The sequence below is a fragment of the Oncorhynchus masou genome, unplaced genomic scaffold (genome assembly GCF_036934945.1).
Source record: "Oncorhynchus masou masou isolate Uvic2021 unplaced genomic scaffold, UVic_Omas_1.1 unplaced_scaffold_1349, whole genome shotgun sequence".
NCBI classification, from domain to species: Eukaryota; Metazoa; Chordata; class Actinopteri; order Salmoniformes; family Salmonidae; genus Oncorhynchus; species Oncorhynchus masou.
This window is the reverse complement of record NW_027003381.1, coordinates 55,627-167,136: the sequence shown is the minus strand read 5'-3', so window position 1 is coordinate 167,136 and position 111,510 is coordinate 55,627. Positions and strand designations below refer to the sequence as shown.

General features: G+C 42.0%; 7 protein-coding genes across 9 annotated transcripts; 6 read left to right on the top strand and 1 right to left on the bottom strand.

Annotated features, from left to right (window-relative positions):
- Positions 1-865: 865 nt before the first annotated feature.
- Positions 866-18,934, top strand: LOC135530470 (zinc finger protein 501-like). Its single transcript, XM_064958787.1, has 3 exons — positions 866-1,097; positions 13,492-13,740; positions 14,511-18,934. The coding sequence occupies exons 1-3, from the start codon at positions 866-868 to the stop codon at positions 15,410-15,412; spliced, it is 1,383 nt and encodes a 460-aa protein (XP_064814859.1). The 3' UTR covers positions 15,413-18,934.
- A 6,426-nt stretch (positions 18,935-25,360) lies between these two features.
- On the top strand, positions 25,361-31,839 carry LOC135530467 (gastrula zinc finger protein XlCGF17.1-like). Its single transcript, XM_064958782.1, has 2 exons — positions 25,361-25,681; positions 30,802-31,839. The coding sequence occupies exons 1-2, from the start codon at positions 25,579-25,581 to the stop codon at positions 31,791-31,793; spliced, it is 1,095 nt and encodes a 364-aa protein (XP_064814854.1). The 5' UTR covers positions 25,361-25,578; the 3' UTR covers positions 31,794-31,839.
- A 4,356-nt stretch (positions 31,840-36,195) lies between these two features.
- On the top strand, positions 36,196-47,486 carry LOC135530468 (gastrula zinc finger protein XlCGF17.1-like). Its single transcript, XM_064958785.1, has 3 exons — positions 36,196-36,241; positions 39,196-39,424; positions 44,610-47,486. Exons 2-3 carry the CDS (start codon positions 39,340-39,342, stop codon positions 45,608-45,610), a joined length of 1,086 nt encoding a protein of 361 aa, XP_064814857.1. The 5' UTR covers positions 36,196-36,241; positions 39,196-39,339; the 3' UTR covers positions 45,611-47,486.
- A 1,659-nt stretch (positions 47,487-49,145) lies between these two features.
- On the top strand, positions 49,146-68,381 carry LOC135530466 (gastrula zinc finger protein XlCGF52.1-like). Its single transcript, XM_064958781.1, has 4 exons — positions 49,146-49,229; positions 49,974-50,212; positions 64,480-64,728; positions 65,328-68,381. The coding sequence occupies exons 2-4, from the start codon at positions 50,110-50,112 to the stop codon at positions 66,245-66,247; spliced, it is 1,272 nt and encodes a 423-aa protein (XP_064814853.1). The 5' UTR covers positions 49,146-49,229; positions 49,974-50,109; the 3' UTR covers positions 66,248-68,381.
- Positions 68,382-68,446: 65 nt separating this feature from the next.
- LOC135530464 (zinc finger protein 883-like) lies at positions 68,447-85,317 on the bottom strand. 3 transcript variants are annotated; one of them, XM_064958778.1, is made up of 5 exons: positions 85,230-85,317; positions 84,044-84,282; positions 81,102-81,335; positions 74,504-74,755; positions 68,447-73,637 (listed from the first exon to the last, which is right to left on the bottom strand). In XM_064958778.1, the coding sequence occupies exons 2-5, from the start codon at positions 84,144-84,146 to the stop codon at positions 72,214-72,216; spliced, it is 2,013 nt and encodes a 670-aa protein (XP_064814850.1). In that variant the 5' UTR covers positions 84,147-84,282; positions 85,230-85,317; the 3' UTR covers positions 68,447-72,213. The 3 variants fall into 3 exon arrangements, with proteins under 3 accessions (XP_064814850.1, XP_064814852.1, XP_064814851.1); XM_064958780.1 differs by lacking the exon at positions 68,447-73,637 and adding an exon at positions 80,681-80,749 and having other exon boundaries at positions 74,691-74,755; XM_064958779.1 differs by lacking the exons at positions 68,447-73,637; positions 74,504-74,755 and adding an exon at positions 80,510-80,749.
- Positions 85,318-89,676: 4,359 nt separating this feature from the next.
- Positions 89,677-103,374, top strand: LOC135530461 (zinc finger protein ZFP2-like). The gene is made up of 5 exons (XM_064958775.1): positions 89,677-89,737; positions 92,358-92,609; positions 101,819-102,064; positions 102,760-102,990; positions 103,364-103,374. The coding sequence occupies exons 2-5, from the start codon at positions 92,504-92,506 to the stop codon at positions 103,372-103,374; spliced, it is 594 nt and encodes a 197-aa protein (XP_064814847.1). The 5' UTR covers positions 89,677-89,737; positions 92,358-92,503.
- LOC135530469 (gastrula zinc finger protein XlCGF17.1-like) lies at positions 103,286-107,436 on the top strand. Its single transcript, XM_064958786.1, has one exon. It carries the CDS (start codon positions 103,374-103,376, stop codon positions 104,394-104,396), a length of 1,023 nt encoding a protein of 340 aa, XP_064814858.1. The 5' UTR covers positions 103,286-103,373; the 3' UTR covers positions 104,397-107,436.
- Positions 107,437-111,510: the final 4,074 nt, after the last annotated feature.

Below are 111,510 nucleotides of genomic sequence, written 5' to 3'. Positions count from 1 at the left end.
CATTCAGAAAGTATTCAGACACCTTGATTTTTTCCACATTTTGTTATGTTACAGCCTTATTTTAAAATGGGTTAAATAAGAAACGTTCCTCATCAATCTACACACAATACCCCATAATGACAAAGCAAACGCAGGTTTTTAGAAATGTTTTCAGATTTATAAAACATTAAAAACAGATACCTTATTTACATAAGTATTCAGACCCTTTGCTAAGAGACTTGACATTGAGCTCGGGTGCATCTTGTTTCCATTGATCATCCTTGAGATATTTCTACAACTTGATTGTTGTCAACCTGTGGTAAATTCAATTGATTGGACGTGATTTGGAAAGGCACACACCTGTCTATATAATGTCCCACATTTGACAGTGCATGTCAGAGCAAAAACCAAGTCATGAGGTCGAAGGAATTGTCCGTAGAGCCCCATGAAAGGAAATATTCTCAAGCTGCTAAAATGGCGGCGCCAAACAAACTTCATCTGCAGAGGGAGACAATTTTACGGTTGCACGACTGTGTTGTGTTTTTGAAGTAAAACCATGAATACAAGGTTATTAAGGAAAATAGCACATGGTGCAGCCTAAAACATACTCTAACCTCGTACTAAACAGTTTTTGAGTAATTTCTGCATTTATCTACTACAGGTTAAGTATTAGCTCAAATGTATTATGAAGCTCCTGCACCTAAATATAAACAGTACCAGCACACAAAATGAGTATCGGCAACTATTTCAGTCCAAGTCAAGCACTGAATTAGATAATTGAACAAGAACAAATATAACATATTTAATAAAGAATAAAGAAGGTGCCAGAACTGTCAAGAAAATTACTTTTGTGTCTGTTTCTCTTCTACTACTTGCCGACTCAGGTATGACGCTGGTAACATCAATAGTGAGGACAAACCCAGCCTGCCTCTCTCCTTCCACACTGAGTCCAAACCTACAGTCACTGGGTCCTGATTGTGACAGTGGAGCCCAGTTTGCACTGCAGGATCCAGAGATGGCATCAGTGAAGATGGAAGACTGCAGTCAAAAACTGGAGCTGAATGTCAACATTAAAGATGAAGAAGAGGAGGAGAAGATTGGGACATCTGTTTCTCATGGTAAGAGCAGGTTATATCTAACGATGTTTGTTGTTCATTCCAACTTTTCACTGTGTATGAAAAGTTGCAGTAGAACTGTTTCATGATGAACTGTTTCTATGAGAAGGTAGATGTTATTTCATGCTACCGACACTTGCATGGTTTGACATCAGTATTGTCCGCATTTGTTTTATTCACTGGTCTGTCTGGAGTGTTCAAAGAGGAGACTTAAGAAGTGAAGTAGACAAACTGCCAGTGTTTTAAAGTTCTATGAATATAGTCTGTAGTTTCTAACCCTTGTGATAGTGAGTGGAGTATGATATAGGTCATACTTTTCAAGACTTATGAAATACTTTAATAGTTTTTATTCTCCTTTTGTATTGCACAGCCTACTAAAATGAATACGTACTCGTAGCCTAGTGGTTAGAACGTTGGGCCAGTAACCGAAAGGTTGCTGGATTGAATCCTTGAGCTGACAAGGTAAAAATATGTCATTCCGCCCCTGAGCACGGCAGTTAACACACTGAACCCCGGGCGCTAGAGACATGGATGTCCATTATGGCAGCTACCCGCACCTCTCTGATTCAGAGGTTGGGTTAAATGTGGAAGACACACCTCCGTTGAATACATTCAGTTGTACAACTGACTAGGTATCCCCTCTTCCATTCAGGAATAATTTAGACCCCTTGACCAAGCAAACACCGGTTTTGGAAATGTTTTCACATTTTCTAAAATAAAAAATAAAAAAACAGTAATACCTTATTTATGTAAGTATTCAAATCCTTTTTCGATGAGACTTAACATTGAGCTCAGGTGCATCCTGTTTCCATTGATCATCCTTGAGATGTTTCTACAACTTGATTGGAGTCCACCTGTGGTAAATTCAATTGATTGGACATGATTTAGAAAGGTACACACCTGTCTATATAAGATCCCACATTTGACAGTGCATGTCAGAGAAAAAACCAAGCCGTGAGGTCGAAGGAATTGTCCGTAGAACTCCATGAAAGGAAATATTCACAAGCTGGTAAAATGGCGGTGCCCACTCGCTCTGCATCAACGGACTTCAGTGCAGGCAGTGAGGGTGCAGCAGGAGAGACCATTTTTACGGTTGCACTACTGTTTTGAATCTAAATGTAACAACTTGGTTTTCTACATGTGTAATAATATTCAGACACATTTGACACATTAGAAGTCCATGAAAGGATTATGTCGAGGCACAGATCTGGGGGAGGGAACCAAAACACTTCTGCAGTGTTTCTTTAAAAACATTTTATTAACCTATTATTTAATTAGTCATGTTGGTTAAGAACAATTTTTTTTTTACAATGATGGCCGACCCAAACCTAACCCAGACTACGCTGGGTCAATTGCCAGCAGCCCTTATGGGAATCCCAATCATGTCCAGTTGTGATATAGCCTGTAATCGAACTCGGGTCTGTAGGGATGCATCTTGCACTGAGATGCAGTGCCTTAGACCGCTGCACCACTCGGGAGCCCCTAGAAGCGTTGAAGGTCCCCAAGAACACAATGGCTTCCATCAATCATTATTTGTATCTATATTGTATTTTCTTTTTCACCCCCCCAACCCAAAGAGAGATGAAAACATAACAACCAAACATAAAGAAATCCAATAATATAAATAAATAAAGTATAATATACAGTTGTAGATAATGAAGATTACGCTTCGACTAGAGCCAATATTCACATAAAATATAGAGAATATACAGATTTACAGTTCCAATGCTTCTAAAATATCACCAGTTTGCAAAAACACACAAAACAGATCCCAAATATTATGAAACTCTGGGGCTTTCTTTTTTACTATATAAGTACATTTTTCAAGAGCCAGGCTTGACGTTAATTATGTTAACCATTGACCAAGTGAGGGGCAACTGACATATTTCCAGTGGAGAGCAGAGGTCAACCATTTTAGACAGAGGTCAACCATTTTATTTTCTCTCCTATGTAAAGAGATATTATCTGGGTAAAGATTTAGGAGGTATAGTTTAGGGATTAGTGGTATTGGGGTAGAGGTTATCTCAAAGATCTTTGCTACAAAACATTTATCTCAAAACATTCCTCCAGGCAATGATACAAGGTGCCTTGAACACACAGGTCTGGGGTATTCGGGTCAAATTTCTGAAGCTTAACAATGGTGATATCGGTTCTCATTATCCAATTGTATTGCAACAATCTCTGGCGGGTGTTTGTTGTCTGTATTTGAGCTCTACAGCATATCATACCCCAAGACACTGTACATTTCCAAACCTAAAAGTTTTTTATTTATATATTTCTCTTTTATTTAACAGGTAGGCCAGTTGTGAACAAGTTCTCATTTACAACTGCGACCTGGCCAAGATACAGTTAAGCAGTGCGACACAAACAACACAGTTACACATGGGATAAACAAACGTCAGTCAATAACACAATAGAAAAATCTACATACAGTGTGTGAAAATGTAGTAAGATTAGGGAGGTAAGGCAATAAATAGGCCTTAGTGGTGAAATATTTACAATTTAGCATTAACACTGGAGTGATAGATGTGCAGAAGATGAATGTGCAAGTAGAGATACTGGGGTGCAAAGGAGAAAAATAATAATAACAATGTTGGGTGGGCTATTTACAGATGGGCTGTGTTCAGGTGCAATGATCGGTAAGCTGCTCTGATCGCTGATGCTTAAAGTTAGTCTCCAGATGCAGTGAATTTTGCAATTCGTTCCAGTCTTTGGCAGCAGAGACCTGGAAGGAAAGTCAGAGAAAGGAGGAATTGGCTTTGGGGATGACCAGTGAAGTACACCTTCTGGAGCGTGTGCTACAGTTGGGTGCTGCTGTGGTGACCAGTGAGCTGAATTAAGGTGGGGCTTTCCCTAGCAAAGACTTAGAAATGCCCTGGAGCTGGCAACTAATATGTAGTGAGGGCCAGCCAACGAAAGCATACAGGTCACAGTGTTGGGTAGTATATGGGGCTTTGGTGACAAAACAGATGGCACTGTGATAGACTACATCCAATTTGCTGAGGCTATTTTGTAAATTACATCGCCGAAGTCAAGGATCGGTAGGATAGTCAGTTTTACGAGGGTATGTTTGGCAGCATGAGTGAAGGATCCATTGTTGCGAAATAGGAAGCCGATTCTAAATTTAATTTGGGATTGGAGATGCTTAATGTGAGTCTGGAAGGAGAATTTACAGTCTAATCAGACACCTAGGTATTTGTCCAGAGTAAGTGATCCTAGACAGACAGGCGGATGCGGGCAGCGATCGGTTGAAGAATATGCATTTAGTTTTACTTGCATTTCAGAGCAGTTGGAGGCCACGGAAGGAGTGTTGTATGGCATTGAAGCTCATCTGGAGGTTAGTTAACAGTGTCCAAAGAAGGGCCAAAAGTATACAGAATGGTGTCTACGTAGAGGTGGATCAGAGAATCACCAGCAGCAAGAGCGACCTCATTGATGTATACAGAGAAGAGAGTCAGCCCGAGTATTGAACCCTGTGGCTCCCCCATAGGGACTGCCAGAGGTCTGGGCATCAGGCCCTCCGATTTGACACACTGAACTCTGAGAAGTAGTTGGTGAACCAGGCGAGGCAGTTGTTTGAGAAAGCAAGGCTGTTGAGTCTGCTGATAAGAATGCAGTGATTGACAGAGTCGAAAGCCTTGGCCAGGTCGATGAAGACGGCTGCACAGTACTGTTTTTTTTATCGATGGTGGTTATGATATCGTTTAGGACCTTGAGCGTGGCTGAGGTGCACCCGTGACCAGCTCAGAAACCGGATTGCATAGTGGAGAAGGTACGGTGGGATTCGAAATGGCCTGTGATTTTTTAAATCATTTTTGTTAACTTGACTTTCTTTAGAAAGGCATGGTAGGCCTACACGAAACACAGCCCTTATTTGTAGTGTTTCTAAAATCCTCTGAGAAAAATTAATGGTGAAAAAATGGTTGGAACCATTTCCTTGTTTGACTGCTAGGTTTTATCGGTATTATGATTTATACTCTATTGATATGCAGCTACCCAACGCTAGAGGGGTGTGGAGTTACGTGGGGCAGCAGGTAGCCTAGTGGTTAGCGCAGTAACCAAAAGGTTGCTGGATTAAATCCCCGAGTTGACAAGGTGAAAATCAGATGTTCTGCCCCAGAACAAGGCAGTTAACCCTTTGATCCCTGGTAGCTCATCATTATCAATAAGAATTGGTTCTTAACTGACTTTCCTAGCTAAATAAAACCTTATTCTTTTAATGGCGAACAAAAAAAGAGGAATGGGGGATTGCAGAAGCCTTCTGGAAGATTTGATGGAGAAGATTGTGGACCAGAAAATAAGGAGAGTAGTGGAATATGGAATGGAGGATCACACAGAGCTTTTTTAAGAGCTACAGGAGGAAAGCGAACGTGACAAGAGGATGAATTAACTGTGATGGACAGTGCTATGATGACCCCTGAGAAGGAGCTGAGTGTAGAGCACATATGTCAGAGTCAAGGCCCGCGGGCCACATCCGGCCCGCGAGAAGGTTTTTTACGGCCCCTGGGATGATCTTGATTTATTATTAGAACCGGCCCGCAGACCGCAGCAAGCCGGCAGCCCGCAGATCTTTTACACGCACCAATACTACATTTCCCACAATGCAACGGTGACGCACCGAGCAGTAGGCTGCTTCATTTCAATATTTATTGGCACAGCAGTCGTCAGCATCACAGTAAAATTAACTTTCAGATACCCATCAAAAATGGCAAAACGGAAGGTGGACACTGAGAACCGGGGTTTCAAACAAGGTGGGAGTCGGAGTATATGTTCACGGAGGTAGCTGGAAAACCTGTGTGTCTTCTGTGTGGAGAAAGTGTGGCGGTACTGAAAGAGTATAATCTGAGACGACATTATGAAACGAAACACGCGGACAAAAACAAGAATATGGACATGGAACAAAGGCTACAAAAGGCAGAGGAATTAAAACGAGGCCTCAAATCTCGACAGGCTCTGTTCAAAAAAGCCAAATCACAAGGCCAGGCTGCTGTCAAGGCCAGTTTTATTTTGGCGAAGAGATCGCTAAATCAGCCCGGCCATTTACGGAGGGGGATTTCATCAAAAACTGCATGATTAAAGTTTGTGACGAAGTTTGCCCAGAAAAAAGGCAACTCTTTTTAAATGTGAGTCTGAGCAGAAACACCATTGCCGAGAGAGTAGACCAGTTGTCCATCAATCTAAAAGAGCAGCTTGTGAAAAAGGGAAAAGATTTCATTGCATATTCCTTGGCTGTGGATGAGAGCACCGACATTTCTGACATTGCCCAGTTGTCAATTTTCATCCGCGGAGTGGACTCCAGCCTAAGCGTGACAGAGGAGTTTTTGGCACGTCCTATGCATGGCACAACTACGGGGCATGATTTGTATGAAGAGGTGTCAAGATGTGTAAATGAGATGGAGCTGCCTTGGGAAAAACTCGTGGGTTTGACAACCGACGGAGCACCTGCGATGTGTGGACACAGGAGCGGACTGGTGGCGAAGATACGGGAAAAGATGCAAGAGGAAAACGCGACAGGTGAGCTGACAGCTTATCATTGTATCATACACCAGGAAGCGTTGTGCGGTAAAGCCTTGAAAATGGAGCATGTAATGAGCATCATCACGCGCACAGTTAACTTTATCAGAGCCAAAGGTTTGAATCACCGCCAGTTCAAGGCATTTCTGACGGAGTTAGAAACGGAATGGTGATTTGCCTTATCACACAGAGGTGCGATGGCTAAGCCAGGGAAAGGTGCTTCAAAGATGTTTCGAGCTTTGTCTGTTCTTGGACAGCAAAGGGAAAGACACAACACAACTCCGAGACGAAATGTTTCTGTGTGAAATGGCTTTTCTGTGTGACATTACGAGTCATCTGAATGCAATGAACTTGCAGCTGCAGGGTCGGGATCATGTCATCTCTGATATGTACAGTACAGTGAAGGCATTTAAAACCAAACTGACTCTGTGGGAGACGCAGATGCGGAAAGAAAATTTGAGCCACTTTCCCAGCTGCCAGACCATGAAAGAGAAGCTCTCTACCAGTGCGTTCCCGAGCGCACAGTTGGCTGATAAAATAGGTATGCTTGCCGCTGACTTTCGACGCCGATTTGTTGACTTTGAAGCACAAAAAAGCAGGTTGGAACTGCTCGGTAACCCATTTGCTGTTGACGTGGAAAGCTCACCACCAAACCTCCAAATGGAGTTGATTGACCTCCAATGCAATGATGCACTGAGGGCAAAATATGCGGCAGTGGGTGCTGCGGAGTTCGCCCGTTTCCTCCCCGACACAATGCCCCAGCTGCGCATCCAGGCTGCTCAAACGTTGTCTATGTTTGGCAGCACATACCTGTGTGAACAACTTTTTTCTTTGATGAACCTGAACAAAACATCACACAGAAGTCGACTTACTGCTGAACACCTCCACTCAATTCTGAGGATTTCCTCAGCTCAGAGCCTTACCCCGAACATTGATGAACTTGTGGAAAAGATGGGACACCACCAAGTATCACCCTCAACCTCAAACAAGTGAACATTACTGTGCAATCACATATTTAGAGTTTTTACTCAGTTCAAGTTTAAAAGTTAAAGTTTAATATTTGTTTTCACTGCATGTTACTTCTCCTTAAACAAAGTGTTGTTTTTGATTAATAGATTTTTGCACTTTATTTTATTGTATTTCAATCCAATTATATTTTAAAAATATTTCAGTTGAGTGGATGATAGAAAATTGCTATTATTGTTTTTTTCTTTGAAGTAAATTTAGCCCACTTTTGCTAAAATAGAAAATATAGGCTACTGATGGTGCCTTGAATACCGGTTTCTTTCATTTAATGTTCATGTTATGGGGATTTTTATATAAAGGAAATTTGTCTTTTGTGTCTGTTGAAAATTAAAGATTACTGACAGAGCCATAAGAAAATATTGCTTTATTTATCTGATCATATTGGAATATATTTGTTAGGTTTTCAGTAGGTTCAATTAGGTTCACTAGACTATATGCGTCATTTAAAAAATTTTCAATGAACATTCGAACAGTCCGGCCCTCGGCTTGTAGCTAAATTTTTTATTTGGCCCTCCGTCCATTTGACTTTGACACCCCTGGTGTAGAGGGAAGTTGAGTTGGTGAAGGTAACTCGGAGTGGACTCATAATGATTTCTCCGATATCCAGAGGGAGCGGGTGCTCCGGATTCCGCGATTGGGGACAAGAATTTTGACTCTAATTGCTCTGGAACAGGGTGGCATTGAAAGGAGTGATACTGGGATTAGGTTTAAGTGTTGAGGAGGAGCAGTTGAAATGGAAGATTCCAGGTGTCTGTGATGCCAGTCTTTTGGCGAGTAGTAGATCCAGTGTAGAGCTTTGGGAAACAAGAGAATACTTTGTCATGTGGACTTTTGCAATTTTGTATTAATTATGTATCAATGAATTGAATGTATGTAGGCTGTGGAATCCCTCACACCAGTACAGTAGGTGGAGGTGGATGCAGCTAAAAGTTGGATGTGATCCGCCAACAAAATCCCAAAGAAGAACACAAGTGCACGTCCTTTGACCCGTATGGAGAATGTAAAAAAGGAGCGTTGTTAATCTCTTATTGATGTTTGATGAAGAGTATCTACCACCCTATGTAAAGCTGGGATATATAAGATATAAGATATATAAGAGAGTTGGTGTAAAACCTGATGCACGTAATAAATGTTAAGGGTTTGGCCACATGTCAAATGTTTGCAGACACACATTTTTTATTGAAGAGTTTGTGAATTTAAAATGTTGCATCTGTGATGGGGATCATATTACCGAATTCCCAGAGTGCCCTGTTAGGGTGAATGAGGTTGATGTGTCAAGGATCAGGACTGTACAGCAAATCTCTGATGTGGAGGAGGTGAAGAGAATTATAGGGACAAGAGGCCACAGTTCTATAGAAGATATGGAGGTGGATGCACCTCAACCAGTTGTAAATGTTGTACGTCAATCAAGTGATCTGGATACATTTATTGTAAAAAAGGTGGATATTTTAGTATTTATAACCACAGTTATTAATTGTGCTGGACATCATTATATCTGCAGCTGAGAAGTTTCTGGGCCTCCAAGACTACAAGGACTAATGTCACCAGATAATGTTCTGCTCTTATAGGATCCTTCTCAGCCTGTGTAGGGACCTGATTAGAACATAAAAGCAGGCTGATTTTAGTTTAATTGATATTTCCTTATTATAGTTTCTATGAAAAATAAAACTGTATGCACAGAACAAACATATTAATGCAACATGTAAAGTGTTGGTGCCATATTTCATGATGTGAAATAAAAGATTCCAGAAATGTTCCATTTATATCCCTGTTAGTGAGCATTTCTCATAAGCATAAGCATAAGCTACAGACAACAAACACAACAGCATTTTATCAATGGCAATTTGAATGCACAGAGAAACCATAACACAATCCTGAGGCACATTGTCCTGCCATTCAGCCGCCTCCATAACCTCATGTTTCAGCGTGACAATGTGCAGCCCCATGTCGCAAGGATCTGTACACAATTGAAAATGCTGAAAATGTCCCAATTCCATGGCCTGCATACTCACCAGACATGTCTCCCCTTGAGCATGTTCGAGATGATCCGGATCGACGTGTACGACAGCTTGTTCCAGTTCCCTCCAATATCCAGGAATCTGGACCCTTTCTTTCTAAAATTATCTGCCGAAATTGTTGCCACCCCTATTACTAGCCTGTTCAAACTCTCTTTCGTGTCGTCTGAGATTCCCAAAGATTGGAAAGCAGCTGCGGTCAACCCCCTCTTCAAAGGGGGGGACACTCTTGACCCAAACTGCTACAGACCTATATCTATCCTACCATGCCTTTCTAAGGTCTTCGAAAGCCAAGTCAACAAACAGATTACCGACCATTTCGAATCTCACCATACCTTCTCTGCTATGCAATCTGGTTTCAGAGCTGGTCATGGGTGCACCTCAGCCACGCTCAAGGTCCTAAACAATATCTTAACCGCCATCGATAAGAAACATTACTGTGCAGCCGTGTTCATTGATCTGGCCAAGGCTTTCGACTCTGTCAATAACCACATCTTCATCGGCAGACTCGACAGCCTTGGTTTCTCAAATGATTGCCTCGCCTGGTTCACCAACTACTTCTCTGATAGAGTTTAGTGTGTCAAATCGGAGGGTCTGCTGTCCGGACCCCTGGCAGTCTCTATGGGGGTGCCACAGGATTCAATTCTTGGACCGACTCTCTTCTCTGTATACATCAATGAGGTCGCTCTTGCTGCTGGTGAGTCTCTGATCCACCTCTACGCAGACGACACCATTCTGTATACTTCTGGCCCTTCTTTGGACACTGTGTTAACAACCCTCCAGGCAAGCTTCAATGCCATACAACTCTCCTTCCGTGGCCTCCAATTGCTCTTAAATACAAGTAAAACTAAATGCATGCTCTTCAACCGATCGCTACCCGCACCTACCCGCCTGTCCAACATCACTACTCTGGACGGCTCTGACTTAGAATACGTGGACAACTACAAATACTTAGGTGTCTGGTTAGACTGTAAACTCTCCTTCCAGACCCATATCAAACATCTCCAATCCAAAGTTAAATCTAGAATTGGCTTCCTATTTCGCAACAAAGCATCCTTCACTCATGCTGCCAAGCATACCCTTGTAAAACTGACCATCCTACCAATCCTCGACTTTGGCGATGTCATTTACAAAATAGCCTCCAATACCCTACTCAACAAATTGGATGCAGTCTATCACAGTGCAATCCGTTTTGTCACCAAAGCCCCATACACTACCTACCATTGCCACCTGTACGCTCTCGTTGGCTGGCCCTCGCTTCTCATACTCGTCGCCAAACCCACTGGCTCCATGTCATCTACAAGACCCTGCTCAACAAATTGGATGCAGTCTATCACAGTGCAATCCGTTTTGTCCCTGCTAGGTAAAGTCCCCCCTTTTCTCAGCTCGCTGGTCACCTTAGCATCTCCCACCTGTAGCACACGATCCAGCAGGTATATCTCTCTAGTCACCCCCAAATCCAATTCTTTCTTTGGCCGCCTCTCCTTCCAGTTCTCTGCTGCCAATGACTGGAACGAACTACAAAAATCTCTGAAACTGGAAACACGTATCTCCCTCACGAGCTTTAAGCACCAGCTGTCAGAACAGCTCAATGATTACTGCATCTGTACATAGCCCAACTATAATTTAGCCCAAACAACTACCTCTTTCCCTACTGTATTTTATTTATTTATTTTGCTCCTTTGCACCCCATTATTTTTATTTCTACTTTGCACATTCTTCCATTGCAAATCTACCATTCCATTGTTTTACTTGCTATATTGTGTTTACTTTGCCACCATGGCCTTTTTTTGCCTTTACCTCCCTTATCTCACCTCATTTGCTCACATCGTATATAGACTTGTTTATACTGTATTATTGACTATGTTTGTTTTACTCCATGTGTAACTCTGTGTCATTGTATGTGTCGAACTGCTTTGCTTTATCCTGGCCAGGTCGCAGTTGTAAATGAGAACTTGTTCTCAACTTGCCTACCTGGTTAAATAAAGGTGAAATAAAAAATGTGGAAATTGGGAGGTGCTGGAACCAAAAGTGAGTCTAAGAGGGGGGTTGACCTGGGGGGCTCTGAGGTACCAGAACACATAAAAAACAAATGACAGACTACTTTGACACTGAGAATCTGAGATCAATATAAACGACCTTGTCTCTAATCCATCAGTAGCCTAGGCCAGGTGTGAGGAGAAACACATTGTACAATATGAGGAATTCATATGCCACGAGGTAGGTTACCTAATCCTGGCAAATGGTTCCCGGAAACAAAACTAATTGGTGCTGGAGGATCCGGCAGCAAATTAAGCACCACCCTTCTCATATAAAGGGGGAAGGGCCATCCCAAGAATCACTGAATGCACGGATGGTTGCACCAAAGATTCTTTATAACTAAACAACCTACAACCGCAACCAGTAATTTCCGATGTGAACAGATGAGTCATAGCGGGCAGAGCCAAGCACGAGCTAGCGAGATCTTATTGGCGCGTTCTAGAACACATCTGCATATTTCTGTTAGGCAATGCCTCCTCTGTGAAGTGCTCATGTGCAATTACTCAATTCGCTTTACATTCCTTCTGAACAATTAAAAAAAGTATACTTTTGCAAAGGGTAAAGTCTACAAAACTTAGTCCACTCTGTTCATAACAGATTTTGAACAGAACTGTATTAAGATGTTTCATTGATTAAAACATTTGCAGAATGTCGGCCAAAATCCATCTCGTTTCATCTTCTCCCACTGCCGGCCAGTGGGCTTCCTCTCGCTACCATATTTGCTAGTGAGTGGAAACGCTAAGCGGATTCTTCACATTTATACATCTGGTGAAATATCTGTCTCCTTGTTCAATCTGTGGCTGCACTGTGGTCGTGGGGGAACAGGAAGTTCCGGGCAGGCACGCACCATTCTTCACAATAAAGAAAGCGACAGAACTCTAATGTTAAGATGATAACATTTATGTCCTTTTCTATTTATTACTACATGTATGTAATATCAGGTTTAAACTTCCTGATATTAGAAGAACATGCAAGGTAACAAATCCTTTATACGTTTGGTAAAGGGTTGATGTGTTATTTTTGTGTCAAACCAAGTGAAGAACGTGATAACTCTTTTACAAGCCACATAGACTTTGGGTTTGTCTGAGTGGATGTACATCATTTTCTCAAGGTCATTTCATAAATAATACATTTATTTGAGATTTCTGAGCTCGTTTTGTATGTTATCGGTTTCACGAGCTGGGAAAACCGCAGCGTCCTCTGTCTGCGTCAAAAATACATTTTTATTTGGTAATTTTCAGACACCTTCCATTTCTATCTTTGTCTATAAATTGTTAATATGATGTGAACGGGAAATACAATTGGTTTTTGATTTGAAATAATACAGTGAAGTGAAGGTCATTCAGGAAAATAGTGCTGCCTTAAACATACTGCAACCTTTTACTAAATGTTTTTTGAGTAATTTATGAATTAGTGTAAATCCAAGAAATCTACTATAGATTAAGTTTAGTTAACTTTGTGTAGCGTGTACTTTGTCTAATTTTGAATGAATTCATGCTTTGTTGTCAATGCTGACCTACCTGATCTATTGAAATGAGATGGACAGGAGCTCACTGGAGCTGAGTACCGGCACCTCAATGTTCTACTGTTTGAGCTCATGTTCCTCTTCTAGAATATTACCTCAACAGTATTGTGGAGCTCCTGCATCTAAATATAAACAGTACCGGCACCTATTTCAGTCCAAGTTAAGCACTGAATTAGATAATTGACCACAAAAATGTTTAAATATTTTAATAGAGTATAAAGAAAGTTCCAGAACTGTCAAGACAACTTTTTGTGTCTGTTTCTCATTGTTACTACAGGACGACTAGAATTAAGTCTGAGGCCGGTAACATCAACAGTGACGACAAACCCAGCCTGCCTCTCTCCTTCCACACTGAGTCCAAACCCACAGTCACTGGGTCCTGATTGTGACAGTGGAGCCCAGTTTGCACTGCAGGATCCAGAGATGACGTCAGTGAAGCTGGAAGACTGCAGTCAAACACTGGAGCCGAATGTCAACGTTAAAGATGAAGAAGAGGAGGAGGAGATTGGGACATCTGTTTCTCATGGTAAGAGCAGGTTCTGTTATTTATTCGAACTTCCCACTGTGTATTAAAAGTTGCTGTAGAGCTGTTTCATGATGAACTGTTTCAATGAGAAGGTAGATATTATTTCATGCGACTGAGACTTGCCTGGTTTGACACCACTAAAGGGAATGTTTTATTAACTGGTCTATCTGGAGTGATCAGATAGTAGACTAAAGAAGGGAAGTTGACAAACTGCCAGTGGTTTAAAGTTCTATGAAATTAGTATTTTTTTAACCTTTTTATTTAACTAGGCAAGTCAGTTAAGAACAAATTATTATTTACATTGTCAGCCTACCCCCGGCCAAACCCAGACGACGCTGGGCCAATTGATCGCTAACCCTAAGGGACTCCCAATCATGGTCGTATGTAATACAGCCTGGTTACTAACCCTTGTGATAGTGAGTGGATGATATTGCTCATAATTTTCATGACTTTTACCCACTTTTAAAACAGTTTATTCCCTTTTGTATTGTACAGCCTACTGATATGAATACATATGTTACCCGGTACAGCCAGAAGAGGACTGGCCACCCATTTGAGCCTGGTTTCTCTCTACGTTTCTTCCTAGTTTCCTGCTTGCTGGGGAGTTTTTCGTGGCCACTTTGCTTCTACATCTGCATTGCTTGCTCTTTGGGGATTGAGGCTGGGTTTCTGTAAAGAAATTTGTGACAACTTCTGATGTAATAAGGGCTACATAAAATAGATGTGTATATCACACCAACAGACTGGTTCTTCTGATGTTGTTCACACAGGAGACCGTGTTGAGACATTCTCTACATCCAGAGAGCAACAGCAGGAAGATCACAGAGCGAAGAGGTCTCACCACTGCCCACATTGTGAGGAGATTTTCCCATTTCTGTCAAAGCTTAAAATACACCTAAAAATACACACAGGAGATAATCAGTATTCCAATACTGATGGTGGGAAGAATTTCACATCATTAAAGGCTCTGACAGTTCATCAGAGAGTGCATACAGGAGAGAAGCCTTACTCCTGCTCTGACTGTGTAAAATGCTTCACAACATCAACTGAGCTAAAAGTTCATCACCGAACACACACAGGAGAGAAGCCTTACTCCTGCTCTGATTGTGGAAAGAGTTTCTCTCAACTGGGCACCTTAAAACAACATGAACGTATACACACAGGAGAGAAGCCTTACTCCTGCTCTGACTGTGGGAGGAGTTTCTCTGTACTGGACCACTTAAAAACACATGAACGTATACATACGGGTGAGAAGCCTTACTCCTGCTCTGACTGTGTAAAATGCTTCACAACATCAACTGAGCTAAATGTTCATCAGAGAACACACACAGGAGAGAAGCCTTACTCCTGCTCTGATTGTGTAAAATGCTTCACAACATCAACTAGGCTAAAAGTTCACCAGAGAACACACACAGGAGAGAAACCTTACTTCTGCTCTGACTGTGGGGTGAGTTTCTCTCTACTGGGCCACTTAAAACGACATGCACGGATACACACAGGAGAGAAGCCTTACACCTGTTCTGACTGTGGAAAGAGTTTCTCTCTACTCTGCCACTTAAAACGACATGCACGGATACACACAGGAGAGAAGCCTTACTCCTGCTCTGATTGTGTAAAATGCTTCACAACATCAACTGGGTTAATAGTTCATCAGAGAACACACAAAAGTTAAGCTTTACTCTTCCTTTGACTATGGGGAGAGTCTCTGAACTGAACCACTTAAAATAACATAAACATATACACGGGAGAGAAGCCTTACTCCTGCTCTGACTGTGGAAAGCGTTTCTCTCGAGTGGGCCAGTTAAAAAGACACCATGGTAAACATAAAGGAAATAGGCCTTAACCCTGATCTGACTAGAAAATGTTTTAAAACAACAGCTGAGCTAAAAAGTCACCAGAGAACACACATCGAAGAGAAGCCGTACTTCTGCTCTCATTGTGGCAAGAGTTTCTCCCGATTGGGTAATGTAAAAACACGTCAATGGATACACACGTGAGAGAAGCCTGATCACTGCACTGACTGTGAGAAGAGATTCTACAGACTGGGCCATTTAAAATGACACCAATGTATACATAGAGAGAAGACTCATCAGTTCTCTCAGACCAGCTAAGATTTGTCACTCCACTTAATTCTCATCTCATAAAGTAATTGGCAACGTTGAATTGGATCAAATGACGATAGTGTAGAACACTCTATTGTAATCCTATAGTTTCTCACTGTGAGAGAACTGTGCAGAGGAAAGGGAGCGTTATAGAATGTTCGCCTCTCTTTACTTTACTGATCAGTGAGCACCTGGTCAGTTTTGGTGTGTTTTGTTAGCTTCTACAGCAAAGACATTGAGCTGACCTTGGATTTGCCCCTAGGGTTGAATATTCTGTGGAGTGTCTCACAATGGATTCTGATGGTTGACTGGGTGGTACTGCTTCACTCTGCAGTTTTCTGTGGGAATGAGCGAGTAGACACAACATACACTGTGTACAAAACATTAAGGACACCTGTTCTTTCCATGACATAGACTGACCAGCTGAACGCTATGATCCTTAATTATTTAGTTTTTGTGTATTTATTATGGATCCTCATTAGCTTTTAGCAAAAATCAACAAACTGCTATTGCAGTGGGCTAAGGAATGAAAACACTGGACACTAGAATTGACGTAAAAGTGTGTCAACAATATGAATAAATATAATATTTATATAAAAATAAAAATAGTAAAGTACAGATACAATTAAAGTAGGTCTTTAAGTAATTTATTCTTAAGTACTTTACACCACTGCATGCATCCATGCTGTGTGTCAGCATTACAGGCTGGTGGTGTGATGGTTGGGGTGTGTTTTCAGGGCACACATTGGGCCTCTTGATAAAAGTTGAGCAATGTTTGAATGCCACAGGATATCTAAATAATCACTGCCAATCAGGTGCCTCCCTTCATGGCAGCAGTGTATCCATCTGCAAATAGTTTTTTTCATTAGTATTATGCCCCATGCCACAAGGCTTGTCCAGAAATGGTTCCAAGAACATGACAGTGAATTCAGTTTCATGCAGTGGCCTGCCGAGTCACCAGATCTCAATCCAATTGTTCATCTGTGGGAGGAGATGGAAGGAGCTATTCAGAGTAGAGATCCACTCCCAGCCAACCCAACACATCTGTGGGAAGCATTGGAGTCAACATGGGCCAGCATCCCTGTGGAATGCTCTCAACACCTTGGACATTCTATGCCCTGATGAATTGATGTGGGGTGCAACTCCTAATGTTTAGTGTATATCAGAAAAGATGGTGTGATGATCAGTTTTCAGCATTAGTTTGGGTGGATGATTTAATATTACTAAACAACTTTTGTTTAATGTTGAACAGGCTATGAATCATCTAATTGTGTTTATTAAATTGTATTTTAATAGTAGATTCGTTATTTAGTCATTGATGATGAATGTATTTGAATAACAATTGAAGTTAATTGATCTGGCGGCAGGTAGCCTAGCAGTTTAGAGTCTTGGGCCAGTAACTGAAAGGTGGCTGGTTTGAATCTCAAGCCAACTTGGTGAAACATCTATCATTGTGCCTTTGAGCAAGTCAATTAACCCTTAATGTTTCCTGTAAATCGCTCTGGATAAGAGCATCTGCTAAATGACAAAAATGTAATGAAAAATGTTTGTACATTAATTTATGCTGAGCAACCATTTTTTTCCTTGTGTACAGTGCCTTGCGAAAGTATTCGGCCCCCCTGAACTTTGCGACCTTTTGCCACATTTCAGGCTTCAAACATAAAGATATAAAACTGTATTTTTTGTGAAGAATCAACAACAAGTGGGACACAATCATGAAGTGGAACGACATTTATTGAATATTTCAAACTTTTTTAACAAATCAAAACTGAAAAATTGGGCGTGCAAAATTATTCAGCCCCTTTACTTTCAGTGCAGCAAACTCTCTCCAGAATTTCAGTGAGGATCTCTGAATGATCCAATGTTGACCTAAATGACTAATGATGATAAATACAATCCACCTGTGTGTAATCAAGTCTCCGTATAAATGCACCTGCACTGTGATAGTCTCAGAGGTCTGTTAAAAGCGCAGAGAGCATCATGAAGAACAAGGAACACACCAGGCAGGTCCGAGATACTGTTGTGAAGAAGTTTAAAGCTGGATTTGGATACAAAAAGATTTCCCAAGCTTTAAACATCCCAAGGAGCACTGTGCAAGCGATTAATATTGAAATGGAAGGAGTATCAGACCACTGCAAATCTACCAAGACCTGGCCGTCCCTCTAAACTTTCAACTCATACAAGGAGAAGACTGATCAGAGATGCAGCCAAGAGGCCCATGATCACTCTGGATGAACTGCAGAGATCTACAGCTGAGGTGGGAGACTCTGTTGTCCTATGAACAATCAGTCGTATATTTCACAAATCTGGCCTTTATGGAAGAGTGGCAAGAAGAAAGCCATTTCTTAAAGATATCCATAAAAAGTGTTGTTTAAAGTTTGCCACAAGCCACCTGGGAGACACACCAAACATGTGGAAGAAGGTGCTCTGGTCAGATGAAACCAAAATTGAACTTTTTGGCAACAATGCAAAACGTTATGTTTGGCGTAAAAGCAACACAGCCCATAACCCTGAACACACCATCCCCACTGTCAAACATGGTGGTGGCAGCATCATGGTTTGGGCCTGCTTTTCTTCAGCAGGGACAGGGAAGATGGTTAAAATTGATGGGAAGATGGATGGAGCCAAATACAGGACCATTCTGGAAGAAAACCTGATGGAGTCTGCAAAAGACCTGAGACTGGGACGGAGATTTGTCTTCCAACAAGACAATGATCCACAACATAAAGCAAAATCTACAATGGAATGGTTCAAAAATAAACATATCCAGGTGTTAGAATGGCCAAGTCAAAGTCCAGACCTGAATCCAATCGAGAATCTTTAGAAAGAACTGAAAACTGCTGTTCACAAATGCTCTCCATCCAACCTCAGAGCTCGAGCTGTTTTGCAAGGAGGAATGGGAAAAAATGTCAGTCTCTCGATGTGCAAAACTGTTAGAGACATACCCCAAGCGACTTACAGCTGTAATCGCAGCAAAAGGTGGCGCTACAAAGTATTAACTTAAGGGGGCTGAATAATTTTGCACGCCCAATTTTTCAGTTTTTGATTTGTTAAAAAAGTTTGAAATATCCAATAAATATCGCTCCACTTCATGATTGTGTCCCACTTGTTGATTCTTCACAAAAAAAATACAGTTTTATATCTTTATGTTTGAAGCCTGAAATGTGTCAAAAGGTCGCAAAGTTCAAGGGGGCCGAATACTTTCGCAAGGCACTGTAATTAAATGAAATAAACTGTTTGAAGTGAAATACTGTGTATACAATACACAACATTACCACTTTGTTTACCCTGGTCAGAGGGACAGGACCATAGTAAGCTAGACTTTGCAGCTGTTGTTGTTAGTAGCCTACAGTTTCCATGCAATACAGCATGTCAGATCACTGATGATTAGGTGTATAGGCTGCTTCATTTCTGCAAGAGTTTTTGCTGGTGGCTATCGGGAGTGATGTATTATCAGGCTTGCTAAAGAAGCTACTAGAGGGAATTGGAGAGTGCGTCTTGAGCTTTGTGTGTTGTGCCCGGCCTGCCCGACATGGTCAAGAGAGGCAAAGGGCATGCAGCAAGCACTCCGAAGTGAAGACCTGTACAAAAATGTAGGATTGTAGTACAATGAAAACAATATAGCATGGTATTGTCGTGGAATGGTAGTGACCAAACGTATATATTTTATTGTACTGGACCTAGAAACATAGAAGAAACTGCCAGATGTGTCATAATAGCCTGGAAATAATTCTGCACTGGGAGACACATTTAAAATAGAATACATTGAATATATTCAGCAGGGTGGAACAATCACAGTAAAACATGATTTAAATGTATTGTTTTAAGGGCTGTGGTCACTATTCATGTAATACATTAAATATATACATCAGATGGTATTGAGGAGCTATTTCATAGGGTTTTCATGGGTACATTATTTACCCATCTTTTGCCAACCAACCCTATGCTTGGTGTGACTGTTATGGACAGAACGGACCATCTGATATGCCTTTAAATATTGTAATATGCAACCTGGAATTAAAATGTAAGAGGACCAGTGCTTCTACAGTGAATCACATCTTGTGCTGTTTGAGAGAGATGTTAGACAACATTGTATCGTTGTTTCCTCTTCTGGGTGCACTGGTGGGCAAAAATATAATTTCAATTCAGAGACAATGAATATTTCAAATTCAGCCCTATATCCACACGTTTGAATTATCCTATTAACAAATAGCCTATAGCTTCCCAATTAATTTAATACGTGGTTAGTGGGCTAATCAATTCAATGACTATTCTGCCCTTGAGTTGCGTTCCCATGCAAAACTAGACAGATAGCTAACAACTAAGTATTCAATAAAACTCCCACGGCGTGACTTTTCTTGAATGAATATATTGAAAACGTTTATGTTGTGAAACTGCAAAATACAGAAAAGAATATACTTTAGTATTCAATTCACACCGACATACTGTAGCTGTACATTAAACATTTGAAGTTGCAAAAATACAAAGCACGCGCTAAGGTACCATGCATCTGGCATGATGCCAAACCACATAGCTAATTGTTAACCATATGGTAATTGGCTCCTTTCGTTACTCTAATGTATAACCATCTATGTAGAATAACAAAGCATATTACACTAGAAACAGTAACAAAACTACAGTATTGTATATTTTACAATTCGTTTGCATGACGCATGAGCAAAGTAATACAGCTGACGACATACATTAAAGGCATTGCAATTTGTGAGTAAATGCAACCAACATTGATATGTAAGCAATTCTATCAATAACAAGATTATCATCATTAGCTAAATGCTGGAATCGAACTTACAAACAAATATTTTTCCAAGGCTGAAGCGTGACAAGAAATAACTACATTGAAAGACCTGCACCGTAGCGTTGTTTGTAGCTGCTTCTATGCGTGCAAAACAAATTCTGTACTTCCTGTTTGCGTCGTCTTTCTAAGTACCAGAAAGCGCCACTAGGAGGCAAATAACACCATTGAACACAATGAAAATCCAATTTAACCATTGTAATAAAATAATCTGTTACCTTCTAACAGGATGGCAGCACAATGACCATAACATAATGTTGATCTGATTACAGTGGTAAAATCACCAATGTCTATATTAATACGTAGGGATGCATGATATATCTTGAACATATCGGCTAAAAATGCTACGGCCGATGTCTAGTTTAACGCCAGATGTGCAAAACCGATGTCAAAGTTGAGGTACATACCTATATAACGAAGGTACATGACGTAATGACGCCACATAAAATGTTGCGCTATACGTGCAATACAGCATTCCGAAACTTGCCCACAATGTCTGCCAGTCAACAAGTAAACATTTCAGCAAGACATCTCAAAGGTGAAATCCATTAAATCCAAGATAATGGAATTCATTGCCCTTGACAATCAACCGTTATCTGCGGTGGGTGATGTTGGCTTTCACCGACTGGTTAAGCACCGGTTAACACAACTAAATGCGCTATTTTTCCAATGTTGCCCTACCGGAGTTACACAGTAATAGCGTCACTGCTATTAGCTTCACGACATACATACTATGGAACGACGTTTGAGTCTCTGCTCGTCAAAAATGATACAGTAGCACTGTCAAAGCTGTACAAATATGTCAGCAAACACCGACCACGAACGATGTGTTTACAATACCGCGTTGGTAATAAAGCATTATTCGTTCGACCGCAACTTTTGGGGTAGCTAGCTTTAACTTGGTAACCTAACTAGCACCAATACAACCAGCCTGAACACAATGTCCAGTAAAAACTGCAGTCATTTTCATAATCCTTGTACGTATTAGCTAGGTTGCCACTTGTTCGCTTATTGAAATTGAACGTTATAAGCAGCCAGCTAGCTTCTTTAAACTAGTGAGCTTGACTTGACCGGGTTATGTGTTGTGAAGCTAGCGTTAATAAGGGTTAAGCACAATAGTGGAATTTGCGGTTTGCCTTCAAAATAAAAGTATGTAGTTGAAAGTGATGCAAGTGAATACAAATAGTAGAATTATTCCAGACTTTTATTTTGAAGGCTAACTGAAAAGCCCACTATTGCTGCTAATCCTTATTGTGGCTAGCTTCACATAGATGGGTCCGACCACCATTAATCAAATAAGAACTGTCTTATAAATTAGGGTTATTTTAGATAATGACACCTTGCTAAATAGTTAGCTAGCTAACTATAGCTGCTGTGTCTTTTTTGGCACGCAAAGACCCAAACGGCGTTCCATAGAAGTCCTGGTTGAGAATGAAGTGACTGAACAAATGAACGAAGTAAGTTAAATAAATGGGTTTTGATTATGTTTTAATGGTAATGGAGACATACTTAAATGCCAACAAAATAACTTTTTGGTAACACTTTTGTGGTGTGTGTAACCTTTATTTAACTAGGCAAGTCAGTTAAGAACAAATTCTTATTTTACAATGACTGCCAGGACGACGCTGGCTGGGCCAATTGTGTGCTGCCCTATCGGACTCCCAATCACGGCCAGATGTGATGCAGCCTGGATTCAAACCAGGGACTGTCGTGACGCATCTTGCACTGAGATGCAGTGCCTTAGACCGCTGTGTCCATGTGTGGGTGTTAACTATTTAACTGTACTAGAATGCTTAATATGCAGCTTTTTTTTACATTGGTTTTCGGGTATCAGTTCTTTTGTCAAGGAAAATATCAGATATTGGTATGGGCAAAAATGTTATATCCGTACATCACTATTAATAGGCCTACCTGTTCTATTAAATATATGGTTGATTTTAAATATTTTTGAAAATGAAACCTGTTGAAAGTGCTTTTTATCTATCTGAATATCTTCTTCACTCTATCTGGAAAGAAGATCTAGTAGTGGCTGAGACCAAACTATTTAAGAATATAAATATTTTTATCGGTTTCTCCAAATACCTGAGGGGAAATGTCATTACCACCATGTCATAAAATGTGCTATTTTAGTTGAGAAGGAAATGACAGAAATTGTGCCTACAGTGTTTTATATAACATTTCACATTCCAAAACTTTTTTTTTTTTACTATTTGGATGTATTCATCATTGTCATGTCTAAATGTCCATATATGCCTTGATGATACTCAGAAACATGTATTTACCACATCAACATCTTAATTTCTAAAGTAATGTAAAATATTATCTTAAGAACAAGCATATGAGGTTCACATATGGGAAAAATCATTTATATCAGTTGTAATTGAATACACTTTTGCGACAAAAATATGTACCATGATGGTAATGACTTAGCGTTGTGGTAATGACAGAGTGTGGTGGAAATGACATTTCATAGAAAACAACTGATGAAAAATACCATTAAACATTTTGTCACAGTAGTACATGTTTAATTTCATTGATGATATAGAACAGACCATTTGTTCCAATTCATCCCAAAGGTGTTCGATGGGGTAAAGGTCAGGGCAATGTGCGGGCCAGTCAAGTTCTTCCACATCGATCTCAACTAACCATTTCTGGAAACAGGAAAGGGCCTTCCACAAAACTGTTGCCACAAAGTTGGAAGAACAGAATCATCTATAATGTCATTGTATGCTGTAGCATTAAGATGTCCCTTCACTGGAACTAAGGGGCCTAGCTCAAACCATGAAAAACAGCCCCAGACCATTATTCCTCCTCCACCAAAATGTACAGTTGGCACTCTGCATTTGGGCCAGGTAGCGTTCTCTGGCATCCTCCAAACCCAGATTTGTCCCTCAGACTATAGATGGTGAACCCGTGAATCATCACTCCAGAGAACGCATTTCCACTGCTCCACAGTCCAATGGTTAGCTTTACACCACTCCAGCCGACGATTGGCATTTGTGCATGATGATGCCAAGAGTGTGCAAAGCTGTCATCAAGGCAAAGTGTGGCTACTTTGAAGAATGTAAAATATATACACATATTTTAATGATTTTAACACTTTTTAGGTCACCACATGGTTCCATATGTGTTATTTCAGAGTGTTGATGTCTTAACTATTATTCTACAATGTAGAACATAGTACAAATAAAGTAAATCCCTTGAATGAGTAGGTGTGTCCAAACCTTTGACTGGTACTGTATGTGTATAAAACAATATACTTCAGCACACAATAACAAAATAAACATATTTGATAAAAGCCATCACATTCAACTACATAGAGGTCCTCAATCAATAATGTAAACTGCCTGAGTGGCGCCAGCACATCTAGATGCAGTGAACTCTGCAGAATGTTCCACAAATTATGGGCAAAAAAAACAAAACGCAGATTTTCCCAAATATATGGTGACTGAAGGGATCGCCAGTGTTATCCATTCCTGAGAACGGGTTTGGTAACTTATGATTCTTAACTTCATTAATTAAGTTACATTTGAAGGGAGTTTCTGTAAAATTGCTTGGAAATAAATAAAAGAGAATGCAGCCCTCTTCTTATAGACAGAGAGAGCCATCATACATTTTTATACAGACGACAATGATGAGTCCTAACATTGTCCTCTGTGATAAAACGTATTGCGGAATGGTAGACTGCGTGTCAACGCAAATGGTCCAGGTGGCCTTTTGATGAATTGTTCAGCAAACTTATGGCTTGAAGCTGTTAAGGAGCCTTTTGGACCTAGACTTGGCGCTCTGGTTGCGAGACAATTACAAATAGTACAGCCATAAACAAACTCCAACCATGTACTATATGTTTTTCGTCATTTATGCATTTATGTGAATTTGGGAAACCTACTATAGCTTAATAGCCTAGTTTTATAGTGTTTATTTTGTACCTTTATTTAAATAGGCAAGTCAGTTTAAGAACAAATTCTTATTTTCAATGACGGCCTAGGAACAGTGGGTTAACTGCTTGTTCAGGGGCAGAACGACAGACCTTCCGGCAACCTTCCGGTTACTAGCCCAACACTCTAACCACTAACCTACCCTGCCGCGTGTGAACGTTGTCTAATGTGAATGAATGTTTTGTTGTCAATGCTTAGCTCCCTGATCTATTGAAATTAGATAATTGAACAAGTAAAAATATGATATATTTTTAGAGAATAAAGAAAGTGACAGAACTGTCAAGACTAACTTTTGTGTCCGTTTCTCTTTATTACGACTTGCCGACTCAGATTAAGTCTGAGGCCTGTAGTGGAAAATTGCATAATTTGTCATGCTATCCCGTGTTTTACTGCTTAAAGAATAGTCTCTTGTTATATGCTAGTGTTTTTTCTAATCTGATACAAACTTGTCTTTGTGTGACTTTGTCACAAGACTGGGCGTATAGCTATGATCGGTTAGGTACGTCGGCAGCATCTGACATTCCGTGGGTTTACTGTCTACAGGAAGTCACATGTATGGGAACTTGCAGAAAGAAGCACATTATAGTGTTTACTGTTGGGAATGTAGTTAGACGGTGGAGACCTCGGGCTATCAACCTCGTGTTATCTTAAATCTGCACAGACAAGTAATGGCCTTTTACACACTATGTGCCACGTCTACTGAAAGGATGTACTTCTCTATAAAAGAGACCCGTCACTGTTCGTTGGGCCTTAACTGCACAACTGTTGACGTGCATAGTTGACTGCTCCATTTTAGCTAATCTTATAATAAAGTGTTGTTTGAAAGAATCTGCACTCTCTCTTATAGAATTTCTCTGACAAGCCGGCAACATCGCGAGTGAGGATAAACCCAGCCTGCCTCTCTCCTTCCACACCAAGTCCAAACCTACAGTCACTGGGTCCTGATTGTGACAGAGGAGCCCAGTTTGCACTGCAGGATCCAGAGATGGCATCAGTGAAGCTGGAAGACTGCAGTCAAACACTGGAGCTGAATGTCAACATTAAAGATGAAGAAGAGGAGGAGAAGATTGGAAAATCTGTTTCTCATGGTAAGAGCAGGTTGTATCTAACTAAGTTTGTGTAATTCATTCCAACTTTCCACTGTGCATGAAAAGTTGCAGTATAACTGTTTCGTGATGAAATGTTTCCATGAGAAGGTAGATGTTGGTCACGTGTAGCCCAGTTATGGGTTCGATTCCCACGGGGGACCAGTGCGAAAAAAATATTAAAATGTATGCACTCGCTACTGTTCTGCTATATGACTAATGTCAATTTGCAATACTTTAGGAGATACAGAACATTGCTTTCTTAATTTAATCTGTCACATTATTAAGTAGTTTACCGTCGTCCCCCAGTCACGTGGTGTTTGTTTACAAGCACACAAAGAGAAGATCCCGTAGCCTTGTGAGTCAGTTACTGTTGTGCAGCATATAAATACCTGTAGTCAACTTGTGCACTAGGTAATAGATAAATCACATCGCGTTCATCATTTCGCCCGTTATATATCTTTTATAATGAAGATTTTTCATTATGAAGCTTACGGGTACGAGTTTCGCAAAAACAAGGGTTTGAGTCAGTCACGTGTGTTTGTTTACAATTAAGCAAAATTACCAAAATGTGTGCTTCGTGAGGTGAGTCTCCTGCAGCTCAATTTAAGTGCGGTGACCAACTTGTATGAAATTCACTACTAATGTTTGGAAGAGTACTGGACACCCCATCTGAGTCAAGCTCCTCTCTCGGTTTCTTCCTAGCTTCCTGCCTTCTAGGGAGTTTTTCCTAGCCACTGTGCTTCTACATCTGCACTGATTGCTCTTTGGGGTTTTCGTCTGGGTTCCTGTAAAGCACTTTGTGACAACTGCTGATGTAAAAATGTCTTATTTGGCATGTACAGAGTGTGCAAAACAGTAAGAACACTTTGCTAATACTGAGTTAGTTCACATTTCTGAAACACATCAGTGCACTGTTGAATTGGCGCCTTTTCCTAGACCATGTTGCTTTGTGTATAATAGCAAAGTTAACCAGCATATCGGTGTTGAGAACAGAGCGGCGGAGGCAGCAGGAGGAGGAGATGAGAAAACAGCCCTTGCCTTATTGTCTAATAGAAGTGAGAGAGGAAACCCCAACTTAAATTGCTGTTATAATCATAACTGTTAATTGTGCCTGGCTTTATATATCATCCATATATATCTGCAGAAATAACACAGATCCTGCTCGTGTTGCCTGTTTGTTTAATAGCCTACTGATTCCGTGAGCACCAAGCCACACGCAACATGTCGAATAAACAATTTAACAAATTCTTCTATTTTTAATATTTGCTGTGCTTTAATAAATGCTTAATGTTTTCATTAAACCAGCCTCTCTGGTATTATTTCTCATTAATTTAATGTTCTATACACTGTTCCAAATGGTCAGAATATTCATATTAAAACCCCTCCTTTTTCTGGATCTCCATCTTGTTATAATTATTATTATGACCATCAGATAATGCCATTATCATTAGTAGGCTTAGTATAGCAGCCTTGTATAACCACCATCCAGCTTGAGGCCTAAGAGCGCATTTGGTTTTGTCATAATACCTTAACTTACTGAGACATTTCAATACTTATGTTGGCTACTGTATCAATCAGTCATTCGTCCATGTCATCACACAGCATACCAGTCATTCATGATTTAAAATGCAATCAAGCATTTTAGTTTTTAAAGTAAAATTTAAGTGAGCCTTGAATAATTAGCGTGAAACAATAAATAAGCCGTTCTGTTTTTGAAAATTGCAATTCACGAATGAATGCGACAGTTTTTAGTCTTTGCTGTAAAACAGATGCTCTGGTACACTTATAATTTGTGTTGTTTACATTGTTCCAAACAGTCAGAATATTTTTGTAATCTACCTGTTTGGAACACCCAATATGCACTCAGTGTTTGCTCCTTACCTTCTTTTTCTTGATCTCCAGTATTTTCCACAACTAGTCACATTTATTCCACACATCTGACTTCCCCTTTACCTCCTAAGCAACCAGTAAACATTATCCTGTTTCGAGTTTGTCACATCCTCTGCAACCATTTTGCTGTTAAAGTGTTCTGAGTTTGTTATAACCAATTTATTGATGTGATTATGATATGCTATAGGTCCTGCCCTATTGGTCACATGCATGCAATGTATACATGTCTCACAAAGAAAGGCGAGGGAATAGAGAATGTTTTTCCCAAACAAATGAGGGATTTCAGCAACATAACTTTTCAGTCAGAAATGGCTGTAATTATGTTGCAGCTTCAGTACAATGGACAGTGTGATGAACACTGTTGATGTTCTGTGGTGGTCGATGGAGCAGGGAAGAGAGAGAGAGACAACAGGTGCTAGTCATTTTGTTTTGTAAGTCTGAGCACAATTGCATCAAATGCACATTTAAAAATTTAAGCCAATCGATTGGTGGGAAGAACAGATTACTCTTGGTGTCAAGGACAGCTCTAATGGACTGTACAATGTTTTGAAAGTGTTCCACAGGGAGTCTGGCCCATGTGGACTAAATTTTTTACATGTATTTAACCTTTATTTAACCAGGTAGGCAAGTTGAGAACAAGTTCTCATTTACAACTGTGACCTGCCCAAGATAAAGCATAGCAGTATTAACAGACAGCAACACAGAGTTACACATGGAGTAAACAATAAACAAGTCAATAACACAGTATAAACAAGTCTATATACGATGTGAGCAAATGAGGTGAGATAAGGGAGGTAAAGAGTCTATATACATTGTGTGCAAAAGGCATGAGGAGCTAGGCGAATAATTACAATTTAGCAGATTAACACTGGAGTGATAAATGATTAGATGGTCATGTACAGGTAGAGATATTGGTGTGCAAAAGAGCAGAAAAGTAAATAAATAAAAACAGTATGGGGATGAGCTAGGTAAATTGGGTGGGCTATTAACAGATGGACTATGTACAGCTGCAGCGATCGGTTAGCTGCTCAGATAGCAGATGTTTAAAGTTGATGAGGGAGATAAAAGTCTCCAACTTCAACGATTTTTGCAATTCGTTCCAGTCACAGGCAGCAGAGAACTGGAAGGAAAGGAGGCCAAATGAGGTGTTGGCTTTAGGGATGATCAGTGAGATACACCTGCTGGAGCGCGTGCTACGGGTGGGTGTTGCCATCGTGACCAGTGAACTGAGATAAGGCAGAGCTTTACCTAGCATGGACTTGTAGATAACCTGGAGCCAGTGGGCCTGGCGACGAATATGTAGCGAGGGTCAGCCGACTAGACCATACAGGTCGCAGTGGTGGGTGGTATAAGGTGCTTTAGTAACAAAGCAGATGGCACTGTGATAAACTGCATCCAGTTTGCTGAGTAGAGTATTGGAAGCCATTTTGTAGATGACATCACCGAAGTCGAGGATCGGTAGGATAGTCAGTTTTACTAGGGTAAGTTTAGCGGCGTGAGTGAAGGAGGCTTTGTTGCGAAATAGAAAGCTGATTCTAGATATGATTTTGGATTGGAGATGTTTGATATGCGTCTGGAAGGAGAGTTTACAGTCTTGCCAGACAGGTATTTATAGATGTCCACATATTCTAGGTAGGAACCATCCAGGGTGGTGATGCTAGTCGGGCGTGCGGGTGCAGGCAGCGAACGGTTGAAAAGCATGCATTTGGTTTTACTAGCGTTTAAGAGCAGTTGGAGGCCACGGAAGGAGTGTTGTATGGCATTGAAGCTTGTTTGGAGGTTAGATAGCACAATGTCCAAGGAAGGGCCAGAAGTATACAGAATTATGTCGTCTGCGTAGAGGTGGATCAGGGAATCGCCCGCAGCAAGAGCAGCATAATTGATATATACAGAGAAAAGAGTCGGCCCGAGAATTGAACCCTGTGGCACCCCAATAGAGACTGCCAGAGGACCGGACAACATGCCCTCCGATTTGACACACTGAACTCTGTCTGCAAAGTAATTGGAGAACCAGGCAAGGCAGTCATTAGAAAAACCGAGGCTATTGAGTCTGCTGATAAGAATATGGTGATTGACAGAGTCGAAAGCCTTGGCTAGGTCGATGAAGACGGCTGCACAGTACTGTCTTTTATCGATGGCAGTTATGATATCGTTTAGTACCTTTAGCGTGGCTGAGGTGCACCCGTGACTGGCTCGGAAACCAGATTGCACAGCGGAGAAGGTATGGTGGGATTCGAGATGGTCAGTGATCTGTTTGTTGACTTGGCTTTCAATGACCTTAGATAGGCAGGGCAGGATGGATATAGGTCTGTAACCGTATGGGTCCAGGGTGTCTCCCCTTTGAAGAGGGGGATGACCGCGGCAGCTTTCCAGTCCTTGGGGATCTCAGACGATATGAAAGAGAGGTTGAACGGGCTGGTAATAGGGGTTGCGACAATGGCGGCGGATAGTTTCAGAAATAGAGGGTCCAGATTGTCAAGCCCAGCTGATTTGTACGGGTCCAGGTTTTGCAGCTCTTTCAGAACATCTGCTATCTGGATTTGGGTAAAGGAGAAGCTGGGAGGGCTTGGGCGAGTAGCTGTGGGGGGGCAGAGCTGTTGGCCGAGGTTGGAGTAGCCAGGAGGACGGCATGGCCAGCTATTGAGAAATGCTTGTTGAGGTTTTCGATTATCATGGATTTATCGGTGGTGACTGTGTTACCTAGCCTCAGTGCAGTGGTCAGCTGGGAGGAGGTGCTCTTGTTCTCCATGGACTTGACAGTGTCCCAGAACCTTTTGGAGGATGCAAATTTCTGCTTGAAAAAGCTGGCCTTTTTGCTTCCCACAGTTGTGTCAAGTTGGTTGGAAGTCTTTTGGGTGGTGGACCATTCTTTATACATAAGGGAAACTGTTCAGTGTGAAAAACCCAGCAGCATTGCAGTTCTTGACACAAACCGATGGACCTGACACCTATTAACACACCCCGTTCAAAGACACTTCAATCTTTTGTCTTCCTGATTTACCCTCTAAATGGCACACATACACAATCCATGTCTAAATTATCTCAAGATTTTAAAATCCTTCTTTAACCTGTCTACACCCCTTCATCTACAGTGATTTAACAAGTGACATCAATAAGGGATCATAGCTTTCACCTGGTCAGTCTATGTCATGGAAGTAGCAGGTGTTCATAATATTTTGTATAATCACTGTTTATCACACTGACTTTTATTTCTGATGCTGTTCACACAGGTAACATTGAGACATTCCCTACATCCAGAGAGCAACAGCAGGAAGATCACAGACCTAAGAGGTCTCACCAATGCCCACATTGTAAGAAGATTTTCCCAATTCTTTCAAAGCTAAAAATACACCTAAAAATACACACAGGAGAGAAGTCGTACTCCTGCTCTGACTGTGGGTTGAGATTCTCTCAACAGAGCAGCTTAAAAACACACCAACGTATACACACAGGAGAGAAACCTTACTCCTGCTCATACTGTGGGTGGAGATTCTCTCAACGAAGCCACTTAAAATCACACCAACGCATACACACAGGAGAGAAACCTTACTCTTGCTCTGACTGTGGAAAATGCTTCACAACATCATCTGACCTAACAGTTCACCAGAGAACACACACAGGAGAGAAGCCTTTTTCCTGCTCTGACTGTGGGGGGAGATTCTCTCGACGGAGCAGTTTAAAAATACACCAACATATACACACAGGAGAGAAGACTTACTTCTGCTCTGACTGTGGGAAAAGTTTCTCCCTACTGGATACTTTAAAAGCACATGAACTTGTACATACAGGAGAAAAGCCTTTTTCCTGCTCTGACTGTGGGAAGAGTTTTTCTCAACGGAGCAACTTAAAAATACACCAGCGTTTACATACAGGTGAAAAGCCTTACTCCTGTTCGGACTGTGGAAAATGTTTCACACAATTTGATACGTTAAAATGTCACCAGCGTATACATACAGGAGAGAAGCCTTACTCCTGCTCTAAATGTGGGAAGAGTTTCTCTCTACAGAGCAGCGTAAAATCACACCAACATATACACACAGGAGACAAGCCTTACTCTTGCTCTGACTGTGGTAAATACTTCCCAACATCATCTGCGCTAAATGTTCATCAGAGAACACACACCGGAGAGTGGCTTTCCTTCTGTTCTGACTGTGGAAAGAGTTTCTCTCAACACAGCAGCTTAAAGGAACACCAACGTTTACACACAGGAGAGATGTGGTAAATACTTCCCAACATCATCTGCGCTAAATGTTCATCAGAGAACACACACCGGAGAGTGGCTTTCCTTCTGTTCTGACTGTGGAAAGAGTTTCTCTCAACACAGCAGCTTAAAGGAACACCAACGTTTACACACAGGAGAGAAGCCTTACTCCTGCTCTGACTGTGGGAAGAATTTCACTCGACACAGCAGCTTAATGAATCACCAACGTATACACACAGGAGAGAAGCCTTACCCCTGCTCTGAATGTGGGAAGAGTTTCACAACATCAAGTGCTCTGACAGTTCATCAGAGAGTGCACACAGGAGAGAAACCTTACTCCTGCTCTGACTGTGGGGGGAGTTACTCTCGACTGGGAAACTTACAAACACACCATCGTATACATTCGGGAGAGAAGCCGTACTCCTGTTCTGACTGTGGGAAATGCTTCGCAACATCAAGTGCTCTGAAAGTTCATCAGAGAGTGCACACAGGAGATAATCCTTAATCCTGCTCTGACTGTGGGGCGTGGTTCTCTCAACAGAGCAATTTAAGCACACCAACGGATACAAACGAGTGAAGCCTTTTGCAGATTAAAAACATTTTTTGCTGGATTGACAATGGACCCCTGTTTAAAGTAACCTCCCTTTTTGGTAACAAAAGGAGAGAAGCTTCATCAGTTCTCTCGGACCAGCTTAGATTAAAGTCACTCCATCACTTAATTCTCATCTCATAAAATAATTGGTAACAGTGAATTGGATCAAATGAAGAAAGTGTAGAACACTCTATTGTTGTCCTATTGTTTCTCACTGTCATTGAACTGTGCAGAGGAAATGGAGCGTTATAGAATGTTATCCTCTTTACTTTACTGATCAGTGTGCACTTTGTCAGTTTTGGTGTGTTTTGTTAGCTTCTACTGCAAAAAAAATATTGAGAGGACCTTGGGTTTGCCCTTAGCGTTGAATATACTGCTTCCACCTGAAGTCGTCTGTGGGACTGAGATAGTAGACACAACATGTATCAGATAGAGATGGTGTGATCCGTTTTCTCCATTCATTTGGGTGTATTATTTTTTTTACTACTAAGGGACTGTATGTTATTTATAATGAGGGATACCTGGAGCAAATTGTATCTCTGAAATAAAAATGTATGCCCCTCCCTTCACTAAAATATATATTTTTCCCCGACCCTCTCTGAACACTTGGGGAAAAACAAGTGACTTTCCCCTATACCCAAAATTATAATTAAAACATTAAGTGGATAGCAGAGAACATGCCTATTGTTTACCCTCACTCCTAGAACAGACCAGAGCCTTAGATATGCAGTTTTAGAAACAGTTCTTCATTTTGTAAGCGTCACATGTCAAAGGTTGTGGATTCCCAGAACACCGTGTACGAGGTTGGGGTGAAAATATATCTATTATAAGATAAGCACTGCATGAATCTCATCCTATTTCCATAAAAAAATGCATTTTAGAAACTAATTTCATGCAATTCTACATCATTTTACACGACTGGAGACAATCCAAATATTTGTTTTTATACCAGAACAGTGCATGATAATTAATGAGGCATACTGCAGCACCAAAGAGCTTTTGATTTCTATACAGGCTATTGTTCAAAAATATTCTACAACGGGTTGGTCAAAACAAGCTTTGTGATTTGTTGAGACGTGTTCTAAGCCATTCTAAAAACACTGTTTAGCACAGATGATGCAAAAATGGGAATCTTGTTTCCTGTTCTGTCTGACAGATCCCTGCTCATCCACTGGCCCATCAGCCCAGCCAGCCAATTCATTACCTTGATCTCCACTGTAAAACACATCTAGACATTATTTCCCTGCTTTCAGCCTAACATTGTTGTTTGCATCAACGGCGGAGTTGTACAAACGTCAGTGTCTTTCTCTCAACCTTTGCAACATCGTTTCAATATTGAAATTCGATATGCACTATCCTATTGAGAATTAACGTGTCAGGACGAGACTGACTTCTTGTCTCAGCCAGTTGAAATCATGAATCCACAAAATCTTTATGGATATATACAAAGGAATGTCAATTTAAAACCAGGTGAAATTAAATTAGAAGCAGTTACTTTGCTGTTATTCTATCTGCATGGTTTGATGTGACTGTTAATAGTAGTTGGCTAGCTAGCGCGCAAGGGATAAGAGTGTTGCCAGACAGCATGACAACGGAACATTTAGAACTGATGGATTCTATTAAATGTAACATGTTTCAAGTTAAACTGTAGTTAGTTTGTATCCTGTTTAGTGAATAATTACTGTGAGTATTAATGGAGTTTAGGACATGAAACTGTGTGTATGCTAATTTAGAAATGTTGACCCAATCAGAGAAGAGGAAATTGCTTAGGATCAGAGAGCAGGGTCAGGCTCAGAACAGAAGATGGAAGGGTTGTGATTCTGACATCTGGCTAAACAAAGAGAGGACCATGGACATTCCACAGGTGAAAAGAGCGAAACTCATTGGGGCCATAAAATGTATAGCTGGGGAGGTGACACCTATAAGGGAAGAGTATAAACTGTGTTGTGAGCTTTCAATATGCATGCACTCAGCTGACTGTATCATTGGTATTAAACACTTTCTTAAACTTCTCTTGAGCTTTTGGTCTCAATTCCTTATTGCATAGACGCTACAATAGCATTTTTCTTTTTAACACTATCAAAGCTAAAAATACACACAGGAGAGAATCTGTATCCCTGCTCTGACTGTGGGAAGAGATGCAAAATATCAAGGGATCTGACAGTTCATCAGTCAACACTGGAGAGAAGCCCTGCTCCTGTTCTGACTGTGGGAAGAGTTTCTCTCACCTGGGTACCTTAAAACAACATGAACGTATACACAAAGGAGAGTTTTTCTTAGCAGAACAACTTAAAAGGACACCAACATATACATGTGAGAATCCCCATCTGTTCTCTGACTGGCTAAGATTAAAATCATTCTATCACTTAATTCTCAATAAATCGTTGCACAATCTACTGTAATCCGATTGTTTCTCACTGTGATTGAACCGTGCAGAGGAAAAGGAGCGTTATAGAACATTAGCCTCTCTTTACTTTACTGATCAGTATTCACCTTGTCAGTTTTGGTGTGTTTTGTTAGCTTCTACTGTAAAGATGTTGATATGACCTTGGATTTGCCCTTAGGGTTGAATATCTTCTGTGAGGCTGGTTAACTGGGTGGTTGTGCTTCCCTCTGCAGTTTTCTGTGGTAATGAGCAAGCAGACACTACATGTATCAGATAGAGATGGTGTGATTATCAGTTATTACCATTAGTTTTGGGGGGAGCATTTTTCTTACCACATAATCTGTACATCAACAAACAAAAGTACATGTGTTTATTACATTTTATTTTAAAACTAGATTAGTTATTTGAGTCATTGATGATGAATATGTTTGGGCAGCTCCATTGAAGCCGGCTTAATCGATCTTCCTATGAAAAATACAGTTTGTACATGAATTTGTACTGGTAAAACTAGTTCTCTTGTTTAATGCATTACAAAAAATATATATTTTAAGTGAAATATTTAGTGTTTATCTGAAGCTGAACAAGACAGGTAGATTAAATGAGCATCACAACGCTAAATCTGACCTATTCTCTAGCAAGTTTTGTCAGCATAAGCGAGACCTTTAATTTAATTAGGCAGGTCAGTTAAGAAAAAATTCTTATTTACAATGATGACCTACACTGGCCAAACCCGACGGTGTTGGGCCAATTGTGCGCCACCCTATGGGACTCCCAATCATGGCTGGTTGTGATACAGCCTAGATTTGAACCAGGGTGTCTGTAGTGATGCCTCTAGCACTGAGATGCTGTGCCTTAGACTGCAGTGCCATTCGGGAGCCCTGCTAGAGAACTGTAATTGATCTACTGAATCATCATAGTTTTGGGGGGTTATCTTTACAGTAAATGTAATGCTTTTGTTTAATTCAAGGCATTCAAAATAATATATATCTGTATTTATCTACTCCATACATGTCACGACACCTCTACACACTGGGACGTCACCAATATTCTCTACATCAAATCAAGGATGACTGTTTAACAGTCTTATGGCCTGGAGATAGAAGTGCTTTCATTCTCTTGGTCCCAGCTATGATGCACCTGCACTGTCTCCTCCTGATAGATGGTAGCAGGGGGAACAGGCCGTGTCTCTGGTGGCTGAGGTTCTTGATGATCTTCTTGGCCTTCCAATCATCTACAATGCATATGTAATAGGTTGAAAAACGTAGACACTAAAACAGACAACGCTTTAGTTTTTTTAAACCAAGGTTTATTTGTCAAGCTCATCAATCTCACTTACATTCTCCATGCTTTAGCAGTAGTTAGTCCATCAGTCCAATAGATGTCGCTGGTACACTGTGGTAGTGGGGGGGGGGCGGAAGTTCCGGTAGACGCGCACTATTCTTTCGAGTGAAGAGAACGCCAGAACTGCTGTCCTTTTTCTTGTTACTACAGGTACGTAATAGCACTTTTAAACTGTCAAACATTGAAATAACGTCATGCCGTGTTAGATAACAAACCAATCAAGGTATTATAACGTTTGGGAAATGTTTTGTGTCAAACCGAGTGAGTGATGAACGTGATTTTTAAAAATCACACGGCGCGGGGTCCACAAGACGTTTATTTGTTAGGCTTTGCAGGTTCGTTAGCTCAGTGGGTTTCGCCTCGAGATGTTCAGAACAAAAACATTTTGGAAATTTACAGATAGAAATCCTCTGAATATAACTGGCATGATTCATTAGAATCAGAGGAATGTTTGTTCAACACAATACATTTCTATCTGATGTGGCCAACATCTCCGTCCTCCAGCTGGACATAGGCCTGATGTCCGCCTGTCCCAACCTATATGAAGCTAGCCACAATAGAGGCATCCCTCTTAAAGCGATAAACTGATACAAAATAGTGAAATCATGTCATATTTGGACAAAATAACGCAGAACATTGTTGGAGTATTATTTATTTACAATGAATTACAATAACGAATTATTTTGAAAATAAATTGAAAAAAACTGAAATCCCACTGTGGGGGTATTAGACCACATCATTGTATTGGGGTTATTCTAATATGACTTTATGAAACGAGTTGGACTGTGCACCCATGAAACAGGTGACACCAACAGAAAACTATTATCAACAGTTTACACAAATATTATCTTCTTAGCTCTTATTGCAGGACTTTGACTGTGAAACATCACCTTCCCAGTCAGTCTATTGCAGGATAACTCCTGATAAAGTTGGGGAGCTGATGGTCCTATTCAGAGCTTAAATAGACAACATGATTAGTCACAGGAACCAGGACTAATAAAGCCAATGCAACTGACTGTTTTACTAACGGTAGGTCTTCCACATGGATGGACATTCATAGAGTTATAGGCCGACACTGTAGGATACACCCCAGTAAACACTGTAGGATACACCGCAGTAAACACGGACCGACGTCTTTTGAATGTCTTTGACTTGGCCCAAACATTAGACCGGACCAGTTCTGAACCAATCACGCAGACATCATTAGGCAGTTTTCCATTGACCCAAAGTTCAATGGGCGGATTCTTTTTGTCAGTTTCTTTATTCCGACAAGTGAGGATAGAAACGGTGTGTTTTGAATAAATGATGATTGCTGAATACGCGGTGCGTCATTACGTCCAGCTCTTTTTTCCACACAAGATGGTTAAATGGAAATACACCCGAGCAGGAATTTGTTGGATTTATTTTCTATTTCAACTTTTTCTAAATGGGGACAAAAAAAAATCGCTGGACAAGTTATTAGAAACATAGCTAATTTCACAAGATTTGAAAGCACCTCAGCAGAGTACAGGAAAGTAAAGCTTAATTCAGTACAGTAGAGTACAACAGTACAGAGTATAGTACAGTATAAAGTCTTGTACTTTACTCTAATGTTCTCCTTTGGGGCTGGGTGATATGGACCAAAAAATCATACAGCTTTATCTTGAGTTTTCTAACTTCTAGGCGATTCACCATAAATATCTCAGTTTAGTTTCTCTATGAATAAGCCTTGTACAATTAAAGGTTGAATACACTGCTTTTCAAACAGTCAGCAATAATCTAATGAATTCAGGGCTTGTGAAGTTATACCGAGGCTAAATATAAGCCATCCACAACCATAACACCCACTAATCATTAATTATTTTATCAACATAGTTGAACCTGCTTTTTTGTTGTTGCGATAATCACTGATCTGGCTTTCAATTCTGTCTATGAAAATGACTCTTTGTTAAAAATGTACTAACTTCTTGTTGCAGGCATTAGCCTGTAGAAAATGATCACAGGTCTGTCTCATCAACAATCTCTCAAGCCCACGTGCTAGTGATTCGCCAGCTAATCTTTATATAACAAGTTCAGTCAACTTGGATCTATTTGCTAACAAGATTGAACAGTTGAATTGTTATGAACACACCCTTCTGTCTCCAGTCTCCAACTGTTTGAAAAGCATGTTAGCCTGTCCACTTTGTTCAGATGTTACATCAAGTGGCCAAACTTGTAGCTCAAAATGAGAACGAGTTGCCAATACCTTTTATATAATTGTGTTTTATGCTTATTGCACATTTATAAAACAGACTAGAGAGCTATTATAATAGTATTTGGCTAAAATACACCTTGCAGTACTAATACTAGCATTCATTATCCAGAATCCATATGTCCACATAAGCCCTTCTTTTGGAACAAACCACAAATGTAAACAGCTAGTTGAAACCGCTTGCCAGAGAGGAACATGTGGTGATCTTGCGACTTTGCTGGTGTGAGATGCAGGGGGAGGGGCTTGGTGTGTGTAAATCCTAGAGGAAAAGGCCAATGCTTTTCTATTGGCTTGTTTTGGATCAAAGCTTGTCCCCTGCCTTCCCACCCTTGGAATAACAATTCCCATTGTTAGGGCGGAGACAGAGAGGAAGAGACAGACTCACGTTTTAGCATGGGTCTGTGTCATCCATAGAAATGGAGAGAAGACTCCACCTCTATGTAACCCGTTATAGGATGGACATTGCCATTGAGGGCTTCTACCATTTTAAAGTAGTCAACTGTGTGGGGATTCCTATGGGTTATGAGCAATCAGCCAATTATCAGAGCATTGCCTTCTTCAAATTGGGTGCTATGGTTTGTAAATGTCTTTAACCCCGGCATCTAGATTATTCAGGAAAATCGTGAATAGTGCTGCCTAAAACAACTGCAAACATGTACAAAATGTTTTTTGAGTCATGTATGTGAATTCAGGAAATCTACTATAGGTTATGTACACTAATGTTGTGTAATTTAAGGTGTGCACTTTGTCTAATGGGAAATTAATAAATGGTTTGTTGTCAATGTTTAGCGACCTGATCTAATATATTTTTAGAGAATAAAGTGCCAGATCTGTCAAGACTAACTTTTGTGTCCATGTCTCTTTATTACTACAGGCAGACTCAGATTAAGTCTGAGGTCGGTAACATCAACAGTGAGGACAAACCCAACCTGCCTCTCCTTCCACACGGAGTCCAAACCTACAGTCACTGGGTCCTGATTGTGACAGTAGAGCCCAGTTTGTGCTGCAGGATCCAGAGATGGCATCAGTGAAGCTGGAAGACTGCAGTCAAACACTGAAGCTGAATGTCATCATTAAAGATGAAGAAGAGGAGGAGAAGATTGGTAAGAGCAGGTTCTATCTATAAATTTGACCTTAAGTTATGACCCAGTCTATTGATAGGTTACATTTACATTTACGTCATTTAGCAGACGCTCTTATCCAGAGCGACTTACAAATTGGTGAATTCACCTTCTGACATCCAGTGGAACAGCCACTTTACAATAGTGCATCTAAATCATTAAGGGGGAGGGGGGGGGGGTGAGAAGGATTACTTATCCTATCCTAGGTATTCCTTGAAGAGGTGGGGTTTCAGGTGTCTCCGGAAGGTGGTGATTGACTCCGCTGTCCTGGCGTCGTGAGGGAGTTTGTTCCACCATTGGGGGGCCAGAGCAGCGAACAGTTTTGACTGGGCTGAGCGGGAACTGTACTTCCTCAGTGGTAGGGAGGCGAGCAGGCCAGAGGTGGATGAACGCAGTGCCCTTGTTTGGGTGTAGGGCCTGATCAGAGCCTGGAGGTACTGCGGTGCCGTTCCCCTCACAGCTCCGTAGGCAAGCACCATGGTCTTGTAGCGGATGCGAGCTTCAACTGGAAGCCAGTGGAGAGAGCGGAGGAGCGGGGTGACGTGAGAGAACTTGGGAAGGTTGAACACCAGACGGGCTGCGGCGTTCTGGATGAGTTGTAGGGGTTTGATGGCACAGGCAGGGAGCCCAGCCAACAGCGAGGTTGAATTCTGTAATTCTGACAACACATCCCTGAACAACTGGGTTATCTGCAGCTATCAGAGAGTAGACTAAAGAAGTGAAGTACACAAACTGCCAGTGTTTTAAAGCTCTATGAAATGAGTCTGTGTAGTTACTAACCCTTGTGATAGTGATAGGAGGATGATATGAAATGAGTCTGTGTGGCCCAGTCCGTTGCCCTCCCGGGTGGACCAGTCCGTTACGCTCCCGGGTGGACCAGTCCTTTGCCCTCCCGGGTGGACCAGTCCGTTGCCCTCCCGGGTGGACCAGTCCATTGCCCGCCCGGGTGGACCAGTCCGTTGCCCTCCCGGGTGGACCAGTCCGTTGCCCGCCCGGGTGGACCAGTCCGTTGCCCGCCCGGGTGGACCAGTCCGTTGCCCGCCCGGGTGGACCAGTCCGTTGCCCGCCCGGGTGGACCAGTCCGTTGCCCGCCCGGGTGGACCAGTCCGTTGCCCGCCCGGGTGGACTAGTCCATTGCAGAGGGGATGGCACACCACTATCACCAGTAATACATTTAGCCTACCGTTAATTCCCATAATTTCTAATCTACAATGTTTGTTTGGTTACGGTAATGCATTCAATATATTATTATTAGTCTTACCATTGTCATTGTATGCGTGAACACATTGTTTGTAGAGTGTACAACCTAGGCTACACTTGTGAGAAACGTTTTGGTGTATTTCATTCCATTTACGAGTCGTCAATTTATTCACTGTCTTTTGGTTTGAGTGCTCCTGTCAATGTTGAGAAAGGACACACACCTGATTACGCATTGAAGTAGGCTTATAGGCTAGCTGGCCTCAGTGCAAATGTAGGCCTATAAATGTGCCCATTTGGGGATCTGATACTATTTTTGATTGTCTTAACTCACTGTCACTGTGGAGTTTCTCAAATATAAAAAATGTTCAGCTCAAACAGAAAGTAAGCAAAAGTCTGTTCCATCCATTAAGAATGACAATAGTTCCTTATCGTAGCCTATTTGAAAAATCTTTCCAGCTGTCTCCCTTTTGACAACCACCCAAAATGTCATGCTCTGATCCGGTGGAAACGTCATAAAATAGGCCTACCTGATTACTTCTTGTCCCTTGCGCAAAATAGCCTACAGCTGTTTGTCTGGACCTCGCTGGCATGGGAAACTCTAAGGGCCCAAAATATGTTATACAATGCTGCAAGTTTGTTAGCACAGGCCAGACCAAATTAATAGTTAATACAATGTTTCAAGTTTCTTGCCGACAGGCCATGTATAGCCAATTTGATTCATAGGATATCTATTTTCATCGGGATATTTTCTACCTGCAGACTACGATGTTTTTATTTGTTGGCTTTATGTAAGCTAGTTTTGACAATGGCAATAGAAGTTACTTTTAGATTTGTGTCATTTTAATTTAAATATATATACACTGCTCAACAAAAATAAAGGGAACACTTAAACAACACAATGTAACTCCAAGTCAATCACACTTCTGTGAAATCAAACTGTCCACTTAGGAAGCAACACTGATTGACAATAAATTTCACATGCTGTTGTGCAAATGGAATAGACAACAGGTGGAAATTATAGGCAATTAGCAAGACACCCCCAATAAAGGAGTGGTTCTGCAGGTGGTGACCAGACCACTTCTCAGTTCCTATACTTCCTGGCTGATGTTTTGGTCACTTTTGAATGCTGGCGGTGCTTTCACTCTAGTGGTAGCATGAGACAGAGTGTACAACCCACACAAGTGGCTCAGGTAGTGCAGCTCATCCAGAATGGCACATCAATGCGAGCTGTGGCAAGAAGGTTTGCTGTGTCTGTCAGCGTAGTGTCCAGAGCATGGAGGCGCTACCAAGAGACAGGCCAGTACATCAGGAGACGTGGAGGAGGCCGTAGGAGGGCAACAACCCAGCAGCAGGACCGCTACCTCAGCCTTTGTGCAAGGAGGAGCAGGAGGAGCATTGCCAGAGCCCTGCAAAATGACTTCCAGCAGGCCACAAATGTGCATGTGTCTCCTCAAAAGGTCAGAAACAGACTCCATGAGGGTGGTATGAGGGCCCGACGTCCACAGGTGGGGGTTGTGCTTACAGCCCAACACCGTGCAGGACGTTTGGCATTTGCCAGAGAACACCAAGATTGGCAAATTCGCCACTGGCGCCCTGTGCTCTTCACAGATGAAAGCAGGTTCACACTGAGCACGTGACAGACGTGACAGAGTCTGGAGATGCCGTGGAGAACGTTCTGCTGCCTGCAACATCCTCCAGCATGACCGGTTTGGCGGTGGGTCAGTCATGGTGTGGGGTGGAATTTCTTTGGGGGGCCGCACAGCCCTCCATGTGCTCGCCAGAGGTAGCCTGACTGCCATTAGGTACCGAGATGAGATCCTCAGACCCCTTGTGAGACCATATGCTGGTGCGGTTGGCCCTGGGTTCCTCATAATGCAAGACAATGCTAGACCTCATGTGGCTGGAGTGTGTCAGCAGTTCCTGCAAGAGGAAGGCATTGATGCTATGGACTGGCCCGCCCGTTCCCTAGACCTGAATCAAATTGAGCACATCTGGGACATCATGTCTCGCTCCATCCACTCCATTGCACCACAGACTGTCCAGGAGTTGGCGGATGCTTTAGTCCAGGTCTGGGAGGAGATCCCGCAGGAGACCATCCGCCACCTCATCAGGAGCATGCCCAGGCGTTGTAGGCAGGTCATACAGGCACGTGGAGGCCACACACACTACGGAGCCTCATTTTTACTTGTTTTAAGGACATAACATCAAAGTTGGATCAGCCTGGAGTGTGATTTTCCACTTTAATTTTGAGTGTGACTCCAAATCCAGACCTCCATGGGTTGATAAATTTGATTTCAATTGATCATTTTTGTGTGATTTTGTTGTCAGCACATTCAACTATGTAAAGAATAAAGTATTTAATAAGAATATTTCATTCATTCAGAATTATTTTAGTGTTCCCTTTATTTTTTTGAACAGTGTATAATATATATATATATATATATATTTTTTTTCTTTTTTTTTTCTTCACATTTTCAAACAGTCCATTTGATATTTTCCAACGGGGCTATACATTTTATATTTTACAACTGGGCTATACATTTTATATTTTACAACTGGGCTATACATTTTATATTTTACAACTGGGCTATACATTTTATATTTTACAACTGGGCTATACATTTTATATTTTACAACGGGGCTATTTTATATTTTACTTCACATTTTCAAACAGTCCATTTGATATTTTACAACTGGGCTATACATTTTATATTTTACAACTGGGCTATACATTTTATATTTTACAACTTTTATATTTTACAACTGGGCTATACATTTTATATTTTATATTTTACAACGGGGCTATACATTTTATATTTTACAACTGGGCTATACATTTTATATTTTACAACTGGGCTATACATTTTATATTTTACAACTGGGCTATACATTTTATATTTTACAACTGGGCTATACATTTTATATTTTACAACTGGGCTATACATTTGGGTGAGTTTTTTTTCTCTCCTGAGTAGCCTTGTTTCACTGCCAAAAATAAAATTCAACCATCTGGTGTTCAGCGAAATAACAACACAATGTCAAATACAGGTAGCCTTGTCAAATAATTAACATCCAATCACATTAACCGTCTTATTTAATTTGACCCCTTTTTCTCCCCAATTTCGTGGTATCCAATTGTTTAGTAGCTACTATCTTGTCTCATCGCTACATCTCCCGTACGGGCTCGGGAGAGACGAAGGTTGAAAGTCATGCGTCCTCCGATACACAACCCAACCAAGCTGCACTGCTTCTTAACACAGCGCCATCCAACCCGGAAGCCAGCCGCACCAATGTGTCGGAGGAAACACCGTGCACCTGGCAACCTTGGTTAGCGCGCACTGTGCCCGGCCCGCCACAGGAGTCGCTGGTGCGCGATGAGACAAGGATTTCCCTACCGGCCAAACCCTCCCTAACCCGGACGACGCTAGGCCAATTGTGCGTCGCCCCACGGACCTCCCAGTTGCGGCCGGTTACGACAGAATCCAGAGTCTCTGGTGGCACAGCTGGAGCTGCAGTACAGCGCCCTTAACCACTGCGCCACCCGGGACGCCTCATTTAGATATAATTTTGATTAACCACATGATATTGATTTGAGATATAAAGACTTTATTATAAATGAAATCAAAATCATAACGCAGCAGCGGGAGGAGGAGAGTCGAGAACAGATTTATTTTATTCTGGTTACGCTATATTGATCTCTGGATCCCTCATGAGTATTTTGTGTGTCTTCATTTTTAAATCGCAGTGCTTAAAGGAGCAGACAAGCTCAGTAGCCTACATATAGTTGATTTTATTCAAACACATATATATGGAAAAATACATGTTTTAAAATGTAAACATTTGATTGGCTGAAAGAAAAGACTTGTTTGACCAGGATAAAAAAAATTGTCGGGACAGCCCTCATAGCTTTATTCCCTGTGTTGTACAGCCTACCAACTGACTGGTTCTTCTGATGTTGTTCACACAGGAGACCATGTTGAGACATTCTCTACATCCAGAGGGCAACAGCAGGAAGGTCACAGAGCTAAGAGGTCTCACCACTGCCCACATTGTGAGGAGATATTCCCAATTCTATCAAAGCTAAAAAAACACCTTAAAATACACACAGGAGAGAATCTGTATCCCTGTACTGACTGTGGGAAGAGATTCACGACATCAAGGTCTCTGACAGTTCATCAGAGAATACACACAGGAGAGAAGCCTTACTCCTGCTCTGACTGCGGAAAGAGTTTCTCTCGAATGGGCAACTTAAAAACACATGAACGTATACATACAGGAGTGAAACCTTACCCCTGCTCTGTCTGTGGAATGTGTTTCTCTAGACTAGGTGACTTAAAAACACATGAACGTATACATACTGGAGTGAAGCCTTACTCCTGCTCTGATTGTGACAAGAGTTTCTCTCGACTGGGCCACTTAAAAACACATGAACGTATACATACAGGAGTGAAACCTTACTTCTGCTCTGACTGTGGAAATAGTTTCTCTCGACTGGGAAACTTAAAAACACATAAACGTATACATACAGGAGTGAAGCCTTACTCCTGCTCGTACTGTGGAAAGAGTTTCTCCCGACTGGGTGACTTAAAAACACATGAACGAATACATACAGGAGTGAATTCTTACTCCTGCTCTGAATGTGGAAAGAGTTTCACTCGACTGGGCCACTTAAAAACACATAAACGTATACATACAGGAGTGAAGCCTTACTCCTGCTCTGACTGTGGAAAGAGTTTCTCTCGACTGGAAAACTTAAGAAGACATGAACGTATACATACAGGAGAAAAGCCTTACTCCTGCTCTGAATGTGGAAAATGCTTCACAACATCAACTGACCTAAAAGTTCATCAGAGAACACACACAGGAGAGAAGCCTTACTCCTGCTCTGAATGTGGAAAATGCTTCACAACATCAACTGACCTAAAAGTTCATCAGAGAACACACACAGGAGAGAAGCCTTACCACTAATCTGATTTACAGCTGAGCTAAAAGGGTCATCGAGGAACACACACAGAAGAGAAGCCTTACTTCTGCTCTTAATGTAGCAAGAGTTTCTCCAGATTGGGCAATGAAAAGACACAAAAACCGATACACCCTTGAGAGAAGCCTTATCACTGCACTGACAGTGAGAGGAGATTCTACAGATTGGGCCATTTAAAGACACCATTGTATACATAAAGGAGAGAGTCCTTGTCAGTTCTCTCAGACCAGCTGAGATTAGTCACTCAATCACTTAATTTTAATTTCATAAAATAATTGTCAACACTCTATTGCAATCCTATTGTTTCTCACTGTGAGAGAACTGTGCAGAGGAAAGGGAGCGTTCTAGAATGTTAGCCTTTCTTTACTTTACTGATCAGTGTGCTCAGGTTGTGTGTTTTGTTAGCTTCTACTGCTTCTACTGTAAAGATACTGAGATCTTGGATTTGCCCTTAGGGTTGAATGTCCACTGTGAGGCGTCTCACTATAGCGTCTGATGGTTGACTGGGTGGTACTGCTTCCCTCTACAGTTTTCTGTGAGAATGAGCTGGTAGACACAACATACACTGGGTGTACAAAACATTAAGGACACCTGCTCTTTCCATGACAGACTGACCAGGTGAACCCAGGTGGGCTAAGGAATGAAAACACTGGACACCGGAAAATTGGAAACCTATTGCCTGGTCTGATGAATCCCTGTTCCTGCTGTTTCATACTGATGGGAGGACTGGGGTATGGAGGAAACCACGAGTACATACATCCAGTGGTGGAAAAAGTACCTAACTGTCATACTTGAGTGAAAGTTATGATACCTTATTTAAATAATTTTTACTTAAGTACTTTACACCACTACATGCTTCCATACTGTGTGTCAGCATTACAGGCTGGTGGTGTGATGGTTGGGGTGTGTTTTCAGGGCACACATTGGGCCCCTTGATAAAAGATGAACGATGTTTGAATGCTACAGGATATCTAAAGAATATCAGGTGCCTCTCTTCACTGCAGCAGTGTATCCATCTGCAAATAGATTTCTTCAGCAGGATTACGCCACAAGGCTGTTCCAGGAATGGTTCCAAGAACATGACAGTGAATTCAGTTTACTGCAGTGGCCTGACGAGTCACCAGATCTCAATCCAGTTGTTCATCTGTGGGAGGAGATAGAACAAGCTATTCGGAGTAGAGATCCACTCCCAGCCAACTTGACACAATTGTGGGATGCATTGGAGTCAACATGGGCCATCATCCCTGTGGAACGCTCTCAACTCCTTGGACAGTCTATGGCCTGGTGAACTGAGGCTGTTCTGAGGACAAAGGGGGGTTCCTAATGTTTGTGCACTCAGTGTATATCAGATAATTATGGTGTAATCAGTTTTTAGCTTTAGTTTGGGTGGATTATTTTATATTACTAAACAACTTTTGTTTAATGATTAACAGGCTATGAATTAACGACTTGTGTTTATGAAATTGACTACTTGTGTTTAATACTAGATGTATTATTTTTGTCATTGAGGATGAATGTATTTGAATAACTGTATTGAAGATAATTGATCTGGCGGCAGGTAGCCTAGCGGTTAAGAGTGTTGGGCCAGTAACTGAAAAGTTGATGGTTTGAATCCCGAGCCGACTAGGTGAAAAATCTGTCATTGTGCCCTTGAGCAAGCCAATTAACTATTATTTATCCTGTAAGTCTCTCTGGATAAAAACATCTGCTAAATGACAAAAATGTAATGAAAAATAATGTTTGTACATGAATTCTTTTTTTCTCATGTGTATAATAAAATAAAATGTTTTTGGTGAAATACAACATTACTGCTTTGTTTATCCTGGCCAGATGGACATGACCATAGTAAACTAGAGCAGCTAAGTTAGTGTTAACGTTAGTTAGCATGCAAGTATCCAGACAGAGTTGCAAATGTTAGCCGAGAGAAAATAGTTTGCGACATTAACAGAAACTAATAATTCATATATCAACCTTATCACATTACAAACGTTTTCAAAAATGTTGTTGCTTACAATGATCCTCGTGTCGTTGTTACCGTTTTGAGGAACAAATATCGGGTTAATGACTTGCTTTTTCTGCTTCTCCCAGTTTTGAGGCATGACTGTTATAAATTGTAATAAATTCCGTTGTGATATTGTAAACTAATTATTTGAAATTACAGGTTTTTACATAAAAAAAACGTTTACATTTTACAATTTACATTTTTCAGTCATTCTGTCTATATCAGAATATCTAAAAATATATTCGTTTATTTTTTTATTTTAAATCAATATATTTTATTATATTATGTATATTATATTTTGTATATCATTTCGGAGCAGGGCACCTATTAAAGATGTTATATCTGGAGTTTCGTTGGATATTGAGGTTCGTCGTCTTGAGCAGAAGATTCCTGGAGTGGTTGGAGCACTAAACCCTGTAGTAGATGGAAAGTCAATCAGTTTTACTGTTTGAAGAATGGTATCTGCCTACTACCGAGGTAAAGTTCGTTTTATATTCACACATTCTGACATTCAACATACATTTTAAGATTGTAAATATTGATTTGACATACAATTTAAGATGTAAACATTGTACAACTTTATGTAAACATTGTCTAACTTCATATAGAACAAATTGCACTTTAAATCAACATTTATTTTAAGTTATTTTAAATAATTGCATATTCTCGTTTTTCTGCGAGAATTTTTACAAATATTTTATTTCACCTTTATTTAACCAGGTCAGCTCATTTGCAACTGCGACCTGGCTGATCAATCACAGAATTAGTTGATATTTTCATCTTTAAATGCAATTTTGAGATTTTATGTATTTCTATCAAAGCAAAACGGGAATTTCTACTCAAAGCAAAAGTTGTAAAGGTATACTAGACATTTATAGAATAAATCATACATAGTTTGATGTTTCTGTGACAAACGGTGAATTAGTTTTTAATTTATACAGTCTTATATTACATTTGATAGATTTAATGCGAGACTTTTATTATAGAATAAACCAACTTTATTTCTGTGACAATGAATCAGTTGATTTTGGCAAATTTATGTCTGAACATAAGACCAACTTTACCGAGGTCTGCCTCCTCCTGTGATTTTTAAAACTTTATTTAAGAAAATATTATTATTTGCAATGACGGCCTACTAAGGAACAGTGGGTTAACTGCTTTCTTCCGGGGCAGAATGACAGATTTTTTACATTGTCAGATCAGGGATCAAAGCTCTAACCACGAGGCTAACTGTGATGCTATGATATATGAAACGTTGTGTTAGCTATTGTGAATAAGCCACTGCAGTTATGAAATTGATAAAAGAATGGCCATGTTTCAAGTGTGTGCCGACTGAATCTTTTTGGTATTTATTAGGATCCCGATGAGCCGCTGCAAAAGTATCAGAATTGTTCACTTCTCTCATTGACTTGTCAAACCTACCGCTTGGTCCGCTTCACAAGCTTCTCTGAAGTCTCGCGATGTTACGTCTCTGGGTTGAGAAACTGGTAGTGGGGAACAGGAAGTTCCGCGCAGGCGCACATCATTCTTCTGAATAAAGGATGCGCCAGAATTGTGTAGTCAAGATGACAACTTCTGTGTCCGTTTCAAATGTATTACTACTGGTATGTAATAGCACGTTATAATATCGAAAGAACATGTCATAACATGCTAGGTAACAAATACGTCAAGGTATTATCACGTTTGATAAAGGTTTTATGTGCTATTTTTTGTGTCAAACCGCGTGGGTGAACGTGATAACTTGTCATATAGAGACTTTAGGTTAGTCTGAGTGGATGTATATAATTTCGTCAAAGGTAATTTCATTTAGGATTAGTCTATTTGAGATTTCTGGGTTCGTTTTACATGACGTTTTTGGTTTTGTGTCAAATTCACGAGATGGTAAAATGGCGGATCCCACTCGGTCTGCATCAACGGACTTCAGTGCATGCAGTGAGGGTGCAGCAGAGAGACAATTTTACGTTTTCACTACAGTTTTGGAGCTAAATGTAATGATTATCAGTGAGTCATTTATGTGAATTCGGGAAATCTACTATAGATTAAGTGCATTTACAGTTGTGTAGCCTACTTTAAAGGCTATACTTTGTCTAATGTGAATTAATTAATGTTTTGTCAATGCTTAGCTACCAGATCTATTGAAATGAGATCAGTACTTGACTTGGACAGGAGCTCATCCGAGCTGAGTACCGTCACCTCAAATTTCTACTGTTTGAGCTCATGTTCCTCTTATAGAATATTAACTCAACAGTATTGTGGAGTTCCTGAACCTAAGCATAAAGAAAGAGCCAGAACTGTGAAGACAATAACTTTTTGTGTCTGTTTCTCTTTATTACAACTGGCCAACTCAGATTAAGTCTGAGGCCGGTAACATCAACAGTGAGGACAAACCCAACCTGCCTCTCTCCTTCCACACTGAGTTCAAACCTAGAGTCACTGGGTCCTGATTGTAACAGTGGAGTCCAGTTTGCTCTGCAGAATCCAGAGATGGCATCAGTGAAGCTGGAAGACTGCAGTCAAACACTGGAGCTGAATGTCAACATTAAAGATGAAGAAGAGGAGGAGAAGATTGGGAAATCTGTTTCTCATGGTAAGAGTAGGTTTTATCTACCTACAGTGGGGAGAACAACTACATTTACATTTTACATTTAAGTCATTTAGCAGACGCTCTTATCCAGAGCGACTTACAAATCGGTGAATTCACCTTCTGACATCCAGTGGAACAGCCACTTTACAATAGTGCATCTAAATCATTAAGGGGGAAGGGGGGTGAGAAGGATTACTTATCCTATCCTAGGTATTCCTTGAAGAGGTGGGGTTTCAGGTGTCTCCGGAAGGTGGTGATTGACTCCGCTGTCCTGGCGTCGTGAGGGAGTTTGTTCCACCATTGGGGGCCAGAGCAGCGAACAGTTTTGACTGGGCTGAGCGGGAACTGTACTTCTCAGTGGTAGGGAGGCGAGCAGGCCAGAGGTGGATGAACGCAGTGCCCTTGTTTGGGTGTAGGGCCTGATCAGAGCCTGGAGGTACTGCGGTGCCGTTCCCCTCACAGCTCCGTAGGCAAGCACCATGGTCTTGTAGCGGATGCGAGCTTCAACTGGAAGCCAGTGGAGAGAGCGGAGGAGCGGGGTGACGTGAGAGAACTTGGGAAGGTTGAACACCAGACGGGCTGCGGCGTTCTGGATGAGTTGTAGGGGTTTGATGGCACAGGCAGGGAGCCCAGCCAACAGCGAGTTGCAGTAATCCAGACGGGAGATGACAAGTGCCTGGATTAGGACCTGCGCCGCTTCCTGTGTGAGGCAGGGGCGTACTCTGCGGATATTGTAGAGCATGAACCTACAGGAACGGGCCACCGCCTTGATGTTAGTTGAAAACGACAGGGTGTTGTCCAGGATCACGCCAAGGTTCTTAGCGCTCTGGGAGGAGGAAACAATGGAGTTGTCAACCGTGATGGCGAGATCATGGAACGGGCAGTCCTTCCCCGGGAGGAAGAGCAGCTCCGTCTTGCCGAGGTTCAGCTTGAGGTGGTGATCCGTCATCCACACTGATATGTCTGCCAGACATGCAGAGATGCGATTCGCCACCTGGTCATCAGAAGGGGGAAAGGAGAAGATTAATTGTGTGTCGTCTGCATAGCAATGATAGGAGAGACCATGTGAGGTTATGACAGAGCCAAGTGACTTGGTGTATAGCGAGAATAGGAGAGGGCCTAGAACAGAGCCCTGGGGGACACCAGTGGTGAGAGCGCGTGGCGAGGAGACAGATTCTCGCCACGCCACCTGGTAGGAGCGACCTGTCAGGTAGGACGCAATCCAAGCGTGGGCCGCGCCGGAGATGCCCAACTCGGAGAGGGTGGAGAGGAGGATCTGATGGTTCACAGTGTCGAAGGCAGCCGATAGGTCTAGAAGGATGAGAGCAGAGGAGAGAGAGTTAGCTTTAGCAGTGCGGAGCGCCTCCGTGATACAGAGAAGAGCAGTCTCAGTTGAATGACTAGTCTTGAAACCTGACTGATTTGGATCAAGAAGGTCATTCTGAGAGAGATAGCGGGAGAGCTGGCCAAGGACGGCACGTTCAAGAGTTTTGGAGAGAAAAGAAAGAAGGGATACTGGTCTGTAGTTGTTGACATCAGAGGGATCGAGTGTAGGTTTTTTCAGAAGGGGTGCAACTCTCGCTCTCTTGAAGACGGAAGGGACGTAGCCAGCGGTCAGGGATGAGTTGATGAGCGAGGTGAGGTAAGGGAGAAGGTCTCCGGAAATGGTCTGGAGAAGAGAGGAGGGGATAGGGTCAAGCGGGCAGGTTGTTGGGCGGCCGGCCGTCACAAGAAGCGAGATTTCATCTGGAGAGAGAGGGGAGAAAGAGGTCAGAGCACAGGGTAGGGCAGTGTGAGCAGAACCAGCGGTGTCGTTTGACTTAGCAAACGAGGATCGGATGTCGTCGACCTTCTTTTCAAAATGGTTGACGAAGTCATCTGCAGAGAGGGAGGAGGGGGGAGGGGGAGGAGGATTCAGGAGGGAGGAGAAGGTGGCAAAGAGCTTCCTAGGGTTAGAGGCAGATGCTTGGAATTTAGAGTGGAAGAAAGTGGCTTTAGCAGCAGAGACAGAGGAGGAAAATGTAGAGAGGAGGGAGTGAAAGGATGCCAGGTCCGCAGGGAGGCGTGTTTTCCTCCATTTCCGCTCGGCTGCCCGGAGCACTGTTCTGTGAGCTCGCAGTGAGTCGTCGAGCCACGGAGCGGGAGGGGAGGACCGAGCCGGCCTGGAGGATAGGGGACATAGAGAGTCAAAGGATGCAGAAAGGGAAGAGAGGAGGGTTGAGGAGGCAGAATCAGGAGATAGGTTGGAGAAGGTATGAGCAGAGGGAAGAGATGATAGGATGGAAGAGGAGAGAGTAGCGGGGGAGAGAGAGCGAAGGTTGGGACGGCGCGATACCATCCGAGTAGGGGCAGTGTGGGAAGTGTTGGATGAAAGCGAGAGGGAAAAGGATACAAGGTAGTGGTCGGAGACTTGGAGGGGAGTTGCAATGAGGTTAGTGGAAGAACAGCATCTAGTAAAGATGAGGTCGAGCGTATTGCCTGCCTTGTGAGTAGGGGGAGGGTGAGAGGGTGAGGTCAAAAGAGGAGAGGAGTGGAAAGAAGGAGGCAGAGAGGAATGAGTCAAAGGTAGACGTGGGGAGGTTAAAGTCGCCCAGGACTGTGAGAGGTGAGCCGTCCTCAGGAAAGGAGCTTATCAAGGCATCAAGCTCATTGATGAACTCTCCGAGGGAACCTGGAGGGCGATAAATGATAAGGATGTTAAGCTTGAAAGGGCTGGTAACTGTGACAGCATGGAATTCAAAGGAGGCGATAGACAGATGGGTAAGGGGAGAAAGAGAGAATGACCACTTGGGAGAGATGAGGATCCCGGTGCCACCACCCCGCTGACCAGAAGCTCTCGGGGTGTGCGAGAACACGTGGGCGGACGAAGAGAGAGCAGTAGGAGTAGCAGTGTTGTCTGTGGTGATCCATGTTTCCGTCAGTGCCAAGAAGTCGAGGGACTGGAGGGAGGCATAGGCTGAGATGAACTCTGCCTTGTTGGCCGCAGATCGGCAGTTCCAGAGGCTACCGAAGACCTGGAACTCCACGTGGGTCGTGCGCGCTGGGACCACCAGATTAGGGTGGCCGCGGCCACGCGGTGTGGAGCGTTTGTATGGTCTGTGCAGAGAGGAGAGAACAGGGATAGATAGACACATAGTTGACTGGCTACAGAAGAGGCTACGCTAATGCAAAGGAGATTGGAATGACAAGTGGACTACACTTATCGAATGTTCAGAACGTTAAGCATATTACGTAGCAAGAATCTTATTGACTAAAATGATTGAAATGATACAGTACTGCTGGAGTAGGCTAGCTGGCAGTGGCTACGTTGTTGACACTACACTAATCAAGTCGTTCCGTCGAGTGTAATAGTTTCTACAGTGCTGCTATTCGGGGGCTAGCTGGCTAGCTAGCAGTGTTGATTACGTAACGTTACGTTAAAAGAACGACAATAGCTGGCTAGCTAACCTAGAAAATCGCTCCAGACTACACAATTGTCTTAGATACAAAGACGGCTAAGTAGCTAGCTAGCTACGATCAAACAAATCAAACCGTTGTACTGTAATGAAGTGAAATGAAAATGTGATACTACCTGTGGAGCGAGGCGGAATGTTGACCGGGTTGTTGAAGTTCAATTCGGAAGACGTTGGCTAGCTGTTGGCTAGCTAGCTACAAGTGACTCCTACGTTAAGGACGACAAATAGCTGGCTAGCTAACCTCGGTAAATTAAGATAATCACTCTAAGTCTACACACTCTAAGCTACACAATTACCTTGGATACGAAGACAGCAAAGACAACTATGTAGCTAGCTAACACTACACTAATCGAGTCATTGAGTGTAATAGTTTCTACAGTGCTAGTGGACGTTAGCTAGCTGCTGTGCTAGTGGACGTTAGCTAGCTGCTGGGCAGAAAGCAGTGTAGACTACGTTAGGACGACGAAATACGATAATTACGCAATTATCTTTGATACAAAGACGGCTATGTAGCTAGCTAAGAAGAAATTGCTAAGATTAGACAAATCAAACCGTTGTACTATAATGAAATGTAATGAAAAGTTATGAAAAGTTATACTACCTGCGGACCGATGTGTAGATGCGACCGCTCGCTCCAACCCGGAACCGGAAACACTGCTGATTTTGCAGGTTTTGCCACTTACAAAGCATGTAGAGGTCTAATTTGTATCATAGGTACACTTCAACTGTGAGAGACGGAATCTAAAACAAAAATCCAGAAAATCACATTGTATGATTTTTAAGTTAATTTGCATTTTATTGCATGACATAAGTATTTGATACATCAGAAAAGCAGAACTTGTTTCCTGTAGTTCTTGACCGGGTTTGCACACACTGCAGCAGGGATTCTGGCCCACTCCTCCATACAGACCTTCTCCACATCCTTCAGGTTTCAGGGCTGTCGCCGGGCAACACGGACTTTCAGCTCCCTCCAAAGATGTTCTATTGGGTTCAGGTCTGGAGACTGACTAGGCCACTCCAGGACCTTGAGATGCTTCTTACGGGAGCTACTCCTTAATTGCCCTGGCTGTGTGTTTCGGGTCGTTATCATGCTTGAAGACCCAGCCACGACCCATCTTCAATGCTCTTACTGAGGGAAGGAGGTTGTTGGCCAAGATCTCGCGATACATGGCCCCATCCATCCTCCCCTCAATACGGTGCAGTTGTCCTGTCCCATTTGCAGAAAAGCATCCCCAAAGAATTATGTTTCCACCTCCATGCTTCACGATTGGGATGGTGTTCTTGGGGTTGTACTCATCCTTCGTCTTCCTCCAAACACGGCGAGTGGAGTTTAGACCAAAAAGCTCTATTTATGTCTCATCAGACCACATGAACTTCTCCCATTCTTCCTCTGGATCATCCAGATGGTCATTACCAAACTTCAGATGGGCCTGGAGATACGTTGGCTTGAGCACGGGGACCTTGCGTGCGCTGCAGGATTTTAATCCATGAAGGCGTAGTGTGTTACTAATGGTTTTATTTGAGACTGTGGTCCCAGCTCTCTTCAGGTCATTGACCTGATTGACCTTCAGGTCATTGACCTGAAGAGAGCTGTAGTGTAGTTCTGGGCTGATCCCTCACCTTGCTCATGATCATTGATGCCCCATGAGGTGAGATCTTGTATGGAGCCCCAGACTGAGGGTGATTGACCGTCATCTTGAACTTCTTCCATTTTCTAATAATGGCGCCAGCAGTTGTTGCCTTCTCACCAAGCTGCTTGCCTATTGTCCTGTAGCCCATCCCAGCCTTGTGCAGGTCTAAAATTTAACCCTGATGTCCTTACACAGCTCTCTGGTCTTGGCCTTTGTGGAGAGGTTGGAGTCTGTTTGATTGAGTGTGTGGACAGGTGACTTTTATACAGGTAACGAGTTCAAACAGGTGCAGTTAATACAGGTAATGAGTGGAGAACAGGAGGGCTTCTTAAAGAAAAACTAACAGGTCTGTGAGAGCCGGAATTCTTACTGGTTGGTCGGTGATCAAATACTTATGTCATGTAATAAAATGCAAATTAATTATTTAAAAATCATACAATGTGGTTTTATGCATTTTTGTTTTAGATTCTGTCTCTCACAGTTGAAGTGTACCTATGATAAAAATTACAGACCTCTACATGCTTTGTAAGTTGGAAAACCTGTAAAATCGGCAGTGAATCAAATACTTGGTCTCCCCACTGTAAGTGTGTGTTGTTTATTCCAACTTCCCACTGCATGAAATGTTGCAGTCGAACTGTTTCAATTAGAAGGTAGATGGTATTTCATGCTACTGACTTGAGGTCGACCCATTATTGGAGGACCAAAAAAAGCCGATACTGATTAATCGGCCGATTTTAAAATGAAAAAAATGTAAAAAAAAATTAAAAGTGATTTATTTGTAATAATGACAATTACAACAATAGTGAATGAACACTTATTTTAACTTAAAATAATACATAAATAAAAATCAATTTAGCCTCAAATAAATAATGAAACATGTTCAATTTGGTTTTAGTTATGCAAAAACTAAGTGTTGGAGAAGTACATTTACATTTAAGTCATTTAGCAGACGCTCTTATCCAGAGCGACTTACAAATTGGTGAATTCACCTTCTGACATCAGTGGAACAGCCACTTTACAATAGTGCATCTAAATCATTTAAGGGGGGGTGAGAAGGATTGCTTTATCCTATCCTAGGTATTCCTTGAAGAGGTGGGGTTTCAGGTGTCTCCGGAAGGTGGTGATTGACTCCGCTGTCCTGGCGTCGTGAGGGAGTTTGTTCCACCATTGGGGGGCCAGAGCAGCGAACAGTTTTGACTGGGCTGAGCGGGAACTGTACTTCCTCAGTGGTAGGGAGGCGAGCAGGCCAGAGGTGGATGAACGCAGTGCCCTTGTTTGGGTGTAGGGCCTGATCAGAGCCTGGAGGTACTGCGGTGCCGTTCCCCTCACAGCTCCGTAGGCAAGCACCATGGTCTTGTAATGCGAGCTTCAACTGGAAGCCAGTGGAGAGAGCGGAGGAGCGGGGTGACGTGAGATAAGGTTGAAACCAGACATGAGTTGTAGGGGTTTAATGGCACAGGCAGGGAGCCCAGCCAACAGCGAGTTTAATCCAGACGGGAGATGACAAGTGCCTGGATTATGACCTGCGCCGCTGGAAGTATGTCAGTTCCCCCTCACTTGGTCATTGGTTAAAATAATTAACATCAAGCCTGGCTCTTGAAAAATGTACTTATATAGTGAAAAAGAAAGCCCCAGAGTTTCATAATATTTGGGATCTGTTTTATGAGTTTTTGCAAACTGATGATATTGTAGAAGCATTGGAACTGTAAATAATGTATATTCTCTATATTTTATGTGAATATTGGCTCTAGTCGAAGAGTAATCTGCATTATCTACAACTGTATATTATACTAAAAGTGCAATATGCGCCATTTGTAAAAAAGTTAACGTTTGAGTTCCTTGCACAGAACATGAGAACATATGGAAGTTGGTGGTTCCTTTTAACATGAGACTTCAATATTCCAAGGTAAGAGGTTGTAATTAATACAGCATTTATAGGACTTTTTTCTCTATACCATTTGTATTTCATACACCTTTGACTGTTGGAATGTTCTTATAGGCACAATAGTATTGCTAGTGTAACAGTATAGCTTCTGTCCCTCTCCTCGCTCCTATCTGGGCTCGAACCAGGAAGACAACGACAACAGCCACACTTGAAGCAGTGTTACCCATCGCTCCACAAAAGCCGCGGCCCTTGCAGAGAAAGGGCAATAACTACTCCAAATCTCAGAGCGAGTGACGTTTGAAACGCTATTAGCGCACACCCAGCTAACTAGCTAGCCATATCACATTGGTTACACCAGCGATAAGGCTGATAGGCTTGAAGTCATGTGCTTGCGAAGAGCTGCTGGCAAAAACGCACAAATTAATTATAACATAATAACACACAGAAATACGAGACTTTGGTCATTAATATGGTCGAATCCGGAAACTATCATTTCGAAAACAGAACGATTATTATTTCAGTGAAATATGAAACCGTTAGGGATACCACCCATTAGATAAAATACCTAAGTCTAAATATTCTTGTTACATTGCACAACCTTAAATGTTATGTCATAATTACATAAAATTCTGGCAGATTAGTTCGCAATGAGCCAGGCAGCCCGAACGGTTGCATGTACCCTGACTCTGTGTGCAATGAATGCAAGAGAAATGACACAATTTCACCTGGTTAATATTGCCTGCTAACCTGGATTTATTTTAGCTAAATATGCAGGTTTAAAAATATATACTTCTGTGTATTGATTTAAAAAAGGCATTGATGTTTATGGTTAGGTAGTCGTCCAACGATTGTGCTTTTTTCGCAAATGCGCTTTTGTTAAATCATCCCATGTGTCTTTATAACTAGTGATTATGATAGATTGATTGTTTTTTTATAAGATAAGTTTAATGCTAGCTAGCAACTTACCTTGGCTTCTACTGCATTCGCGTAACAGGCAGGCTCCCCGTGGAGTGCAATGTAACCAGGTGGTTAGAGCGTTGGACTAGTTAACTTTAAGGTTGCAAGATTGGCTCCCCCAAGCTGACAAGGTGAAAATCTGTCGTTCTGCCCCTGAACAAGGCAGTTAACCCACCATTCCTAGACCGCCATTGAAAATAAGAATGTGTTCCTAGCTGACTTGGTGAGTTAAATAAATGTATACAATTTTTTTTTTTAAATCGGTGCCCAAAAATATCGATTTCCGATTGTTATGAAAACTTGAAATCGGCCCTAATTTATCGGCCATTCCGATTAATCGGTCGACTTCTACTACTGACACTTGCATGGTTTGACACCAGTATTGCCAGCATTTGTTTTATTAACTGGGCTGTCTGGAGTGATCAGATAGTAGACTAAGGAAGTAAAGTAGACAAACTGCCAGTGTTTTAAAGTTCTATGAAATTAGTCTGTGTAGTTACTAACCCTTGTGATAGTGAGAGGATGATATAGCTCATACTTTTCTTGACTTATGAGATACTTTTAGAATAGTTTTATTCCCATTTTGTATTGCACAGCCTACTGATATGAATACGTACAGGTAGCCTAATGGTTAGAGCATTGGGCCAGTCACCAAAAGGTTGCTGGATCGAATCCCTGAGCTGACAAGGAAAAAAAAATGTAATTCTGCCCCAGAGCATAGCAGTTAACACACTGAACCCCGGGCCCCAGAGCATAGCAGTTAACACACTGAACCCCGGGCCCCAGAGCATAGCAGTTAACACACTGAACCCCGGGCCCCAGAGCATAGCAGTTAACACACTGAACCCCGGGCCCCAGAGCATAGCAGTTAACACACTGAACCCCGGGCGCCAGAGACGTGGATGTCGATTATGGCAGCCCCCCACACCTCTCTGATTCAGAGGTTGGGTTAAATGTGGAAGACACATTTCAGTTGAATGCATTCAGTTGTACAACTTTTCTACATGTGTAATAATATTCAGACACATTTGTCCGTATGAACTCCATGAAAGGATTATGTCGAGGCACAGATCTGGGGAGGGAACCAAAACACTTCTGCAGTGTTTATTTTATTTAACTAGGCAAGTCGGTTAAGAACAAATAATGTTTTTACGATGACTGCCTAACCCGAATATGCTGGGCCAATTGTGCGCAGCCCTATGGGACTCCCAATCATGTCCGGTTGTGATATAGCCTGGAATCCAACCAGGGTCTGTAGTGACGCATCTAGCATTGATGCAGTGCCTCAGACTGTTGCACCACTCGGGAGCCCCTTGAAGTGTTGAAGATCCCCAAGAACACAATGGCCTCCATCAATCATTCTTTTTATATATATTATTTATTTATTTATTTATTAGTTCCAAGTAGAACAATTACAGAAACACAATTTTATTTTCTTTTTCACCCCCCCAACACAAGGATTGACAAACATAACAACCAAACAAATAAATAAAAAGTAAAATATGCAGTTGTAGATTACGCTTCGCCTATAGCCAATATTCACATACATTATTTTGAATATACAGATTTGCAGTTCCAATGCTTCTAAACTCTGGGGCTTTCTTTTTCACTAAAGAAGTACATTTTTCACGAGCCAGGCTTGATGTTAATTATTTTTCCCAATGACCAAGTGAGGGGCAAATGACTTACGTCCAGTGGAGAGCAATTGAACGTCTAGCTTGTAATCGACAGAGGTCAAAAAATGCATTTTCTCTCCTATGTAAAGAATTATTCTCTGGGTAAATATTTTGGAGGCATATTTTATGGATTAGTGGTATTGGGGTAGAGGCCATCTCAGAGATATAGCGCAGTCCTGAGCTCCAAAACATTTGTAAATCAAATTGATTTATAAAGCCCTTCTTACATCAGCTGATATCTCAAAGTTCTGTACAGAAACTCAGCCTAAAACCCCAAACAGTAAGCAATGCAGGTGTAGAAGCATGGTGGCTAGAAAAAACTCCCAAAAAGCACAGAACCAAGGAAGAAACCTTGAGATGAACCAGGCTATGTGGGGTGGCCAGTCCTCTTCTGGCTGTCCCGGGTGGAGATTATAACAGAACATGGCCAAGATGTTCAAATGTTCATAGATGGCCAGCAGGGTCAAATAATAATAATCACAGTGGATGTTGAGGGTGCAACATGTCAGCACCTCAGGAGTAAACGTCAGTTGGCTTTTCATAGCCGATCATTGAGTATCTCTACCGCTCCTGCTGTCTCTAGAGTTGATAACAGCAGGTCTGGGACTGGTAGCACGTCCGTTGAACAGGTCAGGGTTCCATAGCTGCAGGCAGAACAGTTGAAACTGGAGCAGCAGCACGGCCAGGGGGACTGGGGATAACAAGGAGTCATCAGGCCAAGTAGTCCTGAGGCATGGTCCTATGGCTCAGGTCCTCTGAGAAAGAAAGAGAGAAAGAGAGAGCATACTTAAATTCACGCAGGACACCGGATAGACGGGAGAAATACTCCAGATATAACAGACTGACCCTAGCCCCCCGACACATACACTACTGCAGCATGAATACTGGAGGCTGAGGCCAGAGGGGTCGGGAGACACTGTGGCCCCACCCGACGATACCCCACGACAGGGCCAAACAGGCAGGATATAACCCCATCCATTTTCCCAAAGCACAGCCCCCACACCACTAGAGGGATATCTTCAACCACCAATTTACCATTCTAAGACAAGGCCGAGTATAGCCCACAAAGTTCTCCGCCACGGCACAACCCAAAGGGGGGCGCCAACCCAGACTGGAAGATCATGTCAGTGACGCACCCCTCCTAGGGAGGGCATGGAAGAGCACCAGAATGCCAGTGACTCAGACCCTGTAATAGGGTTAGAGGCAGAGAATCCCAGTGGAGAGAGGGGAACTGGCCAGGCAGAGACAACAAGGGCGGTTCGTTGCTCCAGTGCCTTTCCGTTCACCTTCCCACTCCTGGGCCAGACTACACTCAATCATAGGACCTACTGAAGAGATGAGTCTTCAATAAAGACTTAAAGGTTGAGACCGAGTCTGCGTCTCTCACATGGGTAGGCAGACCATTCCAAAAAAATTGAGCTCTATAGGAGAAAGCCCTGCCTCCAGTTGTTTGCTTAGAAATTCTAGGGACAGTAAGGAGGCCTGCGTCTTGTGACCGTAGCGTACGTGTAGGTATGTACGGTAGGACCAAATCAGAAAGATGGGTAGGAGCAAACCCATGTAATGCTTTGTAGTTTAGCAGTAAAACCTTGAAATCAGCCCTTGCCTTAACAGGAAGCCAGTGTAACGCAGCACATTCCCACAGGCAATGATACAAGTTGCCTAAATGTGTGTTACGTTTAACACACAGGTCTGGGGTATTGGGGTCAAATTTGTGGAGCTTAACAAGGGTGATATATGCTCTCATTATCCAATTGTATTGCAAAAATCTCAGGCGGGTGTTTATTGTCTGTATCTGAGCTCTACAGCATATCATACCCCAATACACTGTACATATCCAGAAGTGGACCAAGAAGTTTGTCTTAAATATCTATTGGGAGCCCATCTGAACCTGCCTCTTTACCTCCATATTGAAAATAGCATCAGATTTCTACAGGATCCATTGATAATTGCCCTTGTTAATTATGAATTGCATTAATGGCTCGGTCCGAATTTAACATCTTCATGTGCCAGGCCAGCAATTTATCAGGTTTTTCACCATAATCATAGGACTGTCAAGAATCAGGTCTGTTCAGAAAATCTCCTGTGTGGAGGTGGTGAAGAGAGTTATAGGGGCAAGAGGCCACAGTTCTATAGAAGATATGGAGGTGGATGCACCTCAACCAGTTGTAAATGTTGTACGTCAATCAAGTGATCTGGATACACTTATTGTGAAGAACGTGGATATTTTAGTATTTATAGCCTCAGTTATTAATTGTACTGTACAAGAAGTCCAAGAAGCTGGACATCATTATATCTGCAGCTGAGAAGTTTCTGGGCCTCCAAGACTACAAGGACTAATGACACCAGATAATGTTCTGCTCTTATAGGATCCTTCTCAGCCTGTGTAGGGACCTGGTTAGAACAGAAAAGCAGGCTGATTTAGTTTAATAAAAATTGTGTTATTGACAGTTTGTATGATTTTTAAAATGAATACTGTATACACTTAACAAACAACCGCAACATGTAAAGTGTTGGTCCCATGTTTCATGAGGTGAAATAAAAGATCCCAGAAATGTTACCGGCACACAAACTTGTTTCTCTCAAATGTTGTGCACAAATTTGGTTACATCCCTTTTAGTGAACAATTCTCATTTGCTAAAATAATCCATCCACCTGACAGGTGAAACATATCAAGAAGCTGATTAAAAACTTCTTAGGGCTGCAATCCCGTTAACGGGATCGATATGACAACAGCCAGTTAAAGTGCAGGGCGCCAAATTCAAAACAACAAAATCTCATAATTAAAATTCCTCAAGCATACAAGTATTTTACACAATTTTTAAGATACAATTCTCGTTAATCCAGCCACAATGTCTGATTTCAAAAAGGCTATACAGAGAAAGCACCACAAACGATTATGTTAGGTCACCACCAAGCCACAGAAAAACACAGCCAGTTTTTCCCAGCCAAAGATGGGACTCACAAAAAGCACAAATAGATCAAATTAATCACTAACCTTTGATGATCTTCATCAGATGACACTCGTAGGACTTCATTTTACACAATACATGTATGTTTTGTTTGAAAAAGTTCATATTTATATAAAAATAAATATACATTTACATTGGTGCATTACGTTCAGTAGTTCCAAAAACATCCAGTGATTTTGCATAGCCACATCAATTTACAGAAATAATCATCATTAAATGTTGATGAAAATACAAGTGTTACACATGGATTTATAGATATACTTCTCCTTAATGCAACCGCTGTGTCAGATTTAAAAAAAAAAAGCTTTACTTGTCGGCCAAAATCCATCTCGTTCCATCTTCTCCCACTGCCTGCAGTGAGCTTCCTCTCACTACCATATTTGGTAGTGGAAACGCTAAGCGGATTCTTCACATTTATACATTCGGTGAAATATCTGTCTCGTTGTTATATATGTGGCTGCACTGTGGTAGTGGGGGAACAGGAAGTTCTGGGCAGGCACACACCATTCTCGAGAATAAAGAAAACGCCAGAACTGTTATGTGAAGAAGATAATCTTTGTGTCGGTTTCTATGTATTACCACAGGTATGTAATAGCAGGTTTAAACTTCCTATTATCGGAAGAACATGTCATCCCATGCGAGGTAACATCCGTTAAGGTATTAACACTTTGATTTGTTATTTTTGTGTCAAACCAAGTGAACGTGAAACTATTTTAAGTCACACAGGTAGAAACTTTGGGTTTGTCTGAATGGATGTACATGGTTGCTTCATGGTAATTTAATAAAAAATCTATTTAATTTTTAGATTTCTGAGTTTGTTTAGCATGTTATTGGTTTTGTATAAAATTCACAAGTTGGTAAAATGGCGGTGCCCACTCAGTCTGTGTTACCGGACTTCAGGTACAGAGACACAATTTCACAGCTGCGCTACTGTTTTGAAGCTAAATGTAATGAATATCAGTTTTCTACATGTGTACTAATATTCAGACACATTGTTGTTTCTATCTTATCTATAAATGTTACTATGGTGTGAATGGAAACACTATTTGATTTGTAATAATACAGTGAAGTAATACAGTGAAGACAAGGTTATTCAGGAAAATAATACAGTGAAGACAAGGTTATTCAGGAAAATAGTACATAGTGCTGCCTGAAACATACTGCAACCTTGTACTACATGTTTTTTGAGTCATTCATGTCAATTCAGAAATCTACTATAGATTAAGATCTTGTACTGAATGTATTTGTAATTTCTGCATTTATGTGAATTTGGGAAATTTACTATAGATCAAGTTCACTTACATTGTGTAGACTACTTTTAAAGCGTGTACTTTTGAATGAATGTTTTTCTATTAATGCTTAGCTACCAGATCTATTGAAATAAGATCAGTGCTTGACTTGGACAGGAGCTCACCAGAGCCTGAGTACCATCACCTCAAATTTCTACTGGTTGAGCTCATGGTCCTCTTATAGAATATTAGCTCAACAGTATTGTGGAGCTCCTGCATCTAAATATTAACAATATTTTTAGAGAATAAAGAATGTGCCAGAACTGTCAAGACAATAACTTTTGAAAAAACAGTACTGGCACCTATTTCAGTCAAAGTCAAGCACTGAAAAATATTTAATAGAGAGTAAAGAAAGTGCCGGAACTGTCAAGACAACTTTGTGTATGTTTGTCATTGTTACTACAGGACGACTAGAATTATGTCTGAGGCCGGTAACATCAACAGTGAGGACAAACCCAGCCTGCCTCTCTCCTTCCACACTGAGTCCAAACCTACAGTCACTGGGTCCTGATTGTGACAGTGGAGCCCAGTTTGCACTGCAGGATCCAGAGATGGCATCAGTGAAGCTGGAAGACTGCAGTCAATCACTGGAGCTGAATGTCAACATTAAAGATGAAGAAGAGGAGGAGAAGATTGGGACATCTGTTTATCATGGTAAGAGCAGGTTCTATCTAAGTTTGTTGTTCGTTCCAACTTCCCACTGTGCATGAAAGGTTGCAGTAGAACTGTTTCAATGAAAAGGTAGCTGTTATTTCATGCTAATGACACTTGCATGGTTTGACACCAGTATTGTCAGCATTTGTTTTATTCACTGGTCTGTCTGGAGTGTTCAGAGAGTAGACTAAAGAAGTGAAGTTGACAAACTGCCTGTGTTTTAAAGTTCTATGAATTTAGTCTGTGTAGTTACGAACCCTTGTGATAGTGAGTGGAGGATGACAAGCCCCTTTTTAGCTTTCAACTCTTACCCACTTTTAGAATAGTTTTATTCGCCTGTATTGTACAGCCTACTGATATGAATACATATCTCACCCGGTACAACCAGAAGAGGACTGGCCACCCCTTTGGGCCTGGTTCCTCTCTAACTTTCCTGGCTGCTGCTTCTACATCTGCATTGCTTGTTCTTTGGTGTTTTAGGCTGGGTTTCTGTGAAGTACTTTGTGACAACTGCTGATGTAAAAAGCGCTTCATAATATCGATTTGATTAACATGTATATCACACCAATTGACTGGTTCTTCTGATGTTGTTCACACAGGAGATCATGTTGAGACATTCTCTACATCCAGAGAGCAACAGCAGGAAGATCACAGAGCTAAAAGGTCTCACCACTGCCCACATTGTGAGGAGATTTTCCCAATTCTATCAAAGCTAAAAATACACTTAAAAATACACACAGGAGAAAATCTTTATTCCTGCGCTGACTGCGGAAAATGCGTCACAACGTCAACTGAGCTAAAAGTTCATCAGAGAACACACACGGGAGAAAAGCCTTACTCCTGCTCTGATTGTGGGGTGAGTTTCTCTCGACTGGGCCACTTAAAAAGACATGAACATATACATACAGGAGAGAAGCCTTGCTTCTGCTCTGACTGTGGGAAGAGTTTTTCTCGACTGGACCTCTTAAAAAAACACAAACTTATACATACAGGAGAGAAGCCTTACTCCTGCCCTGACTGTGGAAAGAGTTTCTCTCGACTGAGCCACTTAAAAAAACATGAACTTGTACATACAGTAGTGAAGCCTTACCCCTGCTCTGACTGTGCAAAATGCTTCACAACATCAGCTCAGCTAAAAGTTCATCAGAGAACACACACAGGTGAGAAGCCGTACTCCTGCTCTGACTGTGGAAAGATTTTCTCTCAACTGGGCCACTTAAAAAGACACAAACATATACATACAGGAGTAAATACTTATGCCTGCTCTGACTGTGTGAAATGCTTCATTACATTAACTGATCTAAAAGTTCATCAGAGAACACACACAGGAGAGAAGCCTTACTCCTGCTCTGACTGTGGAAAGAGTTTCTCTCTACTGGGCAACTTAAAAAGACATGACCGTATACATACAGGAATGAAGCCGTACTCCTGCTCTGACTGTGGAAAGAGTTTCTCGCAAATGGGCCAGTTAAAAAGACACCAAGCTAAACATAAAGGAGAGAAGACTTACCACTCGTAATGTGGCAAGAGTAACTCAAGTGAAAGTCACCAAGTAAAATACTACTTGTGTAAAAGGCTGAAATTATTTGGTTGTAAATATACTTGTATGTATCAAAAGTAGAAGTATGAATAACTTCAAATTCCTTAAATTAACCTCTGGGTGTCCCTAAACCGGGACGGTTGTTGCTAACGTGCGCTAATGTGACTAGAATGATGTTGAATCCAAAAGCCAACTTTCCGGAACATAGACATGTCTTATATGGGCAGAAAGCTTAAATTCTTGTTAATCTAACTGCACTGTCCAATTAACAGTAGCTGTTGCAGTGAAAAAAATACCATGCTATTGTTTGAGGAGAGTGCACGACAATAAAATAACTTATCACGGCAACTGGTTTGATATATTCACCTCTGAAGGTAAATAATGTACTTACATTCAGTAATCTTGCTCTGATATGTCATCCTGAGGGTCCCACAGATAAAATGTAGCATAGTTTCATTTGATAAAATACATATTCATGTTCAACTGTAGTAACTGGGTTCTACATTTTGAACCCCTGCTGTCTCTGGCTCCACACCCACCCCACCCAGCCATCAAGATGTGTGAAGGTTAGTGTATAAGCTAATGGTCCGTCATGTATGACATTCCTGGGAGTGTGTAAGCTTAATTTATTTTAACCATAGCATTTGTATATGTTCTCTATAGTTATGTACTTAAATGACCAATTTGGCACATTTGGGCAAACTCCTGGCAGACCTGATACAGTCCAGTAATGTAATTCTTCACTGCATCAGTCAAACTGTGCACACACACTGCTGCCATCTGGTGGCCAAAATCTAAATTACATCTAGACTCCTATCTGAAAGTATGGCCTTTCTCTTGCATTTCAAAGATGATAAAAAAGAAAAACAGTTTTTGTTTGTTTGTATTATCTTTTACCAGATCTAATGTGTTATTCTCCTACATTAATTTCATATTTCCACAAACTTCTAATTGTTTCCTTTCAAACAGTATCAAGAATATGCATGTCTTTGCTTCAGGTGCTGAGCTACAGGCAGTTAGATTTAGGCATGTCATTTTAGGTGACAATGTCACAAAAAAATGGTGTCCGATCCTTGAGCTTTTTAAGTGAACCAGACGACACAATTGTATTGTTTTTTTATATTGCAGATAGCCAGGGGCACACTCCAGCACCATTTACAAATGGAGCATTTGTGTTTAGTGAGTGCGCCAGATCAGAGGCAGTGGGGAGGACCAGGGATGTTATCTTGATAGGTGTGTGAATTGGACCATTTTCTGTCCTGCTAATCATAAAAAAATGAAATACTTTTGTACTTTTGGGTGTCAGGGAAAATGTATGGAGTAAAAAGTACATTTTCTTTCGGAATTTTTGGGAAGAAAACGTTGTCAAATATAAATAGTAAAGTACAGATACCCCCCAAAAACTATTTAAGTCATTCTTCAAATAATTTATTCTTAAGTAGTTTACACCACTGCATGCATCCATGCCGTGTGTCAGCATTACAGGCTGGTGGTGTGGTGGTTGGGGTGTGTTTTCAGGCCACACATTGATAAAAGACGAGCAATGTTTGAATGCCACAGGATATCTAAACATCATTGCCAATCAGGTGCCTCCCTTCATGGCAGCAGTGTATCCATCTGCAAATAGATTTCTTCAGCAGGATTATGCCTTGTGCCACATGGCTTGACAGGGAATGGTTCCAAGAACATTACACTGAATTCCTGTAATTGTGCATCTGTGGGAGGAGAAGGAAGGAGCTATTCAGAGTAGATCCACTCCCAGCCAACTTGACACAATTGTGGGACGCATTGGAGTCAACTTGGGCCAGAATCCCTGTGGAACGTTCTCAACACCTTCGACAGTCCATGTCCTGACGATTTGAGGCTGTTCTGAGAACAAAGGGGGGTGCAACTCAACAAATAGGTGCTTCTAATGTTTTGTACACTCAGTATATATCAGATAAAGATGGTGTGATGATTAGTTTGGGTGGATTATTTTATATTACTCAATAACTTTTGTTTTTAATGATAAATGTAGAGCTTGTATGTATATTATGTATTTTTAGTGTTTCCTGTTTGACCCCAGGAAGAGGAGCTGCTGGGGATCCTAATAAAATACTAAATGTATCAGGTATTGATGACATGTTGATCGGTTTTCACCATTAGTAATGTAATGAATGTCTCATTCAATGTGTTTCTATGGGATATATATAGTAGTAAAGGCCAAATTCTGTATTTTATCAAATCATTTTTAATCATGTTTATACCTAATGTCCTGAAATACAAAATGAATGATCTAAACAATCCATGGTGCGACCTTCTTAAAACCATCCCATATGTCAGCATAGTATTGTAATGCGTTATTAGTCTTTTCATGGTGCCAACGTCCAGGGACAGCATTACCACCACGATCCAATAATGACCCAGTTACTATTGGGGGAATGGAACCAGAGAGGAAGCTTGTGTTTCCTTTCTCACATCACTACAGTATTCAATTCAACAGACCTTTTCCACACCCCTGTGTTAGAGCTCAATATATACCCAAGACTATATAGAGGGTCAGACCGTTAAAATGCTTAGTTGATTATGTAAATAGTATTGGAGAACTCTGGAATTGATGGTCCATTTGAGGGTGAGTCATTGATATGAATGTTTAGAGGGAAAGAGCTGTGAACTCTCCTGTGATGGCCCACCTCTACCACAACCTTTCCTAGTGTGTTAGGAAGCACCACAGCATTTTAGAAAGCCATTTTTCAAAATGTGATCATACACACAGTAACAATGAGGGGGGGGGGCTGCATAAGGGAGGAGGTTGATCTCAGACAGAATTGACAGTGAGAACAAACCCAGCCTGCCTCTCTCCTTTCACACTGCCTTCCAAACAGATTCTAAACCTACAGTCACTAGGTCCTGATTGACAGTGGAGACTTGTTGCACTGCAGGATCTAGAGATGACATCACTGGACAGGTCTCCATTGACCCAGCTCTAGAAAAAAAAACATTTTTCAAAAACAATCATTGCAATGTGATGGAAACAGCAGAAACAGGAGACATTTTTCTAAAGATCCACAAATGTTTTATCCGTTTGAACAGCGGCAGGAAAACATTGAAGAACCACAATGCAATGCTGCGAAGGTGTAAGAATGGCGCTGCCAAAATCAGAGATTAATCTCCTGAGTAAACACCACAAATCTTGAGCACACACTTGGATACATACCTAGTCCCCTGAATACAAACCAAGTAATTTTACATACAGGACTTCAAACTGTAAAATAGATATATTTTGAATCATCACACCTTTTGCTGTGTACTGCAGTGTTTCCCAATCCTGGTCCTGGGGATCCATAGAGGTGAGCCTTTTTGTTTTTGCCCCTAACACTCACACACTGGATTCAACTAAACAACTCAAGCCTTTGAATTGAATAAGGTATGAGAGTGCGAGGGCAAAAACACACATGTACACCCCTTGGGACCAGGATTGGGGAACACTGCTGTACTGAAAGTCCTCCATCTTCAGAACTTCACTGCTGACATAATTGGGATTGTATATTCAATTTCCCCCATCATCACAATACAGATAATTCAAACGTGTGGATATCGTGCAAACGTGAAGGACTCATTGTCTATGTGAATTGAAATTATATTGTTCCTCACCAGTGCCCTCAGAAGAGGAAACAACGATACAATGTAGTCTAACAACATCTCTCTCAAACAGCACAGATGTGATTCACTGTAGAAGCACTGGTCCTCTTACATTTTAATTCCAGGTTGCATATTATAATATTTAAGGGCATATCAGATGGTCTGCTCTGACCATAACAGTCACACCAAGCATATGGTTGGTTGGTATAAGATTGAAATGGGTGATTAATGTACCTATGAAAACCCTATGAAATAGTTCCCCAATACCATCTGATGTATATATTTAATGTATTACATGAATAGTGACCACAGCCCTTCCAACAATACATTTAAATCATGTTTTACTGTGATTGTTCCACCCTGCTGAATGTTTTCAATGTATTCCATTTCAAATGTGTCCCAGTGCAGCTTTACTTCCAGGCTATTATGACACATCTGGCAGTTTCATCTATGTTCCTGGGCCTCGTACAATGGAAAACATAGTTTTTGGTCACTGCCATTGCAGGAAAAAAACTGGTGCAAATACCAAAACTAAAAACATGATAGTACATACATCTACTATCATTTATTGTTTTAGTCACTACAGTGTCATGACAGTACCATGGTATTGTTTTTCTCAATGTACTACAATCTTACATTTTAGTATGGGCTGTTCTTCACATCGGAGGGCTGCTGCAGGTTCTCTGCGTCTCTTGACCATGTCGGACGGGCCGGGCACAAAGCTCAAGACGCGCTCTCCACTTCCCTCCATTAGTTATTTAGCAAGCCTGATAATACATCACTCCCGACAGACACAAGCAAAAACTCTTGCATAAATGTAGCAGCCTATACACCTAATCATTAGTGATCTGACATGCTGTATTGCATGGAAACTGTAGGCTACTAACAACAGCAGTTACATAGTCTAGCTTACTATGGTCCTGTCCCTCTGGCCAGGGTAAACAAAGTGGTAATGTTGTGTATTGTATATACAGTATTTCACTTCACACAGTTTATTTAATTATACACATGAGAAAAAAAGTGGCTGCCCAGCATGAATTCATGTACAAACATTATTTTTCATTAAATTCTTGTAATTTAGCAGATGTTTTTATCCAGAGACTTACAGGACAAATACAGGACAAATAATAGTTAAGGGCACAATGACAGATTTTTCACCTAGTATAGGCTCGGGATTCAAACCAGCGACCTTTCAGTTACTGGCCCAACACTCTTAATTAACCACTAGGCTACCTGCCGCCATATCAATCAACTTCAATACAGCTATTCAAATACATTCATCATCAATGACTAAAATAATGAATCTTGTATTAAGATACAATTTCATAAACCACAAGTAGTCGATTCATAGCTTGTTTATCATTAAACAAAGTTGTTTAGTAATATAAAATAATCCACCCAAACTAAAGCTGAAAACTGATCATCAGACCATCTTTATCTGATATACACTGAGAGTACAAAACATCAGGAACACTTTCCTAATAGAGTTGCACCCCCCTTCATCCTCAGAACATCCTCAAATCGTCAGGACATGGACTGTCCAAGGTGTTGAGAGTGTTTCACAGGGAAGCTGGTCCATGTTGACTCTAATGCTTCCTACAATTGTGTCATGTTGGCTGGGAGTGTATCTACTCTGAATAGCTCGTTCCATCTCCTCCCACAGATGCACAATTACAGTGAAGTCAGTGTAATGTTATTGGAACCATTCCTGGACAAGCCTTGGGGCATAATGCTGCTGAAGGAAACAACATGCAGATGGATACACTGCTGCCGTGAAGGGAGGCACCTGATTGGCAGTAATTATTTAGATATCCTGTGGCATTCAAACATTGCTAATCTTTTATCAAGGGACCCAATGTGTGCCCTGAAAACACACCCCAACCATCACACCACCAGCCTGTAATGCTGACACACGGCATGGATGCATGCAGTGGTGTAAAGTACTTTTTTGGGGTGTATCTATACTTGGCTATTAATATTTTGTACAACTTTTACTTTTATTTCGCACATTCCTGAAGTAAATAATGTACTTTTTACTCCAAACATTTTCCCTGACACCCAAAAGTACTCATTACATTTCTTTTATGATTAGCATGACAGAACATGGTCCAATTCACGTACTTATAACATCCCTGGTCCTCCCTACTGCCTCTGATCTGGTGGACTCACAAAACACAAATGCTTTGTTTGTAAATGGTGTTGGAGTGTGCCCCTGGCTATAAGTAATATAGTAATATTTAAAAAAACCACACAATTGTGCCGTTTAGTTAGCTTAAAAACCTCAAGGAAGAAGTAAGGTTCAGTTCTTTGTGTGTTCTCTACAGTCAGATCAGTGGCAAGGCTTCTCTCCTTTGTTTACCTTGGTGGCTTTTTAAGATGCCCAGTAGAGAGAACCTCTTTCCATAGTCTGAGCAGGAGTAAGGCTTCTCTCCTGTATGTATACGTTCATGTCTTTTTAAGTGGCTCAGTCGAGAGAACCTCTTTACACAGTCAGTACAGGAGTAAGGCTTCTCTCCTGTATGTGTTCTCTGATGAACTTTTAGCTCAGCTGATGTTGTGAAGCATTTTACACAGTCAGAGCAGCAGTAAGGCTTTACTCCAATATGTCTACGTTCATGTCTTTTTAAGTGGCCCAGTCGAGAGAAACTCTTTCCACAGTCAGAGCAGGAGTAAGGCTTCTCTCCCGTGTGTGTTCTCTGATGAACTTTTAGCTCAGCTGATGTTGTGAAGCATTTTACACAGTCAGAGCAGGAGTAAGGCTTCACTCCTGTATGTATACGTTCATGTGTTTTTAAGGTGCCTGGCAGAGAGAAACTCTTTCCACAGTCAGAGCAGGAGTAAGGCTTCACTCCTGTATGTATACGTTCATGTCTTTTTAAGTTGCCCATTTGATAGAAACTCTTTCCACAGTCAGAGCAGGAGTAAGGCTTCTCTCCTGTGTGTATACGTTCATGTGTTTTTAAGTGGGAAAGTTGAGAGAAACTATTTCCACAGTCAGAGCAGAAGAAAGGCTTCTCTCCTGTGTGTGTTCTCTGATGATCTTTTAGCTCAGCTGATGTTGTGAAGCATTTTACACAGTCAGAGCAGGAGTAAGGCTTCACTCCAAAATGTCTACGTTCATGTCTTTTTAAGTGGCCCATTTGAGAGAAACTCTTTCCACAGTCAGAGCAGGAGTAAGGCTTCAATCCTGTATGTATACGTTCATGTGTTTTTAAGTGGGAAAGTTGAGAGAAACTATTTCCACAGTCAGAGCAGGAGTAAGGCTTCTCTCCTGTGTGTGTTCTCTGATGATCTGTTAGCTCAGCTGATGTTGTGAAGCATTTTACACAGTCAGAGCAGCAGTAAGGTTTTACACCAATATGTCTGCGTTCATGTGTTTTTAAGTGGCCCAGTCGAGAGAAACTCTGTCCACAGTCAGAGCAGGAGTAAGGCTTTACTCCTGTATGTATACGTTCATGTGTTTTTAAGTTGCCCAGTAGAGAGAAACTCTTTCCACAGTCAGAGCAGAAGTAATGCTTCTCTCCTGTGTGCGTTCTCTGATGAACTTCTAGATGAGCTGATGTTGTGAAGCATTCTCCACAGTCAGTACAGGAATAGGGATTCTCTCCAGTGTGTATTTGTAGGTGTGTTTTTAGCTTTGATAGAAATGGGAAAATCTCCTCACAATGTGGGCAGTGGTGAGACCTCTTAGCTCTGTGACCTTCCTGCTGTTGCTCTCTGGATGTAGAGAATGTCTCAACATGGTCTCCTGTGTGAACAACATCAGAAGAAAACCAGTCAATTGGTGTGATATACATGTCAATCAAATGTATTTTATGAACCCCTTTTTACATCAGCAGTTGTCACAAAGTACTTCACAGAAACCCAGCCTAAAATACCCAAAGAGCAAGCAATGCAGATGTAGAGGCAGCGGCCAGGAAAAGCTCCCTAGAAAGCAGGAACCTTGGAAGAAATGTAGAGAGGAACCAGGTCCAAAGGGGTGGCAAGTCCTGTTCTGTCTGTACCGGGTGACATATGTATTCATATCAGTAGGCTGTACAATACAGGGGAATAAAACTATTCTAAAAGTGGGAAAGAAATGAAAGCTAAAAAGGGGCGTGTCATCCTCTACTCACTATCACAAGGGTTAGTAACTACACAGACTCATTTCATATCATCCTCCACTCACTATCACAAGGGTTAGAAACTACACAGACTCATTTCATATCATCCTCCACTCACTATCACAAGGGTTAGTAACTACACAGACTCATTTCATATCATCCTCCACTCACTATCACAAGGGTTAGTAACTATACAGACTCATTTCATATCATCCTCCACTCACTATCACAAGGGTTAGTAACTACACAGACTCATTTCATAGAACTTTAAAACACTGGCAGTTTGTCCACTTCACTTCTTTAGTCTACTCTCTGATCCCTCCAGATAACCCAGTTAATAAAACAAAATGCTGGCAATACTGGTGTCAAACCATGGAAGTCTCATTAGCATGAAATAACATCTACCTTCTCATTGAAACAGTTCATCATGAAACAGTTCTACTGCAACTTTTCATACACAGTGGAAAATTGGAACCAACAACAAACTTAGATAGATACAACCTGCTCTTACCATGAGAAACAGATTTCCCAATCTTCTCCTCTTCTTCTTCTTCATCTTTAATGTTTACATTCAGCTCCAGTGTATGACTGCAGTCTTCCAGCTTCACTGATGCCATATCTGGATCCTGCAGTGTAAACTGGGCTCCATTGTCACAATTAGGACCCAGTGACTGTAGGTTTGGACTCAGTGTGGAAGGAGAGAGGCAGGCTTGGTTTGTTGTCACTGTTGATGTTACCGGCCTCAGACTTAATTCTAGTCGTCCTGTAGTAACAATGAGAAACAGACAAAAAAAACAAAAAAAAGTTAGTCTTGACAGTTCTGGCACTTGCTTATTTAAAAAAAATATATATATATAAAAAATATAATATTTATTTTTGTTCAATTATCTAATTCAGTGCTTGACTTGGACTGAAATAGGTGCCGATACTCAGCTCCGGCGAGCTGAGGACTGATCTCAGTTCAATAGATCTGGTAGCTAAGCATTGACAACAAAACATTAATTAACTCACATTAGACAAAGTACACGCTATAAATTAGGCTACGCAAAGTAAGTGAATCTATAGTAGATTTCCCAAATTCACATAAATAACAAAAACATTCAGTACTAGCTCATGCTTGGCACTGCCCCCTATGACTCATCTGTTCCCATTGGAACCAACTGGTTGTGATCTATCTTTGTTTGGTGCAACAGTCGTTGCATTCAGGGATCCTTGGGATGGCCCTACCTCATTATATGAGAACGGCGGTACTTAATTTGAGCCAGATCTTCCGGCACCTCTCAGTTTTGTAGTCTTTCGTTCTGGAACCCATTTGCCAGGATCAGGTAGCCTACCTCTTGTGACATGAAAAGGTATTTCATCACGCAAAAATCTGCATAATAGCAATCAGAGTAATTACATTTGGATTCCTCTGTAATTATCAGCCCCCTAAAAAAACGTAATATGAAAACGTGCCTGATGTTCTAAGAATGTATTAATGTTGGGCCGAACCAGGTTTATGGTTTATGCAACATTGTAGCCTATTTAGACCAAGGCGTGGCCATTGCTGTGGTGAGAGAGAAGCACGCCTGTATCTCTCAATGAACTAAAATGAGATTCACTTTCTATGCTCTCTCTCTCCCTCTCTGTGTTGTTATAGACATGAGCCAACAACTCATCTCTCCAGCATTGCACTTCTTAAAACCTGATGGGGCTATGGGAAATACTGCCCCCTTTTGGATGAATTGTGTGCCCAAAGTAAACAAAAAAAAAAATGTCAAAAATTGCTAATATATGCATATAATAATTATTATTGAATAGGAAACACTCTAAAGCTTCTAAAACTGTTCGAATTATGTCTGTATGTAAAGCAGAACTCACAGGGCAGCCATTCTCCCAAACTCTCTCTCTCTCCTTAGAAAGTTGCTGCAACTTTGACGTCATCGCCCCCACCCTTGCCAACCAGCTATGGCTCTGGGAACAGTTTCTATTTCTTCAGCGCGCTCCCGTCTTACAGTGAGACGTGCAACGGAGAAAATAGCATGAGCTTTGACTGCTTGGTGGGCAAAATACTGAGGTGTCACGAGTTTTCAGGAGCGCGCTCTGGAAAAACGGACGTTTTTTTCCCAATCTGGTTGAAGTGAGTTCGTTACGTTTGATTTAAATCGCCAATTGTTTTGTACGTTAAAAACATCCTAAAGCTTGATTCTGCACTTAGTTTGACCAGTTTAGTCGACATATAATATGTAAATTTGAAGTTTTGATGCGCAATTTTCGTGATCCTTTCGTGATTCCTTTCGTCCTTTTTGGGGTAATTCACCTGAAGATGTTAGCTTTTGCTAATACAAAGCCACACCAACTGCAACCAAACGTTATATTAGGTAAGTATAACTCCTTCCACGGCATTCTTGTCGAAGACCATCAAAGGTAAGGGAATATTTATGTTATAAAATTGTATTTTTGTCGAATCCAACATAGTAGAGAAATAATGCTAATGGCTGAGCGCCGTCTCAGATTATTGAATAGTGAACGAATTCTGTAACGTTAAAAATAAATGTAACACAGCGTTTGCATTAAGAAGAAGTGTATCTTTCTAAATATATGTAGAACATGTATATTTAGTCAAAGTTTATGATGTTTATTGCTGTTATCTGGCGTTAGCTGCTGGAGATATTTATAATTTCTCCGGTCATTTCTGCTGCATTTTTTGAACATGGCTCAATGTAAATGGAGATTTATGGATATAAATTGCATATTATTGAAAAAAACAAATGTACTGTGTAACATGTGCTATTACTGTCATCTGATGAAGATTTTCAAAAGGTTAGTGAATTATTTTTCTTTTAATCCTGCGTTTGATTGTGCTATTTTGCATAGCCATGTGGCTACATATTGTATGTTTCCCTAGTGGTGGTTTAACATAAATATGGCTATGTTTTCGCTGTAAAACATTTTAAAATTCTGACATGCTGGGTAGATGAACAAGGTGTTTATCTTTCATTTAAGCAATTGGACTTGTTAATGTGTGGAGGTTAAATATTTTTAAGAATATTTTTGCTTTCCCTGCGCCACCGTTGTGGGCTGAAGGGGGTTCCTAGTTGGGAACCCGTAGCCCCTTGTGGTTAATTTATTTCCTGATAGAATCATAGCTGAGGGAAGTGTGTTGAGGTGCTGCAGGATTCTGCAGTCTGTTCAAATCAAATCATATTTTATTTGTCACATACACATGGTTAGCAGATGTTAATGCGAGTGTAGCGAAATGCTTGTGCTTCTAGTTCCGACAATGCAGTAATAACCAACAAGTAATCTAACTAACAATTCCAAAACTACTGTCTTATACACAAGTGTAAGGGGATAAAGAATATTTACATAAAGATATATGAATGAGTGATGGTACAGAGCAGCATAGGCAAGATACAGTAGATGGTATCGAGTACAGTATATACATATGAGATGAGTATGTAAACAAGGTGGCATAGTTAAAGTGGCTAGTGATACATGTATTACACAAGGATGCAGTAGATGATAGAGTACAGTATATACGTATACATATGAGATGAATAATGTAGGGTATGTAAACATTATATTAAGTAGCATTGTTTAAAGTGGCTAGTGATATATTTTACATCATTTCCCATCTATTCCCATTATTAAAGTGGCTGGAGTTGAGTCAGTGTGTTGGCAGCAGCCACTCAATGTTAGTGGTTGCTGTTTAACAGTCTGATGGCCTTGAGCTAGAAGCTGTTTTTCAGTCTCTCGGTCCCAGCTTTGATGCACCTGTACTGACCTCGCCTTCTGGATGATAGCGGGGTGAACAGGCAGTGGCTCGGGTGGTTGTTGTCCTTGATGATCTTAATGGCCTTCCTGTAACATCGGTTGGTGTAGGTGTCCTGGAGGGCAGGTAGTTTGCCCCCAGTGATGCGTTGTGCAGACCTCACTACCCTCTGGAGAGCCTTACGGTTGTGGGCGGGGCAGTTGCCGTACCAGGCGGGGATACAGCCCGCCAGGATGCTGTCGACTGTGCATCTGTAGAAGTTTGTGAGTGCTTTTGGTGACAAGCCGTATTTCTTCAGACTCCTGAGGTTGAAGATGCGCTATTGCGCCTTCTTCACGATGCTGTCTGTGTGGGTGGACCAATTCAGTTTGTCTGTGATGTGTATGCCGAGGAACTTAAAACTTACTACCCTCTCCCCTACTGTTCCATCGATGTGGATAGGGGGGTGTTCCCTCTGCTGTTTCCTGAAGTCCACAATCATCTCCTTAGTTTTGTTGACGTTGAGTGTGAGGTTATTTTCCTGACACCACACTCCGAGGGCCCTCACCTCCTCCCTGTAGGCCGTCTCGTCGTTGTTGGTGATCAAGCCTACCACTGTTGTGTCGTCCGCAAACTTGATGATTGAGTTGGAGGCGTGCGTTGCCGCACAGTCGTGGGTGAACAGGGAGTACAGGAGAGGGCTCAGAATGCACCCTTGTGGGGCCCCAGTGTTGAGGATCAGCGGGGTGGAGATGTTGTTGCCTACCCTCACCACCTGGGGGCGGCCCGTCAGGAAGTCCAGTACCCAGTTGCACAGGGCGGGGTCGAGACCCAGGGTCTCGAGCTTGATGACGAGCTTGGAGGGTACTATGGTGTTAAATGCCGAGCTGTAGTCGATGAACAGCATTCTCACATAGGTATTCCTCTTGTCCAGATGGGTTAGGGCAGTGTGCAGTGTGGTTGAGATTGCATCGTCTGTGGACCTATTTGGGCGGTAAGCAAATTGGAGTGGGTCTAGGGTGTCAGGTAGGGTGGAGGTGATATGGTCCTTGACTAGTCTCTCAAAGCACTTCATGATGACGGAAGTGAGTGCTAGTCGTTTAGCTCAGTTACCTTAGCTTTCTTGGGAACAGGAACAATGGTGGCCCTCTTGAAGCATGTGGGAACAGCAGACTGAGATAACGATTGATTGAATATGTCCGTAAACACACCAGCCAGCTGGTCTGCGCATGCTCTGAGGGCGCGGCTGGGGATGCCGTCCTGGCCTGCAGCCTTGCGAGGGTTAACACGTTTAAATGTTTTACTCACCTTGGCTGCAGTGAAGGAGAGTCCTCATGTTCAGAAATAAATGAAATCATTCTCAATACAACACCAGGAGTATTTAGCTACAGAGGATCAATAGCTAATTTAAATAAAATAGCCCAGCTGTGGATTGTGGGTAGCCAAAATCACAAGGCATGTCTACAGTCAGGAACATGTATCAAATATGTCATTGAACAACATGCAGCCAAAACAGGCCTTAAGCAATATTTCTAATACAATCACTGAAGAACACAGGTTGTAAAGCAAATGGATCCTGCTGAAAAGAAAATACAAATCTGTCTGTATGTTACCAAGTTATCAACTTCCAAATAGGCCTATTGAGCAAACAGCACAGTTTTACAAAGTAAAGCAAGAGAGAGAAGCTTTTGTCTGGTGAGTGAGCTGCACATCATTGGGTGAGTCAGTGAACCTGGAAAGCGTGTTTAGGACTATAACTTCCTCCTCATATTGTACAATGTGTTTTTCCTCACACAATGTCGTTTATATTGACCTCAGATTGTCAGTGTGAAAGTAGCCTGTCATTTTGGTCATTTGTGAGGTATTAAAAAATATTATTCGAAAGTCCCCAGTCATCTAAAATGATGTAGAACTGAAATCTGTTTATAAAAGGCCACATTTTTCCAGGCTACAAAAAAAAAAAAGTGTAACTTCTGTAAGCGGCCCAACACCACTGCTCCCGAGCGGTGCAGCGGTCTAAGGCACCGCATCTCAGTGCAAGAGGCATCACAACAGTCTCTGGTTCGTATCACATCTGGCTGCGATTGGCAGTCCCATAGGGCGGTGCACAATTGGCCCAGCATCGTCTGAGTTTGGTACGGGTAGGCCGTCACTGCAAATAAGAATTTGTTTTGAACTGACTTGCCTAGTTAAATAAAATAAAACAATTATAATATGCCAGTATGATAAAGCCATGATAATGCAGGCAATGCTTTATTATAAATGTATTTTATTTAATGTGTTCTGGTACCTCGGAGACCCGCAGGTCAACACTCTCGGGCTCACTTTTGGTTCCAGCACCTCCTAATTTACACAGCAAGCACTGGAGAAGTGGGTATCTGCCGCTGCCTCCTCCGGCACACATCTCATTTGCATAGAATTCGTGAGGATGTTGATTTTGGCCTTTGGAATAGACCACAACACCTGAACAGGATCGATACATCCGAACATCACACCTGCTAGACAGGAATGTCAGTGTTTTGCCATGGCCAGCGAAGAGCCCGGATCTCAATCCCATTGAGCACGTCTGGGACCTGTAGGATCGGGGGGTGAGGGATAGGGCCATTCCCCCAGGAAATGTCCGGGATCTTGCAGGTGCCTTGGTGGAAGAGTAGGGTAACATCTCACAGCAAGAACTGGCAAATCTGGTGCAGTCCACAAGGAGGAGATGCACTGCAGTACTTAATGCAGCTGGTGGCCACACCAGATACTGACTGTAACTTTGGATTTTGACCCCCCCTTTGTTCAGGGACACATGATTCTATTTCTGTTAGTCACATGTCCATGGAACTTGTTCAGTTCATGTCTCAGTTGTTGAATCTTGTTATTTTACATACAAATATTTACACATGAAGTTTGCTGAAAATAAACGCAGTAAGAGGTCGTTTATTTTTTTTGCAGAGTTTATTTTTTTACCTTGTCAGCTCAGGGATTCGATCCAGCAACCTTTCAATTACTGGCCCATCTCTCCAACCACTAGGCTACCTGTACGTAATTCATATCAGTAGAGTATCTCATAAGTCATGAAAATGATGAGCCATATCATCCTCCACTCACTATCACAAGGGTTAGAAACTACACAGACTCATTTCATAGAATTTAAAAACACTGTCAGTTTTACTACACTTCGTTAGTCTCCTCTCTGATCACTCCAGACAGCCCAGTGAATAAAACAAATACTGACAATGCTGGTGTCAAACCATGCAAGTGTCAGTAACATGAAATAATATTTACCTTCTCATTGAAACAGTTCATCATGAAACAGTTCTACTGCAACTTTTCATGCACAGCGGAGAAGTTGTAACGAACAACAAAATTAGACAGAACCAGCTCTTACCATGACTAACAGATGTCCCAATCTTCTCCTCCTCTTCTTCATCTTTAATGTTGACATTCAGCTCCAGTGTTTGACTGCAGTCTTCCAGCTTCACTGATGCCATCTCTGGATCCTGCAGAACAAACTGGGCTCCACTGTCACAATCAGGACCCAGTGACTGTAGGTTTGGACTCAGTGTGGAAGGAGAGAGGCAGGCTGGGTTTGTCCTCACTGTTGATGTTACCGGCCTCATACCTGAGTCGGCAAATAGTATAAGAGAAACAGACACAAAAGTTATTTTCTTGACCGTTTTGGCAAGGTCTATATTCTTTATTAAGTATATATATTTTGTTCAATTATCTAATTCATTGCTTGACTTGTTGTCGATAAACATTTTGAGTGCTGTTACTGTTTATATTTAGGTGCAGGAGCTCCACAATATTTTTGAGCTAAAACTTAACCTGTAGTAGATAAATGCAAAAATGACTCAAACCATTTAGTACAAGGTTACAGTTTGTTTTAGGCATCACTGTGAGATATTTTAATTGATAACCTTGTATTCATGGTTTTACTTCAAAAAACAATTGTATTTCCTGTTCACACCATTGTAACGTTTATAGATAAAGACAAACTGAATGTGTCAATATTATTTCACATGTAGTAAGCCGATAATCAATACATTTAGCTTCAAAACAGTAGAGCAACCATAAAATTGTCTCCCTCTGCTGCATCCACACTGCCTGCACTGAAGTCTGTTGACATAGACCGTGTGGGGGCCGCCATTTTACCAGCTTGTGAATTTTTCCTTTCATGGAGCTCTACGGACAATTCCTTCCACCTCATGACTTGGTTTTTGCTCTGACATGCACTGTCAAATGAGGGACCTTATATAGAGGTGTGTGCCTTTCCAAATCATGTCCAATCAATTGAATTACCACAGGTTGACAACAATCAAGTTGTAGAGATATCTCAAGGATGATCAATGGAAACAAGATGCACCTGAGCTCAATGTTAAGTCTCATAGCAAAGGGTCTGAATACTTATGTAAATAAGGTATCCATAACAAAATTTGGGGGGAAAAAAGGGGTCTGAATACTTTCCGAACACACTGTACGTATTCATATCACTAGGCTGTGCAATACAAGAGGGGAATAAAACTATTCTAAAAGTATCTCATAAATCATGAAAATTATGAGCTATATCATCCTCCACTCACTATCACAAGGGTTAGAAACTACAGACTCACTTCATAGAACTTTAAAACACTGGCAGTTTGTCTACTTCAGTTCTTTAGTCTACTCTCTGAGCACTCCAGACAGCCCAGTGAATAAAACAAATGCTGACAATACTGGTGTCAAGCCATGCAAGTGTAAGTAGCATGAAATAACATCTGCCTTCTCATTGAAACAGTTCATCATGAAATTCTGCCCTGCCTTTCTAAAGTCTTTGAAAGCCAAGTTAACAAACAGATCACCGACCATTTAGAATCCTACCGTACCTTCTCCGCAATCTGGTTTCCGAGTTTTGCATGGGTGCACCTCAGCCACGCTGAAGGTCCTAAACAATATAACCACCATCAATAAAAGACAGTACTGTGCAGCAGTCTTCATCGACCTGGCCAAGGCTTTTTCGACTCTGTCAATCACCGTATTCTTATCGGCAGACTCAACAGCCTTGGTTTCTCAAATGACTGCCTTGCCTGGTTCACCAACAACTTCTCCAATAGAGTTCAGTGTGTCAAATCGGAGGGCCTGTTGTCCGGTCCTCTGGCAGTCTCTATGGGGGTGCCACAGGGTTAAATTCTCGGGCCGACTCTTTTCTCTGTATACATCAATGATGTAGCTCTTGCTGCTGGTGATTCTCTGATCCACCTCTACGCAGATGACACCATTCAGTATATTTCTGGCCCTTCTTTGGACACTGTGTTAACTAACCTCCAGGCGAGCTTCAATGCAATACAACTCTCCTTCCGTGGCCTCCAACTGCTCTTAAATGCAAGTAAAACTAAATGCATGCTCTTCAACCGATCGCTGCCCACACCTGCCCGCCCGTCCAGAATCACTACTCTGGACGGTTCTGATTTAGAATATGTGGACAACTACAAATACCTAGGTGCCTGGTTAGACTGTAAACTCACATTAAGCATCTCCAAACCAAAATTAAATCTAGAATCGGCTTCCTATTTCGCAACAAAGCCTACTTCACTCATGCTGCATAACATACCTCCGTAAAACTGACTATCCTACCCATCCTTGACTTCGGCAATGTAATTTACAAAATAGCCTCCAACACTCTACTCAACAAATTGAATGTTGTCTATCACAGTGTCATCTGTTTTGTCACCAAAGCCCCATATACTACCCACCACTGCGACCTGTATGCTCTCGTTGGCTGGCCCTCGTTTCATATTGGTCCCCAAACCCACTGGCTTCAGGTCATCTATAAGTCTTTGCTAGGTAAAGCCCCACCTTATCTCTGCTCACTGGTCACCATAGCAACACCCATCCGTAGCAAGCGCTCCAGCAGGTATATTTCACTGGTCATCCCCAAAGCAAACTCCTCATTAGGCCACATGTTCTTCCAGTTCTCTGCTGCCAATGACTGGAACGAATTGCAAAAATCACTGAGGCTGGAGACATATCTCCCTCACTAACTTTAAGCATCAGCTGTCAGAGCAGCTTACCGATCACAGCCCATCTGTAAATAACCCACCCAACTACCTCATCCCCATATTTTTATTTATTTTTCCTCTTTTGCACCCCAGTATCTCTACTTGCACATCCATCCCTCTACTGTTAATGCTAAATTGTAATTATTTCGCCACTACGGCCTATTTATTGCCTTACCTCCCTAATCTTACTACATTTGCACACACAGCATATAGATTGTTCTATTGTGTTATTGACGTACGTTTGTTTATCCCATGTGTAACTCTATGTTGTTTTTGTCAAACCTGTGCTTACCATGAGAAACAGATTTCCCAATCTTCTCCTCCTCTTCTTCATCTTTAATGTTGACATTCAGCTCCAGTGTTTGACTGCAGTCTTCCTGCTTCACTGATGCCATCTCTGGATCCTGCAGTGCAAACTGGGCTCCACTGTCACAATCAGGACCCAGTGACTGTAGGTTTGGACTCAGTGTGGAAGGAGAGCGGCAGGCTGGGTTTGTCTTCACTGTTGATGTTACAGGCCTCAGACTTAATCTGAGTCGGCCAGTGGTATTAAAGAGAAACGGACATAAAAGTTAGTGCCAGAACTGTCAAGACTTTCTTTATTATCTAAAAATATGGTTTATATTTAAGTGCAGGAGCTCCACAATACTGTTGAACTAATATTCTATAACAGGAACATGAGCTCAAACAGTAGAAATTTGAGGTGCCGGTACTCAGCTCCAGTGAGCTGCTGTCCAAGACAAGAACTGATCTCATTTCAATAGATCAGCTAGGTATGCATTGACAAAACATTAATTAATTCACACTAGACAAAGTATACACTTTAAATTGAGGCTACACAACTTAAATGCAATTATTCTACAGTAGATTTCCTGAATTCACATAAATGCCTCAAAAAACATTTTGTACAAGGTATGTTTTAGGCAGCACTATGTACTATTTTCCTGAATAACCTTGTCTTCACTGTATTATTCCAATCAAAAACCAAAAGTATTTCCGTTCAAACCAGAGTAACATTTATAGATAGACAACTGAATGTTTGAATTAGTACACATGTAAAAAACTGATAATCATTACATTTAGCTCCAAAACAGTAGCGCAACCGTAAAATTGTGTCTCTTTTGCTGCACCCTCACTGCCTGCACTGATGTGCGTTAATGCAGACCGAGGGGGAACCGCCATTTTACCATCTCGTGAATTTGACACAAAACCAAAAACGACATGTAAAACGAACCCAGAAATCTCAAATAGTTTGACCCTTTATGAAATTACCTTGACAAAATGCTAAACATCCACTCAGACTAACCCAAAGTCTATAACTATGTGACTTGTAAAAAAAAGTGATCACGTTAACTCACGCGGTTTGACACAAAAATAGCACATAAAACCTTCATCAAACGTGATAATACCTTGACGTATTTGTTACCTAGCATGTTATGACATGTTTTTTTTTGATATTATAACGTACTATTACATACCAGTAGTAATACATTTGAAACGGACACAGAAGTTGTCGTCTCGGCTGCACAATTCTGCCGTTTCCTTTATTGTGAAGAACGATGCGCGGAACTTCCTGTTCCCCACAACCAGTTTCTAAACCCAGAGACGTAACAACGCGAGACTTCAGATAAGGCTTGTGAAGCAGACCAAGCCGGGGTTTAAGAAGTCAATGAGAAGTGAACAATTCTGATACTTTTGCAGCGTTTAATGGGGATCCTAATAAATACCCAAAATATTCCGTCGGCACACACTTGATACATGGCCATTATTTTATAAATGTCATAACTGCAATGGCTTGTTCACAATAGCTCTCACTGTGTATCTTACATCTCCCAGCATCACATCAATAGGTATTAGACATCTACCAGTACATATGTGTCCATGACACATTTTGTTGTCGTCAGCTGGATGAGTGCACTATATATATATGTATATGTATGTGTGTCTAGGTCATTAGACACCATTAGACATGCACCTGTCTGGGGACTGACCATGACTGTTTATTTATTAACCATTGTATGGCTCTAATGTTTCCATCCCTAATGTGAAACCAAACTAAAATTAGTGCAAGGCAAACAGATAATGGTGGCTAAATGCCAGAGGGGATAATCATTAACATAAAGAGGAGTTTCTATGTGTGTGATGTAAAGATGAAACCTGTATAAAGAGTGTGTGCCAAGGCTGGAAAGTTAGTTGTTTTCATGAACCAGCAAGGCTGATATTACTCTGTAATAAAAGTATATTTGAACTCACAGGCGAGAAATGTGTATGTGAGAAATATTATTAACTGAATATTTTCACAACATAGGCAGACACTCTTCCAGCGAAACTCCAGATATAACACCCTTTTATCGGTGCCCTGCTCCGAAAAACAATGCTCTCTCCTTCTGCTCTTCTGAGACACATGAAATCAAACCAAAACCACTACTGGTCACTCTGACTGACTCTACCTTCTGTAATGCCTCCTTTACCATCTTCCTGACCTCAAATGATCTCCCAACAATACATAATTGTTGACGAATCGCACTCTAAAAAAAACGATGCTCGTTTACAACTTGTTGTATTTTTGTTCCATTTTTCATTGTCACCGTTTTCCATTCATTCTTACCAACTTTACTCAACCGCAAGCCATCAGAATCTAACAGCACTTCCGCCTCGCCATATTTCCCTCCCCAAAACCACACACATCCCGCTACAGACTAACTCCTGCATGTGGAATCCTGCATTGAAGAAATGTAACAACTACAGTTTAAAGGGGAATTTCACCCTGGCTCTACCTTGGCATATAGTCATCAGTATATTAACAACATTACGTTTTTGTAATAAACATCAAAATGACCCTAACCACAAGCTAGAACGAGCACGTTTTCATTTCACTGGTAGAGTCAAGGTTTCTGATTCCTGTGTATTCATCTGCTCATAGTGAACCACCAAGTCCCGCATTCGGGAGTTGAACAGCTGTTGTCAAGTCGAGAGAGGGGGAGGGAGTTTGAGGCACCAATCTTGAATGTCATTGAGTGACTAGAAAAACAGTCTGAGGGTGAGTTATTGGCAGATGTAATCAACAAAGTCTGAAAAATCACTAATTAAATCAATCAATATTACTGTCTGTTGAGCTGTATTTGAATAGCCAATCACGTGTTTTGCTTTGCCTCGGGTAAGGTGACATCATCTCACCTACTCATTAAAATTTGTTCACCCTGGATGACAGACCAAAAGGATAGCTGTAGATTAATCAACTCTCCACTAGGAGGTGCTGGCCAGCCTATTGTCCTTTCTGATAGTGGATATAAGGTTGAAGATCTAACGTTGTTTCAAAGGTACAAATTCAACATATATTCAACCTATTTATACAAGGTTTCACTATGTTTAAAATTGGTTAACATGATGCCATAATCCTGTGGTTGAACCTCAAAACAACAACTTTTGCAAATCTAATGTACAGTATTCTGCACATACATTCCACGTCACAATACCTTGATAAATTATGTTGAAACACTGTTGATTCAACCATTTTGAGCCCAGTTGGCACCTTACCAGTTGTGCTGTGTTTTGTTAGCTTCTATTGAAAAGATATTAACTTGGATTTGCCCTTAGGGTTGAATACCCTCTGGCTTCTCACAAGGAAACGATTTGTGGTGAGAACCAATATAGATAATTAGATATGATATTGAATTTGTTCTAAATAGATATGAGCAAGGCATATTGTGATATCGGTTTATCCTGTCTGTTAACCTACACTTTTATGTATAGTAGAACAGCCTTCGCTCAAAACCTTCTCAATGTAGCATAGTGAACTGCTTGACCACATGCATTCAATTGATTCCTATTGTGTTCAAACTGTTGAGGTATGTTAGACACCCAGAACAATCACACTTGGCCCAACCAGCATTCAGCATCAGTTTTCTGGACTTCACAAAGCCATGGAAGTGAAGTGTAGACAGTTGCATTGAAATAGATATGATCTCAGTGGAGGCTGCTGAGAGGAGGACGGTTCATAATAATGGCTGTAATGGAGCGAATGGAACGGCATCAAACACCTGGAAACCATGGAAACCATGTGTTTGATGTATTTGATACCATTCCAACCATTACCATTAGCCTGGCCTCCCCAATTAAGGTGTTGGTAGACACAACATGTATCAGATAGAGATGTTGTGATGATCTGTTTTCACCATCAGTTTGGGATCATTTTTTACTACTAAATTACTGTTTCTTTAATGATAAACAGGCTATGAAATGACTGACTACATGTGTTTATTAAATAGTTTTTTCAAAACTAGATTTGTTATTTTAGTCATTGATAATAAATGTGTTTGGAAAACCACATTCAAGCCAACTAAATTGATCTGCCAATGAAACAAAGTTTGTATATGAATTTGTACTGGTCAAACTCTTCTCTTTTGTCTAATGAATTACAAAAAACGATGTTTCAAGTGACATATTTACTGTTTTTCTGAAGCTGAACAAGACAGCCAGTTGAAATTAAAGTTAAGTTCCTGGGCTGACACATCACAGACAAAGTGAAATGGTCCACAGACAGTGTGGCAACAGCGCCTCTTAAACCTCAGGAGGCTGAAGAAATTTGGCTTGTCACCCAAGACCCTGACAAACTTTTACAGATGCACAATCGAGCATCCTGTCAGGCTGTATCACAGCCTGGTACGGCAACTGCACCGCCATCAACCGCAAGGCTCTCCAGAGAATGGTGAGGTTTGCACAACGCAACACCGGGGGCAAACTACCTGCCTTCCATGACACCTACAGCGCCCAATGTCACAGGAAGGCCAAAAAGATAATCAAGGACAAAACCACCCGAGCAACTGCCTGTTCACACCGCGATCATCCAGAAGGTGAGGTCAGTACAGGTGCATCAAAGCAGGGACCGAGAGACTGAAAAACAGCTTCTATCTCAAGGTCATCAGACAGCTAAACAGCAAGTATTAACTCAGAGGTTGCTGCCTAGATTCAGCCCCAATCACTGGACACTTTAAGAAATGGATCACTAGTCACTTTAAACAATGCCACTTTAACGTTTACATATCTTACATGACTCATATCACATGTATATACTGTATTTTATACCATCTATTGCACCTTGCCTATGCCGCTCGGCCATTGCTCAACCATATACTTATATGTACATATTCTCATTCACCCCTTTATATTTGTGTGTATTAGGTAGTTATTGGGGAATTGTTAGATTACTTGTTAGATATTATTGCACTGTCAGAACTAGAAGCACAAGCATTTCGCTACACTCACATTAACATCTGCTAACCATGAGTATCTGACCAATAAAATGTGATTTGATTTGAGCATCACAAAGCTAAATCTGACCTATTCTCTAAAATGTTTTGTCAGCATAAGCAGCTGTGAGACCTGCTAGAGTACTGCAACTTTATTGATCTACTGAATCATTGTAGTTATGGGGGGTTATCTTTATAGTTAATATAATGCTTTTGTTTAATTCGTGGAATTCAAAATAATACATGTTTATTGATCTACTCAGTACATGTCAAGACACCAGTACACAATGGGACAAGCCAATTTGCTAGTCACCAATTTTCTCTAAATCAAATCAGTGATGACAATTGAACAGTCTTAAGGCCAGGAGATAGAAGCAGTTTCATTCTCTCTGTCCCAGCTTTGATGCACCTGTACTGTCTCAGCCTTCAAGATGGTGGCAGGGTGTCTCGGGTGGCTGAGGTTCTTGATGATCTTCTTGGCCTTCCACAGGGTTGAAAAACTTAGACACTAAAACAGACACCCCTTTCGTTTTTTTTAAAACCAAGGATTACTTGTGTAGCTAATCAAGTTCACTTTTATATTTTACATGCTTTAGCAGAAGTTAGTCCATCAGTCCAATAGATGTCACTGTTGCACTGTGGTGGTGGAGGAGAGGAAGTTCCGGTTTGGCGCTCACCATTCTTCATAATAAAGAAAACGCCCGAACTGTGCTTTCCCTTTCTCGTTATTTCTACAGGTATGTAATAGCACGTTTAAACTGCCTAATATCGAAATGACGTAATAACATGTTAGATAACACATTTCCATCAAGCTGTTGGGCGGCAGGTATCCTAGTGGCTAGAGCGTTGGTGCAGTAGCTATATAAAATAGGTTTCTGGATCGAATCCCAGAGCCGACTAGGTAAAAATGTGGCCTTCTGCTCCTGAACAAGGCTCTAAGGATTTTTCTTAACTGACTTGCCTTGTTAAATAATGATAAAATAATGTTTGGGAAAGGTTTTGTCTTATTTTTCTGTCCACCCGAGTGAGCGAAGAACGTGATAAAAAAATATATTTTACAAGCACATGGTGAGGTGTCCACCACACGTTTAAAATTGTGAGGATTTCCAGGTTCATACTCAGTGGGTTTCGCCTGGGGATGTTCTGTACAGAAAAGTTGTGGAAAGTTGCAGATAGAAATGTTTGAATAGAACTGACATGATTCCTAAGAATCAGAGGCATGTTTGTTCAACATGATACATTTCTATCTGAATGTGGCCAACGTCTCCGTCCTCCACCTATGTGAAGCTAGCTACAATAACGATTAGCCTCAAACGTAGAATTTTAGGGTCACCCTGATTTGAAAGTAATGCAAACTGATACAAATTAATGGAATCAAGTCCTATTTGGACTAGATAACGCCAAACATGGTTGCAATGTTACTTAATTAAAAATGAATTACAATAATTATTTAGTTTGAAAATAAACAACAAAACTGTTATAATCCCACTGTGGATGTATTAGACCATATAATTGCATTGGGGACATTTTTAGATATACTTATAGAACGGGTTTGTTTGTGCACCCAGGAAACGGGTGACACCCACAGAAAACGATTACTAAGAGTTAACACACATATTATGCTTCTTAGCTCTTATCAAATCAAATTATTGCAGGACTTTGTCTGAAAAATCACCTTCCCAGTCAGTCTATTACAGGGGTTCTCCAGTACTATTTGAGAAGGTCCGGTCACACACATTTCCTAGTTGGCAAAGGTCCAGATGGATATTGTCATTTATTGCCATGGTAACAAATCCCTAACTTGCAACCCGTATGACCCCAAACTGTTCACAACCCTCTTGTTGGTTGAGAGAGCATTTAGCAGTTTTAAAGGTAATATCCCACAACCCTCTTGTTGATGGAGAGAGCATTTAGCAGTTTTAAAGGTAATATCCCACAACCCTCTTGTTGGTGGAGAGAGCATTTAGCAGTTTTAAAGGTAATATCCCACAACCCTCTTGTTGGTGGAGAGAGCATTTAGCAGTTTTAAAGGTAATATCCCACAACCCTCTTGTTGGTGAAGAGAGCATTTAGCAGTTTTAAAGGTAATATCCCACAACTCTACACATTTTGTGATGGGGCCAAGATGTATTTTTGGGCTGTTTTAAAGCAAGTTTCCTGCAATTCTAGACATTTCCATTTCTGTGTGTTTATATGATACCAGGGGTCGAAGCCCAACCAAACAGTATTATTATATATATTTTTGGGGGACCCGGGGTCCGTATTGACCCCGTTCAGTTACAGTCCACCAGTTGAGTATGGAGGGTCTTTTGTTTGTGTTGGACATTCATATTGTACTCTACAGTCTTACCTATGGATTGTTCAGCCTACTCAGTGACACCCACAGAACACAACTATGTAGAGTTTACACAAATATTAGCATCTCAGCTCTATTGCAGGACTCTGAAACCTCTGTTGTCCGGGAGTTGGACCCCGTCAGTTAAATTGTCATGATCATCAGTGGTTTCAAGTTTCTCTGTACATTTTTGACGAGATGATCACAGCGAAAAATAATTACTTCTGCATTTCCCGCTGTGTTAAACGCATTGATTCTCATTGCCAATAGGCTCAGGATAACTCCTGATAGAGTTGTGTAGCTGATGGGTCTATTCAGCTCTTAAATAGACAAAACATTTAATCACAGGAACCAGCCAATGCAACTGCCTACAACATGGATGGACGTTCATAACATTCCATTGCAGACCGACACTGTAAGACCCTAGAAAGGACGGACCGACGTCAACATCTTTTGGATGTCATTTTTTAAATTTGGCCCAAACATTAGACCTGAACAAATCTGAACCAATCACTCAGACATCATTAGGCAGGTTTCCATTGACCCAGGTGCATTCGACTAAAGCAATGTTGCTAAAATACGGTGAAGACACTATTATTCAGGAAAATAGTACTTAGTGCTGCCTAAAACATACTGCAAACTTGTACTGAATGTTTTATTGTAATTTATGCGTTTATGTAAATTCAGGAGATCTACTATAGATTAAGTTCACTTAAGTTGTGTGGCTTAATTTAAAGCATGTACTTTGTGTCTAATGTGAATTAATTAATGTTTTGTTGTCAATGCTTAGTTACCAGATCTATTGAAATGAGATCAGTGCTTGACTTGGACAGCAGCTCATCAGAGCTGAGTACCGTCACCTCAAATTTCTACTGTTTGAGCTCATGTTCCTCTTATAGAATATTAGTTCAACAGTATTGTGGAGTTCCTGAACCTAAATATAAACAATATTTTTAGAGAATAAAGAAAGTGCCAGAACTGTCAAGACTAACTTTTGTGTCCGTTTCTCTTTATTACTACAGGCCGACTCAGATTAAGTCTGAGGTCGGTAACGTCAACAGTGAGGACAAACCCAGCCTGCCTCTCTCCTTCCACACCGAGTCCAAACCTACAGTCACTGGGTCCTGATTGTGACAGTGGAGCCCAGTTGGCACTACAGGATCCAGAGATGGCATCGGTGAAGCTGGAAGACTGCAGTCAAACACTGGAGCTGAATGTCATCATTAAAGATGAAGAAGAAGAGGAGGAGAAGATTGGAACATCTGTTACTCATGGTAAGAGCAGGTTCTAACTAACTAAGTTTGTTTTTCATTCCAACTTCCCACTGTGTATGAAAAGTTGCAGTAGAACTGTTTCATGATGAACTGTTTCAATGAGAAGGTAGATGTTATTTCATGCTACTGAGACTTGCATGGTTTGACACCAGCACCAGGGAGGAGACTAAAGAGGTGAAGTAGACAAACTGCCAGTGTTTATAAGTTCTATGAAACGAAACCTGAGATACTTTTAGAATAGTTGTTTTCCCCTTTTGCATTGCACAGCCTACCTATATGAATACTTACAGGTAGCCTGGTGGTTAGAGCGTTGGGCCAGTAACCAAACGTTTGCTGGATCGAATCCCTGAGCTGACAAAGTAAAAATCTGTGTTTTTTACACAGTTCCACGGTTGCAAAAGACGTGGATGTCCATTATGGCTGCATTACTTGCTGTTTGGGGTTTTAGGCTGGGTTTCTGTACAGCACTTTGAGATATCAGCTGATGTAAGAAGGGCTTTATAAATATATTTGATTTGGTTTGGGTTGCGGAAGACACTTTTCAGTTGAATGCATTCAGTTGTACAACTGACTAGGTATCCCCTCTCCCATTCAGAAAGTATTTAGACCCCTTGACTTTTCCCACATTTCTAAAATGGATTAAATAAATAAAAATCTTCATCAATCTACACACAATACCCCATAATGACAAAGAAAAAATCGGTTTTTAGAAATGTTTTCATGAGATGCAGTGCTTCCAGCCCCTTGAAGCGTTGAAGGTCCCCAAGAACACAGTGCCCTCATCATTCTTTTTTCCCCACATATACTTATTAGTTCCATGTAGAACAATTACAAAAATAGAATTGTATTTTCTCTTTTCACCCCCCCAACCCAAAGAGAGATGAAAACATAACAACCAAACATAAAGAAATCCAATAATATAAATAAATAAAGTATAATATACAGTTGTAGATAATGCAGATTACTCTTCGACTAGAGCCAATATTCACATAAAATATAGAGAATATACATTATTTACAGTTCCAATGCTTCTACAATATCATCAGTTTGCAAAAACTCATAAAACAGATCCCAAATATTATGAAACTCTGGGGCTTTCTTTTTCACTATATAAGTACATTTTTCAAGAGCCAGGCTTGATGTTAATTATTTTAACCAATGACCAAGTGAGGGGGAACTGACATACTTCCAGTGGAGAGCAATTGAACGTCTAACTTGTAATAGACAGAGGTCAACCATTTTTTAAATTTTCCCTCCTATGTAACGAGATATTCTCTGGGTAAAGATTTAGGATGCATAGCCTATGGATTAGTGGTATTGGGGTAGAGGTCATCTCAGAGATATAGCGCAGTACTGAGCTCCAAAACATTTGTATCTCAGCACATTCCTCCAGGCAATGATACAAGGTGCCTTGAACATACAGGTCTGGGTTATTGGGGTCAAATTTCAAAATAATTTGCAAATAAATTCACAAAAACTCCTACAATGTGATTTTCTGGATTTTTTTTCTTCTCATTTTGTCTGTCATATTTGAAATGTACCTATGATGAAAATTACAGGCCTCTCTCATCTTTTTAAGTGGGAGAACTTGCACAATTGGTGGCTGACTAAATACTTTTTTGCCCCACTGTACATATACATATGAGATGAGTAATGTAGGGTATGTAAACATTATATTAAGTAGCATTGTTTAAAGTGGCTAGTGATATATTTTACATACATTTCCATCAATTCCCATTATTAAAGTGGCTGGAGTTGAGTCAGTGTGTTGGCAGCAGCCACTCAATGTTAGTGGTGGTTGTTTAACAGTCTGATGGCCTTGAAATAGAAGCTGTTTTTCAGTCTCTCAGTCCCTGCTTTGATGCACCTGAACTGACCTCGCCTTCTGGATGATAGCGGGGTGAACAGGCAGTGGCTCGGGTGGTTGTTGTCCTTGATGATCTTTATGGCCTTCCTGTGACATCGGGTGGTGTAGGTGTCCTAGGTGCCTCCGGTGATGTGTTGTGCAGACCTCACTACCCTCTGGAGAGCCTTATGGTTGTGGGCTGAGCAGTTGCCGTACCAGGCGGTGATACAGCCCGACAGGATGCTCTCGATTGTGCATCTGTCGAAGTTTGTGAGTGCTTTTGGTGACAAGCCAAATTTCTTCAGCTTCCTGAGGTTGAAGAGGCGCTGCTGCGCCTTCTTCACGACGCTGTCTGTGTGGGTGGACCAATTCAGTTTGTCCGTGATGTGTACGCTGAGGAACTTAAAACTTACTACCCTCTCCACTACTGTCCCATCGATGTGGATAGGGGGGTGCTCCCTCTGCTGTTTCCTGAAGTCCACAATCATCTCCTTTGTTTTGTTGATGTTGAGTGTGAGGTTATTTTCCTGACACCACACTCCGTGGGCCCTCACCTCCTCCCTGTAGGCCGTCTCGTTGTTGTTGGTAATCAAGCCTACCACTGTAGTGTCGTCCGCAAACTTGATGATTGAGTTTCAGGCGTGCATGGCCACGCAGTCGTGGGTGAACAGGGAGTACAGGAGAGGGCTCAGAACGCACCCTTGAGGGGCCCCAGTGTTGAGGATCAGCGGGGTGGAGATGTTGTTACCTACCCTCACCACCTGGGGGCGGCCCATCAGAAAGTCCAGTACCCAGTTGCACAGGGCGGGGTCGAGACCCAGGGTCTCGAGCTTGATGACGAGTTTGGAGGGTACTATGGTGTTAAATGCTGAGCTGAAGTCGATGAACAGCATTCTCACATAGGTATTCCTCTTGTCCAGATGGGTTAGGACCTATTTGGGCGGTAAGCAAATTGGAGTGAATCTAGGGTGTCAGGTAGGGTGGAGGTGATATGGTCCTTGACTAGTCTCTCAAAGCACTTCATGATGACGGAAGTGAGTGCTACGGGGGCGATAGTCGTTTAGCTCAGTTACCTTAGCTTTCTTGGGAACCGGGACAATGGTGACCCTCTTGAAGCATGTGGCAACAGCAGACTAGGTTAAGGATGGATTGAATATGTCCGTAAACACACCAGCCAGCTGGTCTGCGCATGCTCTGAGGACGCGGCTGGGGATGCCGTCTGGGCCTGCAGCCTTGCGAGGGTTAACACGTTTAAATGTTTTACTCACATCGGCTGCAGTGAAGGAGTGTCAGCAGGTTTTGGTTGCGGGCCGTGTCAGTGGCACTGTATTGTCCTCAAAGCGGGCAAAAAAGTTATTTAGTCTGTTGGAAAGCAAGACATCCTGGTCCGTGACAGGGCTGGTTTTCTTTTTGTAGTCCGTGATTGACTGTAGACCCTGCCACATACCTCTTGTGTCTGAGCCGTTGAATTGTGACTCTACTTTGTCTCTATACTGATGCTTAGCTTGTTTGATTGCCTTGCGGGGGGAATAGCTACACTGTTTGTATTCGGTCATGTTTCCGGTCACCTTGCCCTGGTTAAAAGCAGTGGTTTGTGCTTTCAGTTTCACGCGGATGCTGCCATCAATCCACGGTTTCTGGTTTGGGAATGTTTTAACCGTTGCTATGGGAACGACATCGTCAATGCACTTTCTAATATACTCGCTCACCGAATCAGCGTATTCGTCAATGTTGTTGTCGGAAGCAATGCGGAACATATCCCAGTCCACGTGATCGAAGCAGTCTTGAAGCGTGGAATCAGATTAGTCGGACCAGCGTTGAACAGACCTGAGCGCTGGAGCTTCTTGTTTTAGTTTCTGTCTGTAGGCAGGGAGCAACAAAATGGAGTCGTGGTCAGTTTTTCCCGAAAGGAGGGCAGGGGAGGGCCTTATATGCGTTGCGGAAGTTAGAATAGCAATGATCCCAGGTTTTTACCAGCCCTGGTTGCGCAATCGATATACTGATACAATTTAGGGAGTCTTGTTTTCAGATTAGCCTTGTTAAAATCCCCAGCTACAATGAATGCAGCCTCAGGATATGTGGTTTCAAGTTTGCAAAGAGTCAAATAAAGTTTGTTCAGGGCCATCGATGTGTCTGCTTGGGGGGGAATATATACGGCTGTGATTATAATCAAAGAGAATTCCCTTGGTAGATAATGCGGTCGACATTTGATTGTGAGGAATTCTCATTTTATTTTTTTATTTCACCTTTATTTAACCAGGTAGGCTAGTTGAGAACAAGTTCTCATTTACAACTGCGACCTGGCCAAGATAAAGCATAGCAGTGTGAACAGACAGCAACAGAGTTAATAACACAGTAGAAAAGTCAATAACACAGAAAAAAAGAGTCTATATACATTGTGTGCAAAAGGCATGAGGAAGTAGGCGAATAATGACAATTTTGCAGATTAACACTGAAGTGAAAAATTATCAGATGGTCATGTGCAGGTAGAGATACTGGTGTGCAAAAAAGTAAATAAATAAAAACAATATGGGGATGAGGTAGGTAAATTGGGTGGGCTATTTACCGATGGACTATGAACAGCTGCAGCGATTAGTCAGGTGAACAGAAGGACTTGAGTTCCTGTATGTTGTTGTGATCACACCACGTCTCGTTAATCATAAGGCATACGCCCCCGCCCCTCTTCTTACCAGAAAGATGTTTGTTTCTGTCGGCGCGATGCGTGAAGAAACCAGCTGGCTGCACCGATTCCGTTAGCGTCTCTGGAGTGAGCCATGTTTCCGCGTAGCAAAAACGTTACAGTCTCTGATGTCTCTCTGGAATGCTACCCTTGCTCGGATTTCATCAACCTTGTTGTCAAGAGACTGGACATTAGCGAGTAGTATACTAGGGAGTGGTGTGCGATGTACCCGTCTCCGGAGCCTGACCAGAATACCGCTTCGTTTGCCTCTTTTACGACGTCGTTGTTTTGGGTCGCAGGCTGGGACCCATTCCGCTGTTGTCATATCGATCCCGTTAACTTTTTAGGGTTGTAATCCCGTTAAGGTATTATCAAGTTTGGTAAAGGTTTGATGTTTTATTTTTGTGTGGAACCGAGTGATTGTGATCAACTATTTTACAAGTCACATAGGTAGAAGCTTTTGGTTTGTCTGAATAAATGTACATAATTTCCTCAATGTAGTTTTAATAAAGAATACAAGTATTTGAGCTTTCTGAGTTTGTTTAGCATGTTATTCATTTTGTGTCAAATTCACGAGCTGGTAAAATGGAGCTGTCCACTCTGTCTGCTCCAACAGACTTCAGTGCTGGTGCAGAGAGACAATTTCATGGTCACACTCCAGTTTTGAAGCTTAATGTAATGATCATCAGTTTTCTACATGTGTACTAATATTGAGACACCTTCAGTTGTTTCTATCTTTATCTATAAATGTTACTATGGTGTGAACAGAAAATACAATTGTTTTTTGATTAAAATAATACAGTGAAGACCAGGTTAAAACTAAACTTGTACTAAATGTTTTTTTGCCATTTATGTGAATTGGGGAAATCTACTTTAGTTTAAGTGCACTTACTTTGTGTAGACTAATTTTAAAGTGTGTACTTTGTGTGATATGAATGTTTTGTTGTCAATGCTTAGCTACCTGATCCATTGAAATGAGATCAGTGCTTGACTTGGACAGGAGCTCACTGGAGCAGAGAACCGGCACCTCAAGTGTCTACTGTTTGAGCTCATGTTCCTGTCAAGGCTTTGGGTAACTGGTGAAAAGGAGTCAGACGCAGGAGAGTTGAGATGCGTGGACAAGGTATTTAATACACGAAAAAACACAGGTTTAGAAACAATATAACGGTCCGTGAAATATACTGGTACCACGAATACACGGGCGTAGATACAAAGCCCGGCAACTTAATACCAGCCGTCAGATACAGCCATCAACATAGAACAAACACGCAGACATACATGTGTGAAACAGAGGGTTAAATACTGAATCTGTAATGGGGGAATTGAAACCAGGTGTGAAAAAAACAAAGACAAAACAAATGGAAAATGAAAAGTGGATCGGCGATGGCTAGAATACCAGTGACGTCGAGCGCCGCCCAAACAAGGAGAGGGACCGACTTTGGAGGAAGTCGTGACAGTAACCCCCCCTTGAGCCGCGCGCCGACACCGGCCTCGGGGACGACCCGGAGGACGAGGCGTAGGGTGACCCGAATGGAGACAGGGGAACTCCTGCAGCATCGACAGGTCCAATACGTCCTCCACTGGCACCCAGCATCTCTCCTCCGGACCGTACCCCTCCCACTCCACGAGGTACTGAATGCCCCTCGCTAGACTCCTCGAGTCCAGTATGGCTCGAACTGCATACGCCGGGGCCCCCTCGATGTCCAAAGTGGGCGGAGGAACCTCCCGCACCTCAGACTCCTGGAGTGGACCAGCCACCACCGGCCTGAGGAGAGACGCATGGAACAAGGGGTTAATATGGTAATCGGGGGGAAGCTGTAACCTGTAACAAACCTCGTTCAGTCTCCTCAGGACTTTGAATGGCCCCACAAACTGCGGGCCCAGCTTCCGGCAGGGCAGGTGGAGGGGCAGGTGGAGGGTCGAGAGTCACCGCTACGGTCTGCGCCAGTTTTCTGACGCCTCCCGGCCCACTGAAGGTGCACATAAGCGGCGTCCCATGTCTCCTACGAGTGCCTAAACCAGTCGTCCACCGCAGGAACCTCGATCTGGCTCTTATGCCTAGGTGCCAGAACCGGCTGGTACCCCAGTACGCACTGGAAGGGGGAGAGGTTAGTGGATTAGTGGCTGATGTGGAAATGCGATACCCTAAGAAGGAGACGGCCTGTTGGAAGAACAGGCATTTCTCAGCCTTGTCTTACAGGTCATGCTCCAACAGTCGTCTAAGTACCCTGCGCACCAAGGACACATACTTGGCGCGTGTAGAGGAGTAAATCAGAATGTCATCGATATACACCACTACACCCTGCCCGTGCAGGTTCCTGAAAATCTCATCTACAAAGGATTGGAAGACTGGAGCATTCATCAACCCGTATGGCATGACAATGTACTCATGGCCTGATGTGGTACTAAACGCCGTCTTCCACTCTTCTCCCTCCCGGATACGCACCAGGTTGTAAGCGCTCCTGAGATCCAATTTTGTGAAGAAGTGTTCCCTGTGCATTGACTCGATCGCACTGGCTATGAGAGGCAGCGGGTAACTACCTCACAGTGATTTGGTTAATGCCTCGATAGTCAATACACCTCTATCCTTCTTCTTCACGAAAATAAACTCGAGGAGGCAGGTGAAGTGGAGGGCCGAATGTACCCCTGCCCCAGAGATTCGGAAACATATGTTTCCATTTCCTCCCCGTCTCCTCTTGTGACAGGGGATACACGTGACTCCTGGGAAGTGCTGCGTCTACCAGGAGATTTATCGCACAATCCCCCGTCGATGGGGTGGTAATTGAGCCAAATTGGTATATTCAGAGGGGATGCGCACGGTGGAGACCTGGTCTAGGCTTTTCACTATAGTAGCACCGATGGAAACCCCTAAACACCTCCCCGAGCACTTTTGTGACCACCCCGTGAGAGAGGTCTGTTGCCACGAAATAGTGGGGTCATGACAGGCCAACCAGGGTAGGCCCAGCACCACGGGAAATGCAGGAGAATCAATAAGGAAGAGACTGATTCTCTCCTTGTGACCCTCCTGCGTAACCATGCCCAGAGGAGCGGTGGCCTCCATAGTTAGCCCTGACCCTAATGGCCGACTTTCTAGGGCACAGGGAAGGCCATATCGACAGGAACATTGGGGATCTCTAAACTATGGCCAAATGATCTGTCAATAAAATTCTCAGCTGCGCCTGAATCTACGAGCGCCTTATGCTAGAAATTTGGTGAAAATTAATAAACAAAACCATGTGAGCAACCAGGGCTCTGGGTGAGCCTGGTGCCGACTCACCTGGGGTGACACGAGAGTGCCCTGCCTGCTGCCTCGTCTCCCAGAGGAACCTTCCCAGGACCGACTGGCAGTGTGCCCTCTGCGGCCACAGATGGTGCATGGAATGGCCCCGCCTCCGGTTGCCCTAAGTGCAGCACCTCCCAGCTCCATGGGCGTCGGAGTGGTGGTGCTGGGGGATGGAATCGACAGACCCCGATCTGGATGTCCGCGGGTAGCCAGCACGTTATCCAGTCGGATGGACAGGTCCACCAGCTGGTTGAATATGATAGTGGTGTCCCTGCAGGCCAACTCTCGACGGCCGTCCTCGCGCAGACTGCACATGTAGTGATCGATCAGGGCCCTGTCGTTCCATCCCGCGCCGGCGGCCAGGGTCCAGAAGCCCAACACGAACTCCTGTGCACTTCTCGTCCTCTGCCTCAGGTGTATGAGACGTTCACCCGCCGCTCTACTCTCAGGCGGGTGGTCAAAGACCGCCCGAAAGCGGCGGTTGAAATCCCAAAATGATCCAACACGGCTTCTTCTTCCCTCCATAAGGCGTTGGCCCACTTCAGGTCCTTCCCTGAGAGGCAGGAGACGAGGGCGGCCACTCTTTCACGGCCTGAGGGAGCTTGGTGGACGGTTGCCAGATAGAACTCTAGCTGGAGCAAGAACCCCTGACATCCCACCGCCGTACCATCATACTCCCTCGGGAGGGCGAGCCGAATCCCGCTGGGACCAGGTGAAGGAGGGGTGATTATAGTTGAAACTGGTGGTGCTGGTGGAGACGCTGGAGGAACTCCTCCTCTCTTTGCAGGACGCGGTCCATGGCGCTGCCGAGATGCTGGAGAATAGCAGCGTGTTGCTGGACTCGCTCCTCGATCCCTACTGCAGGGGCACCTGCCGTGTTTCTGTCAAGGCTTTGGGTAACTGGTGAAAAGGAGTCAGGCACAGGAGAGTTGAGATGCGTGGACGAGGTATTTAATACACGAAAAAACACCAGTATAGAAACAATATACCAGTACCACGAATAAACGGGCATAGATACAAAGCCCGGCAACAAAATACCAGCCGTCAGATACAGCCATCAACATAGAACAAACATGCACACATACATGTGGGAAACAGAGGGTTAAATACTGAACATGTAATGGATTGGCGATGACTAGAAGACCGGTGACCTCGAGCGCCGCCAGAACAAGGAGAGGGATCGACTTCGGCGGAAGTCGTGGCAGTTCCTCTTATAGAATATTAGCTCAACAGTTTTGTGGAGCTCCTGTGCCTAAATATAAACAGTACCAGCACCCATTTCAGTCTAAGTCAAGCACTGAATTAGATAATTGAACATATAATGTATTTTTAGAGAAAAAAGAAAGTGCCAGAACTGTCAAGACAATAACATTTGTTTCTGTTTCTCATTGTTACTACAGGACTAGAATTAAGTCTGAGGCCAGTAACATCAACAGTAATGACAGGCCCAGCCTGCCTCTCTCCTTCCACACTGAGTGCAAACCCACAGTCACTGGGTCCTGATTGTGACAGTGGGGCCCAGTTTGCACTGCAGGATCCAGAGATGGCATCAGTGAAGCTGGAAGACTGCAGTCAAACACTGGAGCAGAATGTCAACATTAAAGATGAAGAAGAGGAGGAGAAGATTGGGAAATGTGTTCATCATGGTAAGAGCAGGTTCTATCTAAGTTTGTTGTTCATTCCAACTTCTCACTGTGCAGGAAAAGTTGCAGTAGAAGTGTTTCATGATGAACTGTTTCAATGAGACGGTAGATGTTATTTCATGCTACTGAGACTTGGTGGTTTGACACCAGTATTGCCAGCATTTATTTTATTCACTGGGTTATCTGGAGTGATCAGAGAGTAGACTAAAGAAGTGAAGTAGACAAACTGCCAGTGTTTTAAAGTTCTATGAAATGAGTCCGTGTAGTTTCTAACCCTTGTGATAGTGAGTGGAGGATGATATGAAATTAGTCTGTGTAGTTACTATCCCTTGTGATAGTGAGTGGAGGATGACAAGCCCCTTTTTAACTTTCAACTCTTACCCACTTTTAGAATAGTTTTATTCCCCTGTATTGTACAGCCTACTGATATGAATACGTATGTCACCCGGTACAGACAGAAGAGGACCGGCCACCCATTTGAGCCTGGTTCCTCTCTGTTTCTTCCAAGGTTCCTGCTTTCTAGGGAGTTTTTCGTGGCCACTGTGCTTCTACATCTGCATTGCTTGCTCTTTGGGGATTTCGGGTTGGTTTCTGTAAAGGACTTTGTTACAACTTATGTAAAAAGAGCTTCATAAAATTCATTTGATTGATATGTATATCACACCAATTGACTGGTTGTTCTGATATTGTTCACACAGGAGACCATGTTGAGACATTCTCTTCATCCAGAGAGCATCAGCAGGAAGATCACAGAGCAAAGATGTCTCACCACTGCCCACATTGTGAGGAGATTTTCCCATTTCTACCAAAGCTAAAAATACACCTAAAAATACACACAGGAGAAAAACTTTACTCCTGCTCTGAATGTGGAAAATGCGTCAAAACATCAAAATCACTAAAAGTTCATCAGAGAACACACACAGGAGCATGTTCTGAATGTGGAAAATGTTCTGAATGTGGAAAATGCGTCAAAACATCAACATCACTAAAACTTCATCAGAGAACACACACAGGAGAGAAGCCTTACTCATGTTCTGAATGTGGAAAATGCGTCAAAACATCAAAATCACTAAAAGTTCATCAGAGAACACACACAGGAGAGAAGCCTTACTCATGTTCTGAATGTGGAAAATGTGTCAAAACATCAACATCACTAAAACTTCACGAGAGAACACACACAGGAGAGAAGCCTTACTACTGCTCTGAATGTGGGGCGAGGTTCTCTCAACTGGGCAACTTAAAAAACCATGAACATATACACACAGGAGAGAAGCCTTACTCCTGCTCTGACTGTGGAAATAGGTTCTCTCTAATGGGTACCTTAAAACAACATGAACGTATACACACAGGAGAGAAGCCTTACTCATGTTCTGAATGTGGAAAATGCTTCAAAACATCATCATCACTAAAAAGTCATCAGAGAACACACACAGAAGAGAAGCCTTACTCCTGCTCTGACTGTGGAAAGAGGTTCTCTCTATTGGGTACCTTAAAACAACATGAACATATACACAAAGGAGATAAGCCTTACTCATGTTCTGAATGTGCAAAATGCTTCAAAACGTCAACATCACTAAAAATTCATCAGAGAACACACACAGGAGAGAAGCCTTACTCATGTTCTGAATGTGGAAAATGCTTCAGTACATCAACATCACTAAAAATTCATCAGAGAACACACACCGGAGAGAAGCCTTACTCCTGCTCTGCATGTGGGGCGAGTTTCTCTGGACTGGGCCACTTAAAAAAACATGAACATATACACACAGGAGAGAAACCTTACTCATGTTCTGAATGTGCAAAATGCTTCAATACATCAACATCACTAAAAATTCATCAGAGAACACACACAGGAGAGAAGCCTTACTCCTGCTCTGCATGTGGGGTGAGTTTCTCTCGACTGGGCGACTTAAAAAACCATGAACGTATACACACAGGAGAGAAGCCTTACTCCTGCTCTGACTGTGGAAAGAGGTTCTCTCTATTGGGTACCTTAAAACAACATGAACATATACACAAAGGAGATAAGCCTTACCCCTGCTCTGACTGTGGAAAGAGTTTCTTTCACCTGGGTACCTTAAAACAACATGAACGTATACACAAATTAGAGAAGCCTTACTCCTGCTCTGGCTGTGGAAAGAGATTCTCTCACCTGGGATACTTAATAAGCCATGAACGTATACACAAAAGAGAGAAGCCTTACTCCTTTTCTGACTGTGGGGCAAGTTTCTCTCGTCCGGACACCTTAAAACGATCTGAACATATACACACACTGGAGAGAAGCCTTAGTCCTGCTCCGACTGTGGAAAGTGTTTCTCTTGAATGTGCCATTTAAAAAGACACCAAAGGAAACACGAGAGGAGCCTTACCACTGATCTGACTGTAGAAAATGTTAAAACACCAGCTGAGCTTAAAGGTCATTAGAGAAAAGACAAAAGGAGATAAGCCTTATTTCCGCTCTCAATGTGGCAAGAGTTTTTCCCAATTGGGCAATGTAAAAACACCAACGGATACACACTTGAGAGAAGCCTTATCACTGCACTGACTGTGGGAAGAGATTCTACAGATTGGGCCAATTAAAAAGACACCAATGTACACATAAAGGAGAGAAACCTCATCAGTTTTCTCAGACCAGCGAAGATTGGACACTCCACTTAATTCTCATGTCATTAAATAATTGGCAACGTTGAATTGGATCAAATGAAGAAAGTGTAGAACACTGTTGTAATCCTATAGTTTCTCACTGTGAGAGAACAATGCAGAGGAAATGGAGTGTTATAGAATGTTAGCCTCTCTTTACTGATCAGTGTGCACCTTGTCAGTTTTGGTGTGTTTTGTCAGCTTCTACTGTAAAGATATTGAGGTTACCTTGAATTTGCTTTTAGGGTTGAATATCCTCTGTGAGGCGTCTCACAATGGAGTCTGATGGGTGACTGGGTGGTACTGCTTCCCTCTGCAGGTTTCTGTGGGAATGAGCTAGTAGACACAACACACTGATTTTGCAAAACATTAAGGATACCTGCTCTTTTCATGACATAGATTGACCAGGTGAACCCAGGTGAAAACTATAATCCTTAATGATATACAGTGGGGCAAAAAAGTATTTAGTCAGCCACCAATTGTGCAAGTTCTCCCACTTAAAAAGATGAGAGGCCTGTAATGTTCATCATAGGTACACTTCAACTATGACAGACAAAATTAAAAGAAAAAAATCCAGAAAATCACTTTGTAGGATTTTTTATGAATTTATTTGCAAATTATGGTGGAAAATAAGTATTTGGTCACCTACAAACAAACAAGATTTCTGGCTCTCACAGACCTGTAACTTCTTCTTTAAGAGGCTCCTCTGTCTTCCACTCGTTACCTGTATTAATGACACCTGTTTGAACTTGTTATCAGTATAAAAGACACCTGTCCACAACTTCAAACAGTCACACTCCAAACTCCACTATGGCCAAGACCAAAGAGCTGTCAAAGGACACCAGAAACAAAAGTGTAGACCTGCACCAGGCTGGGAAGACTGAATCTGCAATAGGTAAGCAGCTTGGTTTGAAGAAATCAACTGTGGGAGCAATTATTAGGAAATGGAAGACATACAAGACCACTGATAATCTCCCTCGATCTGGGGCTCCACGCAAGATCTCACCCCGTGGGGTCAAAATGATCACAAGAACGGTGAGCAAAAATCCCAGAACCACACGAGGGGACCTAGTGAATGACCTGCAGAGAGCTGGGACCAAAGTAACAAAGTCTACCATCAGCAACGGCATTGAAGATGAAACGTGGCTGGGTCTTTCAGCATGACAATGATCCCAAACACACCGCCCGGGCAACGAAGGAGTGGCTTCGTAAGAAGCATTTCAAGGTCCCGGAGTGGCCTAGCCAGTCTCCAGATCTCAACCCCATAGAAAATCTTTGGAGGGAGTTGAAAGTCTGTGTTGCCCAGCAACAGCCCCAACGCATCACTGCTCTAGAGGAGATCTGCATGGAGGAATGGGCCAAAATACCAGCAACAGTGTGTGAAAACCTTGTGAAGACTTACAGAAAACATTTGACCTCTGTCATTGCCAACAAAGGGTATATAACAAAGTATTGAGATAAACTTTTGTTATTGACCAAATACTTATTTTCCACCATAATATGCAAATAAATTCATAAAAAATCCTACAATGTGATTTTCTGGATTTTTTTTTCTTTCATTTTGTCTGTCATAGTTGAAGTGTACTTATGATGAAAATTACAGGCCTCATCTTTTTAAGTGGGAGAACTTGCACAATTGGTGGCTGACTAAATACTTTTTTGCCCCACTGTAGTTGTTGTTGTATTTATTTTGGATCCCCATTAGCTTTCAGTAGAAAACAAGATACTGCAGTTGCAGTGGGCTAAGGAATGAAAACACTGGAGAATTTTAAAAACATTGCCTGGTCTGATGAATCCCTGTTCCTGCTGTTTCACGCTGATGGGAGGAAACCACGAGTACAACATTGCAGGCTGGTGGTGGTGGTATGATGATGTGTTTTCATGCCACATATTGGGCCCCTTGATAAAAGTGGAGCAACGTTTGTGTAAAAATCATTGCCAATCAGGTGCATCCCTTCATGGTGGCCAGGAATGATTCCAAGAACATGACAGGGAATTCAGCTTACTGCAGTGGCCTGCCGAGTCACCAGATCTCAATCCAATTGTGCATCTGTGGGAGGACATGGAAGGAGCTATTCAGAGTAGATCCACTCCCAGCCAACTTGACACAATTGTGGGAAGCATTGGAGTCAACATGGGCCAGCATCCCTGTGGAATGTTCTCAACACCTTGGAGAGTCCATACCCCGACTATTGAGGCTGCTCTGAGGACAAAAGGAGGTATAACTCAATATTAGGAAGCCATTCCTAATGTTTTGTGCACTCAGTGTATATCAGATAAGATGTTGTGGTGATCAGTTTTCAGCATTAGTTTGGGTGGATTATTTTATATTACTAAACAATTTTGTTTAATGATAAACAGGCTATGAGTCGAATACTTGTGTTTATTAATTTGTCTTTTAATACTAGATTTGTTATTTTAGTTATTGATGATGAATGTATTTGAATAACTGTATTGAAGTTAATTGATCTGGCAGGTAGCCAGCGGTTAAGAGTGTTGGGCCAGTAACTGAAAGGTTGCTGGTTTGAATCCCGAGCCGACTAGGTGAAAAATCTGTCATTGTGTCCTTGAGCAAGCCAATTAACTCTTATTTGTCCTGTAAGTCTCTCTGGATAAAAACATCTGCTAAATGACAAGAATGCAATGAAAAATGTTTGTACATGAATTCATGCTGGGCAGCCACTTTTTTCTGATGTGTATAATTAAATGAAATAAACTTCACCATAGCCCTTTGACTCTCAGATCAATTCAGTGTCTATAAATGAATTCTCTGAGAGTGCTTACAAAAGAATTCTTAGTATCTTTTATAGCCAAGATCCACCCCTCACAACTCACATGACGAACCACAGATCTCAGGAACTTCACAAAGACCTTTTACTTGAAAGAGGATTATCCCATAGCCAGATAGCATTAGCTATAAATTATCGTTCAGTTTGGTGTCTTGGATGAGGTTCAACTTCTCGTTCTTGGTACTTCATATTACCAAAACATTACCTCATCCAATGGCATATATCAATTGTCGACTTTAAATACTCACATCTCAAATACACCCCACCCATGGACGAGTGAGCCTCGAGGTCATATACTATCTCAAAATTCAGACATTGTGGAGCCCTTCACATGGTTTCACAGATAAATTCATGATGAAGACAATGTTCAAACCTGAATTCTCCCTTTCTGATATTCTGCCTATTACCAGACATGTAAAAGACAAGCCTGACCTCTCCCCTCTCTGGGCCCTGTCGTAGAGAATCATTTCAAAATATAACACTTACAAGAACTTGTGAATTCAATATAGGCTTTTAATACAAACATATCAGAAGCCTAGATGGTCCGCGGAACACACACTTTCCCAGAGCACTGGCTCTGTCTTTATACACACACAATATATGAGTCCATTCCATATGTTAATGAAGTTACTTCCCTCAAGTCATCGGTCACCATTATCTTTCAGTCCAGGCTTCCTCCATGTTCATGCCTAATAACGCCTGTATCCGCTCTTGATTAGATTACAATGGTGGCAGGACCCTCTCATGTCCTAAAATTAATGTATATCTATCTTACCCTAAGCACTTATGGTCTTTACCCTCTCTATCTAATCTTTATAATGATGTCCTGCTCCTTCCATAATAGATCATGTATTTAAGGGTCACCTCCTCCTCTTTGCCCTCTGCCTTTATGCACAGTAAAGCACGTATGGCTTCGGCCATTACACTTATGTCTGTTTAATCTTTGGTTTCCTGTCCGCTTTCTGTTTGTGGTCTAATGTCTACCTATCTTTGCTCAATAGTGTCATATCTGTCTCTATATGTAACAAAAACTACAACAGCCCCAAGTGACTTTTCCCTAGATGAGATAGGAAAATGCAACTGCCAACAGTATAGTCCAATAGAAAACATTCTAATGACAAGTATAAAGTAAATAGAACATCTATGTTACCTAACTAATTCTGATTCAGCTACGAAAATATACAATACACAACATTGCCACTTTGTTTATCCTGGCCAGAGGGACATGACCCTAGTAGGCTAGAGCAACTAAGTTAGTGTTAATGTTAGCTAGCATGCAAGTATCCAGGCAGAGTTTCTTATGTTAGCCTAGAGAAACAATATTTTGCGACATTAATGGAAACTGATCATTAATATAACAACCTTATCAAATTACAAGCATTTTTAAAAATGTTGATGCTTACAATTATCTGGCGTGTCGTTGTTACGGTCTTGAGGAACAAATGGCGGGTGAATGACTTGCTTCTTTCTCCCAGTTTTGAGGCATGACGGTTATACATTGTAATACATTCCGTTGTGATATTGTAAACGAACATTGGTTTCTTTTGGAGCGAGATTCATCAACAATTCTGTATTTTGGGGAGATAATTTGAGGCCAGGAGGATGGTGAAGGAGCCATTAGGAAAGGTAGTCAGTCAGTGACCAGTAGTGGTTTTGTATTGATTTCATGCATCTCAGAAGAGCAGAAGGAGAAAGCATTGTGTTTTTCGGAGCAGGGCAGCGATTAAAGGGTGTTATATCTGGGGTTTTGTTATATATTGAGGCTCATCGTCTTGAGCAGAAGATTCCAGGAGTGGTTGGAGCACTAAACTGTAGTAGATGGATAGAAGGAAGAAAGTCAATCAGTTTTACTGTTGTTTGAAGAAGATAATCTGCCTACTCCCGAGGTAAAGTTGCTTTTATATTCATACATTCGGACATTTAGTAGACATTAAGCAGACAATCAGCAGACATTTCCAAAAAGCCCTTAATAATTGTACAAACCTGTAACTAATTCATTGATTGTCACAGAAATATAAAGATAGATATGGTTTATTCTTCAAATGTCTAGGATACTTTTACAACCACACTGCACACTGCCCTAACCCATCTGGACAAGAGGAATACCTATGTGAGAATGCTGTTCATCGACTACAGCTCGGCATTTAACACCATAGTACCCTCCAAGCTCGTCATCAAGCTCGAGACCCTGGGTCTCGACCCCGCCCTGTGCAACTGGGTACTGGACTTCCTGACGGGCCGCCCCCAGGTGGTGAGGGTAGGCAACAACATCTCCACCCCGCTGATCCTCAACACTGGGGCCCCACAAGGGTGCGTTCTGAGCCCTCTCCTGTACTCCCTGTTCACCCACGACTGCGCGGCAACGCACGCCTCCAACTCAATCATCAAGTTTGCGGACGACACAACAGTGGTAGGCTTGATTACCAACAACGACGAGACGGCCTACAGGGAGGAGGTGAGGGCCCTCGGAGTGTGGTGTCAGGACAATAACCTCACACTCAACGTCAACAAAACTAAGGGTCTCAACCTTTAAGTCTAAGGAGATGATTGTGGACTTCAGGAAACAGCAGAGGGAACACCCCCTATCCACATCGATGGAACAGTAGTGGAGAGGGTAGTAAGTTTTAAGTTCCTCGGCATACACATCACAGACAAACTAAATTGGTCCACTCACACAGACAGCATCGTGAAGAAGGCGCAGCAGCGCCTCTTCAACCTCAGGAGGCTGAAGAAATTCGGCTTGTCACCAAAAACACTCACAAACTTCTACAGATGCACAGTCGAGAGCATCCTGGCGGGCTGTATCACCGCCTGGTACGGCAACTGCTCCGCCCACAACCGTAAGGCTCTCCAGAGGGTAGTGAGGTCTGCACAACGTATCACCGGGGGCAATCATGCGATTTTTTTTTTAAATGACGGCCTAGTGGGTTACCTGCATTGTGCAGGGGCAGAACGACAGATTTTAGGCTACTTGTGATGCTAGGATACATATGATATGCAGTGTGAGCTATAGTGAATAAGCCACTGCAGTTATGAAATTGATAAAAGAATGGCCATGTATCAACTGTGTGACGACAGAATTACATTTACATTTACATTTAAGTCATTTGGCAGACGCTCTTATCCAGAGCGACTTACAAATTGGTGAATTCACCTTATGACATCCAGTGGAACAGCCACTTTACAATAGTGCATCTAAATCATTTAAGGGGGGGTGAGAAGGATTACTTTATCCTATCCTAGGTATTCCTTAAAGAGGTGGGGTTTCAGGTGTCTCCGGAAGGTGGTGATTGACTCCGCTGTCCTGGCGTCGTGAGGGAGTTTGTTCCACCATTGGGGGGCCAGAGCAGCGAACAGTTTTGACTGGGCTGAGCGGGAACTGTACTTCCTCAGTGGTAGGGAGGCGAGCAGGCCAGAGGTGGATGAACGCAGTGCCCTTGTTTGGGTGTAGGGCCTGATCAGAGCCTGGAGGTACTGCGGTGCCGTTCCCCTCACAGCTCCGTAGGCAAGCACCATGGTCTTGTAGCGGATGCGAGCTTCAACTGGAAGCCAGTGGAGAGAGCGGAGGAGCGGGGTGACGTGAGAGAACTTGGGAAGGTTGAACACCAGACGGGCTGCGGCGTTCTGGATGAGTTGTAGGGGTTTAATGGCACAGACAGGGAGCCCAGCCAACAGCGAGTTGCAGTAATCCAGACGGGAGATGACAAGTGCCTGGATTAGGACCTGCGCCGCTTCCTGTGTGAGGCAGGGTCGTACTCTGCGGATGTTGTAGAGCATGAACCTACAGGAACGGGCCACCGCCTTGATGTTAGTTGAGAACGACAGGGTGTTGTCCAGGATCACGCCAAGGTTCTTAGCGCTCTGGGAGGAGGACACAATGGAGTTGTCAACCGTGATGGCGAGATCTTGGAATGGGCAGTCCTTCCCCGGGAGGAAGAGCAGCTCCGTCTTGCCGAGGTTCAGCTTGAGGTGGTGATCCGTCATCCACACTGATATGTCTGCCAGACATGCAGAGATGCG

Bases quoted from the DNA above. Each gene is read 5' to 3' on its own strand.
- LOC135530466 (XM_064958781.1), top strand. From the start codon at position 50,110: ATGGCATCAGTGAAGCTGGAAGACTGCAGTCAAACACTGGAGCTGAAT. The intron at 50,213-64,479 runs GTAAGAGTAGGT...TTGTTACTACAG, and splicing joins TGGGAAATCTGTTTCTCATG to GACGACTAGAATTATGTCTG. The intron at 64,729-65,327 runs GTAAGAGCAGGT...TTGTTCACACAG, and splicing joins TGGGACATCTGTTTATCATG to GAGATCATGTTGAGACATTC.
- LOC135530470 (XM_064958787.1), top strand. From the start codon at position 866: ATGACGCTGGTAACATCAATAGTGAGGACAAACCCAGCCTGCCTCTCT. The intron at 1,098-13,491 runs GTAAGAGCAGGT...TTGTTACTACAG, and splicing joins TGGGACATCTGTTTCTCATG to GACGACTAGAATTAAGTCTG. The intron at 13,741-14,510 runs GTAAGAGCAGGT...TTGTTCACACAG, and splicing joins TGGGACATCTGTTTCTCATG to GAGACCGTGTTGAGACATTC.
- LOC135530467 (XM_064958782.1), top strand. From the start codon at position 25,579: ATGGCATCAGTGAAGCTGGAAGACTGCAGTCAAACACTGGAGCTGAAT. The intron at 25,682-30,801 runs GTAAGAGCAGGT...CTGTTCACACAG, and splicing joins TGGAAAATCTGTTTCTCATG to GTAACATTGAGACATTCCCT.
- LOC135530469 (XM_064958786.1), top strand. From the start codon at position 103,374: ATGGGTACCTTAAAACAACATGAACGTATACACACAGGAGAGAAGCCT.
- LOC135530468 (XM_064958785.1), top strand. From the start codon at position 39,340: ATGGCATCAGTGAAGCTGGAAGACTGCAGTCAAACACTGAAGCTGAAT. The intron at 39,425-44,609 runs GTAAGAGCAGGT...TTGTTCACACAG, and splicing joins AGAAGAGGAGGAGAAGATTG to GAGACCATGTTGAGACATTC.
- LOC135530464 (XM_064958778.1), bottom strand. From the start codon at position 84,146: ATGGCATCAGTGAAGCAGGAAGACTGCAGTCAAACACTGGAGCTGAAT. The intron at 74,756-81,101 runs GTAAGAGCTGGT...TTGTTACTACAG, and splicing joins TGGGACATCTGTTAGTCATG to GACGACTAGAATTAAGTCTG. The intron at 73,638-74,503 runs GTAAGAGCAGGT...TTGTTCACACAG, and splicing joins TGGGAAATCTGTTTCTCATG to GAGACCATGTTGAGACATTC.
- LOC135530461 (XM_064958775.1), top strand. From the start codon at position 92,504: ATGGCATCGGTGAAGCTGGAAGACTGCAGTCAAACACTGGAGCTGAAT. The intron at 92,610-101,818 runs GTAAGAGCAGGT...TTGTTACTACAG, and splicing joins TGGAACATCTGTTACTCATG to GACTAGAATTAAGTCTGAGG. The intron at 102,065-102,759 runs GTAAGAGCAGGT...TTGTTCACACAG, and splicing joins TGGGAAATGTGTTCATCATG to GAGACCATGTTGAGACATTC.